General features: G+C 36.0%; 6 protein-coding genes, 2 long non-coding RNA genes and 3 pseudogenes across 9 annotated transcripts; 3 read left to right on the top strand and 8 right to left on the bottom strand.

Annotated features, from left to right (window-relative positions):
• Positions 1-16,342: 16,342 nt before the first annotated feature.
• On the bottom strand, positions 16,343-19,455 carry LOC116109350 (putative UDP-glucuronate:xylan alpha-glucuronosyltransferase 4). Of its 2 annotated transcripts, none has more exons than XM_031395575.1 (2): positions 18,695-19,455; positions 16,343-17,286 (listed from the first exon to the last, which is right to left on the bottom strand). In XM_031395575.1, exons 1-2 carry the CDS (start codon positions 19,434-19,436, stop codon positions 16,343-16,345), a joined length of 1,686 nt encoding a protein of 561 aa, XP_031251435.1. In that variant the 5' UTR covers positions 19,437-19,455. The 2 variants fall into 2 exon arrangements, with proteins under 2 accessions (XP_031251435.1, XP_031251436.1); XM_031395576.1 differs by having other exon boundaries at positions 16,343-17,280.
• An 11,944-nt stretch (positions 19,456-31,399) lies between these two features.
• Positions 31,400-32,344, top strand: LOC116109353 (cyclin-P3-1-like). Its single transcript, XM_031395578.1, has 2 exons — positions 31,400-31,884; positions 31,974-32,344. Exons 1-2 carry the CDS (start codon positions 31,478-31,480, stop codon positions 32,185-32,187), a joined length of 621 nt encoding a protein of 206 aa, XP_031251438.1. The 5' UTR covers positions 31,400-31,477; the 3' UTR covers positions 32,188-32,344.
• Positions 32,345-36,296: 3,952 nt separating this feature from the next.
• LOC116109351 lies at positions 36,297-39,197 on the top strand (annotated as a pseudogene).
• Positions 39,198-40,793: 1,596 nt separating this feature from the next.
• On the bottom strand, positions 40,794-41,882 carry LOC116109319 (putative UPF0481 protein At3g02645). The gene has a single exon (XM_031395555.1). It carries the CDS (start codon positions 41,880-41,882, stop codon positions 40,794-40,796), a length of 1,089 nt encoding a protein of 362 aa, XP_031251415.1.
• Positions 41,883-45,776: 3,894 nt separating this feature from the next.
• On the bottom strand, positions 45,777-123,329 carry LOC116109318 (mitochondrial Rho GTPase 1-like). The gene is made up of 12 exons (XM_031395553.1): positions 123,324-123,329; positions 123,124-123,181; positions 122,451-122,560; positions 50,690-50,944; positions 49,458-49,526; positions 49,237-49,292; positions 48,372-48,453; positions 47,998-48,183; positions 47,253-47,365; positions 46,817-46,967; positions 46,161-46,347; positions 45,777-46,036 (listed from the first exon to the last, which is right to left on the bottom strand). The coding sequence occupies exons 1-12, from the start codon at positions 123,327-123,329 to the stop codon at positions 45,963-45,965; spliced, it is 1,347 nt and encodes a 448-aa protein (XP_031251413.1). The 3' UTR covers positions 45,777-45,962.
• LOC116109349 lies at positions 77,221-78,351 on the bottom strand. Its single transcript, XR_004124755.1, has 3 exons — positions 78,267-78,351; positions 77,722-78,162; positions 77,221-77,280 (listed from the first exon to the last, which is right to left on the bottom strand). It is a non-coding gene; the product is annotated as an uncharacterized LOC116109349 (long non-coding RNA).
• On the bottom strand, positions 91,377-100,063 carry LOC116109338 (annotated as a pseudogene).
• On the top strand, positions 109,290-112,261 carry LOC116109339 (annotated as a pseudogene).
• Positions 114,012-114,877, bottom strand: LOC116109345 (UPF0481 protein At3g47200-like). The gene has a single exon (XM_031395570.1). It carries the CDS (start codon positions 114,837-114,839, stop codon positions 114,087-114,089), a length of 753 nt encoding a protein of 250 aa, XP_031251430.1. The 5' UTR covers positions 114,840-114,877; the 3' UTR covers positions 114,012-114,086.
• Positions 123,330-137,385: 14,056 nt separating the features above from the next.
• Positions 137,386-138,941, bottom strand: LOC116109340 (UPF0481 protein At3g47200-like). Its single transcript, XM_031395567.1, has 2 exons — positions 138,835-138,941; positions 137,386-138,742 (listed from the first exon to the last, which is right to left on the bottom strand). The coding sequence occupies exon 2, from the start codon at positions 138,736-138,738 to the stop codon at positions 137,452-137,454; it is 1,287 nt and encodes a 428-aa protein (XP_031251427.1). The 5' UTR covers positions 138,739-138,742; positions 138,835-138,941; the 3' UTR covers positions 137,386-137,451.
• Positions 138,942-139,895: 954 nt separating this feature from the next.
• On the bottom strand, positions 139,896-142,516 carry LOC116109348. The gene is made up of 5 exons (XR_004124754.1): positions 142,380-142,516; positions 141,690-141,914; positions 141,440-141,571; positions 140,702-140,851; positions 139,896-140,276 (listed from the first exon to the last, which is right to left on the bottom strand). It is a non-coding gene; the product is annotated as an uncharacterized LOC116109348 (long non-coding RNA).
• Positions 142,517-144,179: the final 1,663 nt, after the last annotated feature.

Below are 144,179 nucleotides of genomic sequence, written 5' to 3'. Positions count from 1 at the left end.
CATCTCCTTGATCGTGACCACATGTACAACAGTTGTCTCCACGTGTGGAAGATGAACGGTTGGCGATATGTCTTTAGACGAGTATTTGAGAGGGAAATGGAGGGGTTTTTCCTCACTCTCATATTTTTTTTTTCAAATTTCTTTGTTTTCTCCTTCCTTTCTTTGTTTTGCAGAAACCCTAGCACTTTATTTGCCTCAAAGATTGCTCTTTTCCAAAGCTTGCATAGTCTGATCACTGCAACTTTGAAGGTTTGTTCCCTGTTTACTCGTTTTTTTATTCATGAATTGTGTATTTCATCGCATGCATGGGTTATAGGTTTCTGGGTAATTTTTGGTGGTGAAATCAACGTTGGTGGGTAGTTTATGCTTAGTTTGGGCCTTAGCAAAAGGGAAGGAGCTCTTTTTTCTTTTTATTTCTAATGTAAGCATTTATGTGTTCTTCACCAAATGAGTGACAGTGGCTCAAACAATGTACGCTATTACAATGAGGAAGATGACGGAGAGCCTTTGACGTCATCCTCTTCAATAGATGTGTAAGAGAGAGATAAGGGCCCTTCTAAGGGAGATGAAGTGTCTCCTATTCGTATTGCTCGTCCCCTTTCTACCGGATACCACTAAGTGGTACTCCTGTGCAGCAAAGATGAATGAGTGATAGAGGGGGAGTTGAGACTGGTATGCCAAGGACTAATGTGATAGTTCAAGGGGTGCAGTTTCTTTTGTTGGTTCTATTCACGCGCCTAGTGAGAGTAGCCAACGGCTAGAGGATGGTACTTCTTTGCTTCGCTAGCCTTTTGTCCTTGGTTCTTTCACTCCTACTGTGCTTTCCAAGGTTGAGTTTGAATGAATAAGGTCTTGGTATGGGATTATGTTACCTCTTATTCGTTTAACAGAATACCCTATGTACTCCCCTCCTCCTGGATATGCCATAACTATTAAGGTTCTAATAAAATGTAGTGTAGGAATTCCTCCTCATCCTTTTATTTGGGCAATATTGGATTATTTTGGAATTGTTCCTTCGCAGTTGAGCTCGAATTAATATTGATGTATCATCGGTATGTATATAGTATACATAGAACAAGGTTTGGGTGAGCTCTCAATGGAGGAGGTTGCCCACGTATACACGTTGAAACCTAATACTGGGAAGTGCACCAATTACCTCGCCAAGCATGTAGCAAAAGGTTTGAATGGGGTGGTTGGTACTCCTAGTAACACTGGAGACTGAGAGTCCAAATATTTTTTCTTCAAATACAATGGGATTGGGAACTTTAGAGGTGGATGTAGGTTCCTACGACCTCCTCATCCATTTTTTTTTTTTTTTTTTTTTTGGCTCATACCTTCACTAACAAGCTATGTTTTTCATGTAGTTAATCGTGCTACAAACTTCTCGCAACTCGCAAACCACACCAGAATCAAGCAGTTTAGCGGACTCTCTTATAGGATTTGGGATATAACGAATCTGCTCATTGTTGAGAAACTAAAGATGCACAAATTTTTTAATACATCGACCACCATTGACCCATTTTTTTGGTAGAGCCCACTCTGAAATCTCCTTTAAGAAGTTCTAATCAGGAAGGAGCTAATTCTGTAGACAAAGTTACTATTCGTATTCCCAAACTTCCTAAACAAACCAAGAAAACTTCTTCGGCCCTTCCCATGAAGAAAAAGACATTGTCAGGCCATCACAAGCCGAAACGTAAACTGATATTGGAAGAGGAAGAGTCATCGCAAAGGGTTTCTAGAGGGGGAACACAACAAGTGGATGTTAGTAACTAACCGGATTTGTGCAGCGAAAAACGTAATATTTAAAACAAATCGATCAATTACACGAACCAAGAGTCGAGTACAGATTATAACGTTTTCATGCATAAATTAAAACGTAAAATAAAATTTGTGTAAAAACAAATCCATACAAAGATTTAGTTCATACCGGAGTTTGGAGGCTCCTCCGGATATCTCTGACTTTGCTCACGAATATTGTTTACCGGCTACTGTTAATCGACTACTGTTCGCCAAAATTATTCACCAACACTGTTCACTAATTGATCCAATATAGGATTGCACTCACGGAAGTCCACACGAAGATAATCCGAAGAACCAACAATTGTTTTGCTAGAACAATTGTTGGCTTCAAGAATCAAGAACAATTAAAAAGAAAAATTACTTTTCAATGAGAGAGAGAGAGAGTGGTTAGGGTTTTTAATTGAATGAATGTCACACTTGCTTTAATTTTAAGTTGCACTTATATAGTGCAACAATTAAAACCCTATTTCATTTAGGAATTCTCATGGGCTCCAACCCTAGTTCACCCTTGCAACCAAACATCATGTAATTGGTATTTTAAATTAATTAATTATTATTATAATCAAAATCAATTAATATATAATAATTTATTAGCATTTAATTATTAATAATAATTCATTTAAATATATGCATAGATATATTTAAATATAATCTTATTAATTTAATTTTAATATCAAACTAAAAGCAACAACCTCGACAAATTTAATTGCACTACGAGATTACCAAAATACCCTTTGGTCCTGAAAGATAAAAATATTTTTCTCACAAATTGATTCTTAAATTTTCTTCCAAGTGTGTGACTCGTATGCTTCTCATTATATCAGTAGTAGTATCGCGATTAACACCAATTAATCGACTCATTACACACAGACTAAGATTGGCCCCTAGCAAGGCATCATGGCCTCCCAATAGATTATGATTCAGCGAAACCGTAGCCTGTCAACGATATGGTTACCATGCAATCAAATCCTTTTATCTATTATTATCTCATCGAGACTGAGGTACAGAAATAGTGTCAACCTCAGATATCGTCAACATGTTTGTATTCAATTACTGGACCAATGACATGAATATTAAATTGGATTCAGCAACAACTCAATCTCACTGTGGCCACAGATTTAGTGTCATTGCCATTTACTGAATTACTCAGTAAGATAACTTTTTCTGTACTCAGGAGTGATGAATCCTTTGTCGATCCACCATAGTCTCGATACACTTCTCAATGTAGCCAATCACTACTGTATTGATAGCTCTGAATAAAACTACGTCAAGCTAGTGTCAAACTACACCAATTGATGCACAAGGCGCTCTAGTGATCTCAAGTCTAAGGATCACATGCACCACTATCCGTTAGAGGATTTATTCCATAGACACTAGGGTTACCATCCATATGGAATGTTCTGGTGGGTATATTTAGTGAACTTGCCTATAGCAAGCACTCATGCATTGCACCAGGTTGTCAGTAAACAACCTTAACAAGTAAGTTCAGTCACTGTCTTTCGACAAGGTTGTTCAAACACTATGATAGTCTTACTGCATTATTTGCATCCTTGGTCAGAATAATACTAAGGCTATAGACATTTCTAGAATGGCCATCATATGTGATCATACGGTTCTCACTATCAAGATTTGAAATACTTGATACCCTCATCTTAGTTTTACCATCCTAAGGACATACATAATTACATACACGATATAGAAGAATATGTCTTTTATTGATAAATAAACATTTATTGCAGAGTCAATTTTATAATAATTGATTGGCTCTAAGGCACCTACTCTAACAGTGGAGGCCCTAGAATGAGCTGAGACCCTTATCTCTTAAAGTGGGGGAGAGGAACCTACAGAAAGGACTCCTGTTATCGTGACTTGTGGGAGTGATCAAACACACGCTGCTCCTTCAAGATCGAGAAGGTCTTTTACTGAAGAGAAGAATGGAAGGAAAATCCAGATCTCGGATCTGAAAAAGAGAAAGAAACGCCATCCTAGTCCTCCTCTGGGAGAAAGAATAAACATGTCTCGCTCTTATCACGAGGACGCCCCTCGACCTCGTCCATGCTTTTCTTCCCAAGGAGAGCAGTGCACAATCGCAAGGTTCCAGCAGAGCAAGTGAACTCTCTACCGAGAGGCAACGATGCTTTAGCCCTAAGAGAACCAGATCTTGTGCCTTAGGGTCCTGTTGGGGCCAAAGGTGGCCAAAGGAAGAGCGATAGGCAACTCCCACAGTACATGTCTATGTCCACAATAATGTTGGCAAATTGCTTGTCAGCAGCATTTTGGGAGGAATTGAAGAGGAACAATTGTTTTGTGCTTTTGTAGCATTTCATGAAGCTATAGATTCAAGTACTTGATAATTTGTTCATTTTTTTCTTTTTTTCTTTTTCATTTGTGGGCTTACCCCTGCCATGTGCTTACAGGTTTATGTTGCGGGGTCATTGCTATTTCAAGAAGCTTTTACCCCACTAAATAATTCCAACATTGATTGGGAGAAGCTGAATAAAGTTGAAGAAATGCTTGCGGAGGCGCTTAGGGATCTTTAGACTAAGAGTTCTCAACTTGGGGAAATGCAAGAAATGTCTCAAGAGATAGCGAGCAAAGATAAACAACTGAATCAGTGACTGTGGATCTGTTGTTTGCAAAAAAAAAAAAAATAATAATAATAATAAAGGAGGTTAAACGAAAGCATGATCATTTCGACGATCACGTGTAGTTTGTGACTAACCAATTGTCGGCCTGTGAAGCCGAACAAGATCAGGCGATGGCAAAATCTAGTGAGCTCAGGAAGGAGCTACTAGCAGCAAATAGATTGGCGAAAGAGGTGAAACGATTTGCAGAGGAGGCCAAGCGAGAAAGCAAAGCATCGGCTAAGGAAGTCAAGGACCTTAAGATAAAGTTGAAGAAACTTGAGGACAACGTTGAAGGATAAGCAATAGATCTCACTATAGGACTTCTCAAGCTGATTTATGAGGCTTACCTAGATCTTGATTATATGGTGATCCCTTTTGATTGCAAAGAAGAGCTCAAGAAATGGTATGGACACAAAACACCTCCAACTCCAAATTCCTGATTTCCTCACAAGCATCCCCCTGCCTTTTTTTGTATGTACAGGCCTTTTGTAAATATAATCTCATCTCATGAAATACAGCTTTTGACTTTGTAATTGTGCTAGTTAAAACAATAATCCTTCTATGGGATTGATTCCTGCAATTCCTTTCAATTTGGTTTTGCTTTCGTGCTAGTGTTCGTGACTTTTTGCTTTATTTGCACCCCCCAGTTTTAGTCATAAGTTTTGCTTTTAGCCTACCCTTAGTGCGAACAAGCACACTAGGCTTGTACGGCATTAGCATACTAGACATTAACTATTAGGTAGGTCTTACAGCATAATTACTTTTCACTTGTCATGAACCGTCAACCTATGCAAGTTATAGAAAAGATGGGGATTGAATTCATGACACAAATTTAACATGAGTGGGGACGCTTCTTCCTTTTTGTTTTGTGAAGCAAATTTTGCAAGCTCATTATTTATTAATGGTCTAGTCACAAATGCTCAATATTCCATGCCTTAAGCACAACTGTGTCGTCAAGCTATTTCAAATGGTAGGGTCCCGGTCTTAAAATCTTAGATATTTGGTAGGGACCTTCCTAGTTGGGTTCAAGAGCTTCGACATTCACTTCCCACGTGTTTGGCATCACCTTTCTGGGGACAAGGTCATCTGTCTTGAAGTTTCACATTTTTACCTTAGGGTTGAAGTACTTTTGTATTTTCTACTGGTAGAAGGCAAACCATAATTATGCAGAATTATGGTACGACTCCAGCAGATCGAGATTCAAGAGCATAAGCGCTTCATTGTCTGCTTTATTATAGGTATCCTTTCGAAGGGATCTTGCTCCTACCTCGATCGAAACCATGGCCTCGCACCCATAGGCCAAAGGAAAAGGAGTTTCTCTTGTGGAGGTCTTCACGGTAGTTATGTGTACCCACAAGGTCTTCGAGAGCTTGTTAGCCCAATTGCCTTTTGACTCTTCTAATTTAGCTTTCATAATATGCTTGATCACCTTGTTTACAACCTCAACTTGTCCATTGGTTTGCAATCGCACTACAATGGTGAAGCTTTTATGAATCCCTAAATCGTTGCAAAACTGTTTAAATTTTCATTATCGAACTGTTTCCCATTGTTAAAGACAATGGTGTAAGGTAGCCCGAAATGAAAAATGATATTTTTAAAGACAAAATCTTTAAGTTTCCTGGTGGTTATCGTGGCCAAAGGTTCTGCTTCTACCCACTTAGTGAAATAATCAGTAGCAATTACTGCGTATTTGATGCCTCATCTTCTAGTCAGTAGAGCTCTTATAAGGTCAATCCTCTATATTGCAAATGGCAATGGGTTAGTCATTATGGTCAGTTACTATCAGATAGCTCATGGAATATTGGCGAACCTTTAACATTTATTGTATTTTCTAACAAATAAATATGCGTCGTCGTAAATCCGAGACCAATAATACCTTGGCATAAAATTTTGTAAGCAAGCGACGTCGCGCCTACATGGTTTCCACAAATCCCTTCAAGGATTTCTTGCATGATATAATTAGCCTCTTCATCGTTTACACATCACAGTGGTGGCATGTTATAGCCCTTTTTGTATAGCGTATCCCAAATCATAATGTAGTGAGTTGCTTTTATTTGGAATGTGCAAGCTTCGACTTTGTTTGATGATAAGGCTCCTTCTTTCAAATAGGATGTTAAAGTCCATCCATAAGGGAACCAAATCTATGGCCATCGCCGTGGGACTGTCGTTTGATATAGTTGGGGTTTCAAGGAGCCGTATGAGGATAGAGTCAAGAACTTTGATGCCAAGAGCTGAGGCTATTCGTGCCAAGGCGTTTACGTTGGTATTTTGCTCCTATGGGATCTATTGTGTGGGTCTCAAACAATCCTAGCTCGGACTTGGGCTTTTGTTGATAGTTGATCATTTTTTCTTCCTTGGCCTAGTATTCTTCAAGGATTTGTTGCACGACCAATTGAGAATCACTGTTTACGTTAACCAATGTGGCTCCCATCTCCTTGGCTAGGCGTAATCTAGTTAACAACGCCTCGTATTTTGTCTCGTTATTTGAGGCCTTGAATGTGAATTTGATGGCATTGTGCATGTGAATGCCATTTAGATTGATTAATAGTAAACGACCAACTTCTCTTTCATTAGAAGAACTATCAACGTATAGATTCCACGTAATAAGTACTTCGAATGCCTATTGGGAAGTATTTGAATCATCTTTGCGTTCTTTTAATTCCACTTACTAGCTCGATTGGTAGGAGAATTCTGATATAAAATCCGCAAGTGCTTGCCCTTTAATCGTGGTTTACAGTTGTATTATAAATTAAATTGGCTTAGTTCTATTGAATATTTGAGTAATCTATCTGAAGCCTCTAGTTTTTGTATAACTTGGTGGAGGGGGTAGTTACTTAAGACATGGACGATGTGAGCAAGGAAATAGGGACACAGTTTCCTTGATGCAATGATCAAAGCAAGAGCAAGCTTCTCCATCTTTGAATATCGCTTTTCAGCGTGATATATTGGCCATTGAATTCATTCCTCTTCTTTGACTAGTGCGACACTAACTGCATACAAGGAAACTGATAGAAACGACAATAATATCTCACTTGGAACGGGTTTCGCGAGCATGGGAGGTTGTCCCAAGTGCTTCTTGAGTTCTTGGAATGCTTGCTCACATTCTGTCATCCACTGAAATTTTTAGGACTTCAAAGAAAGGAATACAACGATTAGTAGCCTTTAAAACAAATCTACTAAGGGCTGCCACTCTTTCTATTAGGCTTTGCACATGCTTTGGTTTGGTCAAGCTAGTCATATTTACCAAAGCTTGAACTTTTTCTGGGTTTACTTCGATCCCTCATGGCTTACCATGAAACCCAAAAATTTATGTAAACCAACCCCAAAAGCACATTTGAGTTGATTTAGCTTCATCCTATACCTTTGGAGAATATTAAAATTTTTCGCGAGGTGGAAGAAATGTTTAGAGGCATGTTTGGACTTGACATGCATATCATCCACATACACCTCCATAGTTTTCCTGATCTACTCGGCAAACATATGATTCACCAAGCGTTGATAGATAGCTCCAATGTTTTTTAAGTAAAATGGCATGACTTTATAACAATACAGACCTTGGTCAGTGATGAACGAGGTATGGTCTTCGTCTAGTCCATACATGGGAAGTTGGTTTTAATTAGAATAGGTGTCCATAGAACTAAGTAGCTTGTGGCCTGAGGTCGCATCCACGAGCTGATCAATCCTCGGCAATAGAAAGGCGCCTTTTGGACACCTTTGGTTTAAATCTGTGAAGTCCACGCATGTTTTCCCTTTGCCATTGGATTTCTTTACAATAGCAGGGTTCGCGAACCAGCAGGGATAGTGAGCTTCTCAGTTAAACCCTACAAACAAGAGTTTATCTGCCTTGCTTTTTAATGCTTCATAGCATTTGAGATCCATAGCTCGCCTTTTCTACTAAATTGGTCACTTATCTGAGTCAATGTTCAAACAATGGCACATGATCTTCGGATCGACACCCGCCATGTCGTTGTGAGTCCACGCAAATACATCTTGGTTTTCCTTAAGAAAACCAATCAATTCTTTTGCAATTGCTCCATTCAAATTGCTTCCGATTTGCAAAGTGCGGTCCGGGTTACTATCGTCAATTGCGATCTCCATTAACTTTTCAACTGGGCCACTGGAAGTTTTGCATTTTATAATTCAGGGATTGACAACCTTCTTTTCCTTCGGTTGAGGATTTTCCTTGATCGCCATCATTGTGTGACAACCTCGACAAGCAATCTGAATAGCTTTGTTATAACACTTTTAGGAGTCTTGCTGAGAACCCTTAACATGACCCATTCCTCGAGGTGCGGGGAACTTGATTGTTTGATGATATATTGAGGTTACGACCTTCAAACTCTACAGGAGAGGTCGTTCAACCATTAAATTAAACGCTAACATACAATCCACTACCAGAAAAGTGGCCATCATGGTTGCCTGATGCTCTTCTCCCAATGTGACGAGAAATGAGATTAGTCCTCCTGGAATTATATGGTCATTGGTAAATTCGTAAAGTAGTGTTACAATCGCCTTAAGGGCATAGTCCTTTAGACCCATTTACTCGAAAGCAAGGTAATATAGGATATTTTCTGCGCTTCCGTTATCTACGAGCATCTTATAAACTTTTCGATTCCCCATGCGATCGGTGATGACCAAAGCATCGTCATAGGGGTGGTGGACCTACCTCGCATCTTTCTTAATGAAGACAATCGGTTCAACGTCAGCTCACTAGCACTTGGCTAGTCGCAAACCAAGGTTGTTCATGTTTATGTATGGATCTAAATGTGCTTCTTGAGCATAAAGATTTAACGAGTGGTGTGAATTCCCCCCTATGTGGGGTCCACCAAAGATGATGTTGATGATGTTGCTATCTTCTCCTTATGTTTCTAGTTGCGAAGCTTCTGTTCGTTGTTAGCCCTTGTAATCTGTTCTAGGGCTCATTTGGCCTTTGACGTACTCCTTCAGATGACCCTTTTGAATAAGGTCTTCAATCACGTTTTTCAGCTCAAAACACTCTTCTGTAATATGCCCAATATCTGAATGATATCGACAATACTTCCTCGGGTTGCACTTTTCCCAAGGTGTTTTTGTTTAGGCGGGCTAAAGAAGTAACACTTTGTCTAAGACTACAAATATTTCCTCTAAAGGTGCGGCTAGTGGTGTAAAACAAGGTTGAGGGATTGAAGCAGGATTCCTCTTGAAATCTACTCGAGGTTTTTAATATGCCTCTTGTTGACCGTCCTCACGTTTCTGTGAGACAACAACTCTCTTTCTTTCTCCCGAGTGGTTGCCCACCCTAATGCAAATTCTAGTTGTCACGTTAGGAAAACAAACCTAGAGGGCAACCACCGAATTCTCGATTCTAAGATATTTTTCTGTCACCGGTAAAATTGGGCTAAAAACACATGGTTTTCAGCCTGTAAATCTTTCCACAAATCAGTTTATAGATGAACTCCTGCTATAATTAAAGTTCGTATAGATTCTTCAGGGGCATTCACAACCCTATCCAACTCGCAATTAAATTGCTCTAGGTAGGACTTCAATGTTTCATCTTTGTCTTGCTGAATGCTGCTGAGGTAACTTAATGGCATTGAAAACTTCTGATTTGCTTGAAAGTACATGAGAAATTATGCACTCAATTGTCTCCAGGAGGTGATTAATCCCACGGAAAGTGACCCGATCCACTTCTTTGCTCCTGCACTTAGGGTGACCACCAAAAATCAACATTTGGCCAGGTCGGAGACTTGGTGTAGCTCCATCAGGTCGTTAAACACATCAAGATGGTCATGTGGGTTACCTTGGCCATCAAAGACCTTAACATTGGGTATCCTGAATCTAGAGGGAAGTGGCTCTTGGAGGATCTTTGGGGAGAACGGCGACCCCTCTGTCTTATGACTTTTTCCTCTTGCTTTGCGCGAAGCTCGTCTAGAGCTTGTTGCAAGTCTGCGAACTGGTGCCCGGCATGGAGGCTGCTTTTTATGACCTCCATTAGTCGTCTGTGACGATCAGACACCACTTCTTCAAGAGGATAGTGGGCACCTCGCTGATTCTGATGGTGTCTGCCACCCCTAGTCTATCCAACACATTCCTATGCACGTAAACATTTAGGTGCGATGAGTGGCTACTTTGAAGAGTTTCTAGCTAGGCATCGTTTTTAGTGGCTTTCCCTCGATCCCCTTTAGGTTGGAGATTAATATTTGCACCCCACGATCACCTTTCACGACGTGGCGCATGTTCCCTGAAAAGGAGAATTCGATTGAAGATCGATTTAGATCGTATCACGCAACCTCAGGCAGGTTGCAAACGATCTTATACATTCCTTCTTTGGATGTACCGTGATGTGGTGGTGGCTGTGTAGGGGGATCCCCCTATGTTGGTTGGGTGCTCCTCACAGACAGGTCCATTTTCAAGTGGTAAGGGTTGGATTTCGAGAATAGGGAGCAAATGGTTTTCTGCCATCTCCCCTGTCGAGTTAAGCGAGGCTTTCAAATTGGATCTTGTGTTACGTATTGCAAGGCGTTACAAGTGAGTTTCGGATGTGATTGTTGATAGAAAGGGAAAGCTTGGTAGAGGCCCTCCTTCTAGTGCCAAAATATTGATGCGATTTGTTGTACCAACGAGATGTACGCAAGCCTTCAAGAAGTTTGTGCAAGGGATCTATGCAAGACTATGAAATAGCAAATATAATATTGAACCAATAGATTCAATGGGGTTTGTGTGTGTAAAAAATTTAGTATAAAGCAATGAATGCGTAAAGAAAATAGAGGAATAGACAAGGGCGATTTTTCTGTTGTTTTATTGATGAGATTATAGAACAAGAATATCTCTGTTTGTAAGAAGATTTTTCATATATTCTTGTTTGGAATGAGAACTCCATATTTATAGTGTTTTGGAGGTAACCTTGGATGTGAAGTAATTCACATGCACCTGGACACATGGTGCCGCATCTTTGCCTGGGTGGATGAAGCAACCACCATGTAGGCAGACACATGGAAAGACATTAAAGCCGCATTCTTGTTGGCGAAGCAATCTTTGTGCAAAGAGGGCACATTGTCCTAGCAAGGGCGGCTTTGTTTCTTCCTCTGCAAGCTTATGCCTTTTGAAGGCGAGCCCACTCGGTTGTTACATGTCGGCTTTTCCGCATAATCAATCATTAAAATGAAATTAATTACGGTCGATTCGACCACTATGTTATATTCAGTTGGTTAAAAAAAAAAAAATCTAATTGTTTTCCCAGTAATTTGATACAATAAGTGTACTTTAATTCAATGACCACCGTGCGTATTCATCAGTGCCAGCAGCGGTTTATTGGACATTCATGATGACGATTTGGTGGTGGTTATCTGACAACTTATTCCATTAATTCTTTTTAATTTTTAACTTATATGATTAATTATTGATTATGATTAGCAGCTAAGTTAGGAAACTTTTCCTTTAACCAACCCTTTTAATTACACAGATATGAACAAAAGTGTTATGCTGGAAATAGTAGGACTGACGTGGAGCCTCGTCAGTAAAGGATGGTCAAAGTAGAAGGGTTCTACGCCATCCAGGTACGGCCACATCATGCCTAGTGCAAGTGGCATGGCTTCTGTAAGTGCAACAAGTGAGTGCCAGGCCAGCAAGCGGTTGGAGATCGCCCACATGTCAAAGCCCTGCTTTAATCGAGGAAATCCCTCGAGCAGGTGATCAATGGGATGCAAAGAAAGGATTTGCACGGCACCTACCCACTTGCAGCTTTCATAATCATTACCTGGAACTTTCCCACTATAAATAGAGGACTTCCCTCTCATTTGAAGGGATATAGCTGATTTTACACTAAAATAGCTCTCTCTCTCTCTCTCTCTCTCTCTCTCTCTCTCTAAACTGTGCTGGCAGAACGCAAATTGATCTCTCTCACTCATTAATATAATAGCAGTGGACGTAGGACTCGCTTTAGAGCATCCGAACCACTTTAAATATTACTCTTCACCTTTTATTTGATTCAATCCCCTCATATCATGTGTGACTTCTAAGTTATTTTTAGCATTTTACACGTGCGAGTAGTTGGTGTCAAAATCAATTCATGAATATTCTCCTAAAGCGCATGTTGCCGATTTAACATTTCTAATTTACAGATCAAGTGGGATTTACTTAATAATAGAATAAATTTAATTAAAAAGAGTATGTTTAATTAAAGTCGTTTATGACAAATAATGCTCAAATGCTGGTGAGAGAAAACCAATTGTATAATAAAATTGTTTACAATTTATGGAACACAGTCCCATCAGCAACCCCTTTTATCATTATAATTTCTCATTTCTATTTTTTAAGATTTATATTCTTTGAATTTATTCAAAGTTGAATGAGAATGTTTGATTTGTGGAAATGAATGAGAATGAGAATTTGAATGGGATAATGATTCTCATTAATCTTGGATTGTAATGTATTTCAATCCAATAGTTAGCAAAGCGAGATTAAAGTCAGCCACTATATATGGTCACGTTAAAATGAAATTACAAACACTTGACTACAACATAGTGAATCGTTTATTTCGATATCACATTTTGCTCTTCAAGTTCATCTCTTGGATTGCTATGCTAAATTAAAAGAAATCAAGCTATGAAAGATTAACCAAACCCAAGTTTATGCTCTAATATAAATATTAAAACTCAAAAGGAAAAATGTCAAATTCATAATAAGAAAGAACAAAATTTTGGATTCAAATTAAGATCACATTCCTCTTATGTTTAAACTTTGGTTAGAGAATGAGCAATGAAAGCTGATTTTATTTCTTTTCTTTTTTTAAAGTTTTAATTTAAGAAGAAAAGATTTCAACAGAACATTAATTTCTCTTTAAACTGATTTTATTTTCCTATGAAAATTTATAAGCAATATAGAGAATCTTTTTTACTGTTAAGCTTGTAATATATGTGTGGCTTCTTTTGCAAGGCTTCTGCTTTCGCTTGCTTAATTATTGTACTTGGTTACTTCAGGTTCAGACTCAAATTTCACATTGGTTGCTTTTGAAGGGGTGGTTGGACCATTAATTCTCAGTTGAGATGGATTCCATTGGAGTTCATTTCATTAATTTTTATCAAAGTTCCCAAGAATAAAATTCTTAATAAAATGGATGTATTCGTATTTGACCAATAAATACAACATTGATCAAGAGAAGGCTCAAACTCCAAGTTTTTGTCAATTACAATTAGCAATTCTTTCACCAAATCCTCATGTTTTATAGAAGCACTCATCTCCAAGTTCATTCCTATAATCAAAGTGCAGACAAAATAGTCACTAAAAATAAATAAATAAATGCAATTTGCATCACTTGGATGCTAAGTAAGGGATTCTTTTGTTTGTAATCCTAAAATAATAATTCTAAAAAAAAACAAAAACAAATAGCAATTAATATAATGTTGAGTAACTACTTACTAGCTTATGCGTGCTTTTAGGTGAAATGTCAACTTAACAACAAGATTCAATTTAATATATAAATCCTATAGTACTTTATATAACATCTTAAACTATTTTCAGAGTTAGTTTCGTTTTCTTTGTAAGCATATGCATTGATATTCATAACATGTTATTTATGCATGGTTTATTAATTTTTTAAACCAAACATCAGAATAATTAGGATTAATTTTTTCTTTACCAAAATGACAAACAGAAAGAACACAAATATATAATTAGAAGTAATGAAATAGGTGCGCATATGAACCTGAATATTTTGCCCGGAAATTAATAAGTAGTCGATATATATATATATATATATATAACATACTTTAATCATCTTGTTAAGGATCTCAAGATAATTTTCTTATTTAACATGTGACAGTCCCACGTGTTGCCTAAATATCTAGCACTTTGAGATTTTAGACCATTGAATCAAATGGTACAAACATATGGTTGAAAATTTAAATCAAATATTTTATTTAAAGACATCCAACTCCGATAAGTAGATGTAACAAGCTCTATTAAAGTGCGAATAACTTAGATAAGCCAATAGTAGTGAAAAAGATAATACATTTGAAAATTTGTGAGCACTATTTTGAAAATCGGACCGGACCGACTGGTCGAACCAGTCCAACTAGGAATTGACTCCAACTCTAGTTCGGTTTACCCCTCAAACTCAGTTTTGCAATTGGCCAGGATTGGGTCAGATTTGGACCGATGGAATAGTAACAAACCGTTTGTCCAACCGGCAGCTTCCTCCTTAATTCCGACACCAAAACACCCCACTTGACACCACCATTGGCATAACCTTCATCTCCACATCAAAACCCCAACATCCTAAAGTCCGATTGGCATCTGATCGTCATTGCTGCCACTTTCTTCTTCGTGCTTTTCTATCCATATCATGGGGGTGTGTTTGCTAGATTTTAAACCTTTATAGATTGATGTGTAATTTATCATGGGTATTTCTATTAAGTTCAATCTGACCGGGAAAACCGGAAGCAGCCCTTGAACGGGTCAAGGGGCAATCCGGTTTTCAAAATATTGTTTGTGAGGAGAGTAATTTGAGATTAAGTAACTATTTTTTAAGATAATATTATGCAGTATAAAAGCATATTTCATCCATTCTAAACCTCTCGGTGAAGATAAAAAAAGAAAAACAGAATAAAATGAGAGTTGTAGCGAGCAAATATTACATGGAAATCATAAGCATCCAGTGTAGAAATTAATCCAATCAATTAAAAATTCTGAAGCAATCCTATTAATTAATTATCACAAAACAAATTAAGAACATGAATAAGTGAATTCATCAGAACCTGAATATTTTGGCAAAAAATGCAAAAATAATAGTGTGGTTGAGAGCAGCAATTTCCCCAGATCCTTCTCTCCAATATTGTCATAGCTCACATGGATTTGTTACTCACGGTATCTCTCTCCATCTCTCTTCGATAATACTTTTTCTCTTCTGCTTCCTTCCACATTATTTGAGTTACTATGTCTTATATATAAACAAGTTCATCTTCTCAATTTAACAATTAAAGAAAGACTGCAGTAATGTGAACCAGCAGACCTATACACACAAGTTGTCACCTGCTTCCTTGGCTTGTTCACATATTTCCTATTTAAAAAAACACAAGTTGAAAGACCAGAGAAAAGACTAAAGTGTAAATTAATTAACTGGAGCTTACTACATAATTTTCAAAGACTATGTACCTAACACTTATTTAACAAATGCTGATTGAAGGATCAAAGAAAGACCCAAGTTAACATCAACCTTAAACAAATTGGACTTGAGACAACCTAGACTCGAGATTCCTCATAACCCGAAAATAGGCCCACGGAGATGAAAGGTCAAATAATCAAAACTGGATCATTAACAGCCCAAGCCTGAGAAATTTGTCTAATGAGAGACCCAAACCTATGAAGTGATGACAAGTAGCCACTTGCCAATACAAGATACGTTATCATTAAGCACCAATTCTTGCAATTATCACTTCCTGGATTAATTTGATGAGAGAAAGAATTAACTCACCCTGAGTTACTGGCTCATTTTAAGGACCTGACTTTTCAAATACTTGTAAATACCCCCGTCAAACTCATAACTATTAATCAAAATTAATTTTGAAACAATATTTTCTACGCAAAGAAGATTGAATTTGGAGTAAATTCCTTCTTCACCTTTACAAATACAATTGAATTACCCCTATTGCCTTTACATGGTTTAATATCTATTAGAATAAGAGATATATCCTAATAGTTTAAATTATAATATCTGGACTACTAGATCCTAACCTGAATGGGGTTTGGTTCAGATCGATATAGTTTTATAATACATATGACAACATCAATATAATATAATAAATATTAATAAAATAAAAATATTAGAAAAATAAAGTAATTATGATGAACTATTTGTTATATTCCGCTCTAAATTAAATTTTCAAATTTTAACTCAAAATTAGCATCTTCATACCACAGAAATTAATGGTAGTGCTTAATTATTGAACAAGATGGTATTGTCTAGGATCTCTTATTCTAATCTTCCAATGTCCATTAACAAAACTTGAATTTCTAGCTATCCATCTCCACTTCTTAATCCTCGAACTCATGTGCTTTGTTAACCCACAGAATTTCTGCAACTTCTTCGGCATGGCATCATAAACTCTCCACCATTTCTTGTGAGCTGAATCACTCGCAAATATATGGTGATCCACCATATCCCAATTACAATCATATTCCTTGTAACACAACCATGGCTTCAATCCCAGATAATGAATCGCATAAAGATTTTCCGGGATTCGATGTTCATCGTTGTTGCCATCCTTATTATCAAGAGTACGAAACACCTTGAGATGATTAATCTTCGAAGGCAATCTATGCCACCATGTGAAAATTTCATTGAGAAAACCTTGATCCCCTCCGTTATATGAAGCCACTTTGAAGCTCTTCACCATTAACTTCTCGAACATGCACAAAGATGGCTCGATCACCATAATCCCTGAGTTGAACAACGATCCGTCGTTTCCTGCAGCTGATAACTGCGGGTAAAAGAAGAACTTATCGATGTTCCGTAAGACAAGAAGATCGGCGTCGATAAAAATTACTTTCTCATATTCAATGAGTTGCCATACACGAAGCTTGCTGTAGTTCCATTCATTGTATGAGTCTTTTACGGAAAACGGGCTGCGAATACGCGAAATTAGCTTCGTCTTCCATCCGGCAGCTCGAAGTCCACGTATAGATTTGTCACTTAAAGATTTATCATGAAGAAGAACAAGGTCTCTTTTAGTGTTGCTTTGGATTATGCTTTGTGCCAACGCGATTGCTCCACAAACATAACCTTCTGAGGAATGAAGAACTGTTACATAGGCTTCTGTTTCATAGTGTGCGGTGTAATTCAATTTTGTTTGCAAGAAATATCTCCATTCCTCTTTTCCTGCAACTCGAAGAAACAACAGTAAAATCAAACTGAAAAACGTATGGAAATGCATCACCTCCCAACGTAAACATGACGAGAGTAGAGCGTTCATGGCTTTAAATAATTTTTATAGCGGTTGTGCCCTCTTTTGGCCTTGCGTGTCCAAAATAATGGGCATTTTCGTTTTGATCGGTTTTGACCTTCTTTTAGGATACACCTCTCGTATAATGTATATATACATTTTTACTATTTCCACACATTAAAAAAAAAAAAAAAAAAAAAACTACGCAGTTCTCTAATGAAAGATGTCATAGTCTTTAATCAGACAAATAATGAATATAAGATCTCTAATATGGAGGTTACGTACCGAATCAATTCTGACTTAATTATATATGATGGCAACCAACTTAAGTTATATATTAATTTATTAATAAATTGCTTGACAAATTTGGAGATAAGATGCTGATTCATGAATGATATATACAGATATTTTGCATTAATTCACCAAACTTATTATACATATATATAATCCATTTTAAGAATCAAAATTGAAAGCATAGATTGGAGAAATTGCATAACATTTATTAAAGCTTAATGGAAAACAAAACTTACTAAAATTCGGAACTAATTAATGCAAAAATTAAGAATAACTTAATTGTTATTAAACAAGGTTTTAATTAAAACTTAAAAGACCCTTATTTAATTATATTTACTGGTTAGTTACTATTTATTAATTTAAATTAAAGAGCAAAGGACTTTTTCCCACCCAAGATTTGTCATGACCCTTTCCCACCCAACGAGTTTCAAAATATCACTTTCCCACCCAACGTTTATATTCCGTTAATATTCAAAATACATTTCACTTTTTTAGCCAATGTTTGACAAGTTACTAAGAGCTAAGGTAAAAAGAATTTTGTAGAGTAGAAGCCGATCGATAAAATTGTGGTGATCGATTGAATATTTGCCGGCGGAAATCAACTAAGAATAGGAAACTCTAATCTTATAGTGGCTGACAATCTGCAAAAAATTAGGTGTCAGAGTAAGAGGATTTTTATCGAGAAGAGATTGGAGGTTCAAATGGTGACTACAGAGAGAATTTTCGTTGCCGGAATCGACTTTAGGTAATAACTGAATATTAATTTTGGATAAAAAAGTGGTATTTTGAAACTTTTTGGATGAAAAAATGTCATTAAGGCAAACCTTGGGTGGGAAAATCGTTTACTCTAAATTAAATTAGAACAAGTACTCGATCTTACAATTCAAACCCTAGGACAATTGTATCTATATATGGCAACAAAAATATTTTCTTCCATGTTAGGTAACCAAACTAAACCTTTCAGGTAGAAATCTAATAACTAGATAATTATAGTAGGTAATTAAAACACTAATTAAACAGATTAAAATTCAGTAAAAAAATTGAACTAAAACTCACCGGTTTCTGCATATCCAGGAGAGATTTGGCATGACCCAACAGGCATAATAACTTTTTGTTTTAATCTTCTCAATTCCGGCTTGTAAACCCAGTAATCCCCTACATGCATCACCATATCATCACATCTAAATATCTCAATCATAGGTCCACAAGACCCCACAAACACAACGTACACCGTCCGATCAGAATCCGGGTTCACCCTCCCACTCTCCACCGCAAGATTTGCCACCACGAGATTAACCTGTAACCTAAACACATCCCTAATCCCCTCCTTCTCGTCTCCTCCTCCGCATGGAACTCTCGCCACTATCACATCAAGGTCCCTGTACTCTTCCAGCCTTGGCATCGGAATTTCCGGGCACGACGGCGTCTGCCACTTGTGATCTTCATCAATCCATTCCGGGAAAAAGTCACCCCATCTTTTATCATCGGGAACACGATCGAAATGTATATGAACGGTTTCAGCGGACGTTCCATGGACGTCATGTATATAATTATTTACATTGACTAAACCAACTTTGATTTTTTGACCGGCGACGTGTTCCCGAATGAGTTCGAGCCATTTGGGCTTGTTTGTGAGGGGGAGAGGCTCGGTTTGGAGTGAGGGAGAGTCGGGGAAATGGGTTGGTTGCGGCTTGAAGGAGAAGACGATGATGAGGAGGGAGAAGGAGATGAGGAAGAGGGAGATGATGAAGAGTTTTTGGTTGAAATTTGTGGGTTTAGAGGAGGAAGATGAAGCCATATCTTTGAATGGAATTGAGTTGTTTTTCACGTCTTTGAAGGATTCTTGCTGAAGGAACGTTTGTTTATAGTTTATAGGGTGATGAATATGAAATGAAAGGATGCTGCGTGCATGGCTGCACGTTGATGCTGGCAATTTGGAAGAAGGGATGTAATGGTTATTCTCACGCGCGGTTGTTGGCCTTGGCTATGGATTTCAGATTTTAGCACTACTTGTCAAGTAATTAAAAAAGAAATTTATTGATAATTTCATTACCATATTAAATTTTCCATGAATAGCTTCCTTTTCCTTAGACAAAACGTGTGAGGATAGCAATTCAATAATGGTTATAGGTACAATGTTACATCTTTTATATATATATATAAAAGATCTTTAATAAATATCTTTTGTAGTATTAATATATCATTTCATGTTTCAACTCTTCATTTACATATCAAATTCACGTAATAAAATGACACATCACTTAATTAGGATAATAAGCATCTCGATAAACGATCCTTGAGTGTACTATTACGATGCAAAGTTTATATCATAACGTTAGACTCCAACGATACAAATATGTTAGGACAGGGTTTTCACAGTAAATACAAGTCATCTATGTTAATATATGTTGAGTATTCCAACTCCAACAACATTTGCTTGTGTGAAAATATATATCAACGATAAAAATTGATGTTCTTGTAAAATTTAGAGTCCCCTCAATTTTAAGATACATGACCATTTATATCTCTTAAATATTATTTAATCAAATTTTCGGTTCATCAAAGATCTATTCTCCTCAAAATAAAATTTTCATTGACTAATATATTCTATATTTATAATTCTTCCTCATTTGGTTCCATTTAAAATATAAAATTCTTTAATAATATCTAAAATTTTCTGTTTTTTAATAAATCGGATATTTGTAGGTAAATAACTACAAAAATTGAAAATAGTGGATGAAATTTTAGTTTGTGCGACGCACATGACCAGCGCGTGGGGATAGACATTAGAGTTACATGAACTTCAGTTTACAGAACTGACGGTTCATGAAAGATACGAGCAACCGAACCCACCAGCTGCCACATCAGATTAGGGCTTTGTATTGGTAGCCTTTTTTGACTTTCAACAATTAATAACATGATGCCACGTCAGAATATTTGAATTCATAAATGGAATGTTTCTAAGCCTTACTTAAAACAGAATATATTTCCCATTTTAATATTTTCCTTCATGAACTGGGCCATTAATTTTAAAAATTTTAAAATAATAGAAAATATTTCATGAAAATTAAAATATTTCATGATCTACAAATGGACGGTAGAGATTTGAAGCAAAGCTTGTTGTAGACCCTCTCTAAGTTGACTTATTTAACCACATTATCCCAAGAAAAAGATTTTGGTTGTTAATTTGCAATTTAATATCACTTTCATGAACAAGTTTTGACAAGGACATGCCTACAACAATAGAAGATTAGGGTTATATTTAATATAAAATATAAAATTAATTAATTATATACATATCCGTATATGTCAATTATACATAATGAAATTTTATATCTTGTTGATGTTGTAATTCGCACCAATAAAAATGACGTAGAACCTATGATAAAATCTATGTAGGAGTTTGTGTAAAACCCGTAATTTCGATATTGGATCGATGGATGAAATAATAAATCAAATAATAGCACAAGGAAAATATTATTAAAGTGGTTTGGATGCTTAATATAAATCCTATGTTCACTGTTCTTATATTGTTTTTTTTTTTTTTTTTTTTTTTTTTTTTTTTTTTTTAGTAGAGAAGAGATTATTTTTTGTTTTACATATTCTAGTGGATCTAGAATTATGTGGCTTGTTTGGTAGATTATTTTGCACACCAATACAGGTTACAAAGTATGAATGAATTCAAATCCCCAATTTGAGTAAAAAGTATACTTATATATATCTAATTCAAACGTATAAAGGAAAAAGTTGTATGAATAGCTTTGTTTATAAGGGTTTTCTCCTTCCATAACACTCAAACTAAAAGTTTATTTTATTTCTTTATAAGGTTGTGTTGGGATTAAGATTAAGATTCTATATAAACGTAGTAATATAGTCATCAATATTTAGAAAAATACTAAACATTTCGTTTGCTTTCCAACCATAAAGATTTCTTTAATTAATTATCACAAATAATTAACTCAAGAAGATTAATCAGATGATTAACAGATNACTCGCCCGTCCCAACCGACCGACTCCTTCCTTAAGGAAACTAAAACTAAAGCACAAGTGTGAACCAACCACAGGTCGCCCTTCAACACCGAACGATGCCCTCAAAATCGGCCTCCTCAACCTCGGTCGACCGGTTCTATTGAAGGGAGCGTACCAGTCGTCCCACCTAGCCGACCGACCGAAAGAGTGAAAGCTTGCTAGTCAATCTGCCCCACAACGAGCCTTTGCCCTGGGTCGATCCCTCCAACCGAATGACCCTAAGCCAAAATCAATAGAGCACCAACTCGTTCGCCCCAGACGAATGATCCACCTCAAACTTCAATCGTAGCCGTCTATTCACCTTGATCACTAATCCCTCAACCTAAAAACTCACTCGCCCTGAGTGACCGATCCTCTAATCCACCACACGCCTCCTCGCCACTCGGTCAGACGTACCGACCGACCCAAACAACGCCAAAGTTGACTTCGTCTTCCAGGCCCAAACCAAAAAACCCAGAAAAAATTCACCTACGACCCAATTCTTCCCGGATATCCACCGGAAAACTCAAACCCAGACGTATCCACCAAAGTCCTAACACCAAAAACGCTTGAAAACCCAGTTTAAACCCACCCAAAAACTCAAAACATCCTTATTTTACTTCCCAGAAATTTTATCAAAAGAGAAATCTACCTACAGAACAGCAAAACGACGCCAAAAGGAAGAATTACCTTGGATGATCGAAGAGAAGACCACATTTGCTCAAGAAACGGGGACAAAAACGAAGAAAAACAGGAAAAGAATTTTTTTTTCAGACGAAAACTCAAAACCAACGCAAATGGAAGACGAACAGCCGATTCTCCAAATTTGTAAAGAAAGCGTGGACACGTGGCAGGTTGCGATTGGCCAGGTGTCAGGAGTCTTTTCGTTTTCCCGCTCTCGAAACGGCGGACAGATCACCACCATACACGTGGCAGCGATCCAAATCGCCTGGGAAATCGTTTGTGCCGTACGGAACCTGCATCTCGATCGCTCATCCCTTCCGATCGACTCCATTCGTACCGCCTGGAATGAGTCCGACACGCGTGCAGTCTACACGCGCCAACAAATTCATTCGGCCATTCGATCCATCCGGCCGACTTTGCTGTTCGGGGACCTTCCCAAGCATCCCACGCTCAGCCGACCTGGAAGGCTTGGTCGACCGATGCACGAGTCGAGAATGGTCCAGGTCGAACCACCTTCGGAACAAGATTTGAGCCTCGCCCAATCACCCGTCCATAAAGAACGAACGGATGGCATGCACCCGAGACGCCTCACCTGCTTAGTCGTCCCTTCATCCCGATCGATCGAAGCTCTTGACACTTCCCGGACCTGTCCGACCCGATATCCAATGAATGCCTTTTTAACAGTCCCCTGCCAGTCGTATGGATTCACCGACCGATCGCATCCGGCTCCTTACTCTTCAGCTCGCCGAATCGACCAGGCACCGCAAAAGGATAGAAAATCTTGGGTCGGGAGGAGATACCGAGCGGGATTCAACCATGAATCGCCTACAATGGTCAGAGCAATCATTTCGATGGTCGTTCGTCCATGAGGGAAGACCGAGCTTGACTTCTACGTAACCTACTCTCTGACTTGAGTTACTCTCAACTCAAAGAGTGGGGGACAAACTGTTAGGGCCAAAAATCGTCCTCGGCCTAAATAGGAAAACAAGATCACTGGTGAAGAATGACCAGGTCCAATCTTGCAGAGGCCCAATCAGGATTAGCCCTATCTCTCACGAAGCATAACCGGCCCGAACCACATGGGCACGAACCTAATAGGCTCTGTCCAGTGGCTAGGCCTATGGGTGAGCCCAGAGCCCATAGCCCCTTCAACATTTTCCCATTCTTGATCAATCCCCTATTCAAGGTCGTCTTCCTCTTTCCTGGCGACTTTCTTACTTGGGAGTCATTCTCCTAAATGGAATTAACTTCCTATTTAGACACTGATAATGACAGTTGATTACGGCCCTGATTCTTCTAGGGTTGGCATCACAGTCACACTAGGACTCCTGCTCCCACCAGGATTGGGAAACCAGACGACCACTATATAAGCAGAGGCCAGCCCTCTCACAAAGGGGATCGACATTACACCTTCACCCGAGGCTTTTCACTTGAGTCTCGCTTATTCGCCGTAGTCCCAGTCCCCGACTGGACTTCCGGTAATCTCTCATTCCCTAGCCCTCACTATATTAGCCTCTCAGCCTTGCTGACTTGAGCGTCGGAGTGCCTACGACAAACACCACCCTGGTGTTTCCCGTTCTCTTCACGCGCGTGTTTCTCTACGTGTGCAGGTACAGTAGATCGCTAGTGGCCTCAACCTCGCGGGATCAGACCCCCCTTTCCGTACAGGTAGATTTTTACATCTACAGTTTGGCGCCCACCGTGGAGAATCAAGTTCGCTTCACGCGTGTGTTTCTCTACGTGTGCAGGTACAGCAGATCGCTAGTGGCCTCAACCTCGCGGGATCAGACCCCCTTTTCCGTACAGGTAGATTTTTACATCTACAGTTTTAATCTTCTCAATTCCGGCGTGTAAACCCGGTAATCCCCTACATGCATCACCATATCATCACATCTAAATATCTCAATCATAGGTCCACAAGACCCCACAAACACAACGTACACCGTCCGATCAGAATCCGGGTTCACCCTCCCACTCTCCACCGCAAGATTTGCCACCACGAGATTAACCTGTAACCTAAACACATCCCTAATCCCCTCCTTCTCGTTTCCTCCTCCGCATGGAACTCTCACCACTATCACGTCAAGGTCCCTATACTTTTCCAGCCTTGGCATCGGAATTTCCGGGCACGACGGCGCGTGCCATTGTGATCTTCATCAATCCATTCCGGGAAAAAGTCACCCCATCTTTTATCATCGGGAACACGATCGAAATGTATATGAAGGGTTTCAGCGGACGTTCCATGGACGTCATGTATATAATTATTTACATTGACTAAACCAACTTTGATTTTTTGACCGGCGACGTGTTCCTGAATGAGTTCGAGCCATTTGGCCTTGTTTGTGAGGGGGAGAGGCTTGGTTTGGAGTGAGGGAGAATCGGGGAAATGGGGTGGTTGGGGCTTGAAGGAGAAGACGATGATGAGGAGGGAGAAGGAGATAAGGAAGAGGGAGATGATGAAGAGTTTTTGGTTGAAATTCTCGGGTTTAGAGGAGGAAGATGAAGCCATATCTTTGAATGGAATTGAGTTGTTTTTCACGTCTTTGAAGGATTCTTGCTAAAGGAACGTTTGTTTATAGTTTATAGGGTGATGAATATGAAATGAAAGGATGCTGCGTGCATGGCTGCACGTTGATGCTGGCAACTTGTCCTCTTTGGAAGAAGGGATGTAATGGTTATTCTCACGCGCGGTTGTTGGCCTTGGCTATGGATTTCAGATTTTAGCACTACTTGTCAAGTAATTAAAAAAGAAATTTATTGATAATTTCATTACCATATTAAATTTATCATGAATGGCTGCCTTTTCCATAGACAAAACGTGCAAGGATAGCAATTCAATAATGGTTATAGGTACAATGTTACATCTTATATATATATATTAAGCAAGAATAAGCAAATTAAGTTAAATAAGATCTTTAATAAATACCTTTTGTAGTATTAATATATCATTTCATGTTTCAACTCTCCATTTACATATCAAATTCACGTAATAAAATGACACATTACTTAATTAAGATAGTTAATATCTTGATAAATGATCTTTGAATGTGCTATTACGACGCAAAGTTTCTATCATAACGTATAACTTCAACGACACAAGTACGTTAGGAGAGAGTTTTCACGGTAAGCACAAATCATTTATGTCATTATATGTTGAGTATTCCGACTCCAACAACATTTGCTTGTGTGGAAATATATATCATCGATAAAAATTGATGCTCTTGTAGAATTCAGACTCCCCTCAATTTTAAGATACATGACCATTTATATCTCTTAAATATTATTTAATCAAATTTTTGGTTCATTAGAGAAGGTTCTCCTCAAAATAAAAATTTCGTTGAATAATATATTCTATATTTATAAGAATATATAATTCTTCCTTATTTGGTTCCACTTTAAAATAAAAAATTCTTTAATAATATCTAAAATTTTCTGTTTTTTTAATAAATCGAATATTTGTAGGTAAATAACTACAAAAATAAATTTTAGTTTGTGCGACGCACATTACCAGCGCGTGGGGATAGACATTAGAGTTACATAAACTTTAGTTTATAGAACTGACGGTTGATGAAAGATACGAGCAACCGAACCCACCAGCTGCCACACCAGATTATTACCTTTTTTGACTTTCAACAATTAATAACACGATGCCACGTCAGAATTTTTTAATTCATAAATGGAATGTTTCCAAGACTTACTTAAAACAGAATATATTTCCCATTTTAATATTTTCCTTCATGAAGTGGGCCATTAATTTTAAAAATTTAAAAATAATAGAAAATATTTCATGATCTACAAATGGACGGTAGAGATTTGAAGCAAAGCTTGTTATAGACCCTCTCTAAGTTGACTTATTTAACCACATTATCCCAAGAAAAAGATTTTGGTTGTTAATTTTTGCAATTTAATATTTGTGCTTTCATTTCATGAACAAGTTTTGACAAGGACATGCCTACAACAATAGAAGATTAGGGTTATATTTAATATAAAATATAAAATTAATTAATTATATATACATATCCGGATATGTCAATTATACATAATGAAATTTTATATCTTGCTGATGCTGTAATTCGCACCAATGAAAATTACATAGAATCTGTGATGGAATCTACGTAGAAGTTTGTGTAAAACCCGTGATTTTGATGTTGGATCGATGGATGAAATAATAAATCAAACAATAGCACAAGGAGAATATTATTAAAGTGGTTTGGATGCTTAATGTAAATCCTACATTCACTGTTCTTGTCTTATTTTTTTTGTGTTTTTTGTTGCACACCAGTATAGCTTACAAAGTATGAATGAATTCAAATCCTCAATTTGAGGTATGCTTATATATTGTTATAGTGGTAAACTTGTAAATAAAGTTAACTTAAAAAAATGACACGTGACATGAATTCATGCTTTAAGGATTTACCGCACAACATATCTGAAGTACAAAAAACAACTCAAAAGATAAGTAAACGAAACAATCATCTTTAGTCTTTCCTGGAATTGAAATCTCGTTTAATTTACCATATAGTAACGTCCACGTGAAAACAAAATAAAAATTGGTAGAATATTTCCTTAAATTAAGAGTCCTATATGTTAGATAATTAATTTTTGTATAGAAATATTGAAACTTGTAAGGAAAAAGATTTCTTTAATTAATTATAGCAAATAATTAACTCAAGAAGATTAATCGGATCATAAACAGATTAAGTATGTGATTTTCTCTTAAAAGGTCTAAGATTCAAACTCTCTCACAAGCAACTATATCAATATATAGTTTGGATGCATACACCGGTGCAATATCCTGCATCGAGGATATTTGTCTTCGACAATGTTAGCCTAGTGAGTTGCCAACGTTCTATTTTGCGTTAGAAACCTAATCTGAAACGTAGATTTCAATTTTTTGATGCAATTAAGGATTGTAATTTCAAACTCAAGCTTACAACTAAGGGGGATTCTGTGTATTATTTAAAAAAAAAAAAAAAATTTGATGAAATGAGTTATTCATATACATGACAATGAGTAATAAAAAAAAATATAAACTATAAGTTGTACATATATAGACAATTGTTAAATTAAATTAAAGTCAAATGGATTCAAGGGATGTCACCAAATTTTTGTATGAATAAAGTTGGCTGAATTGGTACAAAAGTAAATGCATTTAAGAATTTAGAGTATTCGCTCATTTCACCCTTTTTAATAACCTTATAATATAATATAATATGGAAGGTCACGATCTTCTTTTTATAACATGACTACATTCATATAATGATATAAATATAATTTTTTAATGTATTTCAATGTGATTTAAAAATTGTAAAACTGATATTAAAAATTTACTATTTTTAGATTTTAATTTCACTCTCAAGTCAATTAGATTACAATAAATCAAAGATAAAAAAATTTGTGTATCCATAATTTATAGATTTCAATGAAATAAACTCTTATGGGATTATTTAATTTCAAGTAGAGTAAACAACTTTTTCCCACCGAAGGTTTGCCTTAATAGCACTTTTCCATCCAAAAAGTTTCAAAATATCACTTTACTACACAAACGTTATATTCCGTTAATAATTTTCATTAAATACAGTGATATTCATTGAAGACAAAAATACTCTTCTCTCTTCTCTTCTTAGCCCCCATCGTGGCCAGAACAACCACCAACTCCACCACCTCCTCCTCCTCCTACTTTAGCACCGCCAAGGTTCTGAAACCTGGAATGGATCTGGCGGTCAAACCGGTCCGACCGGGACTCGCTTGCATTTCCGGTTTGAAGAGAGCAAATAACCGGGATTTGCCATATGGCCGTTTCAAACCGCGGTTGGATCGTCGCACTGTAGCAAACAAACGGTCCAACCGGTATTTAACAGATTTCCGGTCCACACATTTCCGGTTTAACACATGAAATTAAAAAAAAAAAAAACAATTTAAAAATTAAAAACCACATGCGCGCACATAAAGTCAAAGTGTCAAACTCAAACCAAACCCTCAAAATTTTTATTAAAAAACACATTTTTAATTTGCTTTTGAGCTACAGATACAGAGCCGTCTCCCCTTCTTCAATTTTTGATCACTTTTTCATCTTGGTTTGCTACTGCCATTCGCGATCTCCTCCACTCTCCAGAGTCCAGTCTAGTCCTCCTCTTCGTGTCCTCCATTCGCGATCTCAGAAGCCAGATCTCCTTCAAGCTTTTAGTTAAGCTTCAGCGATTCAGCCTCACGTCTTCACTCTTCAGTCTTCAAGTCTTCGGTCTGCAGTTTGCTCTACTTTGCTTCAGCGCTTCATTCTTCAACTTCCAGTCTTCTAGTCTTCAACGTGAACTCTTCAATCATCACCATCGCCATTGCTGATCTGTCGGATTAGTCATTTCAGCTCAGATTTCAGCTTCAGCCTTCACATCTACTGCCGTCTGCCGCCATCATCTTGGTTTTATTATTGTTGTAGCCTAGGGTTGGTTTGATGGTTTTTAAACTTTAATTAGATGGAGAAATTATTGTTGTAGGGTTGGTTTGATGGTTTTTAAACTTTAATTAGATGGAGAAATTATTGTTGTAGGGTTGCTTTTGATGGTTTTTGAACTTTAATTAGATGGAGAATCTGAATTTTTTGGCTTTTTTACTTTTTTGCTTATTTCAGCATGCTGATATCAGCATGACATCATGCTGACATCAGCATGCTGACGTCACCGGTTCGACCGACCGGTCAAACCGTTCGAACTGGGAACCGGCCATTTGGCCAGGTCGGCTCCTGGTCCGATTTTCAGAACCTTGAGCACCACCACCAATACCACCTCCATCTAGTCTAATTTTTTTAATCAATCAAACAACCATTCAAACAATTCCAATCAACGGTCAAAACAAACACAACAACTCTCCAAAATCCGATGATTTTTTTTTTTTTTTTGGGGGGGGGGGGGGGGGGGGGGGAGGTGCGACAAACTTGCGCATAGGGGCATGAGTGTAGAGGCAATCGCTCAAGTGTCGCACACACAAGTGTGGGCTATTGGAAATTGGCCTAGAAATTTCGTCGAGCGGTTGGTGGGCATGGCTTAGAGCTTTAGAAATCCAATGATAGAAGGTCACTGACGGCCAGAAAAATCAAATTCATACACACAAAACACTTATACAACTTCCAATTTCAAGAATCAACCTCCAAAATGCCCTAATTTCATCATATGGCAAAAACCCCAATTTTGTGAAGAAACAAACCCTAGAGAGGAGGGTGGAAATTAGCAAGTGAACAATGTCAAGGCTATTGGGGTTTTGGATTGGGGGTATTGGTGAGAAGAATGGTGGTGACGGGGTGGTTTTCGGTGAAGGAATCGACAAAAATCGTGCGGCCACAACAGTGGGCTATAGATGGAGATTGGTGGGATGAATAGGGAGACGGAAAGATGAGTTTTATTAAGGAGGCTGAGGGGAGTGTTTTGGTAGTGTTGGGGACAGTTGTTGACGTGTCAAAAAGGCGTTGATAAGGCTTGGGTTGGCTGTCGCTCGCAATGGAGCATTTTGCAAATAAAGTTCGATTTTGACCATATCTTGGGCATATTTGCTAGGGAATGGCTCAATGATGAAAGGGGTGAAGAGATCTATCTATTTGGTGAAGAAATCGACAAAAAACAACACCCAAACGACTAGAGGTGGAGTCAATAAAGGTGAGGTTATGTGGAAGATGAAAAGATTGAGTTGATTTAGGTGGAGATGGTCGGTGGGGTTTTGTAGAGTAGGTTATTAATTGATCATCATGTCCTTACATATAACAGATTTTTGACCATTCTGCCCTTCTTCATAATGATATTTACTAACGGAAAGTGTGCTTTGGATAGTAAAGTGGTATTTTGAAATTTTTTGGGTGCGAAAGTGTCATTAAGGCAAACCTTGGGAGGAAAAATCATTTACTCTTTCAAGCATACCCAAGATTAATTAAAATCATGAAAAACCTTCTATTATGAAAGTATTGAAAACAAACTGAGAGGATTTATTATGATGTTATTAAATAAAACTAATGGCCTAAAATGAATGATAAAATATCAAAAATCTCTTTAAGGTTTCGAAAATAACAGAAATTCTTTTACCATGAAGTTTTAAATGTTAAAATAAACGATAAGAAAGTAGTTTAATAATATTTTTAAACTTACAAGAATATAAATATTAACGGTTTACGGACAATTCTTTAAGGATGAATTATTTTTATTATTTCAAAAACCTCATAAGAATTTTGTTATTAGATCATACCTTAGGAGAATTTCGTTATTTATATTCTATCATACTTGGTACAATGGTACTTAGCATCATACCCACAAATAGAACCAGTCTATGTAGCAACTAGTGTGAAGAGAATGTGGCCACCATTACATATTCCACTACTATATTGGGATATAGTTTAAATAAACCATTCCCAAATTACAAATAAATTCTCTTCCTCTCCTTTTTTCCAACTACTAATTATGATTATGTTTTGTTGATTCCTAGTGTAAAGGAATTCCTTATCTTTCACTATTTGGCATGAAAAGGTATGTATGGACCATATCCAAGTCTAACCCATAAATAATATTTAATTACACCACCCAAACTAGTAATAACCCGTATATTCAACAGAATAAATATTGTCAATTTTGGATTTAACTTGACCGTATTTATTTTTAGCTCTATCAGAGTGTTTTACTCGAAACATATATACAAGTTACTTGCTATAAACGTGTGATATGATAAAAGTTTTGTGATTCTCGTTTAGACTGGAATGGTAATGGCATCTTTCTAAATCAAAATCAAAATTATCTCTTTCTTGTGTTGTACCACATTTCCATATACTTTTAGTATATGCTCTTAGTCTCTTGTAACCTTTCTTTTCAGGGTGAATAATTTATAATTGTGTGCCAAATTGGGCCACTAGGAATTGAGTTCTTTAATTTCCAAGGTTGCATAAGTATATTGGTAAGTTCCAATGTAACTTTCCCTGAAAGAAAAGAATAAATAAAAAAAAAAAAAATTCAGTAAAGTTGATATAATTCTGTCTCTGACATTTCTTAGAAATGAGCCTAAACCAGAATAACCATGCTCTTGTTTCAATTTCTCTAACAAAGGAAGTCAGCTTAGAGATCCAATTCCCAGTAAGAATCTGATAATTTTCTCCATTAGTTTCTGCATAAACATTTGATGAGATCAATGGCACTCAATGGCAAGGCTGATGAATCGGAAACTTATTCAGCTTTAGGATTGGTTGATTCAGGGAAAGGAATAAGTTGTTCAGGAACTCCCCACGTTGTATCGATTGTTTCATCTGTTCTTGAGAGAGCAATTCAGAAGAATGAGAACCTACTGAAGGCATCGAACAAGAAGGATGTTGTTACCATATTTCATGGTTCAAGAGTTCCCAGCTTGAGCGTCAGACAATATATGGAACGCATCTTTAAGTACTCAAACTGCACCCCTTCTTGCTTTGTTATTGCATACATATACATCGATCGATTCCTTCAAAAACTCAATGCTTACCTTACAAGCCTCAACGTGCATCGCCTTCTGATTACCAGTATCATGGTTGCTGCAAAATTTTTCGATGATGAGTAAGGCCTTACAGATATATATCTCTAGAAAACCAATATGTTTTCATCTGTCGAATTTTGATTGAATGGATAGATCTTTTATTCTGCAGGCGTCATAACAATGCTTATTTCGCCAAAGTGGGAGGGGTGAGCACTGCAGAAATGAACAGACTGGAGATGAAGTTCTTGTTTACTCTGGACTTTAGGCTTTATGTGACAACAGAGGTCTTCAGGAAGTACTGTCTAAACCTGGAGAAAGGAGCTGGAGAAATACGAGATCATGCCGTCAAACCAATTGAAAAAAGGATGGCCATTCAAAGATGAGAGCTAAGCTGCAGAGCAATATGACAGAAGCAGCAGCCTTCTCTATAAGTTTTCTTCATATTCAATCTTAGGGGAGTCAATATATCACAAAACCAGATTCCAGGACACGAAAAATGTCTGAAATAATGTAGAACAATAAACTATATATGGAAGAAAATTGCCCACTCATGTTACAATTTCAGGATTATGGTTTCATATTTAAGTTTCAGGTTTAATGCTAAACCATCAGATGGACATTTCACTACATCCAGAAATGTTCTCAACATACAAACTGACGCTCCTGACTTACATAGGTAGATTGTAGGTTCACCAGGGAATCCAGTATTGAGCTCAGGTAGAAAGTTATCTGAAAGCAAATGAGAGCTCCACAGGATCAGCTGTATGTATCCAAAGAGGATTCGGCCAGTGACTAGTGAATATTTGTTGGTTTATCCTTCAATCAAAGGTGTTTTTCCTTGATGCATAGAACGGCAAGCTGCCAATACAACAATGGCAACCGCATCTCCAACTGCAACGGTGAAACACAAGCAATAACCTGGTATACGGTTAACGCATGGATGAAAGTTTTATAAATTTGCTTTTATTATTTTAAAGGGTGAAAGTAATGCTTAGACCCAGACAATCAACACACCTAAACAAACATAAGAGAGCGATTAATGAGTGGATGATATTGCTTCCGGGTTTTCCCTGCTTCAGTTTCTGGAATACTCAAAGTGCGATTGCTCTGCTGCAACTACAATCCTCGGGAATACATTATTGAAATCACCCACTGTGAGCTGATTGGAATAGGAGCCCTATTCCCATATCTTGGCTAACCTACAATAGCATATATTTCAACAAAGTTACTGTAATTTCAACCCAGCTTAAAAACAGAAATGGATTTAAAAGGAAAAAGGTGAAACAGCATAGAATGCTGTATTTTACCCACAAACATGAGCACAAAACAATCAAAATTCTAGCATTGTTTGAGATTGCATCAATAAAACTGTCTTAAGTTTACTTTGCAACGAAATAAAAAGTAAGACTTTATAGTCAATTGTACGGTCTAGACATCTTTGTTCAGCCAGCAAAATTGATGTCAACACAGAAAAAGAAAAGACATTAGCCACAAGAAACCCCAAGATAAAGTACTCAATTAAGCAAAGACCCTTCAGATCAAGAGCATGATTATGATGATTTCAGTACCCTAAGTTCCTAACCCAAGAAGAGAAAACATTATATATTGCTGTAATCATTCAACATACTTATCGAAGAAAGTAAATACCCTGGTAGAAAATGAATCCGGATCATCATCTTAGCGGCAACAATGAGGCCAGTATCCTCACCATGATCGGCAACATCTACAAGTAACTCAGTTGCGTTTTGCTATGACCCTAAGTTGAAACATTTGGATCAAAAGTGAACTTTTGAGAACCTGGGGATTACACTATAGTTTTTTCAAACCTTAAGGACTACATTGTTCTTAACATGAAAGCCTACGTGTTCAAAGTTTAAGTGATCTACGTACGCAATTTCAAAACTACAACTTTACCTGCTTCCATTCCCTCCATTTCCTCTATTCATTTTCCTAATCCCTCCTCTCCGGTTTTCCCTCTTAACCTCCACACCTGGCCCATATTAGCAGAAGCCTCCGCACGTCCATGGCGTCTCTATCTCCGCAATCGACCTCTGTCCATCCGGGCCGCATTCGGATTCTAAAACAAGGTTCACCACCAGCGTTAGATCAACATGCTGGTCCGGTTGAAACCCAGAGCACTTTCATGTCTCTCTCCATATTTGCATTTCGGGCAGATATCGCAAGCAAATCCACATCTTCTCTCAGAATCGATTAGGAAATCCATTAGCTTCAGAAAATCGCAAACACGAGTATTCCATGGGTAATGGCATTGCTCCAAAGCTAGAACATTTCTAAGTACACGATCAGTATCATCGTCTATATATAAATATGGGAGTTGCAACTCATGTAATTGCTTTTCAAATCTTATGAACATGTGTTCTCCTTCAATTTTCTTAAACTTCACTCCCGAGTCCCGACTCATGCAGCTTCCTTGCACATGGTAAATATGTAATAAATGTGGCGGCTTGACCTGATGTCTGTCAGTTTTCCAGAAGAGANGATGGCCATTCAAAGATGAGAGCTAAGCTGCAGAGCAATATAACAGAAGCAGCAGCCTTCTCTATAAGTTTTCTTCATATTCAAGCTTAGGGGAGTCAGTATATCACAAAACCAGATTCTAGGACAGGAAAGATGTCTGAAATAATGTAGAACAATAAACTATATATGGAAGAAAATTGTCCACTCATGTTACAATTTCAGGATTATGGTTTCATATTTAAGTTTCAGGTTTAATGCTAAACCATCAGATGGACATTTCACTACATCCAGAAATGTTCTCAACATACAAACTGACGCTCCTGATTTACATAGGTGGATTGTAGGTTCACCAGGGAATCCAGTACTGAGCTCAGGTTCTCAAAGCGAGTTCGTAGTATTTCTAGATTATAAAAGAAAAAACCCTTAAATAAACTCTTAGTAACAGTCGATGCAAAAAAAGGGAAATTTTTTTTAATGTATTGGACTGATGCTAGTTCAGGGTGGAAATTCTGTGAAAATTTCAAGTCCAAACCACCAATTCGAATTAAAATTAACAACTCTCTCAATATAGTGAATGATCAAAAAGGCAATTTAGGAACAATCTGTAGCAAAAAAAATTTACTGCGCATGCCCCTGCACAATAACTTGTTCAATTGTACATCATTAAATATTCTACTACTCGAACTCTTCCATCCAAACTAGCTCACCTAAATAAAATACTTCAAGCACACAAAGGGCAATTAAAGACAGTGCATTGGAAATTAAGTCAGATAAACCATTTCAATTAACCTGAGAAAGTTATCTGAAAGCAAATGAGAGCTCCACAGGATCAGCTGTATGTATCCAAAGAGGATTCGGCCAGTGAATAGTGAATATTTGTTGGTTTATGCTTCAGTCAAAGGTGTTTTTCCTTGCTGCATAGAACGGTAAGCTGCCAATACTACAATGGCAACCGCATCTCCAACTGCAACAGTGAAACACAAGCAATAACCTGGTACACGGTTAACACATGGATGAAAGTTTTATAAATTTGCTTTTATTATTTTAAAGGGTGAAAGTAATGCTTAGACCCAGACAATCAACACACCTAAACAAACATAAGAGAGCGAATAATGAGTGGATGATATTGCTTCCGGGTTTTCCCAGCTTCAGTTTCTGGAATACTCAAGTGCGATTGCTCCAGAATATATTATTGAAATCACCCACACTGTGAGCTAATTGGAATAGGAGCCCTGTATTCACATATCCTGACTAACCTACAATAGCAAATATTCCAACAAAGTTGCTGTATTTTCAACCCAGCTTAAAAACAGAAATGGATTTAAAAGGAAAAAGGTGAAACAGCATAGAATGCTGCATAGAATGCTGCATTTTACCCACAAACGTGAGCACAAAACAATCAAAATTCTAGCATTGTTCAAGATTGCATCAATAAAACTGTCTAAGTTTACTTTGTAACAAAGGATGACGAAATAAAAAGTAAAGACTTTATAGTCAATTGTACGGTCTAGACATCTTTGCTCAGCCAGCAAAATTGACCTCAACACAGAAAAAGAAAAGACATTAGCCACAAGAAACCCCAAGATAAATTACTTAATTAAGCAAAGACCCTTCAGATCAAGAGCATGATTATGATGATTTCAGTATCCTAAGTTCCTAACGCAAGAAGAGAAAACACTATATATTGCTGTAATCATTCAACATACTTATCGAACAAAGTAAATACCCTGGTAGAAAATGAATCCAGATCATCATCTTTAGCGGCAACGATGAGGCCAGTATCCTCACCATGATCGGCAACATCTACAAGTAACTCAGTTGCGTTTTGCCATGACCCTAAGTTGAAACATTTGGATCAAAAGTGATACTTTTGAGAACCTGGGGATTAGATTATACTTTTTTCAAACCTTAAGGACTACAGTGTTGTTAACATCGAAAGCCTACGTGTTCAAAGTTGAAGTTATCTACGTACGCAATTTCAAAACCACAACTTTACCTGCTTCCATTCCCTCCATTTCCTCTCTTCATTTTCCTAATCCCTCCTCTTCGGTTTTCCCTCTTAACCTCCACACCTGGCCCATATTAGCAGAAGCCTCCGCACGTCCATGGCATCTCTATCTCCGCAATCGACCTCTGTCCATCCGGGCCGCATTCGGGTTCTAAAACAAGGTTCACCACCAGCGTTAGATCAACATGCTGGTCCGGTTGTTTACTGGATGTTCAGAGATCAACGGCTGAGAGACAACTGGGCTTTGATTCACGCCGTTGATCAAGCCAACAAGAATAACGTACCTGTGGCTGTGGCTTTTAATCTTTTTGATCAGTTCTTGGGTGCTAAAGCCAGGCAACTAGGGTTCATGTTAAAAGGTTTGCGTCATCTGCAGACAAGTATTTGAAGAAACTTTTCAAATTCCATTTTTCTGTTCAGGTTTGTCTTTTTAGACTTCAAGAATTATTAGAATATGAATCTCAAGTAGTGTAATTTAGAACATTAAAATTAATGAATTTTGGGATTAAAATTTATAGGGAGAAGCTGAAGAGACTATACCCAATTTTGTGAAAGAATGCGGGGCTTCATTGTTAGTACTGTTTACACCTTTAAGGGAAATTCGGAGATGTAAAGATAATATGCGGGAGGGTTAGTGTTCAGTAGCTAACTGAGTTTATGCACATAATGTAGTACCTGTTTGGGTAGCACTGAGAAGTTGGAGTACAGTGCAAAGACCTTACGTGGGAAGATCAATAAATTGCTTCAGGAGTACTCATTGATTTCCCTGTTTGCAATCTCCACTAGAAAATGGGCTGCTACTAGACTGTCGATTGATTGGACAGCGTTATTGCTGATGTTTTAAGGTAGATATTATTTGATTCGAGTGAGATGAGGTGAGATTTCTTGGGCATCTAAATTTTTTTTTTTTTTTTTGGTTTCAATAGGAAAGGGCGGAAGTTCCTGAAATTGACTGGTGTCAACCTGGAGAAGATGCAGCAATGGAAGTATTGAAGGGAAGTAATGATGGGTTTTGACAAAGAGGTTGAAGGGCTATCCTAAAGATAGGAATAACCCATTGAAACCCAGAGCACTTTCATGTCTCTCTCCATATTTGCATTTCGGGCAGATATCGCACAGAGATTGCCTTGGAGGCACGTCGTGCAAGGAAACTTTGTCCTGAGGTTCGTGGTATCTAAATTTTTGGATTCATTGTGTCTATTTTATGTATTTGCGTGAAACGGAAGCCCGATTAGTTTAGTCTTGAATATATTTGTTGAATTTAGCGTGATACCCACAATGAGCTCCAGTTTGCTATCATTGGATTATTGTATCTCTTGTTTTTGTTATAATTTATTGTATCTGATATAGCTTCTGTACTACCTGCTACTCTAAAGGCAATTGATGCATTTTTGGAGGAGTTGATTTGTGTAGAGAACTTGCCGATAACTTTTGCTTCTACCAGCCTCATTAGATTCATGAAGGGGGCTGGGAAGGGCTCGTAAGACCTTGAAGGACCATGCCTCTGATAAACGAGAGCTTATTTACACGTGAGTAGTATGTGTTCGTTCATTGGTTACTATAGATATAAAGGCTCCCTTATCACAGGCAGCTAAGTTTTGTTCACTGGCTAGGTCATTAAATTTCAAATGAAAATTGATTTTGCAGAAAAGAGCAATTTGAGAAGGCACAGACTGCTGATCCTGTAAGTTATAATTTGTAGATCTAGATCCATCATCTGTACAATGCTCCAAAATTTTTCATATTTGAGCATTTCTCCTGCAACAATATTCTTTTGGTTTTATGAAGATATGTACTAGTGTTATTATTATGTTATATTCTTGGGGTTTTCCGCTGCATTGTGCTGATATCTACCAACTATTGTGTTAGACTTTCAGCTTTGGAATGCTTCTCAGTTGGAGATGGTTTACCATGGAAGATGCATGGTTTCATCGGTAAGTAACTTAATTGTTGCTTTATATACTTCTCTTTGATGCTGTTGTGCTATATTTCATTTTCTTTTATACTAAATCTTTGTATCTTGAAATGTCAACAACTCAAGTTTTTCTTCCTGTGATTTTTGCTCTTGTGCTAGAATGTAAGTTGAGCAACCCATGCTAACTTAGATTTATAATTCTGGTGAAAAAGGCCACAGAATACCTTACTTCCAGTACTTTTTACCATACAAAGTAGTTTTAATTCTTGATCTTACCTTTGTTGGCTGTATCATGTTGCTAGCCTTATTATAGGATTTCTGTTCTTTTTATCAAATTTTCATCTCTTATATAACCATGGATATCAATTCATATGTTGAACTGCACTTCATTTTGGTGTTCTCATTGAAGATATGCCTGAATACGCTTGACCCAGTTAATAGTGATCTAAAAATGGTAGTTCTGTTAGTTTTGTGTGATAATAGGAACCACACTTCATTCCCTCTACATTGTGCAGGATGTATTGGGCAAAAAAGATTCTGAGTGGACAAGAGGACCTGAAGAAGCCCTGCAATATCAATAATCTAATGACAAGGTAGTTGAGTTATGATTTCATGGTCGGTTTTATTTTACCAATTATATCCAGTTTTTTAACTGAGTCCTGTAAGCTTGGAAGCAGTATGAAATAGATGGGAGGATCCAAATGGATATGTTGGTTCATGTGGTCAATATGTGGTGTTCATGATCAGGTTGAGTTTTATCACTTCTTGTTTTGTTTGTTATCTTGGAATCAATTTGAATTTTCCATGGACATCTTGATTTCAGGGGTGGAAAGAGCGACCTATCTTTGGGAAAGTACGTTATATACTTGCAGGGTGCAAGAGGAAATTTGATGTTGTGGATACATTTCCCTTGTCAAGAGGATAGCGGCCAATCTAAGAAGAGAAAATCAGAAACCCTTCTCAGTGAAAAGGCGAAGGAACTCCATAGTTAATCAACAATATGATTTTGAAGCTGCAGTCTAAATACACTGCACTTGTTAGATTCAGTTAATTTTTGTGTAATTGATCTCCACATATCACAATTCGACAAATAATAGATGTGTATATAAATCTCCTATGCAAAGGATGTTTGTGAACTACCTTCTTGCGCATATAGGCTTGCTCTGGTACTTGAAATCAGTGTTTTAATAACCAACCCAGGGTGAAACCTAGCAAAATTGTCGGGTCCGGTTGACTGGTTTAATGGGCCGGTCAAACCAAGTGTCACAAAGTTTAAAATTTGACAAATACACCCTTAAAAATTACAGTAAGTCCCTTTAGGTTTGAAATTTAGCAAACATACCTTAAATACAATTGAAGGTCGACTTTTACAGTGACAACTAGAGGTGTTCAAAAGAACGATTGAACCGGAACTGGTGGGTATCGGGGGTTTAATTCCGTTCCTATCCGAACTGGTCGTCAACGGGTAAGTTTTGATTCCAAATATTTGAATCGTTACTGTGCGATTTTGGTTTTGATTCTTATAGTTAGAATCGGAATCGGGAATCGAGACTAATATAAAATAAAATTAAAGAGTAGGGGGTTAATAAAAATTTTTACAGAAAAAGTAATGTAAATACATTATATTTATATTCATAACATTTAAAGTAAGTTGATTGACTTTTGAGAATCTATCTTTACAAAGTAATGGAATTTGAATTTGTAATTTGTAATTTTATTTTCCAACTTTACTTCATAAATAACTTACTGATTTTTGCCTGCCACCAGTACTTGTATCGAAACTCTGCTGCTTTACGAAATTGAGCTTGAAATGAAGCTCTTCCTGAATTTTAAAACTGATATCCAAGTAAATACCAGGTCTTAGCAGCAAAACCGGTAGAGAAGTACCATGGGCTGACGTTAATTATGCTTATGCTTTACAATGTGAAACTGTTGAGTCTGTAACATAAAATGAGTCTCTTGCTATGTGATAGAATCTCATCTAGCTGAATTTGAGATTAGCTACCACAGTCACATATTTTTAATGCCCAGACCACCATTTATGTACATTAATATAGTTCATCATCAATGACAAGTGTGCCAGCAGCGGTGAGAGTGTCAGCCATTTGTTTCATTTTAAGTACATTGAGGAGATGGATTAGAAATTGAAGCAGAGTATTTATCCTCTGATTTGGACTCTTTGAGTTACGAAGAATTGGAAACCTTCAGTGAGATTCTAACAAGACATTTTCTTGATGGTGTTTGTTTTCCACGAAAATGAAAGAAAATTATTAGAAATGATGGATATAATACAATGAGTCTTGAGCAATACATAGCAAACATACATTATTAGGATGACAAAGCTTCAAATAAAAAAATTGAAAATACACAAGAAGGAGACAAGAAATTCTAATACATCAGACGACCTGCAAGATAGAAAATATAGTCTGTGTGACTGTGAGAATTAGGAGTATAACTGCTGCAACAGTTGCTGTGCCCCTCCAGATATTGGGGAAATATACTCTTCTCAGAGTTGCCTTCGCTCTGTTCCAAGGATTGTTATAATGGTCTTTCAGTTCCTTGCAAATCTCAGGGAAGTAGGAGGACACTCAAGTTATCATCGATCTGCAAGATTCGTTAACCAGATTTGCTACTAAAGTATTGTTGCCCAAATTATTCTTGATAACTCCCTCTCCCACAAGCAAATCCACATCTTTTTCAGTATCAATAAGATAGTCCAAAAAAATTATATAATTGCAAAACCGAGTATCTGATGGATAATGACACTGCTCAAAAGCTAAAATGTTCCTAAGTAAACATTCGGTCTGAGAATGCACTGAGAAATGTGGTATTTGCAACTCATGTAGATTAAAGCACGGGATTCTATGCTTTCGCTTTTCAAATTTTACCTTGAGTCTGCATTCTCGTTCAACACTCTTAAACTTCACCCCTGACTCATGCAACTTCATTGCACAAGGAAAATCAACCATATATCCATGTGGCTGTTCTTCTGGGTGTCCTTTCAGTATAGTACTTCTTCTCCAATCTGCAAAATGTTTAACCGTCTCCCCGGGGGCTAATGGATTTAATTTGAAATCAGCATGTTGTCCAAAAAAAGACCGACAAAGTTCCATGAAGGTAGGTAAACCAAAGCCAGCCATAGGTAAGTACATCTCGTATATTTTCTCGAGGACAAAGTACGGAAGTTGATTTTCTACTAGTTGCAGGTCCGAGCGTAAAGTATATGCTTGTGTGTCTATAGCTAGCAGTAAATCACTTCTATCACCCTTTGCTATCCTTACGAAAAACCCTATGATGACGATGGCATCATACATAATCATCAATCTATAACGAAGACTGTTAAGCTTAGATATTTCTGCATAAGAATGACGAATTCCTCGTTCGTTGTTCTTGATGAAGGTTGAAATTTCATCAAGTTTCTGGTCATTTGTTTCGTCACGAAAGCATTTCATAAATCTTTTTTTCTTATTTTCCATATCAGCTAATTCTTTTTTACCATGGTGAAGTGGACCAATTGAAATTAATCGAGGAGTGTAATCATCTGCTTTCATTCTACGAATCTTAAAAGGAACCCGGTAAATACAACACTCATTAGCAGTGGGCTCAGCCTGCGAGTGTTCCTCAATGTCAATTAGAACCTCGTCGACCATATCGTTATTTTCAGTGGAATTACTCATCGCTCTAAATGACAAACAGAAAATAATAGTTAACAATAAAGATAAACTGAACCCATCAAATATGAGAGAGAGTGATTTTAATGGACTGGATGGAGTGGGTTCCATGTGTGTCCTTGAAATGAATAACGATTGCAAAAAAACAAAAACAAAAAACAAAAAATTCTCTTTCTTCTTCATTATAATCTAAAATAATTCTAAAACAAAAAAAAAAAAAAAAAACAAAACAAAACAAAACAAAATTAATAGCAAATAAATTTAATGTTGAGTAACTACTTACTAGTTTAGACATGTTTTCAAGTGAAATGACAACTTTACAACAAAATTTGATTTAATATCTAAATCTTGTGATACCTTAAACTATTCTCAGAGTTAGAAAGTATAGAAATATAGAATAAATTTTTTTCGTTTTCTTTGTCAACATATACCTTGATATTCATAATGAAATGAATATTCATTCCATGTAATTTATACACAGTTTATTAACTTTCTAAACCAATTAAAACAGGTGCGCATTTGAACCTGAATATTTTGGCCAACAATTAATAAGTGGTCAGATAGTAGCAGAGCTCCTCCTTTCAAGTACATATTTTGAACCTATGGTATCTCACTCCCTCTCTTCTCGATATGTCCACTATATGTATATTGGGCGAACGACTTATGCATACCCAACGTTTGTCGAAACGATAAGTTGGTATCCAAAAAATTTTGAAACGACAAATAGGTACCTTTCGTCATGTTCTGTTAGTGATTTTCATTTGATAATAGTGAAAAGACTAAAATACCCTTAAAAGTTTAATATTTTAGTTTTTTATAAATTTAAAAATTTCTAAAAAACCCCCAGGTTTGCTAATTTGATTAAATACCCCAATATATAAAAAGTTTATAAAATAACAAATACACCCTGGCCACCCACAGTGTCAGATTCCGGCCTCTGGCCGGAAAATTGCGTTACGACACAGACCCATCGGATCTGTGTCGTAACGCGTAGATCTTTCATTTTTCGGTAAGATCCGTGGCTGATCTGGTCGGAAAAGGCCAGATCTACGGCCAGATCTGGCCGTCAAGACCGGAAACTTGCCAGAAAATTGTGTTACGACACAGACCCATCGGATCTGTGTCGTAACACGTTGATCTGGCATTTTCTGGCCAGATCCGTGGAGGATCTGGCCGGAAAGTGCCAGATCTGGCCGTCGAGGTCGAAAAAGGCCAGATGTAGATCTGGCCTTTTCCGGCCAGATCCATGGCGGATCTGGCCGGAAAAGGCCACATCGGTGTGTTACGACACAGATCCGAAGGGTCTATGTCGTAACACAATTTTTCGGCCAGATTCCGGCGGTGGTGGCCGGAATCTGGCACTGTGGGTGGCGGGGGTGTTTTTGTTATTTTATAAAATTTTTATATATTGGGGTATTTAGTCAAATTAGCAAACTTAGGGGGTTTTTTATATAGAAATTTATAAATTTATAAAAAACTAAAAATTAAACTTTCAAGGGCATTTTAGTCTTTTCACTATTATCAAACGAAAATCACTAACAGTACATGACGGAAGGTATTCATTTGTCGTTTTAAAACCTTTTGGATACCAACTTATCATTTCGGCAAACATTGGATATGTATAAGTCGTTCTCCCTATGTATATTTGACATACTTTTCTGCTCCTGATACTTTTATTATTCAACACGTTAATTCCATGAAGACTAATAGCTAATTAAATAGATACCAACCATCTGCAAGAAATAAATGCTTCTATAAATTCTTAAATATATATCGAAGTGAATTTGTTCAACTGTTCTTCTTATTAATTTCTTTAGTTAATTAGTCTTAATAATTTGTTTTATATATATATATATAACAAGGAAAAAAGGAATAATACAGCCTAATAATTTTCTACAGTATAATACCCTATATTTCATCCATTCTAAACCTCTTGGTGAAGGAAAAAAAAAAATCCTACTAATTAATTATCATAAAACAAATTAAGAACATAAATAAGCGAATTAATCAGAACCTGAATATGTTGGCAAGAAATGAAAACATAATTGCGTAGTTGAGAGCAGCAGTTTCCTGATCCCGAGATCCTTCTCTCGAATACTGTCACAGCTCACAGGGTAATACGTTTTCTCTTCTGCTTCCATTATTTGCCTTACTATGTGTTATATATAAACAAGTTCATCTTCTCAATTTAATGATTGAATAAAGACTGCAGTAATGTGAACCAGCAGACCTATACACAAAAGTTGTCACCTTTTTGCTTGGTTTATTCACATATTTCCTACTTAAAAGAACACAAGTTGAACGACTAGAGAAAAGACTAAGCTTAAATTAATTAACTGGAGCGCACTACATAATTTTCAAAGACTATGTACCTAACACCTATTTAACAAATGCTAATTGAAGGATTAAAGAAAGACCTAAGTTAACATCAGCCTTAAATAAAATAAGATTAATCATCAAACCATTTTGGGTTTTGCTTAGGTGGCAAGAAATTGGACTTGAGAGTTGAGACAACCTAGACTCGGGATTCCTCACAAACTGAAGGCCCACGGGCATGAAAGGTTTGCAAGTATCCACATCTAATGGGTTAAATAATCATAACTGGATCATTAAAACAGCCCAAGCCCAAGCCCAAGCCCAAGCCCGAGAAATTTGTCTAATGAGAGGTAGACCCAAACCTATAAAATGATGACAAGTGGCCACATGCCAATACAAGATAACTTATCATTAAGCATGAATTCTTGTAATTATCACTTCCTGGATTAATTTGATGAGAGAAAGAATTAACTCACCCTGAGTTACTAGTTCAATTTTCAAGGACCTGACTTTTCAAATACTTGTAATAAACAATATGGATTTTGAGGCTGCAGTCTAAAGACAGTGCACCGGTTAGATTCAGTTAATTTTTGTGTAATTGATCTCCAACATATCACAATTTGACAAATCATAGATGTGTATATAAATCTCCCATGCAAAGGATGTTTGTGATCTAGCTTCTTGCACATGTAGGCTTGCTCTGGTACTTGAAATCAGTGTTTTAATAACCAACCTAGGGTGAAACCCAGCAAAATTGTTGGGTCCCAGGTTGACCGGTTTAATCGACCAACCAAACCAAGTGTCAAAAAGTTTAAAATTTAGCAAATACACTCTTAAAATTACAGTTGAGTCACTATAGGTTTGAAATTTAGCAAACACACCTCAAATACAAATCGAAGGTCGACTTCTTAGCGGTGACGACACACCAAACGCAATCCCAACCATCCCTTGAGCCCCATTCCTGAGAAAACCAAGGTCCGATCTCACCACTGTCGATGTCAATAACCCTCTGCAACACCACAAAAATACCCCTATCAACCTCCGGACCAAAACCCATCTCACCACACCCCTGTTTGCCTTGCCAATCGCCGGCAAAATCTGACTATTGCCGTTGTCCCTTTTTTTCAATTTCCAATTAATTCACTCACCAGAAATCAACTTTGTTGTCACCATTGCACTCACCGACCATTCCTCTTCAAAAGCCCCAGCATCACAGCCTTCAATTTTTCGCCAATCATCATCCCAATTTTTAGAGATTTAGGTGAATAAGAAAATTTATAATCGGGCCTAGTGAAAACTCCAGGTCTTGGTTCAACCAGTCGGGCCAGGTTTTAAAACACTGCTTGAAATTTAATTAAGTCTGGAGCATGAGATAAACTTTTAAGAGATTATGGCAGAACTCAGAACCATTCACATGGTGGAGAGTTTTGTGAAAATCACAAGTCCAAACCAACAGTTCGAAATTTAAATGAACTCTCAAAAGAGTGAGTGATCATCAAAAAGGCAATTTAGGAACAATCTGTAGCAAAATTTCTTATATTGCACACGCCCTGCACAATAACTTGTTCAATTGTACGTCATTTGATATTTCTACTACTAGAACTATTCCATCCAAACTAGCTCACCTAAATAAAATACTTCAAGGATACAAAGGATAAATTAATGACATTGCATTTGAAATTAAATCAGATGAGCCATTTCAATGAACCTGAGAAAGTTATCAAAAAGAAGACTCGGCCAGTGAATAGCGAATATTCGTTCGTTTATCCTTCAACCAGAGGTGTTTTTCCTTGCTGCATAGACACGGTAAGCTGCCAGTCCAACAATGGCCACTGCAGCTCCAACTGCAACGGTGAAACACAAGCAATAACATGGTACACAGTTAACAAGTAGATGGAAGATTTATGAATTTGCTTTTTATTATTTTAGTAGGTAAAAATAAAGCTTAGACCCAGACAATCAACAAACCTGAAACAAACATAAGCGAGCGATTAATGAGTCGATGATATTGCTTCCGGGTTCTCCCAGCTTCAGTTTCTGGAATGCTCAAGTGCGGATGCTCTGCTGCAACTACAATCCTCCGGAATATATCATTGAAATCACCCAACTTTGAGCTAATTGGAATAGGAGCTTCTATTCCCATATCCTGACTAACCTACAATAGCAATATTCCGACAAAGTTAGTTAATTTTCAACCCAGCTTAAAAACAGAAATGGATTTAAAAGGAAAAAGGTGAAACAGCATATAATACTGCATTTTACCCACATACATGAGCACAAAACAATCTAAACTCTAGCATTGCTCAAGATTGCAACAATAAAACTGTCTTGGTTTACTTAGTAACCAAGAATGACCAAATAAAATGTCTTGATAGGCATTGACTTCTACAGTCAGGACATTTTTGCTCAGCCAAGAAACATATCAGCCAGAAAATTAATCTTAACACAGAAAAAGAAATTAACCACAAGAAACACCAAGATAAAGTACTTAATTAAGCAAAGACCTTTCAAATCAAGAGCATGATGATGTTGATTTCCTAACCCAAGAAGAGAAAATACTCACTATTGCTATCATTGATTAGAATACTTTAAAAACGAAAAAAATTATCAAACTAAGTACATACCCTGGTAGAATCTTGTATTGCGGTTGGAAATGAATCCAGATCATCTTTAGCAGCAACAATGAGGCAAGGCACCTCATAGCCAGTATCCTCACCATGAGTGGCAACATCTACAAGTAACTCAGTTGCTTTTTTCCATGAGGACTCATCAGAACTGCAGAAGCAAATGGAGTAACAAATGAACTTAAAATATGTAACAACAAAACTTACCACTCCAAGAGTGATAGCTGGCAGAAGATGCATATCAAAGAGTCACACAGACAAAAAGAACCTCTTTTTGCATTCTCACCCATAGAGTTAAAATGGTTTTGTGAAGCTAACCATGATTCTGTATTTAAATCCTTGATTAGAAATGGCCAAACCATATGATTTCAAAAGATTTTAACATCACAGTTCATTAGATGACTAGAAGCAATACTCATTCTAGCCTTCAGTCTACCTGTCGTGAACAAAAACTGCTACATCACAGGCAGCCAAAGAATCTTTATTAGAGAGTAGTTTTCCAACTCCATCCTCAGGAATTTCTCGCAACACAAGGATTTTTCTAGTTCCCTGCAGAGACAAGCAAAATACAGTTAGTCAAAGAATCAAACCATCCACACATTTAAGAACATAAACAGAAACTCAGATAACATTTAAGAGGAAAAAAAAATAGCACACTGTTAAAACTAGGAAGTACAAAAGATCTAGGTAATCCTTTTAAAAAAGAAACAAGATCTTCTAAACACTACTTTTTTTTTAACTTTACCCAAATTAAAAGATAGAAACAAGAGAAGAGAGTCAACTCTTAAAGATTATACTTATCAATCTAATATTTGAAGAACCAAAAGCTGATGGCAATTATGTTAACCCACTTAAAAGCTAGAAGCACGTCGCAGCCATGCATACTATGACGACATATTTTAAAAGAGTAAATAATTCACAATTTGACATAAAATTTGGGATGCATTTTCTTTAGTATTGATAAACTCATTGGGAGAAGAATCTGAACTGCTTATTTATAATATGCAGCAAAATACCAACTTCATAAGCTAAGAAAAACAAAAGATGACGTCAAAAAGAAACATACAATTTGAAAGGCATGCAATGACAAATAGTAAAATAAAAAAATGAATGAACCACAGCATTCAATATGTGCTTACATGTGTATTCTTTCAACTCTCGTAAAAGGAATTTAATAATGCGGACTTTCCAGCATTCTTTGGCCCAAAAACAAAACACTGGAAAACATTTCTTTCTGATAGTTGTTTTTTACGATCTATACGTCTTCTCCTTGTCACACGGACAGCAGAAGAAGGATCACCAGTATATCCAATGTATATCAGATTTTCCACAGTAGAAGCTGGGTCTAAAAGTGTCATAAATGCCCACTGCAACACAAATATTCATCATAAATTAGGAATCAGGAGGATAAACAAGTTCCAGCAGTTTACACTGCTATTTGATAGTGAAAGTTTATGTTAAACCAATATACTGAACACAAGAACCTCTAAACTAAAGATAGACTTAACGTGGATGTTGTTTTACCCGCTTATTTATCAATTCTTCAAACAAATACCTGTGAAAAAAACCCATCGAGTGATAGTCCTCCCAGTGCAGTTATCTCTGCAGCATCCTTATATGGTGCTTCATCCCAAGGACTGAAGTTAATGAAAAATGAGTCAAAACATTTATCTATATATAGATGTACATTTTTTTTGTTAAGTAACTTAAAGGATATCAATAATCACAATTGCTTCACAAGTAAACAAGTGATCCACAAAAAGTAGGACTCATTTAAGGATTACAAAAATATCTATACAGTATATAATGAACAGCTCTTTGAACACGCTATGGGTAACTAAAAAATCTAAATCAATAGCACAACATTAACTAAAGACCCCTTTTAAATTAAGTGAATAAGGAAAAGAGAAGTATCCTGACAAGCTTTTAAACACCAAAGCCGAAAGAAAAGCAAGCAAACAGGCTCTGTACACAAAATAAAGATATCTTCCTCACATCTATCTTCAAAAATCTTTTTGTTTCTTTCTTGCCAAATCACCCATAAAGTAGGTAAAACAGCACAATTCCATACGACTTTGGTCTTTTCTCCTTTACCAAACCACAAATGTGCTCTGAAAGAAATAAGTCAAATGTTATGTGGGAACAGTTCGAAAGTGGCAGCTTATCCTAGAAGACATTCAATCTAGCAAGAATATTATGTGGCAATCCCTATTTCTCCCCAGAAAACCATGTTGTATTAAGTAATAATGCTAAATCATCATCTGAAGAAGTATTTTTCAACAGCTATTCCTTAATACTCATCAAATCAAATTAACAACAGAAGAATTTGAGTGACTTGTTGATCCAACAGGCGATTACATGGTTTTCTACTATAAGTAGATAAGTTATTGAAATTAGTAAAAAAATGATCATTATAATACCATTCGGGTGCTGTAGAGAACAGATCATCGACTTCAGTTGGCCGCAGGGTATTGTCCTGGTATGAAACACTTAGGATCTTGTAAGCTAGTGAACTACTTGGCAAACAGTTAATCTCTAACCATATCATAATGAAAGCATTAATTGTGCAAAATAAACTCGAAACTTCATTAGCAGCACAGTTAAACGTCAAGTATGCACCAAGACACAGGCCAGGACAAACACTATCAGAGTCAAAAAGTTCGAAGATTCCCTTCAAAAAGTCAACAGCTTCATTAGTCAGCTCCACGCTCTACACAAAAGCAAAAACTAAAAGTAAGCATCTAAATAACACTGCAAGCTGCAAACAAACATGGAGGCAAACATTAAAATACACAGTGACATAGCACAGACAGACAAAGAATTAAACATTTCAACTTAACACTAGATTAGGTAGAATGTCTCACCAGAAGGTAATAAGAGACAACCTAAAACCCCATGAACATAACAAAATTAGAAAAACAACGCTAGGCTTCAACTATTTAGAATCTATGCTCAGCAACACCCAACCAGATTTCAAATTTCAATGTGTTATATTCTGCAAACTTTGGTTTCAGTCTTGTAACTTGTAGACCAAGTTTGGCCCCTTGTTACACTTAATATTTTCAATGATTGTGTAACACTTTTGATCGGCCGTATTGAGTTCCTAATAAGTTGTTTACTAGTTGAGATGCTGCTCAGATCGATCCCACCCAATAGTAATAGGACACTTGAAAAGGGTGAAAGGATGAAATTCATCTCAAAGAAGAACCTCCTTAGCTGAAAAAAGAGAGTCGAATCGAAGAATTATGGTTCTAGAATTGGATGAAATGCACCTAGAGAGAGGAGAAAGTACCTGCAAGTTCATCTTTTTCCTTCTCTGTCCAAATTCACCATTAAATAATGAGAAGTTTAAACTAGAGAGCTTTTCTTAGAGTCCCAAGGACCACGGGCAATCAAGGGCTGATATGCCAACTGCATGCACAAGACCATAGAAGCCAGGCTAGCAAATTTCCACCAACAGAAGGGAGAAGTGCACAAACTAGCCTAAGTTCTTGGTCCACTTCCAGAAGCAAAGTAGAACAGTTGTATCCCAATCCAGCACAATTGCTTTTGCAGCATAATATTATAAAATTTATTTGAATTCTTCTAAATAACTTCTTAACTAGCAACCAAAGAACTCCAGTATTCTAAAGATATTGTCAATGAATTCAAGTCTAGCATGTCATGAACCTACAGCTTCAAAGCAGTAAAATCACATGTTTCAATCTGGAAATTCTTCTATAAAATGTTTATAAAGCCTCTTTATAACTTAATACAGTTTCCATTCAAAACTAGGAAAAATATACAAAAATACATAAAAAAATAACAACAGGTAAGATCACTTGTGTTGAACTAGAGTGGTAGCAATCATTAGTGCACTTAAAAAACTGTTACCTGATCAGGTGCTCGTTTGAATGATGAATGTGGAATCAATTCATCCGCAAGTTTAATATCATTATTATATCCAAATTTCCTAAGGACAGTCCATGTTGTCTCAAGGCGTCCTTTTTCAATAAATAGTGCATGAAGGAAAAGAAACCCCGCCAGTGTAAGACCACGATCATTGACTCCTTCTCGCAATTTTTCTTGCACAACCCTCTTAACACCTACTATTTCAGAAGGTTGTAATGGAGAATTGAAACATTTGACCTGTTACAACAATTATTAGGACCTTCACAAACCTCAAACACACGCTGCTGAAAGTCTCTTTTCTTGACCTTAGAGTCAAAAAACCTTTTCGCACGCTGCTGGTAAAATGCTATCCTTAACCGAACCTTGTCCTGGTGTTCTTCAACTAGGTCCAGATTTGCACGTAGAAGTGATTCATTGTATGTTTCATTGAATAAGTCTCTTCAAAGTGAATCAGTCCCTACTTTGACTGGGATCATAGCCTCACAACCATATGCTAGCAAGAAAGACGTTTATGAAGTAGAGATTCTCGGAGTCATTCTATGTGCCCATAGAACTTCTGGGAGGTCATCGACCCAATTGCCCTTGGCAGAGACAAGCTTGGCCTTCAGTGTGTGCTTGATGGTTTTATTAACAGCTTCAACTTGACCATTGGCTTGCAGTCTTGCGACTGAGGCAAACTTTTTATGGATATCTAGCTCATCGCAAAACTGCTTGAATTCCTCATTGTCGAACTGCTTCCCATTATCAGAGATGAGTGTATGAGGAATCCCGTAGAGGCACACTATATTCTTGAAGACGAAGTCTTTGAGCTTCTTGGTAGTGATCGAAGCTCAGCCTCAACCCATCGGATGAAGTAATCTACCGCGACCACAATTTACTTGACGCCCCTTTTTCCAGTTGGCATGGGCCTAATAAGGTCAATTCCCCACATAGAGAACGGTCAAGGGCTGGTCATTGTCGTCAACTGGTGGGAAGAAGCTCGCGGTATGTTCGCGAATCGCTGGCACTTATCACACTTTTCCACAAAATTGAAAGTGTCTTCCTGAAGTAGGATTGAACGGTTTCGAAACCGCGAGCCATTTGCTGATGGATAAGATTGATCGGTCAGAGGTTTTTGATGAAGAGTAGATACTAAATCAGGCCCTCCTTCTAGCATCAAACTGTTGATGCTTGATTTTGACACCAACGACTCACATATGCAAAGTGCTAAGCGGGCCTAGAAATTACACTGGTATGAAAATATGTAGCGAGAGAATAAACAAAAAATGGTTTTTAAAGTGGTTCGGATGCTCAAAAGCGAATCCTACGTCCACTATGGTTCTATTATAGATGGTTACAAACAGATCACGTGCAGCGAGCTGAATTACAATCTAGAGAGAATATATAGAGAGAAAGAGAGAATGTATGTTGTTTAAGACTAAAGATAAGCCAATCCCGTAAGAGATGAGCCCCCTATTTATAGTTGGGAAATTCAAGGTAATAATCATGAGTCTACAGTCCGGCAAGTGAGGTACAATTCCTAACCCACTTCTCATTGGTTGTCTGCACAAGAGACATCCTTAAATCGCGTAGGGCTTGGGCAGGTGGACGATTCCTATACACTCGCAAGTCTGACATTCACCTGCTACACTGACGGGAACCATACCTCTTCTGTCATTGTGTGACGTGGCAACGTCTAGAGGATAAAAAGCCTCCCTAAATTCTGATTGGCCCTTACTAACAAGAGTCCACGTCAGCCCTGATTTTTTAGGCATAACACAACTTTTGGACCAAATCCTCATGTTTCAAGAAAGCACTTGATCCAAATCCAACCAATTTGCAACAACAAAGAACACAAAAATATGCCTAAACTCAAGCTCAAATTCGGCCAAACACAAATGGAAGCAATGTCACACTTACTTGCAATTTTTAGGTTAAGACAAGAATGAACACTTCAAGCATAAAGGAATTCTCCACCAACTTGAATCGATTCACCACCAAATCTCCTTGCCAAGACTTGGATAAAGAAATCTCAATAAGAACACAAAGTTCTCTCAATGGTTAAACCAAGTTTTTGATAATTTTCATGAACTAACTTTACAAGGAGAATAGTTGCCTTTATATAGGCAATTACAAGGTTAAAAGAGTAATCAACAAATACATTACAAGAAAATGAAAATTAATAAATATTACACAAAAATTACAAGCCTTCCATTCAAATTTAAGGCCATACCCATTTAATGCAAAAAGGGACATGATTCCCTAATTCTAGGGTTCATGTCTTTAACCACCCTATTAGTTGAAAAAACTCACTTTATTAGCCCAAAACTTGATCAATGATCCTAATCAAGTCTACTAATAAGGGTGTAAGAGATTGGGCCTTGAAGATCTTGCAATTGGATCCAATAAGGGTTCAAGTGGACTTTCCCCTTTGGAAAGAGAATTGAGCCGAATGGGCTCACTTCAACACTTGGGCTTCTCTCTTGGTGGACTTGAGCTTCCTTTGTTGGGCTTGGACTTGGAATGGTTTGGGCCGAAGTGCTTGGGCTCTCTCTCCCCTTGGGACTTGCTTGGGCCGAATCTCCTCCAATGCTTTCCACACTCCACAATCCAAGTGTTTTAGGACTTGGAATGAAACTCTTTGATTTAACCGAATTAGCAAGTGTTTTAGGACTTGTAATTCCTTGTCCACTCATGTTTACAAGTGTTTTAGGACTTGTAAACGTATCAGCACTCATCTCCAAGTTCATTCCTATAACCAAAGTGCAAACAAAATAGTCACTAAAAATAAATAGATAAATGCAAACTCAAAAGGAAATCATTTATGTGCATGAGGTTATTTACTTAAAACTGCCTCGAGTTCCTAACTTATATGCATGCATTATTTTCTCATATATTACAAATATTTATTCATATAAGATACTACACAATCTCTCATATCCACACCACTTGGATGCTAATTAAAGGTTTCTTTTGTTTATAATCCTAAAATAATTCTAAAACAAAAAAAAAAAAAAAAATAGTAGACTAATATAATGTCGAATTAATACCTAGTTTATGCATGCTTTTAGGTGAAATGACGATTTAAACAAGATTCAATTTAATATCTAAATCATGTAATACCTTAAAATGAGTTGATAAATATAACATCTTAAACAATTTTCAGAGTTAGAAATTATAGAAACATAGAATTTTTTTTTTTTTTTTCGTTTTCTTTGAAAGCATATGCATCGATATTCATAACATGTTATTTATGAATGGTTTATTAATTTTTTAAACCAAACATCAGAATAACTAGGATTAATATTTTCTGTACCAAAAAGATAAAAAGAAAGAACACGAATATAATAAAAAAAATGAAACAGGTGCACATTTGAACCTGAATATTTTGGCAGGAAATTAATAAGTAGTCGACAGCACCAGAGCTCCTTCTCTCAAATATATGTTTTAAACTTATGGTGTCTCACTCCCTCTCTTTTCGATACGTCCACTATATATATATTTGACATACTTCAATCATCTTGTTAAGGTTCTTCCCATTCTGCTCATGATAATTTTCTTATTTAACACGTGATAGTCCAACGATCAAAGAAGACTAGTACCTAACTGAGACAACCCTTGTACCCCACGTGTTGCCTAAATATCTAGCACTCGAGAATTTATACCATTGAATCAAATGGTATAAATATATAGTTAAAAATTTAAATCAAATATTTTATTTAAAAACATCCTATTCTAATAAGTAGATGTAAGAAGCCCTATTAAAGTGCGAATAACTTAGATAAGCCGATAGTAGTGAAAAAGATAATACATTTGAAAATGTGTGAGCACTATTTTGAAAACCGGACTGAACCGACCAGTCTGACCAAGAACCATCACTAACTCCAATCTAGTTTACCCCTCAAACCCGGTTTTGCAATTGGGTTAGATTGGGTTGGATTTGGACTAGTGGAATAGTAACGAATTGTCGGTTCAATCGGCAGCCCTGATTCCAACGCCAAACACCCCACTTGACACCACTATCGGCATCAGCTTCATCGCCACATCAAAACCCCGAATATCCCAAAGTCCAATTGGCCTCCGATCGTTGTCCCCTTTGTGGTTTCCTGTCCAGATTATAGGGGTGTGTTTGCTAGATTTCAAACTTTTAGGGACTGATGTGTAATTTATCAATGGTATTTTTGTTAAGTTCGGTTTGACCAATTTGACCAGGAAACTGGGAAGCGGTCCCTTGAACAGATCAAGGAGCGGTCCGATTTTCAAAATATTGTTTGTGAGGAGAGTGATTTGAGATTGAGTTACTATTCTTTAAGATAATATTCTACAGTATAATACCATATATTTCATCCATTCTAAACCTCTTGGTGAAGAAAAAAAAAAAAAATAGAATAAAATGAGAGTTGTAGGAACCAAATATTACATGGAAATCATAAGCATCAAGTACGTAGGAATTAATCCAATCAATCAAACATACCATATATATTACCTATCAAAGCAATCCAATTAATTAATTATCATAAAACAAATTAAGAACATGAACAAGTGAATTAATCAGAACCTGAATATTTTGACAGAAAATGCAGAAATAATAGTGTGGGTGCGAGAAGCAGTTTCCCAAGATCCTCCTCTCCAATATTGTCACAGCTCACAGGGATTTGTTACTCATGGTATCTCTCTCCATCTCTCTTCGATAATACGTTTTCCCTTCTGCTTCCTTCCACATTATTTCAGTTACTATGTGTTATATACAAACAAGTTCATCTACTCAATTTAACGATTAAACAAAGACTACAGTAATGTGAACCAACAGACCTATACACACAAGTTGTCACCTGCTTCCTTGGCTTATTCACATATTTCCTACTTAAAAGAACACAGGTTGAACGACCAGAGAAAAGACCAAGTGTAAATTAATTAACTGGAGCTTACTACATAATTTTCAAAGACTGTGTACCGCAGGGATGAGTTACTTATGGTGAATCTCTCCCTTCTCTCTTTGTTTATTGATAATGTGTTTTCTCTTCCACTTCCACTTCCCCTAGCATTTGTATATTATATACACGGCCTTGATAATGTGACTCCTTTCTACTGCAAGTTAAAATCCCACAATTACATAATTACAATCCCAATTATCAAGCTAAGTACATATACCTGATCTTTTGCTTTATCATGTGCTTTATTGCCTATTTAAAAAATGCTAATCCAACGACTTATGATGAAAGCTTGTTAAACACTTAACTGAAAGTTACAAGGGAGTGATTGTGGTTCCTTTCTTGCCCATATTACAACCCCACTAGTCAAGTTAAAGAACCTGTATACCTCATCTTTCGCTTTTATTATGAGCTGTAATTCAGCTTCTTCTTGAACTAGAATAGAATAAATTGCAGATATCTTCACTAAGTCCTTGTCGGCAACCTGATTTTCCAACTTGACTTCATAAATAACTTATTGATTTTCCCCTGCCAGCCAGTACCTCTATCAGAAACTCTGCCATGACCACGAAATTGAGCTGGAAATGAAGCTCTTCCTGAATTTTAAAACTGATTCCCAAATTAATACCAGGTCTTAGCAGCAAAATCGGCAGAGAAGTTACCATGAGCTGACATTAATTAAGCGTTATGCTTTTCAATGTGAAACTGTTGAGTCTGTAACATAAAATGAGTCTCTTGCTATGTAATAGAATCTCATCTAGCTAAATTTGAGATTAGCTACCACAGTCACATATTTTTAATGCCCAGAACACCATTTATGTACATTAATATAGTTCATCATCAATGAAAAGTGTACCAGCAGCAGTGAGAGTGTCAGCCATTTGTTTCATATTAAGTACATTGAGGAGATGGACTAGAAATTGAAGCAGAGTATTTATCCTCTGATTTGGACTCTTTGAGTTACGAAGAATTGGAAACCTTCAGTGAGATTCTGACAAGACATTTTCTTGATGGCGTTTGTTTTCCACGAAAATGAAAGAAAATTACTAGAAATAATGGATATAATACAGTGAGTCATGAGCAATACATATTATTAGGACGACAAAGCTTCAAATAAAAAACTGAAAATACACAAGAAGGAGACAACGATTCTAATACATCAGACAACCTGCAAGATAGAAAATATAGTCTGTGTGACAGTGAGAGTGAGGAGTATAACCACTACAACAGTTGTTGTGCCCCTCCAGATATTGTGGAAATATACTCTTTTCAAAGTTGCCTTCGCTCTGTTGCAAGGATTTTTATAATGTTCTTTCAGTTCCTGACAAATGTTAGGATAGTAGGAGGACATTCTTGCTGTCATCATTCTACAAACGCTGTTAAACAGATTTGCTACTAAAGTATTGTTGCCCAAATTATTGGTGATAACTCCCTCTCCCACAAGCAAATCCATATCTTTTTCAGTATCAATAAGATAGGCAAAAAAAAATATATAATTGCAAAACCGAGTATCCAATGGATAATGACACTGCTCAAAAGCTAAAATGTTCCTAAGTAAACATTCGGTATTTGAATTCACTTCGAAATGTGGTATTTGCAACTCCTGTAGATCAAAGCATGGGATTTGCTGCTGTCGCTTTTCAAATTTTACCTCAAGTAAGCATTCTCTTTCAACACTCTTAAACTTCACTCCTGACTCATGCAACTTCATTGCACAAGGTAAATCTTCTATCCATCCCTCTGGCTCTTCTTTTGGGTGTCCTTTCAGTATAGTACTTCTTCTCCAATCGGTAAAATGTTTAACCGTCTCCTCGGGGGCTAACGAATTTAATTGGAAATCAGCATCTTGTCTAAAAAAAGAACAACAAAGTTCCATGAAGGTAGCTACATCAGAGCCAGCCATAGCTAAGTACTTCTCGTATATTCTCTCGAGGACAAAGTACGAAAGTTGATTTTCTGCCAGTTGCAGGTCCGAGCGTAAAGTTCTTGCTTGTGTGTCTATAACTAGCAGTAAATCACTTTTATCACCACTTTCATCCCTTAAGAAAAACTCTATGATGAAGATGGCATCATACAGAATCATCAATCTGTAATCAAGACTGTTAAGCTTAGATATTTCTGCATAAGAATGACGAATTCTTTGTTCATTGTTCTTGATGAAGGTTGAAATTTCATCAAGTAATTTGTTGTTACTTGTTCGGTCAACAAAGTATTTCATATATATTTCTTTCTTATTTTCCATATCAGCTAATTCTCCTTTACCATGGTGAAGTGGACCAATTGAAATTAATTGAGGAGTGTAATCATCTGCTCTTAATCTACGAATCGCAAAAGGAACCCGGTAAATACAACACTCACTAATAGCAGGCTCAGACTCTAAGTGTTTCTCAATGTTAATTAGAACCTTTTCGACCATATCCTTATTTTCAATGGAATCACTCATCTCCAAGCTCATCGCTCTGAATGACAAACAGACAATAATAGTTAACAATAAAGATAAACTAAACCCATAAAATATGAGAGAGAGTGAATTCTAATGGATTGGATGGAGTAGGTTCCATGTTTGTCCTAACGATTTGGAAAAAAAAAAAAAAATACAAAATAAAGGATCACTCTTGCTTGATTCCTTCTGTTTGCAAAGGCTTTCTCTAAGAAATATAATTTTCAAAGCACCATGTTTTTCTAGTAAACCAACTAGATCTTCGTCATCTACAAATTTGTTAACTAAGAAAAACTAAATTTTCTCAGACAAGTGCAAGAAATTCTGAATCATTGATTGCCATAAGTCATTTATTTGAGTGCATCTTTTACTTCCCAAATCAAAGAGCGACCACCAAAATGAACAAAAATAATGGTATTTGAATACTTCCCAACACCTAAAAATGAATATATAACAAAATTTTCGTTACACCAAAAAAAAAAAAAAAAAAAAATTCTGCATTTTACAAAACCCAAATATTTCCAACAACGCCACAAAATTTCCCAACAAAACACTGTTATGAGCTCGAATTACGTAATAAAAACAAAGAGCAAACGACATGTTCCCACGCAAGGTTTAGCCAAATCCCAAGTTCATACCCCTGGTTCTATTTTTTCCATATTCCCACCCTTAAACTAACACTGTAAGTTAATTTTAAATTTTGATTTGTGCATTAACCATCCTGCCCTTTGTTCTTATTTCACCCCATCCAACCACCATCACCCTTACCATCCAGCCACCACCACCACCACCACCCACCAAACCCACTCGATCGCCGTTCAGGCCCAATTTGGCCTGATTCCGACGCCGATTGACCAACCCAACATAGCATCAGGATCCTCTCATCTCCCTTTCGAAAACCCCTGTCATCTCTAACTGTTTGCTGCCACCGTTCGTCGACCACCGCGATCTTTTTGTTCGCGTGCTGCAAGCAAAATTCCGGCGGTTTTTCGACTCCAAAATCCCACCACTCACCACCATTAGCCTCTTCACTTCCTCCTAAACAAAACCCCTACCAACATTGACCACCGTTGCTTCCCAATCCCTAGCCACCACCCATTGTAATTCACGACTAAACCACCAAGCCAACCCGAAATCAATCCAACCCAAAAAACAACAAAAAAACTTAAAAAACAAGCATAATCAACCTCCAAATCAATCACACACCCACAAACTCCTTGTAAAATCCTGAATCAACCCCTAATTAAATCTAATTTTCACCAAAATCGCAAAACCTAAGGGGAGTGACGAACGGCGAATGACGGGCAACCACGATTGGATCTGCTTGGGGTTTTTTGAGGTGGGATGTTGGTGAAGTTATTGGTGGTAGTGGGGTTGATTTCCAGCACCGGGAGAGACCAGAATTTTGCTTGCAGCACGTGAACAAAAAGATCGCGGTGGTCGACGAACGGTGGCAGCAAACAATTAAAGATGAGAGGGGTTTTCGAGAGGGAGATGAGAGGATCCTGATGGTGGTGTTGGGTTGGTCAATCGACATCGGAATCAGGCCAAATTGGGCCTGAACGGCGATCGAGTGGGTTTGGTGGGTGGTGGTGGTGGTAGTGGTAGTGGCTGGATGGTGAGGGTGATGATGGTTGGGTGGGGTGAAATAAGAACAAAGGGCAGGATGGTAATTGCATAAATCAAAATTTAAAATTAACTTACAGTGTTAGTTTAATGGTGGGAATATGAAATAAATAGAACCAGGGGTATGAACTTGGGATTTGGCTAAACCTTAGGTGGGAACATGTCGTTTGCTCTAAAAACAAATGAAAAAGAAAAACCCATTTCGAATTCTCAAACCAATGTTAGATAACTCCCTCTTAACTATTCCAAAATTGGAAGTTTTTAAAGTGCGATAAAGAATTAAAGAATGTTGTTAACTTATAAAAATCAAAAACCCAACTACTAATTTCATATATGACGTAGAACATCTAGTAGTAGAAGAATTCGTGGAGAGGGTTACATGTTAGAAGCTCAAACGCAAGGCTTAAAAGTCCTAGATGTGCATATCAACTTAAAACGGCCATAACTTTTGATCTAGGAGGAGTTACGGGACCCGTAAGATATCAACGAAAAGCTTGTTTCGAGCCCAAAAACATAGCATTTAGCCAATTTGAGGTCTTATTCGAGGTCAAAATCTACTGTTTCGGCATGTGTCAGGGCCGTTTTAGTTTTCTACGTGTTTTTTCATATTTTATTTAGGATTTTCTTGTTTTAATTAATTTGGATTTTATTTCCTTTTTTTTTTTTTTTTTTTTTTTTTTTGATTTTGTTAGGGTTTTGTTGCACCCAATATAAACTTATTATTCATTTTGGATATTATTGAATGATTATTCATATTTTATTTTAGATTTTATTTCAGAATTTAAGTTAAATTTCTGTGATTAAAACTTATTTATCAATTCTAAATTTATAATCGAGTGCTAGTCTTGCTATTACGTTAACTTGATGCGTCAATATATAAGAAAGCTTGTTGAAGTATTATATGTGCATGCAATCTCTCATGTACTATTTGTGATAGAAAGAAGTAACATATGGAAATAGGAAAAAAGACATTATAATTCATAATAATACAATACCACATTACTTAATGATTTAAGAATTAAGCAATTAAATGTGCACCTGAATTTTTGGACTGAAAAAGATTAAGAGTGATGAAGAGCACGAGTATCCAGAATCCTCCTCTTGAATATTGGCAGAGCTCACAGCCACAGGGACTTGTTACTTATGGCGTATCACTCCTCCCTCGCTTTGTTTGATAATGTGTTTTCTCTTACCGCTGCCCAAGCATTGGTGTATACCTGATCTTCGGCTATCGTGTGCTTTTATGGTGTTACTTATGAACGCTTGTTAAACACTTAACTGAAAGTTACAAGGGAGTGATTGTGATTCCTTTCTTGCCCCTGTTACAGCCCCACTAGTCAAGTTAAGAACATTTATACCTCATCTTTTGCTTTTACCATGAGCTTTAATTCATCTTCTTTTTGAACCAGAATAAAACAAATTGCAGATATCTTCACTAAGTCCCTGTCGGCAACCTGATTTTCCAACTTTACTTCATAAATAACTTATTGATTTTCCCCTGCCAGCCAGTACCTGTATCAGAAACTTTGCCATGACCACGAAATTGAGCTGGAAATGAAGCTCTTCCTGAATTTTAAAACTGATTCCCAAACTAAAACCAGGTCTTAGTAGCAAAATCGGCAGAGAAGTTACAATGAGCTGACATTAATTAAGCATTATGCTTTTCAATGTGCAACTATTGAGTCTGTAACATAAACTGAGTCTCTTGCTATGTAACAAATCTCATCTAGATGTGAGATTAGCTACCACTGTCACATATTTTTAACGCCCAGACCACCATTGATGTACATTAAGATAGTTCATCATCAGAGACAAGTGTACCAGCATCAGTTAGAGTATCAGCTATTTGTTTCATTTTAAGTACATTGAGGAGATGGATTACAAATTGAAGCAGAGTATTTATCCCCTGATTTGGACTCTTATGAGTTACGAAGAATTGAAAGTCTCAACGATTGAAAAAACGTTCAGGCACAATCTAGACTACAACACAGTAAAGTTTTATTTACCCTCATTCTAGAAGTTGATTTGTTAGCTTATACTACAATTACAACAAAGCGAAAAGACAGCAATTAACGATGGTGAAATACTTCCGAAAACACTTTTATTAAAAATGTATAATTTTAATGTCTTTTGAAACATTGCTATCTCCAGATCTCTGGTGAAAAAATGCCGCTCTTGTGTAGCGTAATATACATGGTTGTGAAAAAATAGTCATATCACACTTTGAATAAAGGATATTTGGCTGAAATACACCTTTTTTAAGATTGCCTTGGTATGGTTCCAATGATTGTTATTATAGTTTACTCAAACTTTATTCAAATCCCTTTTATTTGGAAAATTAATTAGAAACAACCTTTCCTGTGGTTAGTTTACCAAGGTTGAAGTTTGTTAGAATGTGGAAGAAATAAGGAATTCAAGGAAGTTTGATTTACGGCAGGATGCGAATATAAGAAACATAGCAAGGGTTGACTAAAGCTGACCAATATTAGTGGAATATTAGGGGGCTAAGCTGACTGTATTCGGTTACAGTTCAGTTAGCTGAGCTGACTATATTCTGTTACAATTCAGTTCAATACAGTTGATTTTAGTTGGGCTTTCAGTTGTAAACGAGTTTTATGTAAGGTACTGAAGAGTACTTTTGTTATTAAAAAAAAAAAAAAAGAAATACAATAAAAATATCTGCATTTGCTTCCCTAATTTTCTTTCCTTTCTCTTGTTTTCGTTCTCTGCTTTTCCTGTTTACTGTCTTTACTCATTTGGTATCAGAGCCATTGACTAACATCACTAATGGATAATTCCTCTTCAAATCCTTCCTTATTCAACAATTCGAACAAGATCCCAGACACTGTTAGCCTCATCAACCCATCTTCAATGAATTCGCCCACACTTCCAACAATTTCACCAAAATTGAATCGGGACAATCATTGATTTTGGAAGTCCCAGATACTGTTTGCAGTAGGAGCACATGATCTTGAAAAACACTTGACTGGATTAATTCCATGCCTAGCTGCATTCATCAGAGCTCAATCGGATACTTCAAGCTTAGAGGTAACCAAGAAATCTAACCCTGAATATACACTTTGGAAGAAGACTGATAAAATGCTAGTTAGTTGGCTACTCTCATCCATATCAAAGTTGATGTTTGCTATCATTTCCAAGTGTCAATTTGCCACTGATATATGGCTCACATTAGAGAAAGAGTTCCTCACTGAATCTAGGGCTAAGACGTTACATGTTAAGAGTCTTTTACAAAATACTTAAAAGGAGAACATGAGCATGCATGACTACTTTCTTAAGATGAAAGGTTTTGCAGAAAATTTGTCTTCTAGTGGAGTAGCGATAACAGATGAAGAGTTGCTCAATTGCATTCTGGATGGATTAGAGTCTGAATATGATGCAGCTGTTGTGAATATCACAACTAGGTTAGAGTCTAAACTTGATCCCATATATGTCTAAGAAGCACAGATAATTTTACAGAAACTTGAGCTTAGGCTTGAAAGGGCAAACACAGTAATGAACTCTGTAGTTCACAGTGAGTTCCATGGAGATATTGCTAATCTTGCTACTCTCTCAGTTGATAATGAGAACAAGAAAACACAATTTGTGTCATTACCTATGCAACAAAACCCCACTCAAAGTCCTAATACCTTCAATGTTCCTAATTTTAGTTCTACCTTCTTTGGATCCAACCAAACCCCGGCCAATTATCCCTTGCCTCAAAATCAGTTTTATAATTAGCAGTTTCATGAAAGTAATTTTGGTAATAGAGGAAGAGGCAGAGGGGGTGGCAGAGGCAAATTTATTTGCCAAGTTTGTGGAAAAACAGGTCATTTAGCCCTGAATTGTTACCATTGGTTTGGTGTGAACTTTATAGGACATAACACCTCAATTAGAAGCAATTGTCACTCTCTTAGTTTCACCAGACAACCCTCATTCAACTCTGAAATTGGGAGTTTCGGAATTGGAAATTCTAGAACTGGAAGTTCCTACTATCCAGTGGGTAGTCATGGTGCTCATCATTATGTGAATAATCCTCACTCAGGAGCTTCAGTAATGTCTCAAACACCTCCCTCATTTCACCAAACACCTGGATCCATAGTTGGACATGTTGATAGTCAACCAAACTCAGCTGCTGCCCATACTACTGTTCATCTACACAATCAGGCTTTGATGGCTCAAACACAACTCCACAACTCTCATCCTGTAGCCATAAACTACATTGCCACACCTTCCATAGTACATGATGTTGCATGGTACATGGACTCTAGAGCTACAGACCATGTCATTTCTGATTTTTCCCAACTCATAAGAAGCACCAGCTATGCAGGCAGTGAACAACTTCAGGTTGGCAATGGTGAGCTTCTCTCTATTTCTCATACTAGTTCTGCTGATTTAAACTATCCATTTAGAACTCTGCATCTTAGGAATGTCTTGTGTGTCCCTCACATTACAAAAAACTTTCTTAGTGTCTCTAAACTGACTAAAGATAATCCTATCACTGTTGAGTTTTTATTGATTCTCGTGTGGTTAAGGACAAGTTCTCCAAAGTAATCATTCTCAAAGGAATGCTTAAAGATGGATTATACCAACTTCAAGCTCTAGGTCACTCATTAACTATCTCTGCAGAAGAGTTGGATCATTCTGTTCAACTTTAGCATAAAAGTAGTTTAGTTTTTTCAATAAATAAGTCATGTAATAAGTCTTGTAGCACCTCTTTTCCTACAAAAATGTTGCCTACACCACTGGTGTCAGAACATGCTTTCAATATTTGTAAATCTGCCTATGTTGATTTTGTTAATCAAAGCTACATGCAATACTCTAGACCACTTATATCCAACACTGTAATCTGTACTTATGATGCGCCTATAATCAATAACACAAACTCTCTTCAATCATTTCTTGTTCAATCAACTAATGTCATGTTGTGGCACAACCAATTAGGACATTCTAATTCCACCATTCTTGCAAAAGTACTTGACACTTTAAATATACCTCATCCTACTAAAAATGATATAACATTCTGTTTTGCTTGCCAATTTGGCAAGTTACACCAATCCAAATATCCTAGATCCACATATCATGCATCTAAACCACTTGAATTAGTTTATTCAGACCTTTGGGGACCTTCCCCTATCACATCTCCCAAAGGTTATAGGTATTACATTCAATTCCTTGATGATCACAATAGATTCACCTGGATTTTTCCTTTAAAGGTTAAATCTGAAACTTTCAGCATTTTTAAACAGTTTCATGTCCTAGTTGAAAAGCAATTCAACACATCTTTAAAATGTGTTCAAACCGATTGGGGTGGTGAGTATAGGAAACTAGTACCTTATCTACAAGAACATGGTATTACCTTTAGATATCCATGTCCTCACACTCACCAACAAAATGGTAGATTAGAGAGAAAACATAGACAAATTATGGAACAAGGACTGACTTTATTAACCCAAGCCAGCATGCCACTTAAGTTTTGGTGGTTTGCCTTTCACAGCTGCCTATCTCACCAATAGACTACCCACATCAGTGTTGTCCAATATTTCCCCTTTCCAAGTTCTATTTAAAACTGCTCCAAATTATTCCCTTATTAAAGTCTTTGGGTGTGCTGTTTATCCTTTTCTTCGCCCTTATAGTAGTCACAAATTTAACTTTCACACCACCAAGTGCACCTTTATTGGTTATAGTTTAAATCATAAGGCATACAAGTGTTTGGATACTTCTGGTCGAATTTATATTTGTCAAATTGTATAGTTTGATGAATCTGATTTTCCATTTAAAACATCTAATTTTTCTAGTTCAAATCCTGCATCTAATTCCATAAACACTGAATCTATCTCTAGTTCATCTATTCCTTCAGTTTGGCATATACTTGATTCTATTTTCAGAATGTCTTCCAATTCTGTTTCAGCTCCACTTTTGTCTACTTGTCCCTCCACACTAGGTCAGTCAACCTCACAGGACATTCCCTCTTCTAGCTCACATTTTTTATCACCTTCCCACTCTCTTAAATCTCATTTACCTCAGTCTTCAACCTTCTCACAGTCCAGTCCAACAACTGCACTTAGTTTACCCTCTACTTCTCCTAACTCTACCTCATCCATATCATCTGTTTTATCACCTATCACTATAGGATCAGATGAGTCTTATGACACTGTTCCCCTTACTGTTGAACTGAATTTACCCAAGCCTCCACCATCTACCCTGAATACTCATCCCATGGTTACTAGGTCCAAAACCAAAGCACATAATACGTGTCTAGTTTCCCCTCTTTCCCTTGACACCAAAGAACCAGCTACTGCCATAGAAGCTCTATCACACCCTGTCTGGAAGGCTGCCATGCAATCTGAATTTGATGCCCTGATATCTAACAAAACTTGGGAATTAGTTCCTGCTACTGCTGAAATGCATTCTGTAGGCTGCAAATGGGTATTTCGAATAAAGTATAATCCTGATAGATCCATTCAAAGGTTTAAGGCAAGGCTTGTGGCAAAGGGCTTTCAACAAGATCCAGGAATTGATTATCTAGAAACATTCAGTCCAGTGGTTAAGTCACCTACAATTAGAGTTATTTTGAGCTTAGCAGTGAACAATGGCTGGGAAATTCAGCGGGTTGACATAAACAATGTCTTCCTGAATGATGAACTTACTGAAAAGGTATACATGACTCAACCTAAAGGCTTTATTAGTTCCCAACATCCACATCATGTGTGCAGGTTAGTTAAGGCTCTTTATGGTCAAAAACAGGCTCCTAAAGCCTTGTTTGAATAGCTCAAAAGAGCTTTTCTAGGCTGGGATTTTGTTCACTTAGTTGTTGATCCCAGTCTTTTTGTTTATCAAAAGATGGAGAAGACCATGTATGTACTAGTGTATGTTGATGACATCTTACTTACTGGAAATGACGCCAATTTGCTGCATGAAACAATACATGAACTGAATACTCAGTTTGCTTTAAAGGTCCTAGGCTCTCTCAAGTACTTTCTTGGTTTTGAAGGCACTAGAACAGCTTCTTATCTTCATATGAATCAGGAAAAATATGTTAAAGATCTCTTAACAAAGACTGGTATGTAGGATTGTCAACCATGTGCTACTCCAATGGCTATTGGCACCAAGTTAACTTTAGGAGATAGTGATCTTTATGAAAATGTAGCCCTATATAAAAGTATAATAGGGGCTCTTCAGTATTTGACATTATCCAGGCCTGATATTGCTTACTGTGTCAATAAATTAAGCCAATTTCTCAGGGCTCCTACACAAAATCATTGGTAAGCTTGTAAAAGATTACTTAGGTATCTTAAAGGGACCTCTAACTATGGAATTCTCTTTACTAAAAGTCCTAGAATCAACCTAGAATGCTATACCGATGCTGATTGGGCTAGTAGTATTGAGGATAGGAGGTCCACAAGTAGCTACTGTGTTTTCCTTGGCACTAACCTACTGCAATGGACTTCTAGAAAGCAGAAAGTTGTGGCCCTATCTTCCAACGAAGCTGAGTATAGAGCATTTGCTCAAGGATCCACTAAACTGGCTTGGTTTTGCAGTTTATTCTCTAAACTTGGTTTTTCTTTGTCAGAAATTCCAATTATTTGGTGTGATAACCAAAGTGCTAGTTTTCTTGCTTCCAACCCGGTGTTTCATAGAAGAACTAAGCACATTGAACTTGATGCACACTATGTTAGAGAACAGGTTACTTCTCACAATCTCAAAGTCCATTATGTGCCCACTTAACACCAGAAAGCAGACATCTTTACAAAGGCTCTGCCAGCCTCCAGGTTTGAAAAGGTTTGAAACTCTAAGATACAAACTGACTGTACAAGCTCCACCTTCCTCTAGCTCAGTCAACTCAACATCTAATACTTAAATTGTTACAATTCAATGAAAGTTTTGATGATTTGAATAACTGTGTAGTCATTGCAAAGTTCTGCAAAACAAGTCTTATAGCTGTAAAGTGTAGTTACAGTTTTGCTGTGAATTTTTTTTTTTTTGTAATGTAAAAATTGTGTAGTTACAGTTTGTTATACAGTTGTTGTATTTTTTTTTTTTTTTTTATCTGAAAAGTTGAAGTTTGTCATGTAATTGTTTCTTTGTAATCTGAGAAATTGCAGTTTGTTATGCAATTGTCTCTTTGTAAGCTGCTAAGTCGTAGTTGTGTTGTGAAGTTGTTTTGTTTGAAGAATGTAGCAGTCAACTTGAAAAGATAGCATTGAAGAGTTGTTGTTGAGCATAGCTGAGCTAAAGATGAGCAGAAGTGTAGTGCAGTAGAGTTAACTCTCAAAATGTAAGCTGAGAAGTTGCAGTTTGCTATGCCATCATTTCTTTTTAAGCTACTAAGTTGTAGTTGTGCTGTGAAGTTGTTTTGCTTGAAGAATGTAGCAGTCAACTTGAAAAGATAAAATTGAAGAGTTGTAGTTGAGCAGAGTTGAGTTGAAAATGAGAAGAAGTGTAGTGGAATAGAGTAGCTCTCAAAATGTAAGCTAAGAAGTTGCAGTTTATTATGCCATAATTTCTTCGCACAGCTGCTAAGTTGTAATTGTGTTGTGAAGACAATGTTTGTTTGAAGAATGTAGTTTTTTTTTTTTTTTTTTTTTTTTTTTTTGAAGAATGTAGCTGTTAAATTGAAAAGATAAAATTGAAGAGTTGTAGTGGAGTAGAGCTGAGCATAAGTGCAGGGTAAGTTTTCAAGATTGTAATTGAGTAGATTTGTAGTTGTAGTTTGAAGAATTGCAGATTGAGAAGTCAGATTGTGAAGTGCAGTTGAGCTAGTTAAAATGAAGTTTGAAGCTGATTGAGAAGTCAGATTGAGAAGTGTAGTTGAGCTATTTAGAATGAAGTTTGAAAAACTATCAGAATTAAGCAGTTGAGCCAGTCAGAATGAAGTTTGAAGAATTGCAAATTGAAAAGTCCAATTGTGAAGTGTAGTTACTAGTCATAATAAAGTTTAAAGAATTGCAAATTGAGAAGTTAGATTGCGAAGTGTAGTTGAGCTATTTAGAATGAAGTTTGAAAAACTGTCAGAATTATTCAGTTGAGCTAATTAGCAGTGGCGGATCCAGGAATTTCACTCGATGGGGGCAAAAAATAAACAAAAAAAATTTGTGGGGGCAAAATGTCAAAGTCTTATAAGGGGTAAAATGCAACTAAATATAAATATTTATACAATCTGAAGTTTTTTAAAGTTTGAGTGGGGGCCGTGGTCCCCACTCGTCATTAAGTAAATCCGCCACTGCTAATTAGAATGAAGTTTGAAAAATTGCCATTTGATTTGTAACAATGTTAGAATGACAAAGACACAAGGAATTCAAGGAAGTTTGATTTACGGCAAGATGTTAGAATGTGGAAGAAATAAGGAATTCAAGGTAGTTTGATTTACGGCAGGATGTGAACATAAGAAACACAGCAAGGATTGACTAAAGTTGACCAATATTAGTGGAATAGGGCTAAGCTGACTATATTCGGTTACAGTTCAGTTCAATATAGTTGATTTTAGTTGGGCTTTTAGTTGTAAACGAGTTGTATATAAAGTACTAAACAGTACTTTTGTTATTTTAAAAAAAAAAAAAAAAAAAAAAAAGAAATACAATAAAAATATCTGCATTTGCTTCCCTAATTTTCTTTCCCTTTCTCTCGTTTTCGTTCTCTGCTTTTCTTGTTTACTATCTTTACTCATTAAGTTGATCAAACTTGACGATTGAAAGGGTAAATAAGCACCCATGAATCTTACTACGAGATGATAAATATATTTTTCTAAATTGAAGTACAGTATATTAGTTTCTAGCTACAAATCTTTATGTGCTTGGATAGACATCTTACTTCAAAGTTGCGGTGTAGTAGAAGTAAGAAATTAATTTTAATTAATCTAAAAGTCAAACTAGACTTATCTAATATATTCTCTGATCGAATTAATGATTCATTTATATTGGTTTAATTAATCGAATATAAGACTGTCAAGAGAAATATACAGCAAACATATACTATTTGGATGACAAAGCTAAAGGTGAGTACATTCTGATCCTTATGAAGCGGGTGAAGAAGAAGTTAATGGAGTATTAGACAGCTACGAGGCAGTAAAATGAACCTCAAAGGAAAATTAAAGGTGAGATTTCATAAGAGTACTATAATTACAAGCATAGCTTATTGCCTCAAACCCAAATGATGAATTGCAGAAAGATTTTTAGGCACTTGGTGTTTGTTGTGGCCAGGCTTTATAAAAATTATACACCTGGAGATGATAAGCATTCTTATTGTATTAAGAATTTAAAATGATGGAAGATATTACATTGAAAAACTATTAGAATAACAAACTTCCAAAACGCAATATTACACCTACAGGTATTACATAATTTGCTTCATAGAAGATATGGTTTGCATGAGAGTGAGCAACGAAATCCCAGCTGCTGTAATAGTGGCGGTGCCTCGCCAAAGATTCTTGAAGTACACACTTTTTAACGTTGCTTTGGTATGACTCCAAGGATTGTTATAGTGTGCTTTCAATTCCATGCTGGTTTTACAATAACATGACCTACTTCTATGAATTTGTAAGCTAAGTTTGTTAAACAAATTCACTACAGAAATATTATCTCCCAGACAATTTCTAATTATCCCCTTTCCAACAAACAAATCCACGTCTTTCTCACTATTAATAAGATAATCCATTATTCTCACGTGTTGGAGTGAAGACTGAAAACGACACCATTTTATTACTTAAGTGAAACGCAGAGTTTTGGGACAGAATTTGCCAAACATCCTAACCATCCAAACTGTCCAGATCCAATGGTTGAGACTTGTCAAAAGAGTCAACGATATAAAAGAGAAGGGACCAGTCATTTGCGCAATTAGTTTTAGGTTTTCTCTTGTAATCGTGTTTTCTCTGTTCTTGATTTAGGTTTTCTGCACCATTGAAAATCATTGTAACTTTGGTAGATTGATTAGGGAGTGTTTGTCAATCTGAGGGTGGTTTTACTCTTGTGGCTTAAGGATTCCAGTTGAGAGTTCTTAGGTTTAGTTACGGGTTGATTCTTATGTGAGATCAGAGAGGGTGTATTTGGTTTGATTATGTACTGTGTGGATCTTGTTTTAATAGTAGTGCCGTGAGCTCTCCATTTCCAGAGCTCAACGTGGATGTAGATTATCCAAAAGGGATAATCGAACCATGCTAAATATTGTGTTCTTGTGTTGGTTGGTTTGTGCAAATCTGTGTGTTTGATTGATCTGGTATTTAGTAAGGGTGTTCAAAATCGGTTAACCGCTTTTCTAAACTGAACCGGATTTTCGGTTTTGGAAAATTCCTGAACTGAAACCGAATTGGTTTTAAGGAAAACTGGTTTTTCGGTGGTTCGGGACCGAACCGGTTTTTCGGTTTTCCCTTTTTTTTTTATAAATCTTTTTTTTTTAATTTTGTCCTAAATTAAATTGTAAATATAGACAATACATTGGGAACTAAGAAAAAAAATTTGGGTTGGGATTTTAGATTGAGTGAATTAGGGATTTAGTTTAGTTTAGATTATTATTTATTTATTTAATATATAATATATTTATATATATATTTAAAAAACCGGTTTTCAGTTAACCGTTTCTAATTTCTCCCGAACCGGTAACCGAACCGAATATTCGGTTTTTTGAATTTTTAGAACCGTAACCGAACCGTTTTTTTGGTTAACCAGTTTTTCAGTTCGGTTCGGTTTTTGCATTTTTTTGAACACCCCTAGTATTTAGTTTGTGTTTGTTGATTGGTTATAACAGTGGTATCAAAGCCATTAGACAATAAGCTTGATCGATTGGGAGATTACTCGATGATTTAGGGTTTCTGAAAAATTAAGGTTTGTCTAGAATTTGGGGGTTTTTCAAATTAAGGCTGCCCTTAGTAATCTTGAGTCCTAATTTACAGATTCGAGTGGTCAATTTCACTAATTGAGGAGATTTTTCAAGATTCAGGTCTGAGTCTTAGCAAATCGTTCAAGAATCAAGTTGTCAATTAGGTCTAGGGTTTTTCAATTGGGGTTTCTTGAAACACCGTCAATTGTTTAAACACAAAATGTCAACCACACGATTAGAAATCACTCAATACGATGGAAAGATAGATTTTGGGAGTTGGAAAAAGAAGATGAAGGCACTGCTATCCCACAACAAGGTGGGAATTGCTCTAGAGAAAGACGAAACCAAATGGCCAGAAGAGAAACTGAAGAAGAAAGGTGAAATCAATGAGGAAGCGTACAACCTCATAGTGATGAATCTATCAGACAATGTCCTGCGAAAAGTAGATGGGCTAGAAACTCCTGGGGAAATTCAAAACTCTTTACTCTTTACAGTCAGCACCCAATCTTGCACTTTTAAAGGTTGTTTTATTTTCATATAAAATGTATGGGTCTAAATCGATTGAGGATAACCTAGATGAATTTCTGAAGATGACTTTAATTCTTAAAGGAACTGATCAGAAACTAGGGGATACCAGCTTAGCTATAATCCTATTAAATTCGTTAATTGAGGATTATATAGTTGCAAAGAATGTACTTCAGTATTTTGGGACAGTGCCTAGCCTAGATTTAATTGTTGCTGGTCTTAAAGGTGGGGAACTAGAGCTTAAAGTACATAAAAGATCTGGGAGTAACTTGTTTGTAAAGGGTAAGCCTGAATCTAGTCAAACAGGAAAGACAAATCAGAACCAACATGGGTCTAAAAACAAGAAAAAATGGAAGAGGAATAATAAAACAAAATCAGACACTAGGAAGTGTTTCTTTTGCAATAAACCTGGCCATATCAAGAAAAACTGCTTTGAATGGTTGAAAAAACATAAACAGGGTAATACTGAGAGTAATCTAGCATCTAGTAATAACCAATGGGAGGAACCTAAGGTCTTGACAGTATCAATATCTGATACTGCTAAGGAATGGGTCCTGGACTCAGGCTGCTCTTTTCATATGAGCCCTCACAAGGACTGGTTCTAGAATCTAGAATCTCGGGAAATTGAAACTGTTTATATGGGAAATAATCAGGCTTGTAGAGTGAAGGGGATAGGCAGTATAACTCTTAAACTTACAAATGGAAAAATTGTAAAATTGACCAATGTGAGTTATATCCCTGAGTTAAAAAGGAATCTTATATCCTTAGGAACACTAGATGAGGCTGGATGCTCCTATAAGGTTAACAATGATTGCCTATATGTGTACAAAAACCAGAATTTGGTTCTGAAAGGGGAAAAGAGAAATGGTTTATATATTTTATATGGTGATGCTCATCCAGGATGTTTTAGCACTATGTTGTCCCCCACCAAACAAACAGTAACTAAAAAGTGGCATCTTAGGCTAGGACATATGAGTCAGAAGGGTATGCAGATTCTTAGCCATTAGGGAATGTTTGGGAAGGACACCATTAGCAACCTAGAATTCTGTGAAAACTGTGTGTTAGGAAAACAACACAAACTAAGTTTTTCAAAAAGGACCCACTTAGCCACAAACTGCCTAGGTTACTTACACTCTGACCTCTGAGGACCTGAAAAGATTAAATCCCATGGTGGGAATAGCTATTTCTTATCCATTGTTGATGACCACAGTAGAAAGTCTGGACTTTTCTCCTAAAAACCAAAGACCAGGCCTTGACCAAGTTTAGGGATTAGAAAACACTGGTAGAAAACCAATCAGGAAAGAAAGTAAAGGCTCTTTGCACAGACAATGGACTTGAATTTTGCAATTTTGAGTTTGATAACTTCTGTAAAGAACATGGGATTTTGAGTTATAGAACAGTAGCTGGGACCCCTCAACAGAATGCGTGGCAGAAAGGATGAACTGTACCTTACTAGAAAAGGTTAGGTGTCTCTTGTTTACTTCAGGGTTACCAAACGCTTTTTGGGGGGAAGCCTTAGCCACCACTACCTACCTTGTGAATAGAAGTTATTCTACTACCATCAATGGAAGATGTCTTGAAGAAATCTGGTCTAGAAGAAGACTAGACTTAAGTCATTTGAGGATTTTTGGTTGTGCTACCTATGCACATACTGTAGAAGGAAAACTTGAACCTAGGTCTGCCAAGTGCATATTTCTAGGTTATCAAGAAGGCACAAAAGGGTATAGACTATGGGATAGGGAGACACTAGGGGTAAAGATTATTGTAAGCTGAGATGTTGTGTTCAATGAGTGTGAATTCCCTTACAAAGGACCTACCACTGATCTGGGAAGCAGAAAACACTGATTCTAACCCCAACCATACTGAAAGTACCCCAATTGAGGTGGAGCAACTACCTCATCACCCTAACTCCACCCAAACTGAAACTGAAACTCAAACAGAAGCTGATACAGAACCTGAACAACCAGATGAAGGAACCACTGATGAAATTCCAGAACACCAACCTACTGACCTTCAATAGTACCAACTGGCCAGAGACAGAACCAGGAGAGAGGTAAGGCCACCTGCTCGTTATTCTTATGCTGAACTGATCTTTTCTGCTTTGCTTACAGGTACAAAAGTCCAGAGGACAGAACCTAAAACATACAAAGAGGCAATGATATCCAAAGATAAGGAAAAGTGGGAAGCAGCAATAAGGGCAGAGATGCACTCACTAGAGGTAAACAGAACTTGGACTTTGGTACCAAACCCAAAGATCAAAAGTTGATCCAATGTAAGTGGCTCTATAAACTTAAAGATGGTATTTCAATTTTTGACCCACCTAGGTATAAAGCCAGGCTAGTTGCCAAAGGCTACACCCAAAGAGAGGGAATAGACTTCAATGAAGTCTTTTCCCCAGTGGTGAAATACAAAACCATCAAATTAATGTTGGCCATTGCTGCACACCAAGATCTAGAATTAGAACAACTAGATGTAACTACTGCTTTTCTGCATGGAAATTTGATTGAGAAAATATATATGAGTTAGCCTATAGGATTCATTGATGTTAGGGCTCCTGACCATGTATGCTTGCTTCATAAGTCCCTTTATGGCCTTAAACAGGCCCCTAGGCAGTGGTACAAAAGGTTTGACACCTTCGTAATAGGCTTCGGATTTAGGAGAAGCAAGTATGATAGTTGCTTCTATTTTGATCTGGATAAAAATCTGCCAATTTATCTTTTGCTGTATGTTGATGATATGTTGTTAATCAGTAGATCCAAGCCTAGGATACAAGATCTAAAAAAGAAATTAAATTTAGAATTTGACATGAAAGATTTAGGAAATGCCAAGAAAATATTAGGGATTGTGATAGCTAGAGATAAGAGGAATAACTGATTAAAATTAGATCAGGGTGCTTACTTGTAGAAATTAATAAATAAATTTGGTATGATTGACTCAAAACCTGTCACAATGCCCTTGGAAAATCCCTTCATGCTTATTAAAGAACAATGTCCTAAAACTGAAGTTGAGATGATAAAGATGAATGATATCCCATACTCAAATGTGATTGGCTCCTTAATGTATGCTATGATAAGTATTAGACCTGATCTATCTTTTGCTATATCACTTCTTAGTAGATTCATGTCCAACCTTGGTAGTGAACATTGGACTGCCCTGAAATGGGTTCTAAGATACATTAACAGCTCATTAAATGTTGGTTTAAAGTACTGTAAGAATAATATTGTGCTTGATCTTGTTGGGTTTGTAGATTCAGATTTTGCAAGTGATAGAGACACCAAAAAATCCACAACGGCTTACTATTTTACACTTGGAGGAAACTGAATATGCTGGAAATCTCAGTTGTAGCCTATAGTTGCACTTTCATCAACAGAGGTTGAGTACATAGCCATTGTCGATGTGATTAAGGAGGCTGTGTGATTACAAAGGATGATGTCAGAAGCAAATCTAACTGAAGGAAAGGTCATAATTTACTTAGATAGCCAGAGTGCTATACATCTGAGTAAGAACCCAGTTTATCACGAGAGGATCAAACATGTAGACATAAGGTTTCACTTTGTGAGAGATGTGGTAGCCCAAGGAGTAATTGAACTGAAGAAATACCCACTGAGGAAAATCCAGCTGATATGGGGACTAAGATCATCACACCAGCAAAATTCAAGCACTGCTTGAAGCTGTTGTCCATGGAATAATTCAACATAAACTAGAGCTATGAGGGATATGGTTAGAGTCCATTGCACTACTGATTACTTTTTCAAGTCTTCAAGGTGGAGAATGTTGGAATGAAGACTAAAAACGACACCATTTTGTTACTTAAGTGAAACGCAGAGTTTTGGGACAAAATTTGCTAAACATCCTAACCATCCAAACTGTCCAGATCCAATGGCTGAGACTTGTCAAAAGAGTCAATGGTATAAAAGAGAAGGGAACAGTCATTTGCGCAATTAGTTTTAGGTTTTCTCTTGTGATCGTGTTTTCTCTGTTCTTGATTTAGGTTTTCTGCACCATTGAGAATCATTGTAACTTAGGTAGATTGATTAGGGAGTGTTAGTCAATCTGAGGGTGGTTTTACTCTTGTGGCTTGAGGATTCCAGTTGAGAGTTCTTAGGTTTAGTTACGGGTTGATTCTTGTGTGAGATCAGAGAGGGTGTATTTGGTTTGATTCTGTACTGTGTGGATCTTGTTCTTAATAGTAGTGCCATGAGCTCTCTATTCCGGAACTCAACGTGGATGTAGATTATCCAAAAGGGATAATCGAACCACGGTAAATATTGTGTTCTTGTGTTAGTTGGTTTGTGCAAATCTGTGTGTTTGATTGATCTGGTATTTAGTTTGTTTTTGTTGACTAGTTATAACATCACATAGTTGCAAACTCGAGTATTCAATGGATAATGACATTGCTCCAAAGCCATAATGTTTCGAAGCAAACATTATGTCCCATAGTCAGCCACTACCTACGCTTCTCAAATCTTATGTCGAGTAATGATGTTCCTGTAATACCCTTAAACTTCACTCTCGACTCATGCAACTTTACTGCACAAGGTAAATCTGAAATGAACCCTTGCTCTAACTCCTTTCTCTTTGGGAAATTTCTGAAGAGAGTACTTCTTCTCAAATCGGTGAAATGTTTAACCACCATCTCAGCGGGTAAAGTATTGGATAAACATAAGAATTTATAAGAAAGATCCCTGAAGGTAGGAGTTTTGAAAGCTAAATTGTATAATTCCTCGAGGACAAAGAATGGAAGTTGATTTTCTAGTAGCTGCAAATCCATCTTTAGGGAAAACCTTGTTGTTGGAATCTTTAACAAAAAATTGTCACTTCTATCATTATGGTAACTCCTTAGAAAAAGCTCGAGGATGAAGATAGCATCATGTTGAATCATGGTTATAATCGCATCACTCTCCATTTTAATGATCTCTGCATAACAATTATGAATTCGTTGTTTGTGGTTTTCTATGAAGCTTAAAAGTTCGTCACATTTCTCAACTGCTATTCGCTTGAGAAAACTTTCCATATACCTTATTTTCTGTCTTTCCATGAAAGCTAATTCTTCTTTATCATGGTGAAGAGGACCTATTGAAACTAACTGAGGAGTGTAGGCTTCTTCATTTATTCAGCGAATGCTTTTAGGAACCCTACAAATATAACACTCAAGAGCGGGCTCAGGATTTGATAAGTTTTCTTCAATGATATCAATTAGTAAATCTTTGCTCTGGTCCTCATCTTTACTGGCGGCAGTACTACTCATCTCCAAACCCATATTCCTAAAAAAAAAAAAAAAAAAAAAAAAAATTTATAAGTAAAGTTCCTCCTCTCTAATTCTAGACTGGGATGTGTTAATAATACTTATGGTTGGTATCTTTGACTCTTCAAATTTCTATATATTCTTGTTCATCACCTTGATATCATGTGTTTCCTCTATCTTCTATGCAGATTTGAGAAGTTAAGTCTAGTTTTGTGTATGAGCTTATTTACTTAAAATTGCCTTGAGTTCCTAACTTATATGCACGCATTAGTTTCTCTTATATTACAAATATTTACTCATATAACATACTACACAATCTCTCATAGCCACATCACTCGGATGCTAATTAAGGGCTTCTTTTTGTTTATAATCCTAAAATAATTCTAAAAAAACAAAAATAATAATAATAATAATAATAATAATAATAGCAGACAAAATATAATGTTGAGTAACTACTTACTAATTTATCCACAGCTCACAGCTGCAGGGATGAGTTACTTATGGTGAATCTCTCCCATCTCTCTTTGTTTATTGATAATGTGTTTTCTCTTCCACTTCCCTTAGAATGTGTATATTATATACATGGCCTTGATAATGTGATTCGTTTCCTCTGCATGTTACAATCCCACTTATCAAGCTAAGCACATATACCTGATCTTTTGCTTTATCATGTGCTTTGTTGCCTATTTGTAAAATGCTAATCCAACGATTTATGATGAAAGCTTGTTAAACACTTAACTGAAAGTTACAAGTGAGTGATTATGATTCCTTTCTTGCCCATATTACAACCCCACTAGTCAAGTTAAGCATATATACCTCATCTTTTGCTTTAATCATGAGCTTCAATTCAGCTTCTTTTTGAACTAGAATAGAACAAATTGCAGATATCTTCACTCGGATGCTAACTAAAAAAGAGACAGAAAGAGAAATTATCTGAAAATAATGTGAAAATAAAACCCAACCAGAGAAGGGAAAAAAAAAAAAAAAACAGGTTGAAAGAGTTACCTCTTTGGGTACCTGAGGTTGGGAAGCAATACCCGAAAAGGAAAATTTGGTAAGAAAGTTGTAAGTGGAGTGTGGAGAGGAAACTTAAGCTGAAATACTCTCAAAGAAAAGAGGGCTATGATATTTATACACGAAGAATGACCTCAAGTCAAGAAACAGTGAAACACCTCCATAGTAAAAAACGGAAGCCTTTTACATATTAGTTTTAATAAAAATAAATAAATAACTCTTATTCAACGTGTATCCTAAGGTTAAAAACTTTTAGGGTGTATTTGGTTTAGAAAATGTTGGATTATTAAAAATATTATATTAATGAAAAGTTAGATTATCTTGAAGATTATTGAGAATCTGTAAGGAAATGTGTTTGGTTAGTTGGAATAAATTGGTGGATATGTTATATTAATATATTTGGTTAGGAAAAATAAATTGGTAAGTATATTATTTAAATTATTAAATTGTCATCATCTTTAAATATTAATATACTATTATTTTTATTATCATTTTTTAAATAATTTTTTTTAACCCCCAACATTTCAGATTTCTCTAAAATACCATAGCTTATATAAATCTTTAATTTGTAACAAAATCACCCCACCCACACCAAACCGCTACCGGCCGCCAGTCACCGCCTTCTGCCACCAAGAATCGTCGAAAGTCATTAGAAATCGTCAGGAGCTGTCGATATGGCCGTTGGCTAGCTGCTAATGGTGGTGGTTGGGTGGCAGTGGTGGACTGCAATTTTTTTTTAAATATAGGGCATTGTTGTCTAAAAACTTAATTAGACATTAGACAAGGGTAAAATTGTAATGGTAGATTAATGTTAATTGATTTTAAAACAAGGGCAGTATCATCCAAAAAATTTATTAATAATGGGTAAAATTGTAACAAAAATAAAATTACCATGTAATCTTACAATACCTAAAAAAATGAAGCTAATCAGATTACCTCCAATATTACCAACAGTAACTATTATCGATTTTTAAAGATTACCAGAATCTTATATTACTTGACAATCAAATGTGATAATTAAATAATATAAAATGGCATTGCCTCAGTAATTCAACATTATCTCCAACCAAACGCAGCGTTAGGTTTTTTTTAATTTTTAACTTTTATTTTTAACTTTTTAACGTAAAGGTTTGTTTCATCAGGATATTTGCAATTCGTATATATATGTGAATCTTTACTTTTGAAGATATTATATATAAAAAATTATATTGACACATTTATTTTATTATTATTATTTTTAAGTAATTAAGATATTTAAGTTCACATTAGAGTCATGTATAATCTTCAGGGACACAGAACACTCTACAAACCTAATGAATTAAGATAATTTTATAAATTATTGATAGATACGTCTTTTACAATTAAAACTCAAAACCCTTTAGATACTACTAATCCTAAAAAATAAAGGGTTTATCAGACCATAATGGGAGAGGTTTATTATTTTATTATATGATATTGAAAGTGTGGGGCTGATTAGCAAGAAAACGTCATATATTAACACAATTTGATAACGAACACAAAGAAAAACTAGAATATATTGAGAGGAAAAGAAAAGAATATGAGGCAGAATTTTTTAGAGTGTTTTCATCACTTACTGATTTTATTAGAGCAATTTCATTTTATAGCTACAAGTGGTAATACATGTGATTAGTTATCCCAGCCGTTCATTTTTACACAAAGAAACACAAAATTAAACAATTTCATTCGTCAGATCTCTGCTCTGCTGTTCAAAGAGTCTTTACTTTGCACAGTAGTTTGTTTTGCCGGGAAGACCAAACCATGGGCGAGAGAATTCCAACTAACGCCTCTGTTATCTTTTGTTTTGTTTTATTGTGTATAACAGTAGTCACCTCTTTTATTAGTAAGCAAAAACGACAGCGTATCATTTGTACCACTTACTCAACCCAGGCAACTTTTCTTTTCAATAATCTCGTTGTTTGAGTGCTGTTTGCATATATTTTAACACCATATATGATACTTATAATATACTCTTAAAGAGAGGCCTCAGAATCCGAGAACCATTAATTATAGTACAGATGTCTTCAAAATAGAAGCAGTTAGATGATGATATTGATATTGGTGAGTGTGGGGCTAATTAGCAAGAAAAATTCAAACACGTACACCTCCTCAAGTCAATAGGTGGAAGCCATTGATCAAAACAAGAAAAACGACATGTGACCAATAATTTTTAAAAGATTTTTAATTAATTTTCTACATCAATAATGCTATTACCTTTAACTATTATCTTAAAATTTTTATTACAGTGGCATGGCACATGGTTCCTTCCGGCTTCACCCTCCGCTCGAAAGACATGGCTTATATATTTCAGAAGACACAAACAATAATATTACACAATCATATTGACAATTGATCATGCTCACCGACATCGTCTAATGTTTGTTTGGAAAAGAGAAAAGTTAAAAAAGGTGTCTTAAATTGCGTTTTATCTTATTGAGAATATTATATTAATAAAAATATAAATTATCTTAAAGATTACAGAAAAAATTTGATTAGATTAGACTAAATTGATACGTATATTATATTGATATATTTGATTGAGATGATTAAATTGGTGAATATGTTATGTAAATTACTAAATTGTCTTCCTTTCTAAATATTAATATATTATTATTTTTAATTAATTATTTTAACCCCTACAATTGATATTTTACTAAACAGCAATGCTACAGACACCGGTGTTTTTACACTGAAATTTTGTACCGGCTGACGTGTGTGCTGACTCAACCATCCAACGTGTTTTGGCGTTATTAAATTTTATCTAATGAACGGCCGTCCATAACATATGGACGACCATTCACTCATATGGACCCCTGTCCATATTTTATGAACGGGGGTCCATTTACTACGGACGAGTGTCCTGATTTAGAGGACACCCGTCCATTGCTAAATAAATATTAAAAATATTAAAAAAAATTAGGGACGTCCATAAACATTGGACGGGCGTTCATATGTTAATAGACGCCCGTCCTTTAATTTTGGACGACCGTCCATAATTAAGGGATGGCAGTCCAAGCCGTCCATACTTAAGGGACGGTCGTCCCTAAGGAATGGACTATCGTCCCACCTCTAATTAAAATAAAAAAAAAGAACTAAAAAAGTTTTAGGTTTATTTAAAACTTTTAAAATCAAAAATTAGAATTAAAAAAGTTTTAGGTTTATTTAAAACTTTTTGCTTAAAACTTTTTGAGAAAGCGTTTGAAAAAAAAGGGGCAGCGGTCTTCTTCTTCTTTCTTCCATCCACGCTCTGGTTCATCGGGTTCTTCATCCCATCTGCGCGCTCTGGTTCATCGTCCTCCTCATCTCAAAAAAACAAATCAGCCGCGGTAATTAGGTACTTCCGTTTTTCTATTTTTTATTTTTTTTATGTTGGATGAATGTGTTGGATTTACATTTGTGTTGAATGGAGTTGATTTGATAAAGAGAAATCCAGTCAATTTGGTGGGAATGGTTTGTGTGATTGACAAATAGAAGTGTTCTGTTTTGGGTGTTTTAGAAGAAACTGCTATATGCAATCAGTGAAGGGCAGGGATCTTTTGATTTATCATGAGTTGTTGAAACTAACCAATGGAGCTTTTGTATATTATAAACATCAGAGACAAGTACTGATGATTTATCGCCGTATACAATGTTCTTTAGATTAAAGAATCAGAATTGTGTAGTGAGGCCACAGGACTTAGCAAACTGGATAGGGATTGATTTTGAAGGTTTGGATAGCGTACCCAAAACGTGGGATTCCAAACAAGCTTGGACGGATGTTTCTGGAATAGGGGTTTATCATCCACGGTGTAAATCTACGAAGTTAAGAAATCCTGCCATGAGAGTTTTTCACAGATTTCTGACATTCACATTTAATGGCAGGAAAGAGACAAATGGGAATGTGACAGTGAAGGATTTATTGTTGATGGAAGCAGCAGTAACAGGGAAGCAAGGAAATTCAGCTCAGTTATTGATTAAAAAGTTGGGAGAGATAAAGTAGAAAAATGTGACATTTATGGGGGATGATTAATGTTACCCTATATGTCAGAGTTGGGTTTTAGATCACCCCTTTAGATGAAGCCAATAAGATAACGTTTTCTGCAAATAATTTGTTGGGGAATGTCACATGTCTAAATGGGTTTGATTAAAAAGAATGGGTCAGGAGAATGGTTGTTGATTAGGGATGAATTGAGGAAGGGCAACGGTGCAGGGAGGTGTCCCTATTCCGAAGGGGAAAATGAAGGACGAGTCTATGTGCGGAAAAGAAGAAGAACGAGTATGGAACCTGGATCTTCTCAGAATGTAGAACAAATGTCTTCTCAAACCTTAGACGAAATAGTAAGCAGAATTGATAGGATCGAAAGGTTTCAAGAAGAGAGTTTTCACGTATTGAGAGGAAAATGCAAGAACAACAAGATCAGTTGCAAAGTGATTTCAACTCGTTCGCATCAAGAATAGAAGAAACGGTTGACATCCTTGGGGAACGCATGACGAAATATCCAACATGAGAAGAAATTGTCACCAGCCTCGTCCTCCTCCAGTCAGCCTCCACCCCCTACACTAGGATGAAGAACTACTGAATAATCTCTGTCTTCTCAACATTTGTGTAGTTAATTGGGGCACAGACTATGATGTTAATTGTAATTATTGGTAGTTCAAATACTGAACTGTATGTATAGAAATATGTAATTAATAAAGTTTGATTTTACAATATATTCTCAATTAGCTGAACTTCTCCAATTTCATATGACTGTTATTCTTAGTATAAATGTTATGTACGAAGAATATGTGCCATAGTATAATCTGAAATGAAATGTAGAATAATCTGAAATAAAATGTGACGATAATATTACTGAAAACATCCAGAATAAGGATAATATATACATTTACGTTATTACTATGAATTCAACACCCTACAATCAACAGTGTACTCTTACTCAACCAGCAACAGAAATAATAAAAACAAAACAACTGATACCAAAAGAAATATCAATACCCTAAATCTGAAATGAATGTAGAATAATCTGAAATGAATATAACGATAATATATACTGAAAAATTCCGAATAAGGATAATATATACATTTCTATTATTATAGAATTCAACACCTACAACCACACGTCTACTCTACCCAATCAGCAACAAAAAATAAAAACAAAACAACTGATTCAGCATATAGCTCAACTGCATTCGTCAGAAATTAACCACAACGCGAATAATTTCTACGAATACAAATGCAACAATGCTCCAACGGTTAACGATATCAAATCTCTCCAACGGAACATGTTCACCATTTACATCTTCCTGTCCAGGACATAAGTTACTATTTGCTTCGAGATTCGAACCGGACTAGTGGACAACTGTCAATGTTTAATAACCACAATTTAGCACGTGTTATAGAAAACTCAAGGTTTTTACAATTATCCAACATACATAACACATACCTGCGTGAACAAATCATTTGACAACACTGAGTCCCAATATAGTTTCAGCAATGTTGTCTCGCTCTGCTGATGATTCTTTCCCTATAAAGTAGCATAACACATTAATAATCAAGAAATATTATAATAAACTTCAATACTAAATAATCTTTAAAAAACAAATATCATGTCAGAATGGGTGTATAACTCATACCAAGTCTTTGTTTTCGCAGTTTTTTATTTTTAGCTCTACGTACAATTTTGTCAACCTCGATTGTTTCTTTTGCATGGAGGGCGACCTTTGCTGCGAGCTACCCGTAGACTATTAATTAGACTATTCTCCTCTTTCTGAGGATTGTCCCCCTCTTTACTACCAAACCCTCCCTCACTTTCCTTCTGCTCCAACTGATTTTTCACTCCAGTAATCATTCCATCAACATGTTACAGCTTCCTCATTGTTTGATGCCTATCAGCTACTGTCAACATTAGATAGAACTTCTCAAAATGCTGTCCTTCAACGTTTGTGCTCCACCTATTTAACTTACCTTGATTTTCATATGACATCTTTTTATGTTTTTCCCCAACGCCCGTAGAATGTACTTATCTGGAATGTGTGAAACCCTTTATGAATCAACACAATAATGGCATGTCTGCATAAAATCCTTTGAACTCAAACAAATGACAATTGCAGTGATATCACATGAAATTTCTTCAAAGTAAACCAGAAAGGGAACAAGCCGATTACTATCTCCAAACCAAAAATCTTCTAAAACCTGATACTCCTCATACGAATCAAACTTTTTCAGAAAGATAATTCACAATAAATCTACCCCGCAATCTCTTTGAAACTCTTTAAATTTGCAGTTGTGTATGCATTTTGAAATTGTTTCTCAATGGGGTAATTCGTTATGCATGGTATCCAAGACTTGAAGATCTAAAACAGCCTCCCTCTCCTTTTCCACTTTATCTCGCAATGCATTATCATATTGTTCCACAAATGTTTCAATGTTGTTTGGAATTTACATATCCATCGAAAAATGCATGCATACTTTCACTAGTTGGGTAGTAGACATACCTGCCCAGAATGTATCTTTAAGAATGCAGGCACCCACGTACTCTTTCTTCATACAATCCAGATAACCATTCTTCTCATGAAGGTTATACACATCAATGAATTTGTTCCACCGTTCTTCGAACTCTTCACATGCCAACGAATCATACACATATTTTCTAACGTAAACTTTATAGTTTCATATTCGTTATACCCTCTTAACTTCTCAGGCAGTTCTTCATATATGCCCAAACACCACCTATGTCTTGTACCAGGGAAAACAATCTCAATTGCATTTTGCATGGCCTTATCTTGATCAGTGATAATTCCATTAGGAGCAACATCCATGCATTCACCAAGAACGAAAAAGCCATACAAATGTCTCTGTGTCCTCATGTGAAATAACCCACACCTAACAATGTCGAATGTCCATGATGATCAACCCCAAAAGTCACAAATGGCATATCATACTATTTCGTCAGACATGTTGTGTCGAAGGTCACAACATCACCAAAATCTTTATATGCGGCCCTACGTCTAGCATAACCCATAGCATATTCTTCAATCGACTCTCTTCATCTACATCAATCATGTACCAGAAATTGGAATTCTCCTTTTGCATTTATAAAATACTCTAGCACTGCCGAAGCATCTCCAACTCCAAGTCGTAGCCTTCTAATTTTTCAATGTAATTCCTACAATTTTTTTGTAGAAATGACAAATTCTCTGCACCTCCTGCCTCGACTGAACATGACTGAAAATTTTTACACAGTCTAATCCCAGCTGATCATTAACTTCAAGCCTCCTTTTCACAAAAGGCTGGATCGTTCGGTTTACTTTGAAATATCTTCTTTTCGTCGGATTGTAAGATCATGGTTATGTTCAAGCACAACTGATTAATTTCCATTTGTATCACCATTCAAAGCTGCATAATTCGACTCTTACAATCTGTTTTTGCAACAGGTTGTTTTTTTAAGGTATTTCTGCATTTACTTCTCTCCTTCCCAGAACAAGAACACGCCACGTCACATATCTCATCTCCCCCTCATCTCCTTTCTTTGACGTACGTATCAGCTTCAAAACTTTTATTCCCATACCTTCTGTAATACTTCACCAAACTATCAACCGAATCAAACACCATCCAATATGAGGCTCCACTTCTTCCCTGCACATCCCGTATCTTCTAATTCATCATTCATTTTCCTGATTCAATGGTTTATAATAAATAAAATTAGAATGTAAACGCATCATAATAAACAATACAATACCCATATTTAAAAAAGTTTCTAAAACATTTACTCAACATCATTGAAACGAGGCAAACTAGACTTTTCCATATTCAGTTATTCATGCACAACTAATACCAGTTTTTGCGTTCACGAATCTAGTTCACAACTGTCACCAACAAATATTATCTAGCAAACATGTATTCAATCCATTCAAACATATATTCAATCTAAAATAGAATATAAAATAAGTCAAAAATCTTTACCTTAACAAACAAATCCTAGCTTTAGCAGTTTTGATATTTACTTTGTTTCAAGGTTATCTCTGTAGAACAAAGAGATTGTGATGGTGCTTGGACGAGATATTGCTATTGGTGCTTGGCTGTTGAGGAAGCAACCGGTGTCAAGGAATCACAACACGCAAGAAGGAGAAGCTAAGAAAACCAAATGGAGCAGACGAAGAACAGAAGAAAAACAAATGACGGAGACGAAGGAGAAGAGAAGAAAAAAATTTGGCGCTTAAAAATGAAGCGTATTAGACAAGCCATTCGTTATTATTAATTAAAAAAAAAAATTTTAACAAATATGGACGCCAGTCCATGTATTTTGGACGGCCGTCCAATGTAGAATACTTTGGACGGTCGTCCCTAGTAGATGGACTGGCGTCCATGTAGTTTGGACAGTCGTCCCTAGTAGATGGACGCCAGTCCATATACTAGGGATGGCCGTCCATATTTACATTATATTTTAAAAAAAAATTAATAATAAAAAAATTTTACAAACTGGGGACGGTCGTCCATCATTTAAGGACGGCCAGTCCATATAGATGGACGGCCGTCCAAATTAGCAGGACGGGCGTCCATATTATATCGAATGGATGCCCGTCCTGCTAATTTGGACGGTCGTCCATTTATGTCTGTTTTCAATCGGTCCAACGTGGCGGCTTCTACGTGTTTCGGTGTAACTTTTCGGTGGATATAGCATTTTTGTTTACTAAAACACTTCAATCGGATAAAAGTTTAAGTTCTAACAAAATCACCTTTATCTATCCTAAGTCATTGTTAGCCGCCAACCACCATCATTGGTCGTCGTTGACAGCCATTGGAATGGTGCACTAATGAGCTCGGCATTCTAACCATTGGAGAATGAAGAGCCAATTAGTGAAAGATGAATTCCGAGTAAATTTGTACACAAACTTCAATATAATTTTAAAAAAAAAAAAGGATCACTCCATGTTACGGACTCAACTGAAAGATACGAGGGAGTGATTGTGATTCCTTTCTTGCCCATATTACAACCCCACTATTCAAGTTAAAGAACCTATATACCTCATATTTTGCTCCTATTATGAGCTTTAATTCAGCTTCTTTTTGAACTAGAATAGAACAAATTGAAGATATCTTCACTAAGTCCTTGTCGGCAACCTGATTTTCCAACTTTACTTCATAAATAACTTACTGATTTTCGCCTGCCAACCAGTATTTGTATCAGAAACTCTGCCATGACCACGAAATTGAGCTTGAAATGAAGCTCTTCGTGAATTTTAAAACTGATATCCAAATTAAGACCAGAGGTCTTAGCAGCAAAATCGGCAGAGAAGTTACCATGAGCTGACGTTAATTAAGCACTATGCTTTTCAATGTGAAACTGTTGAGTCTGTAACATAAAATGAGTCTCTTGCTATGTAATAGAATCTCATCTAGCTAAATTTGAGATTAGCTACCACAGTCACATATTTTTAATGCCCAGACCACCATTTATGTACATTAATATAGTTCATCATCAATGACAAGTGTACCAGCAGCGGTGAGAGTGTCAGCCATTTGTTTCATTTTAACTTTTAAGTACATTGAGGAGATGGATTAGAAATTGAAGCAGAGTATTTATCCTCTGATTTGGACTCTTTGAGTTATGAAGAATTGGAAACCTTCAGTGAGATTCGGACAAGACATTTTCTTGATGGTGTTTGTTTTCCACGAAAATGAAAGAAAATTATTAGAAATGATGGATATAATACAGTGCGTCTTGAGCAATACATAGCAAACATACATTATTAGGATGACAAAGCTTCAAATAAAAAAAATTGAAAATACACTACAAGGAGACAACGATTCTAATACATTAGACGACCTGCAAGATAGAAAATATAGTCTGTGTGAGAGTGAGAATCAGGAGTATAACTGCTGCAATAGTTCCTGTGCCCCTCCAGATATTGGGGAAATATACTCTTTTCAGAGTTGCCTTCACTCCGTTCCAAGGATTGTTATAATGGTCTCTCAGTTCCTTGCAAATCTTAGGGAAGTAGGAGGAGTTTCCTCTTGTCATCGTTCTGCAAACGTTGTTAAACAGATTTGCTACTGAAGTATTGCTGCCCAAATGATTGTTGATAACTCCCTTTCCCACAAGCAAATCCACATCCTTTTCAGTATCAATAAGATAGTCCAAAAAAAGTATATAATTGAAAAACCGAGTATCCGATGGATAATGACACTGCTCAAAAGCTAAAATGTTCCTAAGTAAACGTTCGGTATATGAATTCACTTCGAAACGTGGTATTTGCAACTCATGTAGATTAAAGCATGGGATTCTATGCTTTCTCTTTTCAAATGTTACCTTGAGTTTGCATTCTCTTTTAACACTCTTAAACTTCACCCCTGACTCATGCAACTTCATTGCACAAGGTATATCAGCTCTATATCCTTTTAGCTGTTCTTCTGGGTGTCCTTTCAGTATAGTACTTCTTCTCCAATCTGTAAAATGTTTAACCTTCTCCTCGGGGGCTAACGGATTTAATTTGAAATCAACATCTTGTCTAAAAAAAGAACAACAAAGTTCCATGAAGGTAGGTACATCAGAGCCAGCCATTGCTAAGTACTTCTCGTATATTCCCTCGAGGACAAAGTACGGAAGTTGATTTTCTGCTAGTTGCAGATCCGAGCGTAAAGTAGCTGCTTGTGTGCCTATAACTAGCACTAAATCCTTTCCACCATCACTTTGAGCCCTTAAGAAGAACTCTATGATGAAGATGGCATCATATAGAATCATCAATCTGTAATCAATACTGTTAAGCTTAGATATTTCTGAATAAGAATGACGAATTTTTTGTTCGTTGTTCTTGATGAAGGTTGAAATTTCATCAAGTTTCTTCTTACTTGTTCGGTCAAGAAAGTATTTCTTATGTCTTTCTTTCTTATTTTCCATATCAGCTAATTCTCCTTTACCATGGTGAAGTGGACCAATTGAAATTAATCGAGGAGTGTAATCATCTGGTCTTAATCTACGAATATCAAAAGGAACCCGGTAAATACAACACTCACTAGCAATAGGCTCAGACACCGAGTGTTCCTTATTTTCAATGGAATCACTTATCTCCAAGCTCATCATTCTGAATGACAAACAGAAAATAATAGTTAACAATAAAGATAAACTCAACCCATAAAATATGAGAGAGAGTGATTCTAATGGACTGGATGGAGTGGGTTTCTTGTGTGTCCTTACTTGAAATGAATAACGATTTAAAAGAAAAAAAAAAAAAAATTAATAGTAGACAAATTTAATGTTGAGTAACTACTTACTAGTTTATGCATTTTTCAAGTGAAATGACAACTTTACAACAAGATTTGATTTAATATCTAAATCCTGTAATACCTTAAACTATTCTCAGAGTTAGGAAGTATAGAAATATAGAACAAATTTTGTACGTTTTCTTTGTAAACATATACCTTGATATTCATAATGAAATGAATATTCATTCCATGTAATTTATGCATTTGAACCTGAATATTTTGGCCAAAAATTAATAAGTAGTCAGATAGCACCAGAGCTCCTCCTGTCAAATACATATTTTAAACTTATGGTATCTCACTCCCTCTCTTCTCGATACGTCCACTCTATATATATATTTGACATACTTTTCTGCTCATGATATTTTTATTATTCAACACGTTAATTCCAAGAAGACTAATAGCTAATTAAATAGATGCCAACCATCTGCAAGAAATAAATGCTTCTATAAATTCTTAAATATATATCGAAGTGAATTTGTTCAATTGTTCTTCTTATTAATTTCTTTAGTTAATTAGTCTTAATAATTTGTTTTATATATATATATATAACAAGGAAAAAAGGAATAATACAGCCTAATAATTTTCTACAGTATAATACCCTATATTTCATCCATTCTAAACCTCTTGGTGAAGGAAAAAAAAAAATCCTACTAATTAATTATCATAAAACAAATTAAGAACATAAATAAGCGAATTAATCAGAACCTGAATATGTTGGCAAGAAATGAAAACATAATTGCGTAGTTGAGAGCAGCAGTTTCCTGATCCCGAGATCCTTCTCTCGAATACTGTCACAGCCCACAAGATAATACGTTTTCTCTTCTGCTTCCATTATTTGCCTTACTATGTGTTATATATAAACAAGTTCATCTTCTCAATTTAATGATTGAATAAAGACTACAGTAATGTGAACCAACAGACCTATACACACAAGTTGTCACCTGCTTCCTTGGCTTATTCACATATTTCCTATTTAAAAAAACACAAGTTGAAAGACCAGAGAAAAGACTAAGTTTAAATTAATTAACTGGAGCTGACTACATAATTTTCAAAGACTATGTACCTAACACCTATTTAACAAATGCTAATTGACGGATTAAAGAAAGACCCAAGTTAACATCAACCTTTAATAAATTGGACTTGAGACAACCTAGACTCGAGATTCCTCACAAACCGAAAATAGGCCCACGGGCCATGAAAGGTTGGCAAGTATCCACATCTAATGGGTCAAATAATCATAACTGGATCATTAACAGCCCAAGCCCAAGCCCGAGAAATTTTGTCTAACGAGAGGTAGACCAAACCTATGAAGTGATGACACGTGGCCACTTGCCAATACAATATACCTTATCATTAAGCACCAATTCTTGTAATTATCACTTCCCTGGATTAATTTGATGAGAGAAAGAATTCACTCACCCTGAGTTACTGGCTCAATTTCAAGGACCTGACTTTTCAAATACTTGTAAGTACCCCCCTCAAACTAATAACTATTAATCAAATTTAATTTTGAAACAATATTTTCTAGACAAAGAAGATTGAATTTGGAGTAAATTCTTTCTTCACCTTTACAAATACAATTGAATTACCCCTATTGTCTTTACATGGTTTAATATCTATTACAATTAGAGGTATCCTGGACTACTAGATCCTAACTTGGAGGGGTTTTGGTTCGCAATCGATATAATTTTATGATGCATATGACAACATCAATATAATATAATATATATTAATAAAATAAAAATATTAGAAAAATAAAGTAATTATGGCTCAAAATTAAATCTTCAAATTTTAACTCAAAATTAGCATCGTCATACCATAGAAATTAATGGTATTGCTTCAATTATTGAACAAGATGGTATTGTCTAGGATCTCTTATTCTAATCTTCCAATGTCCATTAATCAAACTTGAATTTCTAGCTATCCCTCTCCACTTCTTAATCCTCGAATTCATGTGCTTTGTTAACCCACAGAATTTCTGCAACTTCTTCGGCATGGCATCATAAACTCTCCACCATTTCTTGTGAGCTGAATCACTCGCAAATATATGGTGATCCAATATATCCCAATTACAATCATAATCCTTGTAACACAACCATGGCTTCAATCCCAGATAATGAATCGCATAAAGATTTTCCGGGATTCGATGTTCATCGTTGTTGCCATCCTTATTATCAAGAGTACTAAACACCTTGAGATGATTAATCTTCGAAGGCAATCTATGCCACCACGTGAAAATTTCATTGAGAAAACCTTGATCCCCTCCGTTATATGAAGCCACTTTGAAGCTCTTCACCATTAACTTCTCGAACATGCACAAAGATGGCTCGATCACCATAATCCCTGAGTTGAACAACGACCCGTCGTTTCCTGCAGCTGATAACTACGGGTAAAAGAAGAACTTATCGATGTTCCGTAAGACAAGAAGATCAGCGTCGATAAAAATTACTTTCTCATATTCAATGAGTTGCCATACACGAAGCTTGCTGTAGTTCCATTCATTGTATGAGTCTTTTACGGAAAACGGGCTGCGAATACGCGAAATTAGCTTCGTCTTCCATCCGGCAGCTCGAAGTCCACGTATAGATTTGTCACTTAAAGATTTATCATGAAGAAGAACAAGGTCTCTTTTAGTGTTGCTTTGGATTATGCTTTGAGCCAAAGCGATTGCTCCACAAACATAACCTTCTGAGGAATGAAGAACTGTTACATAGGCTTCTATTTCATAGTGTGCGGTGTAATTCAATTTTGTTTGCAAGAAATATCTCCATTCCTCTTTTCCTGCAACTCGAAGAAACAACAGTAAAATCAAACTGAAAAAACGTATGGAAAAGCATCACCTCCCAACGTAAACATGACGAGATTAATTAGAGCGTTCATGGCTTTAAATCATTTTTAAATCGAACAGACTATTAGATATAAGCAATTTTGCTGTGAAAGTGCAGTAATGACATTCTTCTTCAGTTTAGAGTTATCTGGCGCCTACCAGACTAATTTTGCTTCGTTTGTTTTGTAGACCCTCCGTGCTCCTCAGGGCGTCTGTGCCCCCCTCTTTTGTATAGCGGTTGTGCCCTTCTTTTGGTCTTGCGTTTCCAAAATAATGGGCATTTCCGTTTTGATCGGTTTTGACCTTCTTTTAGGATATTTCTCTCGTATAATGTATATATACATTTTTACTATTTCCACACACAAAAAAATAAAAAATAAAACAAAAAAAAACTATGCAGTTCTCTAATGAAAGATGTCATAGTCTTTAATCAGACAAATAATGAATATTCTTGTCTCTAATATGGAGGTTACGTACCGAATCAATTCTGACGTAATTATATATGATGGCAACCAACTTAAGTTATATAATAATTTATTAATAAATTGCTTGACAAATTTGTAGATAAGATGCTGATTCATGAATGATATATACAGATATTTTGCATTAATTCACCAAGCTTATTATACATATATATAATCCATTTTAAGAATCAAAATTGAAAGCATAGATTGAAGAAATTGTATAACATTTATTAAACCTTAATGGAAAACAAAACTTACTAAAATTCGGAACTAATTAATGCAAAAATTAAGAAAAACTTAATTGTTATTAAACAAGGTTTTAATTAGAAGTTAAAAGACCCTTAATTAATCATATTTACTGGTAAGTTACTACTTATTAATTTAAATGAAAGAGTAAAGGACTTTTTCCCACCCAAGGTATGCCTTAATGACATTTTCCCACCCAAAAAGTTTCAAAATACTACTTTCTCACCCAACGTTTATATTCCGTTAATACTCAAAATACACTTCACTTTCTTAGTCAGCGTTCGGCAAGTTACCAGGAGTTGAGGTAAAAAGAATTTTGTGGAGTGGAGGCCGATGGATAGAATAGTAGTGACCGACTGAATATTTGATGCCGGAAATCAACTAAGAATAGGAAACCCTAATCTTATAGTAGCCGACAATCTGCCAGAAATTAGGTGTCAGAGTAAGAGGGTTTTTGTCGAAAGGAGATTGGAGGTTCAAATGGTGGTTACAGAGAGAATTTTCGTTGTCGAAATCGACTTTAGGTAGTAATTGAATATTAACTTTGGGTGAAAAAACGGTATTTTAAAATTTTTTGGGTTGAGAAAATGTCATTAAAGCAAACCTTGGGTGGGAAAATGTTTACTCTAAATTAAATAAGAACAAGTACTCGATCTTACAATTCAAACCCTAGGACAATTGTATCTATATATGGCAATGATGGAACCACCTGCTCAAATAACTCAATTCCAACACACACACAAAAGAACTGTATGAAAGTAAAGCTCAAAAGAATTAAACTGAAGATTAATATTGAAATAGAAAGAAAATAACAGTAGCAAGAAAAGTGATTCCAGTCCACTTCCAGCAATTCGAGGAGCTGGAGACCTCCCACAAAACCTATATGATTCAACTTGATACCTCCCTTATCACACCCCAGTTATTTATACCCAATTATTTCATATACTACCCTTCCCTAACAACTTTTATTCTACCCATCCACATGCATGAGAATCCCGTAACAAACTGTAACAACTTCACCCATACTTTTCCTTTGCTGTAACCATCCACCCTCACGCCCCTTTCCCCTTAGTGCCTTTACTCTTAATGCTGCCCTTTGACCTATATACTAAATTGACAGGGGGTCTATCAATATCACCACCAACCCCCCCCCCAGGAGAGCCACCTTGTCCTCAAGGTAGAATTGAGAGAATTGTGTGTTGATGACGTCGAAGGACTCCCAGGTAGCTTCAAAGGGGGGCAGATTCTACCATTGAATGAGGACCTCTTTGGTACCATCAAGTAGAGATTGTGTTGCCAGGACTGCTTGGGGTTGAACCTGTAGTTCCATCTCTTCAGTGAGAAAATGGGGAAGTGGCTGGACTGGGACAGAGGTATGTATGCTGGCTTTGAGTTGGGATACATGGAACACCGGATGAATACGGGCAGTAGGGGGCAGATCCAGTTTGTAAGCAGTCAGACCAATTTTGTCTAACACTTTGAATGGGCCATAGAAACGCGGGCTGAGTTTCTCATTCAATTTCCTAGCCAATGATCGGAACCTGTAGGGCTGTAGTTTTAGGTAAACCGAATCCCCTGGAGTAAAATTGATGTCTCGGCGATGTTTATCAGCCTGCGCTTTCATGTGTCCCTGAGCAGATTCCAAGTGGTGTTTAAGTTCAGTAATAATGCCATTGTGGTGGTTGAGCTGCTGGTTCACATCTTCCACTGAGGAAGGATAATCGGTCATCTTGAGAAGGAGTGGGGGATCTCTACCGTAGAGGGCTTTAAACGGTGTCATTTTTGTGGAACGATGGTAAGTTGTGTTGTACCAAAACTCTGCCCAAGAGAGCCAATTTGGCCACTGTTTAGGCTGGGCACTTCCGTTTGGCCATCTGTTTGGGGGTGGTATGCAGAACTGAACTTGAGAGAGGTCCCTGCTGCCCTGAAAATTTCCTGCCAAAATTGGCTCATAAAGAGTCGATCTCGGTCTGACACGATGGACTTAGGGAACCCATGAAGCCTAACAATTTCCCTCATGAATATCATAGAAACCTCTTTTGCATTAAATGGGTGAGACAAGAGGATGAAGTGGGCGTATTTAGTGAGCCGATCAACCACCACAAGAATACTATCAAAACCTTTTGCTCGTGGTAAACCACCAATAAAATCCATCGTCAAATCGTCAAAAACTTGCTCCGGAATTGGTAAGGGTTGCAACAGTCCAGCTGGCTTGAGGGCTGAATATTTATTGATTTGGCAAACAGTGCAAGCCTTTACAAACTCTTGAATATCTTGCCTTATCCCTTCCCAATACACAATGTTGGACACCCGTTTGTATGTTCTGAAAAACCCCAAATGTCCCCCACCTGGGCTGGAATGGAATTCTGCCAAAAGTTTAGCTATAAACCTGGAGTTTTTTGGTAGGACAACTCTGTTTTTATACAGGAAACACCCCTGCCTAAGTCTGTAGTGTGGGCAGCTATTGGGATCAAAGAGGAGATCTTGAATGATAGGTTGTAACTTGGGATCTTATTGTGCTTCTGTGGCTAACTCATCATATTCTGTAAACTGAATGACTGAAATAGTACTTAATTCTGGTTTTTCCCCTCGTCGTGATAAGGCATCTGCCACTGTGTTTGTTTTACCCGGCCAGTAGTGAATGTTGAAGGAGTATCCCATTAGTTTAGACAGCCATTTTTGTTGTTCCGAAGTTTTTATTCCCTAGTCCGTGAGAAATTGTAGACTCCTTTGGTCAGTCCTAATGGTGAATCGATTGCCCAATAAGTATGGACTCCACTTATGCACTGCCAAGACAATTGCCATTAGTTCCCGTTCGTATACGGACTTATGTTGTGCTTGTGGTGAGAAGGCCTTGCTTAGATACGCTATAGGTCTGGACTGCTGGACCAGGACTGCACCCATTCCGTGACCTGAAGCGTCCGTGTGAATTTCAAAAGGAAGTGTAAAATTTGGGATGGCAAGTACGGGAACTGTAGTCATGACTTCCTTGAGTTTGTTAAATGCCTTTTGAGCTCCCTCACTCCAACGGAATGCGTCCTTTTTTAGCAATTCAGTAAGTGGCTGTGTAATACTTCCATATCCCTTGACGAACCTCCTGTAATACCCAGTGAGACCTAAAAAACCCCGTAACCCCTTTATATTGGTCGGCACATGCCAGTCAATCATTGCCTCAATTTTACATGGATATGCTTCCACTCCCTGTGCTGAAATTATGTGGCCAAGGTAGTCCAGCTTCTGCTGACCGAATAGACACTTCTTCCTATTCATTACCAGCTGGTTGTCCTGTAGAATTTTAAGAGCCTGTTCAAGATGGAACACATGAGAATCAAGATCAGGACTGTAAATCAAAATGTCATCGAAGAAAACCAACACAAATTTCCTCAAAACCGGCTTAAAAATGGTATTTATCAGTGCTTGAAAGGTTGATGGCGCGTTGGTTAAACCAAATGGCATTACTAAGAACTCGTAATGGCTGTCATGAGTTCGGAAAGCAGTTTTATTAATATCCTCCTCCTTCACTCTATTCTGATGGTAACCCGATCATAGATCAATCTTTGAAAAAAACACAGCCCCAGCTAATTCATCCAACAACTCCTCGATGGTGGGTATGGGGAATTTATTGGGGATAGTTATCTCATTGAGTGCTCTATAATCCACGCAAAACCTCCAGCTCCCATCTTTTTTTTTTTTTTTTTTTGACTAATAAAACTGGGCTAGCAAAGGGACTAGTGCTAGGTTGGATGATTCATGCTACCAACATCTCTCCCACCATTTTTTCAATTTCATTTTTCTAGAAATAGGGATATCTATAAGGGCGTATATTAGGTGGTCGAGCTTCTGCCTTCAGGACTATGGCATGGTCATGCTGACGGTATGGGGGTAGTTTAGTAGGTTGGTCGAACATTTGGTTACACCCTTCCAATAATGACACAATCCTAGGATCTGTAGGCTCCTCATCTGATTCTGGCTCTCCTTCCATAGAACAGAATTCGACTAAAAAACGTTCTCCCGAGTACTGGAGTGATTTTAAAATGGCCCTCAGAGATACCTCCGTCTTCACCAAGGATGGGTCTCCCTGTAAGTTAACCCTTCTGCCTTCCCATTCGAATTTCATTGTTAGGTATTTCCAGTTTGCACAGACATCACCCAAGGAGCTCAACCAAGTCACCCCTAAGACCACATCCGCACCTCCCAAGTCGAAAGGAAAGAAATCCTATGTAATCCTAACACCTTGACACCTTGAACTTCCAATGGTACTGCCTTACAAACTCCTTCTCCTCTCACTGTGACACCGTTACCCACCATTACTCCAAACTTTTTCCCTGTTTCAATTTGCAAACCCATTTTGTGCACCAATTCGAGAGAAATAAAATTGTGGGATGCCCCACTGTCAACCAAAACAATCACTCCCACTCCTTCAATCTTCCCTTTTATTTTGAGAGTTTTGTCAGATGAGATTCCCACGATAGAATTCATGGATAGTGCCAAAGGATTACCTTCAGTGTTTGGCTCTTCATCATCGTCTAGAACTATTTCTCGCTTCTCTGGATTTTCTTCTTCCCACGCTAACAGGATCTGCAGAGATCTGCTCTTACATCGGTGGTTAGGGTTGAATTTTCGTCACACCTAAAGCAAAGTCCCTTCTCTCTTCTTAGCTGGATATCTGCTTCTGATAGTCAACGAAAGTTCTCGCCTCTGGAGCTTGAAGTTGCCGTCGATGGAGGTGTTTCTCTTCTGTCGCTGGATCTCGTTGACGTTAGGAGGCTTTCACCTAGGTTTTTGTTTGCGTTGAACCATGAATTGGGTGGGTTTTTGTTTGCGTTGAACCATGAATTGGGTCACCCATTTTCTGGACTTGGTGTGACCCATGAATAACCTTCCCACTTACTGTTTTGGGCTCTAGTCAACTTGGGCCTGTTTCTCTCTAATACCCAGTTTTTTTCTTCAACCCGATGGGCCTGCTCCATCACTTCACTCAAGTCCTTAGCCTGTATAATGCGCAACTCAGCCCTGATTTCTTCTTTTAAACCATTGATAAAAATTCCCATCAACATCTCTTCTCCTATTTCCTTCAAACGGAGCTGTGTGAGCTTCAAATTCTTCACGGTATTTTGTTATCGTCGCAGTCTGCCTGAGTGCTACCAATGCCTCATAGGCTGTACCCTGAAATGATGGTCTAAACCTGTCAATGAGGGCCACCTTAAATTCCTTCCAGCTCTGGGCTGGTTTTCTGGATTCCAACCATTGATACCAGTTAAGGGCTCTTCCTTCCATGCACATGGCTGCTGCCTCCACCATCTCCTTTTCTTCATAACAATTAATGGCGAAAAATCTGTCGGCCTTGAAAGTCCAGCCAAACGGATCATCCCCGTTAAAAATGGGTTGTTCGAGCTTGCGGAATCTTTTATCATCTTTCCCATTCTGATTTCATTCACCTTCCTTATCCCTGCTGGAATTTTGATTTTCTGGAGTTTCTGACATTTTCTCCAGGTGACGTTTTTCCTCCCTTTCTTCCCTTAGTCTCATCAATTCTCTCATCTCTGTTAAGTATTCCTTAACACTACCCAAATCAGTTTTCATTATACCCATGTCTTCCTTTACATTCCTCATCTCCTTTTCCACATTTTCCATTCTATTCTCCATTTTGGACTTTACCATTACCCAACCAGGCTCTGATACCAATTTGATGGAACCACCTGCTCAAATAACTCAATTCCAACACACACACACAATAACTGTATGAAAGTAAAGCTCAAAAGATTAACTGAAGATTAATATTGAAATAGAAAGAAAATAACAGTAGCAAGAAAAGTGTTTCAGTCCACTTCCAGCAATTCGAGGAGCTGGGACCTCCCACAAACCTATATGATTCACTTGATACCTCCCTTATCACACCCTAGTTATTTATACCCAATTACTTCATTACTACCCTTCCCTAACAACTTTTATTCTACCCATCCACATGCATGAGAATCCCGCAACAAACTGTAACAACTTCACCCTACTTTCCTTTGCTGTAACCATCCCCTCACGCCCCTTTCCCCTTAGTGCCTTTACTCTTAATGCTGCCCTTTGACCTATAGACTAAATTGACAGGGGGTCTATCAGGCAACAAAATTTTTTCTTCCATGTTAGGTAACCAAACTAAACCTTTCAGGTAGAAATCTAATAACTAGATAATTATAGTAGGTAATTAAAACACTAATTAAACAGATTAAAATTCAGTAAAAATTGAACTAAAACTCACCGGTTTCTGCATATCCAGGAGAGATTTGGCATGACCCACAGCATATAACTTTTTGTTTTAATCTCTCATAATCCGGCTTGTAAACCCAGTATCCCCTACATGCATCACCATATCATCACATCTAAATATCTCAATCATAGGTCCACAGACCCCACAAACACAACGTACACGTCCGATCAGAATCCGGGTTCACCCGCCCACTCCCATCGCAAGATTTGCCACCACGAGATTAACCTGTAACCTAAACACATCCCTAATCCCCTCCTTCTCGTCTCCTCTTCCGCATGGAACTCTCGCCACTATCACGTCAAGGTCCTACTCTTCCAGCCTTGGCATCGGAATTCCGGGCACGACGGCGCGTGCCACTTGTGATCTTCATCAATCCATTCCGGGAAAAAGTCACCCCATCTTTTATCATCGGGAACACGATCGAAATGTATATGAACGGTTTCAGCGGACGTTCCATGGACGTCATGTATATAATTATTTACATTGACTAAACCAACTTTTATTTTTTGACCGGCGACGTGTTCCTGAATGAGTTCGAGCATTTGGGCTTGTTTGTGAGGGGGAGAGGCTCGGTTTGAAGTGAGGGAGAGTCGGGAATGAGTTGTTTGGGGCTTGAAGGAGAAGACGATGATGAGGAGGGAGAAGGAGATGAGGAAGAGGGAGATGATGAAGAGTTTTTGGTTGAAATTCGCGGGTTTAGAGGAGGAAGATGAAGCCATATCTTTGAATGGAATTGAGTTGTTTTTCACGTCTTTGAAGGATTCTTGCTAAAGGAACGTTTGTTTATAGTTTATAGGTTGATGAATATGAAATGAAAGGATCCTGCGTGCATGGCTGCACGTTGATGCTGGCAACTTGTCCTCTTTGGAAGAAGGGATGTAATGGTTATTCTCACGCGCGGTTGTTGGCCTTGGCTATGGATTTCAGATTTTAGCACTACTTGTCAAGTAATTAAAAAAGAAATTTATAGATAATTTCATTACCATATTAAATTTACCATGAATGGCTGCCTTTTCCATAGACAAAACGTGTAAGGATAGCAATTCAATAATGGTTATAGGTACAATGTTACATCTTTTATATATATATTAAGTAAGAATAAGCAAATTAAGTGAAATAAGATATTTAATGAATACCTTTTGTAGTATTAATATATCATTTCATGTTTCAACTCTTCATTTACACATCAAATTCACGTAATAAAATGACAAATCACTTAATTAGAATAGTAAGTATCTTGATGAACGATCCTTGAATGTGTTATTACGATGTAAAGTTTGCATCATAACGTCTAACTCCAATGGCACAAGTACGTTAGGAGAGAGTTTTCACGTTAAGCACAAGTCATCTATGTCATTATATGTTGAGTATTCTGACTCCAACAACATTTGCTTGTGTGGAAATATATATCATCAATAAAAATTGATGCTCTTGTAGAATTCAGACTCCCCTCAATTTTAAGATACATGACCATTTATATCTCTTAAATATTATGTAATCAAATTTTTGGTTCATTGGAGAAGGTTCTCCTCAAAATAAAATTTTCGTTGAATAATATATTCTATATTTATAAGAATATATAATTCTTCCTTATTTGGTTCCACTTTAAAATAAAAAATTCTTTAATAATATCTAAAATTTTCTGTTTTTTTTTTTAATAAATCGAATATTTGTAGGTAAATAACTACAAAATTTGAAAATAGTGGATGAAATTTTAGGGCATGTTTGGCTTATTATTTCTGCCCATATTCCCAATCCAATTCTTCAAATAATGTTTGGCATATTATTTCAGAAATATTACCCTATTTTTTTTAATTATTTTTAGACCCCATAAGGTTATTAATTTCATTAAATACCCCCTGAAAAAAAAGTTTAAAAATTAGCAAAAACACCCCCACGACCCATACTTGTCAGATTCTGGCAACCACCGTCGGTGATAGCCGGAATCTGTACAACGGCCTACCTGCCGACCAGAAATGACCGGAAGTTCACCGATCTGGCCTTTTCCAGCCAGATCCACCACAGATCTGGCTGTAACGATGGCCAAAGAAATGACTGTTGTTTTGGCCTTTTCCAGCCGTCGCGGCCACAGCAGGCCGTGGATCTGGCCTTTTCCGGCCAGATCCATGGCGGATCTAGCCGGAAAAGGCCCTAATGACGCGTTACGACACAGATCCGATCGGTCTATGTCGTAACGCGATTTTTCGGCCAGATTCCGGCGGTGGTGGCCAGAATCTGGCACTGCAGGTGGTGGGGGTGTTTTTGTCATTTTATACATTAGGGTGTTTAATTAAATTAGCAAACCTAGAGGCTCTTTCATAAATTTTTAAATTTTACCTCGTAATACTCCCATATTCATCTACCCAATATTATTCCCAAAATCTTATCCAAAATAATAAACCAAACGCACCCTTAGTTTGTGCGACGCACATGACCAGCGCGTGGGGATAGACATTAGATTCACAAAAACTTCAGTTTATAGAACTGACGGTTCATGAAAGATACAAGCAACCGAACCCACCAGCTGCCACATCAGATTAGGGCTTTGTATTGGTTACCTCTTTTGACTTCCAACAATTAAAAACATGATGCCACGTCAGAATATTTTAATTCATAAATGGAATGTTTCTAAGCCTTACTTAAAACAGAATATATTTCCCATTTTAATATTTTCCTTCATGAACTGGGCCGTTAATTTTAATAGAAAATATTTCATGAAAATTAAAATATTTCATGATCTACAAATGTACGGTAGAGATTTGAAGCAAAGCTTGTTGTAGACCCTCTCTAAGTTGACCTATTTAACCACATTATCACAAGAAAAAGATTTTGGTTGTTAATTTTTGCAATTTAATATCACTTTCGTGAACAAGTTTTGACAAGGACATGCCTACAACAATAGAAGATTAGGGTTATATTTAATATAAAATATGAAATTAATTAATTATATACATATCGGTATATGTCATTTATACAGAATGAAATTTTATATCTTGTTGATGTTGTAATTCACACCAATGAAAATTAAGTAGAATCTATGATGGAATCTACGTAGAAGTTTGTGTAAAACTCGTGATTTCAATGTTAGATCGATTGATGAAATAATAAATCAATCAATAGTACAAGGAAAATATTATTAAAGTGGTTTGGATGTTTAATGTAAATCTTACATTCACAGTTCTTATATTGTTTTTTGTTGCACACCATATAGCTTACAAAGTATGAATGAATTCAAATCCCCAATTTAGTAAAAAGTATGCTTATATATTGTTACAGTAGTAAAATTGTAAATAAAGTTAACATAAAAAGAATGATATATAATGTGAATTCATACTTTAAGGTTTTACCGCACAACATATCTAAAGTACAAAAACGACTCAAAAGATAAGTAAACGAAACAATCATCTTTAGTCTTTCCTAGAATTGAAATCTCATTTAATTTCCCATGTAGCAACATCCCCGTGAAAAAAAAAAAAAATATATATATATATATATATATATAATATATTGGTAGAATATTTCCTTAAATTAGAGTCCTATATGTTAATAATTAATTTTTGTATGAAATATGAACTTATAAGGAAAAAGATGTTTAAATTTCTGTACAAGATTTTTCCACTTCAATAATACTCAAAATAATAAGTCAAGTTCATATTTATATAATATCTTCAAGGTTGCCTTAAATTAAAGTTCCATTAAACAATTTCCTTATAATATATATCTAATTCAAACTTATATATATAAACGTAGAAATATAGTCATCAATATTTAGAAAAATACTAACATTTTTGCTGCTTTCCAACCATAAAGATTTCTTTAATTAATTATCGCAAATATTACCAAAATTAATCGGATCATTAACAGATATATATGATTTGCTCTTAAAGGTCTAAGGTTAAAACTCTCTCACAAGCAACTATATTATTAAAGGCTATATCGATATATAGTTTGGATGAATATACCGATGCAATATCCCATCGATGATATTTGTTCCGACAATGCTAGCCTAGTGAATTTCCAACGCTCTATTTGCGTTAGAAACTTAATCCTAAACATAGATTTCAATTTTTGATGCATTAAGGATTGTATTTCAAACTCAAGCTTACAACTAGGGGAGTTTCTTGTATTTTGGAAATAAAAAAAAAAAAAAATTTGGTTAAATGAGTTATTCATATACACGACAATGATTAATAAAAAATAAATAAACTAGAAGTCGTACATATATAGACAATTGTTAAATTAAATTAAAGTCAAAACGGATTCAAGGGATGTCACCAAAATTTTTTATGAATAAAGTTGGCTGAATTGGTATATATATATGTGGCCATTAATAAAATCAAAAGTAAATGCGTTTAAGAATTTAGAGTATTCGCTCATTTCATCCTTGTTAATAACCTTATAATATAATATAATATGGAAGGTCACGATCTTCGTTTTATAACATGACTACATACATATAATGATATAAATATAATTTTTTAATGTATTTCAATGTGATTTAAAAATTGTAAAACTGATATTAAAACATTTACTATTTTTACATTTTAATTTCACTCTCAAGTCAATTAGATTACAATAAATCAAAGATAAAAAAATTTGTGTATCTATAATTTATAGATTTCAATGAAATAAACTCTTATGGGATTATTTAATTTCAAGTAGAGTAAACAACTTTTTCCCACCTAAGGATTGCCTTAATAGCACTTCCCACCCAAAAAGTTTTAAAATATCACTTTACTACACAAACTTATGTTCCTTTAATAATTTCCATTAAATACAGTGATATTCATTGAAGACAAAAATACTTTTCTCTCTTGTCTTCTTAGCCCCCATCGTGGCCAGAACAACCACCAACTCCACCTCCTCCTCTTCCTCCTGTTCTACCACCGCCACCTATACCACCTCTATCTAGTCTAATTTTTTTAATCAATCAAACAAACATTCAAACAATTCCAATCAACGGTTAAAACAAACACAACAACTGTACAAAATCCGATGATTTTTTTTTTTTTTTTGGGGGGGGGGGGTGTGGACGACCAATGTGCGCATAAGGGCATGAGCGTAGAGGCAATCGCGCAAGTGTCGCACACACAGGCATAGGCTGTTGGAAATTGGCCTAGGACTTTCGTTGAGCGGTTGGTGGGCATGGCTTAGAGCTTCAGAAATCTAACGACAAAAGGTCACTGACGGCCAGAAAATTCAAATCCATACACACAGAACACTTCTACAACTTACAATTTCAAGAATCAACCTCAAAAATACCCTAATTTCATCATATGAGCAAAAACCCCAATTTCGTGAAGAAACAAACCCTAGAGAGGAGGGTGGAAATCAACAAGTGAACAATGTCAGGGCTATTAGGGGTTTTGGATTAGGGGTACCAGTGAGAAGAATGGTGGTGACAGGGTGGTTTTCGGTGAAGGAATCGGAAAAAATTGTGCGGCCACAACAGTGGGCTATAGCTGGAGATTAGTGGGATGAATAGGGAGAGGGAAGGATCAGTTTTATTAAGGAGGCTGAGGGAAGTGTTTTGGTGGTGTTGGGGGCAGTTGTTGATGTCGAAAAGAGGCTTATAAGGCTTGGGTTGGCTGTCGCGCGCGTGGAGGATTTTGCAAAAAAAGTTTGATTTTGACCATATCTTAGGCAGATTTACTAGGGAATGGCTCAATGATGAAAGGGGTGAAGAGATCTATCTATTTGGTGAAGAAATCGACAAAAAATGACACCCAAACGGCTGGCGATGGAGTCAACAAAGGTGAGGTTATGTGGAAAGGGCGGTGGTCGGTGGGGTTTTGTAGAGTAGGTTATTAATTGATCATCATGTCCTTACATATAACGGATTTTTGACCATCCTGCCCTTCTTCATAATGATATTTACTAACGGAAAGTGTGCTTTGGATAGTAAAGTGGTATTTTGAAATTTTTTGGGTGAGAAAATGTCATTAAGGCAAACCTTGGGAGGGAAAATCGTTTACTCTTTAAAGTATACCCAAGATTTATTAAAATCATGAAAAACCTTTTATTATGAAAGTATTAAAAGCAAACTGAGAGGATTTATTATGGTCGTTATTAAATAAAACTAATGGCCTAAAATGAATGATAAAATATCAAAAATCTCTTTAAGGTTTCGAAAATAACAGAAATTCTTTTACCATGAAGTTTTAAATGTTAAAATAAACGATAAGAAAGTAATTTAATAATATTTTTAAACTTACAAGAATATAAATTTTAACGGTTTTCGAACAATTCTTTAAAGATGATATATTTTCATTATTTCAAAAACCTCATAAGAATTTTGTTATTAGATCATACCTTAGGAGAATTTCGTTATTTATATTATATCATACTTGGTACAATGGTACTTAGCATCATGCCCACAAATAGAACCAGTCACTTTCTAGTCCAACTATGTAGCAACTAGTGTGAAAAGAATGTGGCCACCATTACATATTCCACTACTATATTGAGATATAGTTTAAATAAACCATTCCCAAATTACAAGTAAATTCTCTTCCTCTCCTTTTTTTCAACAACTAATTATGATTATGTTTTGTTGATTCCTAGTGTAAAGGAATTCCTTATCTTTCACTATTTGGCATGAAAAGATATGTATGGACCATATCCAATCTAACCCATAAATAATATTTAATTACACCACCCAAACTAGTAATAACCCGGATATTTAACAGAATAAATATTATCAATTTTGGATTTAACTTGAACGTATTTATTTTAAGCTCTATCAGAGTGTTTTACTTGAAACATATATACAAGTTACTTGCTATAAACGTGTGATATGATAAAAGTTTCGTGATTCTCGTTTAGACTCGAATAGTAATGGCATCTTTCTAAATCTAAATCAAAATTATATCTTTCTTGTGTTGCACCACATTTCCATATACTTTTAGCATATACTATTTTTTATAGTGCTCTTAAGTCTCTTGTAACCTTTCTTTTCAGGGTGAATAATTTATAATTGTGAGCCAAATTGGGCCACTAGAATTGAGTTCTTTAATTTCCAAGGTTGCATAAGTATATTGGTAGGTTCCAATGTAACTTTACCTGAAAGAAAAGAATAAATAAATAAATAAAAATTCAGTAAAGTTGATATAATTCTCTCTGACATTTCTTAGAAATGAGCCTAAACCAGAATAACCATGCTCTTGTTTCAATTTCTCTAACAAAGGAAGTCAGCTTAGAGCTCCAATTCCCAGTAAGAATCTGATAATTTTCTCCATTAGTTTCTGCATAAACATTTGATGAGATCAATGGCACTCAATGGCAAGGCTGATGAATCGGGAACTTATTCGGCTTTAGGATTGGTTGATTCAGGGAAAGGAATAAGTTATTCAGGAACTCCCCACGTTGTATCGATTGTTTCATCTGTTCTTGAGAGAGCGATTCAGAAGAATGAGAACCTACTGAAGGCATCGAACAAGAAGGATGTTGTTACCATATTTCATGGTTCAAGAGTTCCCAGCTTGAGCGTCAGACAATATATGGCGCATCTTTCAGTACCAAACTGCAACCCCTTCTTGCTTTGTTTAGCGCATATATCATCGATCGATTCGTCAAAAACTCAATGCTACTCTTCTAAAGCCCAACGTGCATCGCCTTGATTACCATATCATGGTTGCTGGCAAAATTTTTCGATGATGAGTAGGCCTTACGATATATATCTCTAGAAAACCAATATGTTTTCATCGGTCGATTTTGATTGAATGATAGATCTTTTATTCTCTGCAGGCGTCATAACAATGCTTATTTCGCCAAAGTGGAGGGGTGAGCCGCACGCAATGAACAGACTGGAGATGAATTTCTTGTTTACTCTGGCTTTAGGCTTTATGGTGACAACAGGGTCTTCAGGAATGTACTGTCTAAACTGGAGAAAGAGCTGGAGAAATACGAGATCATGCCGTCAAATCAATTGAAAAAAAGGATGGCCATTCAAAGATGAGAGCTAAGCTGCAGAGCATATAACAGAAGCAGCAGCTCCTATAAGTTTTCTTCATATTCAAGCTTAGGGAGTCAGTAATCACAAAACCATTCTAGGACAGGAAAGATGTCTGAAATAATGGAGAACAATAAACTACTATATATGGAAGAAAATTGCCCACACTCATGTTACAATTTCAGGATTATGGTTTCATATTTAAGTTTCAGGTTTAATGCTAAACCTCAGATGGACATTTCACTACATCCAGAAATGTTCTCAACATACAAACTGACGCTCCTGATTTACATAGGTGGATTGTTAGGTTCACCAGGAGAATCCAGTACTGAGTCTCAGGTCTCAAGCGAGTTCGTAGTATTTCTAGATTATAGAAAGAAAAAACCCTTAAATAACTCTTAGTAACAGTCGATGCAAAAAAAGGAAATTTTTTTAATGTATTGGACTGATGCTAGTTCAGGGTGGAAATTCTGTGAAAATTTCAAGTCCAAACCACCAATTCGAATTAAAATAACAACTCTCTCAATATAGTGAATGATCAAAAGCAATTTAGGAACAATCTGTAGCAAAAAAATTTACGGCGCATGCCCTCACATAACTTGTTCAATTTGTACATCATTAAATATTCTACTACTCGAACTCTTCATCCAAACTAGCTCACCTAAATAAATACTTCAAGCACACAAAGGGCAATTAAAACAGTGCATTGGAAATTAAGTCAGATAAACCATTTCAATTAACCTGAGAAATTATCTGCAACAAATGAGAGCTCCACAGGATCACTGTATGTATCCAAAGAGATTCGGCCAGTGAATAGGAATATTTGTTGGTTTATGCTTCAGTCAAAGGTGTTTTTCCTTGCTGCATAGAAGGTAAGCTGCCCAATACTAACATGTGCAACCGCATCTCCAACTGCACAGTGAACACAAGCAATAACCTGGTACAACGGTTAACACATGGATAAATTTTATAAATTTGCTTTTATTATTTTAAAGGTGTGAAGTAATGCTTAGACCCACAATCAACACACCTAAACAAACATAAGAGACGAATAATGAGTGGGATATTGCTTCCGGGTTTTCCAGCTTCAGTTTCTGGAGATACTCAAGTGCGATTGCTCCAGAATATATTATTGAAATCACCCCACACTGTGAGCTAATTGGAATAGGAGCCCTGATTCACATATCCTGACTAACCTACAATAGCAAATATTCCAACAGTTGCTGTATTTTCAACCGCTAAAACAGAAATGGATTTAAAAGGAAAAAGTGAAACGCATAGAATGCTGCATAGAATGCTGCATTTTACCCACAAACGGAGCACAAAACAATCAAAATTCTGCATTGTTCAAGATTGCATCATAAAACTGTCTCAGTTTACTTTGTACAAGGATGACAAATAAAGTAAGACTTTATAGTCAATGTACGTCTAGACATCTTTGCTCAGCCACAAATTGACCTCAACACAGAAAAAAAAGAATTAGCCACAAGAAACCCCAAGATAAATTACTTATTAAGCAAAGACCCTTCAATCAAGAGATTATGATGATTTCAGTATCCTAAGTTCCTAACGCAAGAAGAGAAACACTATATATTGCTGTAACCATCAACATACTTATCGAACAAAGTAAATACCCTGGTAGAAATGAATCCAGATCAATCTTTAGCGGCAACGATGAGGCCAGTATCCTCACCATGATCGGCAACATCTACAATAACTCAGTTGCGTTTTGCCATGACCCTAAGTTGAAACATTGGATCAAAGTGATACTTTTGAGAACCTGGGATTAGATTATACTTTTTTTTCAAACCTTAAGGACTACAGTGTTGTTAACATCGAAAGCCTACGTTTCAAAGTTGAAGTTATCTACGTACGCATTTCAAAACCACACTTTACCTGCTTCCATTCCCTCCATTTCCTCTCTTCTTCATTTTCCTATCCCTCCCTTCGGTTTTTCCTCTTAACCTCCACACCTGGCCCATATTAGCAGAAGCCTCCGCACAGTCCATGGCATCTCTATCTCCGCAATCGACCTCTGTCCATCCGGGCCGCATTCGGGTTCTAAAACAAGGTTCACCCAGCGTTAGATCAACTGCTGGTCCTTTGTTTACTGGATGTTCAGAGATCACGGCTGAGAGACAACTGGGCTTTGATTCACGCCGTCGATCAAGCCAACAGAAATACCGTACCTGTGGCTGTGGCTTTTATCTTTTTGATCAGTTCTTGGGTGCTAAAGCCAGGCAACTAGGGTTCATGTTAAAAGTTTGCGTCATCTGCAGACAAGTAGTTGAAGAAACTTTTCAAATTCCATTTTTCTTGTTTCAGTTTGTCTTTTTAGACTTCAAAATTATTAGAATATAAATCTCAAGTATGTAATTTAGAATATTGAAATTAATGAATTTTGGGATAAAATTATAGGGAGAAGCTGAAGAGACCATACCCATTTCGTGAAAGAATGCGGGGCTTCATTGTTGTAACTGATTTTACCACCTTTAAGGGAAATTCGGAGATGTAAGATAAATATGCGGGGAGGGTTAGTGATTCAGTAGCTATACATGAAGTTGATGCACATAATGTAGTACCTGTTTGGGTAGCATCTGAGAAGTTGGAGTACAGTGCAAAGACCTTACGTGGGAAGATCAATAATTGCTTCAGGAGTACCTCATTGATTTCCCTGTGTTGCAATCTCCACATAGAAAATGGGCTGCGACTAGACTGTCGATGATTGGGACAGCGTTATTGCTGATTTTTAAGGTAGATATTATTTGATTCGAGTGAGATGAGGGTGAGATCTTGGGCATCTAAATTTTTTTTTTTTGGTTTCAATAGGAAAGGCTGAAGTTCCTGAATTGACTGGTGTCAACCTGGAGAAGATGCGCAATGGAAGTATTGAAGGGAAGTAATGATGGTTTTTGGACAAAGAGGTTGAAGGGCTATCCTAAAGATAGGATAACCATTGAAACCCAGAGCACTTTCATTGTCTCTCTCCATATTTGCATTTCGGGCAGATATGCTGCACAGAGATGTGCCTTGGAGGCACGTCGTGCAAGGAACTTTGTCCTGAGGTTCGTGGTATCTAAATTTTTGGATTTCATTGTGTCTATTTTATGTATTTGCGTGAAACGGGAACCCGATTAGTTTAGTCTTGAATATTTGTTGAATTTATCGTGATACCACAATGAGCTCCAGTTTGCTATCATGGATTATTGTATCTCTTGCTTTTTTGTTAATAATTTATTGTATCTGATGTTAGCTTCTGTATCTACCTGCTACTCTAAAGGCAATTGATGCATTTTTGGAGGATTTGATTGTGCTAGAGAACTGCCGATAACTTTTGCTTCTACCAGCCCTCATTATGATTCATTGAGGGGCGTGGAATGGGCTCGTAAGACCTTGAAGGACCATGCCTCTTAGAAACGAGAGCTTATTTACACGTGAGTAGAGTTGTGTTCGTTCATTTGGTTACTATAGATTAAAAGGCTCCCTTATCACAGGCAGCTAAGTTTTGTTCACTGGCTGAGGTCATTAAAGTTTCAAATGAAAATTGTTTTGCAGAAAAGAGCAATTTGAGAAGGCACAGACTGCTGATCCTGTAATTTAATTTGTAATCTCGATCCATCATCTTGTACAATGCTCCAAAATTTTTCATATTTGAGCATTTCTCCTGCAACAATATTCTTTGGTTTTATGAAGATAATGTACTAGTGTTTTATTTTATGTTATATTCTTTGGGTTTTCCGCTGCATTGTGCTGATAATCTACCAACTATTGTGTTGAGACTTTCAGCTTTGGAATGCTTCTCAGTTGGAGATGGTTTACCATGGGAAGATGCATGTTTTCATGCGGGTAAGTAACTTATTGTTGCTTTATAATACTTCTCTTTGTGCATGTTGTGCTATATTTCCATTTTCTTTTATACTTAAATCTTTGTATCTTGAGAATGTCAACAACTCAAGTTTTTCTTTTCCTGTGATTTTGCTCTTGTGCTAGAATGTAAGTTGAGCAACCCATGCTAACTTAGATTATAATCTGTGAAAAAATAGGCCACAGAATACCTTACTCCAGTACTTTTTACCATAACAAAGTGTTTTAATTCTTGATCTTACCTTTGTTGGCTGTATCATGTTGCTTAGCCTATAGGATTTCTGTTCTTTTTATCAAATTTTCACTCTTATATAACCATGGATATCAATTCATGATGTTGAACTGCACTTCATTTTGGTGTTCTCATTGAAGTCTGCCTGATATACGCTTGACCCAGTTAATAGTTGATCTACAAATGGTAGTTCTGTTACTTTTGTGTGATAAATAGGAACCACACTTCATTCCCTCTACATTGTGCAGGATGTATTGGGCAAAAAAGATTCTTGAGTGGACAAGAGGACCTGAAGAAGCCCTTGCAATATCAATATATCTAAATGACAAGGTAGTTGAGTTATGATTTCATGGTCGGTTTTTATTTTACCAATTATTATCCAGTTTGTTAACCTGAGTCCTGTAAGCTTGGAATGCAGTATGAAATAGATGGGAGGGATCCAAATGGATATGTTGGTTGCATGTGGTCAATATGTGGTGTTCATGATCAGGTTTGAGTTTTATCACTTCTTGTTTTGTTTGTTATCTTGTGGAATCAATTTGAAAATTTTCCATGGACATTCTTGATTTCAGGGGTGGAAAGAGCGACCTATCTTTGGGAAAGTACGTTATATGAACTATGCAGGGTGCAAGAGGAAATTTGATGTTGATGGATACATTTCCCTTGTCAAGAGGATAGCAGGCCAATCTAAGAAGAGAAAAGCAGAAACCCTTCTCAGTGAAAAAGCGAAGGAACTCCATAGTTAATCAACAATATGGATTTTGAAGCTGCAGTCTAAATACACTGCACTGTGTTAGATTCAGTTAATTTTTGTGTAATTGATCTCCAACATATCACAATTCGACAAATAATAGATGTGTATATAAATCTCCTATGCAAAGGATGTTTGTGAACTACCTTCTTGCGCATATAGGCTTGCTCTGGTACTTGAAATCAGTGTTTTAATAACCAACCCAAAGTGAAACCTAGCAAAATTGTCGGGTCCGGGTTGACTGGTTTAATGGGCCGGTCAAACCAAGTGTCACAAAGTTTAAAATTTAGCAAATACACCCTTAAAAATTGTAATAAGTCTCTTTAGGTTTGAAATTTAGCAAACACACTTTAAATACAAATTGAAGGTTGACTTGTTAACAGTGACAACTAGGGGTGTTTAAAAGAACCGATTGGAATCGGAACAGGTGGGTATCGGGGTTTAGTTTCGGTTTCTATCCAGAACCGGTCGTCAACGGGTAAGTTTTGATTCCAAATATTTGGAATCGTTACTATGCGGTTTTGGTTTTGATTCTTATAGTTAGGAACCGAAATCAGGAATCGAGATTAATATAAAATAAAATTAAAAAGTAGGGGGTTAATAAAAACTTTTGCAGAAAAAGTAATGTAAATACATTTATATTTATATTTCATAACATTTAAAGTAAGTTGGTTTGACTTTTGAGAATCTATCTTTACAAAGTAATGGAATTTGTAATTTGTAATTTGTAATTTTATTTTCCAACTTTACTTCATAAATAACTTACTGATTTTTGCCTGCCAGCCAGTACTTGTATCAGAAACTCTGCTGATCTTTACACGAAATTGAGCTTGAAATGAAGCTCTTCCTGAATTTTAAAACTGATATCCAAGTAAATACCAGGTGTTAGCAGCAAAACCGGCAGAGAAGTTACCAATTTACCATGGGCTGACGTTAATCAAGCATTATGCTTTACAATGTGAAACTGTTGAGTCTGTAACATAAAATGAGTCTCTTGCTATGTAATAGAATCTCATCTAGCTGAATTTGAGATTAGCTACCACAGTCACATATTTTTAATGCCCAGACCACCATTTATGTACATTAATATAGTTCATCATCAATGACAAGTGTACCAGCAGCGGTGAGAGTGTCAGCCATTTGTTTCATTTTAAGTACATTGAGGAGATGGATTAGAAATTGAAGCAGAGTATTTATCCTCTGATTTGGACTCTTTGAGTTACGAAGAATTGGAAACCTTCAGTGAGATTCTAACAAGACATTTTCTTGATGGTGTTTGTTTTCCACGAAAATGAAAGAAAATTATTAGAAATGATGGATATAATACAGTGAGTCTTGAGCAATACATAGCAAACATACATTATTAGGATGACAAAGCTTCAAATAAAAAAATTGAAAATACACAACAAAGAGACAACGATTCTAATACATCAGATGACCTGCAAGATAGAAAATATAGTCTGTGTGACTGTGAGAATCAGGAGTATAACTGCTGCAACAGTTGCTGTGCCCCTCCAGATATTGGGGAAATATACTCTTCTCAGAGTTGCCTTCGCTCTGTTCCAAGGATTGTTATAATGGTCTTTCAGTTCCTTGCAAATCTTAGGGAAGTAGGAGGACCCTCTTGTTATCATCGTTCTGCAAGCTTTGTTAAACAGATTTGCTACTAAAGTATTGTTGCCCAAATTATTCTTGATAACTCCCTCTCCCACAAGCAAATCCACATCTTTTTCAGTATCAATAAGATAGTCCAAAAAAATTATATATCTGCAAAACCGAGTATCTGATGGATAATGACACTGCTCAAAAGCTAAAATGTTCCTAAGTAAACGTTCAGTCTGAGAATGCACTATGAAATGTGGTATTTGCAACTCATGTAGATTAAAGCACGGGATTCTACGCTTTCGCTTTTCAAATTTTACCTGGAGTCTGCATTCTCTTTCAACACTCTTAAACTTCACCCTGACTCATGCAACTTCATTGCACAAGGAAAATCAACCATATATTCGTGTTGCTGTTCTTCTGGGTGTCCTCTCAGTATAGTACTTCTTCTCCAATCTGTAAAATGTTTAACCGTCTCCCTGGGGGCTAACTGATTTAATTTGAAATCAGCATCTTGTCCAAAAAAAGACCGACAAAGTTCCATGAAGGTAGGTAAACCAGAGCCAGCCACAGATAAGTATATCTCGTATATTTTCTCGAGGACAAAGTACGGAAGTTGATTTTCTGCTAGTTGCAGGTCCGAGCGTAAAGTATCTGCTTGTGTGTCTATAGCTAGCAGTAAATCACTTCTATCACCCTTTGCTATCCTTATGAAAAACCCTATGATGACGATGGCATCATATAGAATCATCAATCTGTAACGAAGACTGTTAAGCTTAGATATTTCTGCATAAGAATGACGAATTGTTTGTTCGTTGTTCTTGATGAAGGTTGAAATTTCATCAAGTTTCTGGTCATTTGTTTCGTCACGAAAGCATTTCATATATCTTTTTTTCTTATGTTCCATATCAGCTAATTCTTTTTTACCATGGTGAAGTGGACCAATTGAAATTAATCGAGGAGTGTAATCATATGCTTTCATTCTACGAATCCTGAAAGGAACCCGGTAAATACAACACTCACTAGCAACAGGCTCAGACTCCGAGTGTTCCTCAATGTCAATTCGAACCTGGTCGACCATATCGTTATTTTCAATGGAATTACTCATCGCTCTGAATGACAAACAGAAAATAATAGTTAACAATAAAGATAAACTGAACCCATCAAATATGAGAGAGAGTGGGTTCCATGTGTGTCCTTACTTGAAATGAATAAAGATTGAAAAAAAAAAAATCTAAAATAATTCTTAAAAAAAAAAAAAAAATTAATAGTAGATAAATTTAATGTTGAGTAACTACTTACTAGTTTATACATGTTTTCAAGTGAAATGACAACTTTACAACAAGATTTGATTTAATATCTAAATCCTGTAATACCTTAAACTATTCTCAGAGTTAGAAAGTATAGAAATATAGAATAAATTTTGTACGTTTTCTTTGTAAACTTATACGTTGATATTCATAATGAAATGAATATTCATTCCATGTAAATTATGCACAGTTGATTAACTTTTTAAACCAATTAAAACAGGTGCGCATTTGAATCTGAATATTTTGGCCAACAATTAATAAGTAGTCAGATAGCAGCAGAGCTCCCTCCCTCTCTTCTCGATACGTCCACTATATATATATTTCATATTTGACATACTTTTCTGCTCATGATACTTTTATTATTCAACACGTTAATTCCATGAAGACTAATAGCTAATTAAATAGATACCAACCATCTGCAAGAAATAAATGCTTCTATAAATTCTTAAATATATATCGAAGTGAATTTGTTCAACTGTTCTTCTTATTAATTTCTTTAGTTAATTAGTCTTAATAATTTGTTATATATATATATAACAAGGAAAAAAGGAATAATACAGCCTAATAATATTCTACATATAATACCCTATATTTCATCCATTCTAAACCTCTTGGTGAAGGAAAAAAAAAATCCTAATAATTAATTATCATAAAACAAATTAAGAACATAAATAAGCGAATTAATCAGAACCTGAATATGTTGGCAGGAAATGAAGAAATAACAATGTGGTTGAGAGTAGCAGTTTCCCGATCTCGAGATCCTTCTCTCGAATACTGTCACAGCCCACAAGATAATACGTTTTCTCTTCTGCTTCCATTATTTGCCTTACTATGTGTTATATATAAACAAGTTCATCTTCTCAATTTAATGATTGAATAAAGACTACAGTAATGTGAACCAGCATACCTATACACAAAAGTTGTCACCTTTTTGCTTGACTTATTCACATATTTCCTACTTAAAAGAACACAAGTTGAACGACTAGAGAAAAGACTAAGCTTAAATTAATTAACTGGAGCGCACTACATAATTTTCAAAAACTATGTACCTAACACCTATTTAACAAATGCTAATTGAAGGATTAAAGAAAGACCTAAGTTTAACATCAGCCTTAAATAAAATAAGATTAATCATCAAACCATTTTGGGTTTTTGTTTAGGTGGGAAGAAATTGGACTTGAGACAACCTAGACTCGGGATTCATAGATGTGACGTGTATATAGATCTCCCATGCAAAGGATGTTTGTGATCTAGCTTCTTGCACATGTAGGCTTGGTCTGGTAATCAGTGTTTTAATAACCATCTTAGGGTGAAACCCAGCAAAGTTGTTGGGTCCAGGTTGACCGGTTTAATCGGCCGGTCAAACCAAGTGTCAAAAAATTTAAATTTAGCAAATACACTCTTAAAATTACAGTTGAGTCCCTTTAGGTTTAAAATTTAGCAAACACACCTCAAATACAAATCGAAAGTCGACTTCTTAGCCGTGACGATACACCAAACGCAATCCCAACCATCCCTTGAGCCCCATTCCAGAGAAAACCAAGGTCCGATCTCACCACTGTCGATGTCAATAACCCTTTGCAACACCACGAAAATACCCCAATCAACCTCCGGACCAAAACCCATCTCAACACACCCCTGTTTGCCTTGCCAATCGCCGACAAAATCCGACTATTGCCGTTATCCCTTTTTTTCAATTTCCAATTGATTCACTCACCGGAAATCAACTCTATCACTGATCATTCCTCTTCAAAAGCCCCAGCATCACAGCCTTCAATTTTTTGCCAATCATCATCCCAATATCTAGAGGTTTAGGTGAATAGGAAAATTTATAATCGGGCCTAGTGAAAACCCCGGGTCTTGGTTCAACCGATCGGACCAGGTTTTAAAACACTGCTTGAAATTTATTTAAGACTGTTGCATGAGATAAACTTTTAAGAGATTATAGCAGAACTCAGAACCATTCACCTGGTGGAGAGTTTTGTGAAAATCACAAGTCCAAACCAACAATTCGAAATTTAAATGAACAACTCTCAATAGAGTGAGTGATCATCAAAAAGGCAATTTAGGAACAATCTGTAGCAAAATTTCTTTTATTGCACACGCCCTGCACAATAACTTTGTTCAATTGTACATCATTTGATATTTTTCTACTAGCTCACCTAAATAAAATACTTCAAGGATACAAAGGGTAAATTAATGACATTGCATTTGAAATTAAATCAGATGAGCCATTTCAGTGAACCTGAGAAAGTTATCAAAAAGAAGATTCGGCCAGTGAATAGCGAATATTCGTTCGTTTATCCTTCAACCAGAGGTGTTTTTCCTTGCTGCATAGACACGGTAAGCTGCCAGTCCAACAATGGCCACCGCAGCTCCAACTGCAACAGTGAAACACAAGCAATAACATGGTACACAGTTAACAAGTAGATGAAAGATTTATGAATTTGCTTTTTATTATTTTAGCAGGTAAAAATAAAGCTTAGATCCAGACAATCAACAAACCTGAAACAAACATAAGCGAGCGATTAATGAGTCGATGATATTGCTTCCGGGTTCTCCCAGCTTCAGTTTCTGGAATGCTCAAGTGCGGATGCTCTGCTGCAACTACAATCCTCCGGAATATATTATTGAAATCACCCAACTTTGAGCTAATTGGAATAGGAGCTTCTATTCCCATATCCTGACTAACCTACAATAGCAATATTCCGACAAAGTTAGTTAATTTTCAACCCAGCTTAAAAACAGAAATGGATTTAAAAGGAAAAAGGTGAAACAGCATATAATACTGCATTTTACCCACATACATGAGCACAAAACAATCTAAACTCTAGCATTGCTCAAGATTGCAACAATAAAACTGTCTTGGTTTACTTAGTAACCAAGAATGACCAAATAAAATGTCTTGATAGGCATTGACTTCTACAGTCAGGACATCTTTGCTCAGCCAAGAAACATATCAGCCAGAAAATTGATCTTAACACAGAAAAAGAAATTAACCACAAGAAACACCAAGATAAAGTACTTAATTAAGCAAAGACCTTTCAAATCAAGAGCATGATGATGATGATTTCCTAACCGAAGAACAGAAAATACTCACTATTGCTATCACTGTTTAGAATACTTTAAAAACGAAAAAAATTATCAAAGAAAGTACATACCCTGGTAGAATCTTGTATTGCGGTTGGAAATGAATCCAGATCATCTTTAGCGGCAACAATGAGGCAAGGCACCTCATAGCCAGTATCCTCACCATGAGTGGCAACATCTACAAGTAACTCAGTTGCTTTTTTCCATGAGGACTCATCAGAACTGCAGAAGCAAATGGAGTAACAAATGAACTTAAAATATGTAACAACAAAACTTACCACTCCAAGAGTGATAGCTGGCAGAAGATGCATATCAAAGAGTCACACAGACAAAAAGAACCTCTTTTTGCATTCTCACCCATAAAGTTAAAATGGTTTTGTGAAGCTAACCATGATTCTGTATTTAAATCCTTGATTAGAAATGGCCAAACCATATGATTTCAAAAGATTTTAACATCACAGTTCATTAGAATGACTAGAAGCATTACTCATTCTAGCCTTCAGTCTACCTGTCGTGAACAAAAACTGCTACATCACAGGCAGCCAAAGAATCTTTATTAGAGAGTAGTTTTCCAACTCCATCCTCAGGAATTTCTCGCAACACAAGGATTTTTCTAGTTCCCTGCAGAGACAAGCAAAATACAGTTAGTCAAAGAATCAAACCATCCACACATTTAAGAACATAAACAGAAACTCAGATAACATTTAAGAGGAAAAAAAAATAGCACACTGTTAAAACTAGGAAGTACAAAAGATCTAGGTAATCCTTTTAAAAAAGAAACAAGATCTTCTAAACACTACTTTTTTTTTAACTTTACCCAAATTAAAAGATAGAAACAAGAGAAGAGAGTCAACTCTTAAAGATTATACTTATCAATCTAATATTTGAAGAACCAAAAGCTGATGGCAATTATGTTAACCCACTTAAAAGCTAGAAGCACGTCGCAGCCATGCATACTATGACGACATATTTTAAAAGAGTAAATAATTCACAATTTGACATAAAATTTGGGATGCATTTTCTTTAGTATTGATAAACTCATTGGGAGAAGAATCTGAACTGCTTATTTATAATATGCAGCAAAATACCAACTTCATAAGCTAAGAAAAACAAAAGATGACGTCAAAAAGAAACATACAATTTGAAAGGCATGCAATGACAAATAGTAAAATAAAAAAATGAATGAACCACAGCATTCAATATGTGCTTACATGTGTATTCTTTCAACTCTCGTAAAAGGAATTTAATAATGCGGACTTTCCAGCATTCTTTGGCCCAAAAACAAAACACTGGAAAACATTTCTTTCTGATAGTTGTTTTTTACGATCTATACGTCTTCTCCTTGTCACACGGACAGCAGAAGAAGGATCACCAGTATATCCAATGTATATCAGATTTTCCACAGTAGAAGCTGGGTCTAAAAGTGTCATAAATGCCCACTGCAACACAAATATTCATCATAAATTAGGAATCACAGGTCGCTGGAGGATGAACAAGTTCTAGCAGTTTACAGTGCTATTTGATAGTGAAAGTTTATGTTAAACTAATATACTGAACAAAAGAACCTCTAAACTAAAGATAGACTTAACGTGGATGTTGTTTTACCCGCTGATTTATCAATTCTTCAAACAAATACCTGTGACAAAAACCCATCAAGTGATAGTCCTCCCAGTGCAGTTATCTCTGCAGCATCCTTATATGGTGCTTCATCCCAAGGACTGAAGTTAATGAAAAATGAGTCAAACATTTATCTATAGTAACTTAACGAATATCAATAATCACAATTGCTACACAAGTAAACAAGTGATCCACAAAAAGTAGGACTCATTTAAGGATTACAAAAATATTTATACAGTATATAATGAACAACTCTTTGAACACGCTATGGGTAACTCAAAAATCTAAATCAATAGCACAACATTAACTAAAGGCCCCTTTTAAATTAAGTGAATACGGAAAAGGGAAGTATCCTGACAAGCTTTTAAACACCAAAGCCCAAAGAAAAGCAAGAAAACAGGCTCTGTACATTTGTGGCTGGGTAAAGATATCTTCCTCACATCTATCTTCAAAAATCTTTTTGTTTCTTTCTTGCCAAATCACCCATAAAGTAGGTAAAGCAACACAATTCCATACGACTTTGGCCTTTTCTCCTTTACCCAACCACAAATGTGCTCTGAAAGAAATAAGTCAAATGTTATGTAGGAACAGTTCGAAAGTGGCAGCTTATCCTAGAAGACATTCAATCTAGCAAGAATATTATGTGGCAATCACTATTTCTCCACAGATAACCATGTTGTATTAAGTAATAATGCTAAATCATCATCTGAAGAAATATTTTTCAACAGCTTAAAACAGAAGAATTTGAGTGACTTGTTGATCCAACAGACGAGTAAATGGATTATAAGTAGATAAGTTATTGAAATTAGTAAAAAATGATCATTATAATACCATTCGGGTGCTGTAGAGAACAAATCATCAACTTCAGTTGGCCGCAGGGTATTGTCCTGGCATGAAACACTTATTGTTAGGATCTTGTAAGCTAGTGAAATACTTGGCAAACAGTTAATCTCTAACCATATCATAATGAAAGCATTAATTGTGCAAAATAAACTCGAAACTTCATTAGCAGCACAGTTAAACGTCAAGTATGCACCAAGACACAGGCCAGGACATACACTATCAGAGTCAAAAAGTTCGAAGATTCCCTTCAAAAAGTCAACAGCTTCATTAGTCAGCTCCACGCTCTACACAACAGCAAAAACTAAAAGTAAGCATCTAAATAACACTGCAAGCTGCAAACAAACATGGAGGCAAACATTAAAATACACAATGACATAGCACAGAAAGACAAAGAATTAAACATTTCAGCTTAACACTAGATTAGGCAGAATGTCTCACCCAAAGGTAATAAGAGACAACCAAAAACCCCATGAACATAACAAAATTAGAAAAATAACGCCAGGCTTCAACTATTTAGAATCTATGCTCCGCAACACCCAACCAGATTTCAAATTTCAAAGTGTTATATTCTGCAAACTGTGATTTCAGTCTTGTAACTTGTAGACCAAGTTTGGCCCCTTGTTACACTTAATATTTTCAATGATTTTGTAACACTTTTGATCGGCCATATTGAGTTCCTAATAAGTTGTTTACTAGTTGAGATGCTCAGATCGACCCCACCCAATAGTAATAGGACACTTGAAAAGGGTGAAAGGATGAAATTCATCTCAAAGAAGAACCTCCTTAGCTGAAAAAAGAGAGTCGAAGCGAAGAATTATGGTTCTAGAATTGGAAGAAATGCACCTAGAAAGAGGAAAAAGTATCTGCAAGTTCATCTTTTTCCTTCCCCGTCCAAATTCACCATTAAATAATAAGAAGTTTAAACTAAAGAGCTTTTCTCAGAGTCCCAAGCACCACGGGCAATCAAGGGCTGATATACCAACTGCATGCACAAGACCACAGAATCCAGGCTAGCAAATTTCCACCAACAGAAGGGAGAAGTGCACAAACTAGCCTAAGTTCTTGGTCCACTTCCAGAAGCAAAGTAGAAAAGTTGTATCCCAATCCAGCACAATTGCTTTTGCATCATAATATTATAAAATTTATTTGAATTCTTCTAAATAACTTCTTAACTAGCAACCAAACAACTCCAGTATTCTAAAGATATTGTCAATGAATTCAAGTCTAGCATGTCATGAACCTAGAGCTTCAAAGCAGTAAAATCACATGTTTCTATCTGGAAATTCTTCTATAAAATGTTTATAAAGCTTCTTTATAACTTAATACAGTTTCCATTCACAACTAGGAAAAATATACAAAAATACAAAAAAAAATAACAACAGGTAAGATCACTTGTGTTGAACTAGAGTGGTAGCAATCATTAGTGCACTTAAAAAACTGTTACCTGATCAGGTGCTCGTTTGAATGATGAATGTGGAATCAATTCATCCGCAAGTTTAATATCATTATTATATCCAAATTTCCTAAGGACAGTCCATGTTGTCTCAAGGCGTCCTTTTTCAATAACATAGTGCATGAAGGAAAAGAAACCCCGCCAGTGGAAGACCACGATCATTGAATCCTTCTCGCAATTTTTCTGCACAACCCTATACACCTACTATTTCAGAAGGTTGTAATGGAGAATTGAAACATGACCTGTTACAACAATTATTAGGACCTTCACAAACTCAAACACAATATGTTACAACTTCATAGAAACTTGTATTAAACATTGTACAAATTCAATCACAGAAACATTACACAGACAAATAATTAAACCTCCCTTCCTAAAACAAGGAAAAGACGGAAGAAGAATCAACCTGAAAATCATTCAGCTCTGCATCACTAAGAGAACCATCCCTGTCATGATCACAAAGAATAAAGATACGCTTCAAGGCTCTCACACACGGGGCTTCAAAGCTTGTGTTTCCTGATCAAATAGAGGGCCTGTGGATGAAGCACTGCTTTTTGTGCATAGTAGAAAAACCTCAGGGATCTACAAATTGGTCAATTTAAACATCAATTTCAGTATTTATAACAATTCTAAAACAAATGGCAGGTTAAAATATCACAGATCATCCCACTGACTACAGAATTCATTACAGTAATAACATATCCTTGTCGCCAGTAGCTTCAACTAGATCAATGATGCAAGAAGATGATCATATGCAAAGCTCATGACAAAATTAATGGCAAGAGGTGAAAATCAAAGGCCATAAAGTACATATTGAATTGTACAAGAATGTTATAACAGTGCTCTAAAAAATCCCACATGTATCAACAATACAAACAGATCATAGAACCAGAACAAAACCACATTATATCAGTAACCATGTTAATGTAAAATATCATACATTAAATCCTATGAAACAACATAAAATAAAGATCAAATAGGGCTGCAAATACCTGAATTTGCTTCAATGCAGAACACTCAATGCAAGTTTCAATCTCTCGAAACTGTTGCATATAGGCATCATTACCGTTCCGGCTCACTGATGGCTCTATCTCTTAAATCAAGCTTACAACCCACCACTATAACTGGCACTTTCACCTGATCATGAGATTACATACCATTAAAAAACACACACAAATGCCAATATTAAAATAATCCACCAAAACCAAATCCTACTCTATTTTCAACAGGTCAGGACCTTGAAAATAAATTTTTTAACTTAAATAAGACACAAATTCACAACCATTATCTATATCAATCCCGGGTTCAGAAAGTCTAAGTTGACAACAATAGTTATAAATAGTAGAAGCTTCTCCTATTTTAATGTAACATCCCAGTCCAAAACCCTGAACTAAAAAAGAAAATTAGCTAATATAGCTTCAACAAATTTCTAAGGTAACTTCTTCTCAACTTTTTAGCTTATTAATGCCTTTTTAGCAATAGATTAGAAATTGTGACACTTTGGTAAACCTAAATTAAAGAGATTACAGTCAGCAGTGGTTCCCAAAATTTATTCGGAGCACTGCAAATCAGTGACTCTTTTCATACGTTATTCAAAGTCTATTGTCTATGGTTGAAGAATTAAAGTACCCAGGTCACATTTTCAGCAAAGCAACAAAACTAGAAGCAATGCTACAGCAAATTTAAGGAAACAAAAAATTCAAACCTCTAATTGACGAAGTTCTGGAAGCCAAAGTTCACTTAATTTCAAGGGTCTCAGGCCGATCACATGCATAAGTAAGCACAACTGCATCAGCCCGCCTCAGTTCTTCACTCAGTCTACCTCTATCCTCCGTACTAATTTATTAATCCCCACCCAGCGAGAAACAATTAGAAACATTCCAAACTCAAGCTCATATTATCATAACAGTTCAAATCTTGACCCGTAAAAGAAGAGAGACCTTGAAGAGGTGTCGATAATGGTTATGGGCACGCGGTCGGGGTAGATCTCAGGCAGCCGTGTAGGCGGCAAAACCGGCGGCACATTGGCAGGAAACGAATCGGTGGCGGCAGTTACAATCAAGCTCGATTTTCCGGTACCCTTTCCTCCACAAACCACAATTCTCACGCGGGTTTTACCGCCTGGGTTGCATTCGTAGCTGAAGCTTAGCCATCTAACAACTGTAACAAAAAGGAATTGAAAAATAATAGATTAACAAAGAGATTGATTATGAAATTTTAGGGGTCAAAAGTTGATTTGATGAAGAAGTTGAAGATCAAATACTGCAAAAGTGAAGAAAAAAAATTTAAAAACTAAAAAAAAAAAAAAAAAAAAAATCGTGAAAGTTGGTTTAAATTATATGAAGCAACAGAAGCTCAAGCAACTGAAACCAGTAAATTATGAATAATAAATAAATCAAAGATTCTATGAAAAAAAATTAGACCAAATCAAAAGAAAAAAAAGAAGTGAACAAATAAGCTGGATGTTCGGTGGCAAAAGCGTAAAAAACCTAACGTTTAAGAGACAGAAGAAAGAAAAACCCTAGACGAGGGTGAGGGGTTTAGTTTAGTTTAGAAGACTGCGATGGCAAAAGCGCAAATAAACATGACGTGGAGAGGGGAAAAGCAAGAGTTGTAAAACCTCCTGAAGAGGTGGCGGTCACGCGGCGCGGTGGCGGGGAGGTTACGAGAGAAAGTCTGTAAAGAAGTTTCGAGGACACAATTATTTTTGAGTGTTTTTTATTTGCTGGTTTTTTTTAATGATGAAGTGGCTGGACGGTCCAGATTAAATCAGGATGCCGTTAGGTGTATGTACTGGAATAAATAGGATTTATTGGTTGTGAAATATTTCTGAATATTAAATGTATTATAAATAACTTTTTAAACTTAATATTTTTAGGGAGGTGAAAATTTTCGTTATTTTTGTAAAGTTTTTCATTAAGTTTGAAAGGGTGGGCTTTATATTGGTTTTAAATAAGGAATTATACCAAAATATTTCCATAAATTAGAATATTATCTATAGACCCCAATTAAATCCAATATGTAGTGCAACAACCAGCCTGGCTTCCCACTAAATACTTAAGGGGAGACTAACGTAACAACTCAACACGACTCCACTTAATTCTCAGTGGAGACTGATGAGCAACCATTTTCACGGCGATCACTTAAATCATGGATACTTAGATGGAGTCGAATCTAAAATCATACAACCTATCCACATATCTCTCTAATTCATTCTATCCTATAGCTACCTACGAATGAATTATCACATCAAATTATATAAAATAGTTGTATATATAGTACCTCTTTTCTTATTATACCAATTTACTATATGAGCGTACATTAAACCCACAACTACACAAAAATTTGATTATATATAAGCTACAAAACGACGACAATTGGCTGGAAAAAACTCTCTTGTTAAAAGTAAGACTTTATCCTCTAGGTGAGTTATATAGAGTTTTGTGTTTGAATCTCACAAAGTAGTCATCTACCACATCAGTGACTTACTGACTATGGACTTGTAAGTATTCAAGACCTCGATGATGAGTTGAAGTACTGTAAACTAACGCAGATATCCGATGATATAAAAAAAAAAAAAAAAGAGTTAATACTATGCATTCCTTTCTAAATAAAATGTTTCATCTGAGGAAGAAATTATTTTCAGAAAATTAGAATAAATAGATTACATATAAATCAAACATAGGAGTTAGTGAGGCATGGTCAAGAGGAAATTTCCATTTGAGGTACATACAATAGAAGTTGACGGGCACTCAATTTAACATTTTTTACTTGGAATTTTCTACATCAAAACGCCACTTTTTTTTTTTAAATAAAATAATTTTTTTTGTGAATATAAGATTTATTCAATGATTTTGCTTAATCTTTTTAAAATCTAGGAAGTATTCTATGGTTGTATATATTTAACAATATGTAAATATTTTATAAATAATGTGATATTTATCTATATAGTATAATTATATAATTTGTCATTTTAAGATATCATATATATTGTATTAGATAATTTGAAATTAAATTTTTTTGAATAAAATATCAATTGTAAAAGGTTTTTTTATAGTAAAATCCGTGTGTTTAGCCTTTTTGTGTGGCATCACTGGTTTGGCATTTTTTGTAGTGAGCACTCGCTAGTTTCAGAAATACAACCTACCCGTGTGTGTTTGCATTTTTTTATAGTAGCAGTCGTGTTTCATGAACAACACTTATTAGTTATCTTATGTGTTTGGAATTTTTTTGTATTAAGCACTTGATTTCAAATATACAGTTCTTGTTGGAATATTTATTAAATTAATGAAAAATAGAATGAAAGTGAGGGTGTGAGTTGAGAATTTAAAAGGTGAAAAGTTAGTGGATAATAGAGGAAGTTTTACAATTAGAAAGTGAAAAGGTGGAAAATAATGGTGAAAATAAATGTGTCCCATCTTGGTAGTATAAAAAGGTTTCTCTCCATTTCAAAAAAATAAAAAAAATAAAAAAAAATTGAGAGCTCTTTCAATCTCTTATTTTCTCTAGTTTTTAAGGTTTTTTTTTTTTTTTTGTTTGTTGTTGTTATTGTTTGTTGTTGGAGTCAAGCTTATTTAGTTTGTTAGAATAGAAGAGTGGTGTTTCTCTTACTATTCATCTCTCGTCATGCACCAAAAGTTGTGGAATTTGCAGCTCCTTTACTTCAAGTATGGGATTCGCTGCTTTCGTCTTCAAATCTTAGTCGCGTAAGCAATCTCCTAACATACTTAAACTTGAGTCCCGATTCATACACTTCACCGCATTTGGTATATTTACAATAACTCCCTTGGACTTTTTCTCTAATGGGCAGCTTTTCAAAAATACAATTCTAACCAAATCTGTGAAATGTAGAACTTTTATCGTTGTCGGGTATGCTCTTGATCGTGTCCTCGTCAAAGAATTAGAACAAAGATGCTTAAAGGAGTAGATTCAAGATCAAGGTTGTCTAGGAGCTATTTATATATTCATCTAAGACATAGTATGGAAGTTGATTTTCGAGTATTGTATGTCTAGGTATATGTCAGAGTAATTTTTGGTCTATCTAAATAAAAATCCACTCATCCTTATGTTTTCTAATGAAGAGCTCCACCAAAATAAAAAATCATATGAATCATTGTTACAAAATCAAGACTCTCAAGCTTAGAAGACTCAGCATAACAATTACGAATGCCTTGTTCATTGTTCTTTATAAGGTTAAAATTCTACTTGTTTTGTACAGATATTTGTTGAAAAAACTTGCGATTTAGAGTCATCAGAAATTCAATCTCAAGAGTTAACCAAATAGATGTAGAGGTTTGACATTTTGACACATAAGTGAACATGCATTCAGAGATTGAGGCCAATAGCTAGGTTACCATAAATTTATCAGTCTTTCCAGGAAACATAATTGGATTATTTTTCTTTTGACCTAATTTCTCCTAATTCACTCAACTTTCATGTTCTGATGAAATTAAGGTGCAGGACAAGGAATAAGACTTATAGGTGGTCTTCGAGCTCATGAGCTCCACAGTTGAGGAATTTGCGATTTCCAGAAGCGGTAATTGCCTCTATAGTTGGTCTCTGGTCAACTTGGAGTGACGACCTAAAGGCTCGATTGAAATGCTGAATTGAAGGAGTTGGATGAGCTCTGAATCATTGTTTAGAGTTTTTCCAGAGGATTAGAATCTGAGATCGTTGCCATTGACGTGAGTCGAAGGGTCTGATCCCATGTGAACTTTGTGATTTAGGGAGTTAAAAGAGAGGACCGAAAAATAAAAGAAACAAATTCTAATACCTTGATTGAGAAAAAATTGATTACAAGATATAAGAGTACTGACTTTATATGTTTTCAGTCAGCTAAACAGTAGTAGCAAAGAGCGTGAAGGAGAAACTAACTTTGTACAAACCATGTAGCTTAAAACGACATGGGTTTAGGTAAATTACAACAGGTCTTAGTGCTTTGATTACTGACATTTCAGTCCAGACACTGGTTCACAATGCATGTATCGTGCCTAGTTTATTATTTTTTAAACAATGATCACAATAACCGGATTCATTTTTCGTGGATCAAAATGATTGTAAGGAATTAAGAACACGAATATATAATGAAAATATTTAATGAAACAAGTGCATTTGAACCTGAATATTTTGGCCGGAATTAAATATAATTGCACACAAACTTCAATATAATTTAAAAAAAAAGAGGTGGATCACTCCATGTATAAAATAGTGTAATTTGAGTTCAACATAACAATTTAATTCAAATATCACTCGACTCACAAAATAGAGAAACAGTTTGATTACAATGAGCAGTAAAAGTACAACTGCCGCAATAGTCGCTGTGCCTCTCCAAAGATTGCTGAAATACACACTTTTCAACTTTGCCTTGCTATGGTTCCAAGGATTGCTGTAGTGTGTTTTCAATTCCTTGCAAATGGTGTAGTAACACGATTCTTTGTATAAATTTCTTCGCAAAGTTTGTTAAACATAGTCGCCACAGAAGATTATACCCAAACAGTTCAAAATAATCCCTTCCATGAAGCAAATCCACATCTTTTTCGTTCAATAAGACGATAGTAAATCACATAATGCAAATCCAACAGCCTTTCGGATAGTAGACTTGCTCCAAAGCCATTACATTTCTGAGCAGAGATTCCGTACCGTCATGCACCAAAGTTGTGGTATTTGCAGCTCCTTTACTTTAAAGTATGGGATTCGCTGCTTTTGCTCTTCAAATCTTATGTCGAGTAAGAATCTCCATCAACACGTAAACTTGACTCCCGATTCATACAGCTTCACCCCATTTGGTAAATTTTCAATACTCCCTGACTTTTCTTTAATGGGCAGCTTTTCAAAAGTACAATTCTACCCAAATCCGTGAAATGTAGAACTTTTATCGTCTCGTCGGGTATGCCTGGTTGTCTCTTCTCAAAGAACTAGAACAAAGATGTTAAAGGAGTAGATTCAAGATCAAGGTTGTGAGAGTAATTATATATTTTCATCTAAGACAAAGTTGGAAGTTGATTTTCGAGTAATTGTATGTCTAAGCATATGTCAGAGTAAAACTTTGGTCTATCTAAATAAAAATCACGCTCACCCTTATTTTCTAATGAAGAGCTCCAAGATGAATAAAGCATCATATGAAAATCGTTACAAAATCAAGACTCTCAAGTTAGAAGACTCGGCATAACAATTACGAATGCGTTGTTCATTGTTCTTTATAAGGTTAAATTTCTACTTGTTTTGTGACAGATATCGTTGAAAAAAACTTGTAAATATATTGTTTTTCGCTTTTCCATATCAACTAATTCTCTTTCCGTGTGAAGAGGGCCTATTGAGATTAATTGAGGAGTGTAAGCTTTCATTTACCATGCGAAGGCGCTTAGGAACCCGATAAATACAACACTAAGGATGGCTCGGGTTCGAAGTTTTCTTGATGAATTAGCAAACCCTTTGCTCAACTTTCATGATCTTCACTTAATATTAAGGAACAACTCATCCTGAAGCTCATTGTCCTAAATATTATGACAAACACATATGTAACTAACAATAATAATAAAAGAGAAAGAAAGAAGATGAATAAGTGATGAAGCATATGTGCACCTGAATATTTCGACAGAAAGAGATAGTAGTGGAATCACAACTCACAGCGCAGGGAGAATTACTTATGGTGAATCTCTCTTCTCTCTTTGTTATTGATAAAGTGTTTTCTTCTCTTCCACTTCCCCTAGCATTTGTATATATATACGGCTTGATAATGTGATTCCTTTCCTGCGTTAAAATCCACAATTACATATTACAATCCAATTATCAAGCTAAGCACATATACTAGCTCTTTTGCTTTATCATTTTCTGATTTATTGCCTATTTAAAAAATGCTAATCCAACGACTATGATGAAAGCTTGTTAAACAATAACTGAAGTTACAAGGGAGTGATTGTGATTCTTTCTTTCCCTATTACAAACCCACTAGTCTAAGTTAAGAGCTATATACTTTGAACTAGAATAGAAAAATTGCAGATATCTTCACTAAGTCCTTGTCGGCAACCTGATTTTCCACTTTACTTCATAATAAAATTACTGATTTTCGCCTGCCAGCCAGTACTTGTATCAGAAACTCTGCCATGATCACGAAATTGAGCTTGAAATGAAGCTCTTCCTGAATTTTAAAACTGATATCCAAATTAATACCAGGTCTTAGCAGCAAAAATCGGCAAGAGAGTTGCCATGAGGGACGTAATTAAGCATTATGCTTTTCAATGTGAAACTGTTAGTCTGCAACATAAAATGAGTCTTGCTTGTATAGAATCTCATCTAGCTAAATTTGAGATTAGCTACCACAGTCACATATTTAATGCCCAGAAACCATTGATTTACATTAATATAGTTCATCATAATGAAAAGTGTAAAGCAACAGTGAGAGTGTCAGCATTTGTTCATTTTAAGTCATTGAGGAGATGGATTAGAAAGAAGCAGAGTACTTATCCTCTGATTTGGGCTCTTGAGTTACGAAGAATTGAAAGTTTCAGAGAGGTTTTGACAAGACATTCTTGATGGTGTTGTTTTCCACGAAAATTAAAGAAATTATTAGAAATAATGGTATAATACAGTGAGTCATGAGCACTACATAGCAAACATACATTATAGGCTTACAAAGCTTTAAATAAAAATTGAAAATACACAAAAGGAGACAACGATTCTAAACATCAGACGACCTGCAAGTAGAAATATTAGTCTGTGTGACAGTGAGAGGTAGGGATAATTGCTGCAACAGTTGCTGTGCCCCTCCAGCTAGTGGAATATACTCTTTTCAAAGTTGCCTTTGTATTTCCAAGGATTGTTAATGTTCTTTAAGTTCCTTGCAAATGTTAGGGTAGTAGGAGGACATTACTATTGTCGTCATTCTGCAAGCGTTATTAAAAAGATTTGCTACTGAAGTATTGTCGCCAAATGATGGTGATAACCCTCTCCTGCAAGCAAATCACATCTTTCAGGTACAATAAGATAATCCAAAAATTATAATTGCAAAACCAAGTATCCAACGGAAATGACACTGCTCAAAAGCAAAATGTTCCAAGTAAACGTTCGGTATAGAATCACCTCGAAATGTGGTTTGCAACCATGTAGATTAAAGCATGGGATTCGTTTTTTTGCTTTTCAAATACCTCAAGTAAGCATTCTCTTTCAACTCTCTAAAACACTCCTGACTCATAAACTTCATTGCACAAGGTAAATTTCTATCCATCCCTTGGCTCTTCTTTGGGGTCCTTTCAATCTAGCAAGAATATTATGGGGCAATCCCTATTCTCCCCAGATAACCAGTTGTATTAAGTAATAATGCTAATCACATCTGAAGAAGTATTTTCAACAGCTATTCCTAATTCATCAAATCAAATAACAACAGAAGAATTTGAGTGACTTGTTGATCCAACAGACGATACATGGTTTCTACTATAAGTAGATAAGATATTGAATTAGTAATAAATGATCATTATAATACCATTCGGGTGCTGTAGAGAAGATCATCACTTCAGTTGGCCGCAGGGTATGTCCTGGTATGAAACACTTATTAGGTGCTTGTAGCTAGTGAACTACTTGGCAAACAGTTAATCTCTAACATATCATAATGAAAGCATTAATTGTGCAAATAAATCGAAACTTTTAGCAGCACAGTAAACGTCAAGTATGACCAAGACACAGGCAGACAAAACTATCAGAGTGCAAAAAGTTTGCAGATTCCCTTAAAAAGTCAAACAGCTTCATTAGTCAGCTCCACGCTCTACACAAAAGAAAAACAAAGTAAGCATCTAAATAACACTGCAAGCTGCAAACAAACATGGAGGCAAACATTAAAATACACACATGACATAGCACAGACAGAGAAGATTAAACATTCAACTTAACACTAGATTAGAGAATGTCTCACCCAAAGGTAAAAGAGACAACCTAAAACCCCATGAACATAACAAGATTAGAAAAAAAACGCTAGGCTTCAACTATTTAGAATCTATGCTCCGCAACACCCAACCAGATTTCAAATTTCAAAGTGTTATATTTCTGCAAACTTTGGTTTTAGTCTTGTAACTTGTAGACCAAGTTTGGCCCTTGTTACACTTAATATTTTCAATGATTTGTAATCTTTTGGCGACGTATTGAGTTCCTAATAAGTTGTTTACTAGTTGAGATGCTGCTCAGATCGATCACCCAATAGTAATAGGACACTGAAAAGGCTGAAAGGATGAAATTCATCTCAAAGAAGAACCTCCTTAGCTGAAAAAAGAGAGTCGAAGCGAAGAATTATGGTTCTAGAATTGGAGAAATGCACCTAGAGAGAGGAGAAGTATCTGCAAGTTCATCTTTTTCCTTCCCCGTCGAAATTACCATTAAAAATAAGAAGTTTAAACCAGAGAGCTTTTCAGAGTCCACAGGACAACGGGCAATCAAGGGCTGAATACCAACTGCATGCACAAGACCATAGAAGCCAGGCTAGCAAATTTCCACCAACAGAAGGGAGAAATACACAAACTAGCCTAAGTTCTTGGTCCACTTCCAGAAGCAAAGTAGAATAGTTGTATCCCAACCAGCACAATTGCTTTGCATCATAATATTATAAAATTTATTTGAATTCTAAATAACTTCTTAACTAGCAACCAAAGAACTCCAGTATCTAAAGATATTGTCAATGAATTCAGCCAAAGTTCACTTAATTCTTCAAGGTCTCAGGCGATCACACGCTAAGTAAGACAACTGCATCAGCCCGCCTCAGTTTCACTCAGTTACCTCTATCCTCCGTACTAATTTATTAATCCCCACACGAGAAAAACAATTAGAAACATTCCAAACTCAAGCTCAATATTATCATAACAAGTTCAAATCTTGACCCGTATAAAGAAGAGAGAGACCTTGAAGAGGTGTCGATAATGGTTATGGGCACGCGGTCGGGGTAGAATTCCTCAGGCAGCCGTGTAGGCGGCAAAACCGGCGGCACATTGCGGAGAAACGAATCGGTGGCGGCAGTTACAATCAAGCTCGATTTTCCGGTACCCTTTCCTCCACAAACCACATTCTCACGCGGGTTTTACCGCCTGGAGTTGCATCGTAGCTGAAGCTTTGCCATCTAAACAACTGTAACAAAAAGGAATTGAAAACAAAGAGATTGATTGGGTCAGAAGTGATGGATGAAGAAGTTGAAGATCAAATAACTGCAAAGAGAAGAAAAAAAATTAAAAACTACAAAACAAAAAAAAAAAAAAAAAATCGTGAAAGTTGGTTTAAATTATATGAAGCAACAGAAGCTCAAGCAACTGAAACCAGTAAATTATGAATAAATAAATAAATCAAAAGATTCTATGAAAAAAAATTAGACCAAATTCAAAAAAAAAAAAAAAAAAAAAAAATAGAAGTGAACAAAAGCTGGATTGTTCGTTGGCAAAAGCGTAAAAAAACTAACGGTTAAGAGAAGAAGAGAAGAGAAAAACCCTAGACGAAAAAGGGTGAGTGAGGGGTTTAGTTTAGTTTAGTTTAGAGAAGATTTCGATGGCAAAAGCGCAAATAAACATGACGTAGAGTGTGGAAAAGCAAAAGTTGAAAACCCCTGAAAGAGGTGGCGGTCACGCGGCGGGCGGTGGCGGTGAGGTTACGAGAGAAAGTCTGTAAAGAAGTTTCGAGGACACAATTATTTTTGAGGTTTTTTACTTTTAGTAGTGTTTTTTTTTTTTTTTAATGATGAAGTGGTTGGACGGTCCAGATTAAATGAGGATGTGCTGGTTAGGTGTATGTATTGGAATTAAATAGGAACAGTGGCTGGTAAATATTTTCTGAATATAAATGTATTATAGATATCATACTGAAATTAATTAATTAACTTTTTAAACTTAATATTTTGGGAGGTGAAATTTTTCATTATTTTTGCAAAGTTTTTCATAGTTTGAAAGGTGAGGCTATTATATGGTTTTAAATAAAGGAATTATTACCAAAATATTCCATAATTAGATTATTATCTATAGGCCCCAAGTTAATCCAATGACGTAGTGCAACAAACCCGTCACGGCCTCCACTCAAATGCTTGGGGGAAACTAACGCAGCAACTCAACCACGACTCTCACTTAAATACTTAGGGGAGACTGATGCAGCAACCCATTGTCACGAAGACCCACTTAAATCTGGATGTCAAGAGGAGAATCGAATCTAAGATCATGCACCTATCCACACCATCTCTCTGATTCATTCTAACCATCCAGATACCTACGAATGAATTATCACATCAGATATATAAAATTAGTTTGTATATATAGTACTACTCTTTTATTATACAAATTTATTATGTGAGCGTACATAACCACAAATACACAAAAATTTGATAATATAGGCGACAAAACTGACAGCACATAGCTAAAAACACTCTTTGTTAATAGGCAAAAATTTAACCATATTGTGAGTTATCTATAGGTCTTGTGTTTCAATCTCACAAAGTGGTCACTTACCACATCAGTGACTTACTTGACCAATTGGGCTTGTAAGGTATTCAATAGATCTCAATGATGAGTTGAGATACTTTTAAACTAACATAGATATCTCGATTAAAAAAAAAAAGAGTTAATACTATGCATTTCCTTTCTAAATAAAATGTTTCATCCGAGGAAGAAATTATTTTCAGAAAATTAGAATAAATAGATTACATATAAATAAAACATAAAAGTTAGTGAGGCATGGTACAAGAGGAAATTTCCATTTGAGGGACATACATACAATAGAAGTTGATGGGCACTCAATTCAAGTGTAAATTCCCCTTAGCAAACAAACAATGGTTTGAGTCTCCATTTTTCATCATTGATTGACACCTCTTAACATTCCAAGCAAACCACCACTCTCAAATCATGATCAATCTTTTACTTGGAATTTTCTACATCAAAACACACCTTTTTTTTTAAATAATAATAATTTTTTTTTGTGAATGTAAGATTTATTCAATGATTTTGCTTAATCTTTTTTAAAATCTATGGAAGTATTCTATGGCTGTTATATATTTAACAATGATGTAAATATTTTATAAAGTAATGTGATATATTATCTTATATAGTATAATTATATAATTTGTCATTTTAAGATACCATATATATTGTATTAGATCATTTGAAATTAAAATTTTTTTGAATAAAATATCAATTGTATAAGGGTTTTTTTTTATAGTAAAATCCAGTGTGTTTAGCCTTTTTGTGTGGCATCCACTAGTTTGGCATTTTTTTGTAGTGACCACTCGCTAGTTTCATAAATACAACCCTAGCCTTGTGTGTTTGCATTTTTTTTTAGTAAACACTCGTTGGTTTTATGAATACAACACTTATCTAGTTATCTTATGTGTTTGGAATTTTTTTTGTAATGAGCAGCTGATTTCAAATATACAGTTCTTGTTGGAATATTTTATTAAATTGAATGAAAGTGGTAGTGTGAGTTGAGAATTTAAAAGGTGAAAGGTTAGTGGACTAATGGAGAAGTTTTAAGAATTAGAAAGTGGAAAAGTGGAAAATAATGGTGGAAATTAAATGTTTTGTCCCATCTTGAGTAGTATAAAATAGGTGTTCTTCCTCTCATTTCAAACACAAAAAATAAAAATAAAAATTGAGAGCTCTTTCAATCTCTTATTTTCTTTCTAGTTTTTAAGGGTTTTTTTTTTTTTTTTTTTTGTTAGAGTTAAGGCTGTATTCAGTTCGTTAGAATAGAAGAGTGGTGTTTTTCTTGCTATTCATCTGTCCCGTCATGCACCAAAAGTTATGGAATTTGCAGCTCCTTTACTTTAAAGTATGGGATTCACTGCTTTCGCTCTTCAAATCTTATGTCGAGAAAGCAATCTCTGTTAACACACTTAAACTTGACTCCCGATTCATACAGCTTCATCGCATTTGGTATATTTACAATAACTCCCTTGGACTTTTTCTCTAATGGGCAGCTTTTCAAAAGTGCAGTTCTACCCAAATCCGTGAAATGTAGAACTTTTATCGTCTCGTCGAGTATGCTCTTGATCGTGTCTTCGTCAAAGAACTTAGAACAAAGATGCTTAAAGGGAGTAGATTCAAGATCAAGGTTGTCGAGAGCTAATTTATATATTTCATCTAAGACATAGTATGGAAGTTGATTTTCGAGTAATTGTATGTCTAGGTATATGTCAGAGTACATTTTTGGTCTATCTAAATAAAAATCACACTCATCCTTATGTTTTCTAATGAAGAGCTCCAACATAAATAAAACATCATATAAAATCATTGTTACAAAATCAAGACTCTAAAGCTTAGAAGACTCGGCATAACAATTACGAATGCCTTGTTCATTGTTCTTTATAAAGGTTAAAATTTCTACTTGTTTTGTAACAGATATTTGTTGAAAAAAACTTGCGATTTAGAGTCATTCAAAAATTCAATCTCAAGAGTTAACCAAATAGATGTAGAGGTTTGACATTTTGACACATAAGTGAACATGCATTCAGAGATTGAGGCCAATAGCTAGGTTACCATAAATTTATCAGTTCTTTTCCAGGAAACATAATTGGGATTAATTTTTTCTTTTGACCTAATTTCTCCTAATTCACTCAACATTTCATGTTCTGATGAAATTAAAGGTGCAGGACAAGGAATAAGACTTATTAGGTGGTCTTCGAGCTCATGAGCTCCCACAGTTGAGAGAATTTGCGATTTCCAGAAGCGGTAATTGCCTCTATAGTTGTCTCTGGTCAACTTTGGAGTGACGACCTAAAGGCTCGATTGAAATGCTGAATTGAAGGAGTTGGATGAGCTCTGAATCATCTTGTTAGAGTTTTTCCAGACGGATTAGAATCTGAGATCGTTGCCATTGACGTGAGTCGAAGGGTCTGATCCCATGTGAACTTTGTGATTTAGGGAGTTAAAAGAGAGGACCGAAAAATAAAAGAAACAAATCTCTAATACCTTGATTGAGAAAAAATTGATTACAAGATATAAAGAGTACTGACTTTATATGTTTTCAGTCAGCTAAACAGTAGTAGCAAAGAGCGTGAAGGAGAAACTAACTTTGTACAAACCATGTAGCTTAAAACGACATGGGTTTAGGTAAATTACAACAGGTCTTAGTGCTTTGATTACTGACATTTCAGTCCAGACACTTTGGTTCACAATGCATGTATCGTGCCTAGTTTATTATTTTTTTAAACCAATGATCACAATAACCTTGGATTCATTTTTCGTGGATCAAAATGATTGTAAGGAATTAAGAACACGAATATATAATGAAAATATTTAATGAAACAAGTGCATTTGAACCTGAATATTTTGGCCGGAAATTAAATATAATTTGCACACAAACTTCAATATAATTTAAAAAAAATAGAGGTGGATCACTCCATGTATAAAATTAGTGTAATTTGAGTTCAACATAACAATTTAATTCAAATATCACTCGACTCACAAAATAGAGCAAACAGTTTGTATTACAATGAGCAGTAAAAGTACAACTGCCGCAATAGTCGCTGTGCCTCTCCAAAGATTGCTGAAATACACACTTTTCAACTTTGCCTTGCTATGGTTCCAAGGATTGCTGTAGTGTGTTTTCAATTCCTTGCAAATGGTGTAGTAACACGATTCTTTTGTATAAATTTCTTCGCAAAGTTTGTTAAACATAGTCGCCACAGAAGCATTATCACCCAACCAGTTCAAAATAATCCCCTTTCCATGAAGCAAATCCACATCTTTTTCGGTTTCAATAAGACGATCCAGTAAATCGACATAATTGCAAATCCAACAGCCTTTCGGATAGTGAACTTGTTCCAAAGCCATTACATTTCTGAGCAGAGATTCCGTACCGTCATGCACCAAAAGTTGTGGTATTTGCAGCTCCTTTACTTTAAAGTATGGGATTCGCTGCTTTTGCTCTTCAAATCTTATGTCGAGTAAGGAATCTCCATCAACACACGTAAACTTGACTCCCGATTCATACAGCTTCACCACATTTGGTAAATTTTCAATAACTCCCCTAGACTTTTTCTTTAATGGGCAGCTTTTCAAAAGTACAATTCTACCCAAATCCGTGAAATGTAGAACTTTTATCGTCTCGTCGGGTATGCTCTGGATTGTCTCTTCGTCAAAGAACTTAGAACAAAGATGTTTAAAGAGAGTAGATTCAAGATCAAGGTTGTTGAGAGCTAATTTATATATTTCATCTAAGACAAAGTATGGAAGTTGATTTTCGAGTAATTGTATGTCTAAGCATATGTCAGAGTACAACTTTGGTCTATCTAAATAAAAATCACGCTCACCCTTATATTTTCTAATGAAGAGCTCCAAGATGAATAAAGCATCATATGAAATCATTGTTACAAAATCAAGACTCTCAAGCTTAGAAGACTCGGCATAACAATTACGAATGCGTTGTTCATTGTTCTTTATAAAGGTTAAAATTTCTACTTGTTTTGTGACAGATATTCGTTGAAAAAAACTTTGTAAATATATTGTTTTTCGCTTTTCCATATCAACTAATTCCTCTTTCCCATGATGAAGAGGGCCTATTGAGATTAATTGAGGAGTGTAAGCTTTTTCATTTACCATGCGAAGGCGCTTAGGAACCCGATAAATACAACACTCAGGAGATGGCTCGGGTTCGAAGTTTTCTCTGATGTTAATTAGCAACCCTTTGCTCAACTTTTCATGATCTTCACCTCTAATATTAATGGAAGAACTCATCCTGAAGCTCATTGTCCTAAATATTATGACAAACACAGAATAGTAACTAACAATAATTAATAATAAGAGAAAGAAAGAAGATGAATAAGTGATGAAGCATATGTGCACCTGAATATTTCGACAGAAAGAGATAGTAGTGGAATCCACAACTCACAGCCGCAGGGATGAATTACTTATGGTGAATCTCTCCCTTCTCTCTTTGTTTATTGATAAAGTGTTTTCTCTTCCACTTCCACTTCCCCTAGCATTTGTATATTATATACACGACCTTGATAATGTGATTCCTTTCCTCTGCATGTTAAAATCCCACAATTACATAATTACAGTCCCAATTACCAAGCTAAGCACATATACCAGATCTTTTGCTTTATCATCTGCTTTATTGCCTATTTAAAAAATGCTAATCCAACGACTTATGATGAAAGCTTGTAAAACACTCAACTGAAAGTTACAAGGGAGTGATTGTAATTCTTTTCTTGCCCATATTACAACCCCACTAGTCAAGTTAAAGAACCTATATACCTCATCTTTTGCTTTTATTGTGAGCTTTAATTCAGCTTCTTTTTGAACTAGAATAGAACAAATTGCAGATATCTTCACTAAGTCCTTGTTGGCAACCTTATTTTCCGACTTTACTTGATAAAATAACTTACTGATTTTCGCCTGCCAGCCAGTACTTGTATCAAAAACTCTGCCATGATCACGAAATTGGGCTTGAAATGAAGCTCTTCCTGAATTTTACAACTGATATCCAAATTAATACCAGGTCTTAGCAGAAAAATCGGCAGAGAAGTTGCCATGAGTTGACGTTAATTAAGCATTATGCTTTTCAATGTGAAACTGTTGAGTCTGTAACATAAAATGAGTCTTGCTATGTAATAGAATCTCATCTAGCTAAATTTGAGATTAGCTACCACAGTCACATATTTTAATGCCCAGACCACCATTGATGTACATTAATATAGTTCATCATCAATGACAAGTGTACCAGCAACAGTGAGAGTGTCAGTCATTTGTTTCATTTTAAGTACATTGAGCAGATGGATTAGAAATTGAAGCAGAGTACTTATCCTCTGATTTGGGCTCTTTGAGTTACGAAGAATTGAAAGTTTCAGAGAGGTTTTGACAAGACATTTTCTTGATGGTGTTTGTTTTCCACGAAAATTAAAGAAAATTATTAGAAATAATGGATATAATACAGTGAGTCATGAGCACTACATAGCAAACATACATTATTAGGCTTACAAAGCTTTAAATAAAAAATTGAAAATACACAAGAAGGGGACAACGATTCTAATACATAGCAACATTACACAGACAAATAATTAAACCTCCCTTCCCTAAAACAAGGAAAAGACAGAAGAAGAATCAACCTGAAAATCATTCAGCTCTGCATCACTAAGAGAACCGTCCCTGTCATGATCACAAAGAATAAAGATACGATTCAAGGCTCTCACACACCGGGGCTTCAAAGCTTGTGTTTCCTGATCAAATAGAGGGCCTGTTGGATGAAGCACTGCTTTTTGCGCATAGTAGAAAACCTCAGGGATCTACAAATTGGTCAAATTTAAACATCAATTTCAGAATATTTATATATCAATTCTAAAACAAATGGCAGGTTAAAATATCACAGATCATCCAACTGACTACAGAATTCATTAGAGTAATAACATATCCTTGTAGCCAGTAGCTTCAACTAGATCAATGATGCAAGAAGGTACATCAATATGCAAAACTCATGACAAAATTAATGGCAAGAGGTGAAACTCAAAGGCCATAAAGTACATATTGAATTGTACAAGAATGCTATAACAGTGCTTAAAAAATCCCACGTGTATTCAACAATACAAACAGATCACTAGAACCAGAACAAAACCATATTATATCAGGTAACCCATGTAATTGTAAAATATCACTACATTAAATCCTATGAAACAACATAAAATAAAGATCAAATGAGGGCCTTGCAACATACCTGAATTTGCTTCAATGCAGAGCACTCAATGCAAGTTTCAATCTCTCGAAACTGTTGCATTATAGGCATCATTACCGTTTCCAGGCTCATTTGATGGCTCTCATCTCTTAAATCAAGCTTACAACCCACCACTATAACTGGCACTTTCACCTGATCATAAGATTACATACCCATTAAAAAAACACATACAAATGCCAAATATAAAATAATTCCCCCAAAACCAAATCCTACTCTATTTACCAACGGGTCAGGACCTTGAAACTTAAATTTTTTAACTTATAATAAGACACAAATTCACAACCATTTATCTATATCACTCAAGGGTTCAGAAAGTCTAAGTTGACAACAATAATTAATAAATATTAGAAGCTTCTTCCTATTTTAAGTTAACATCCCAGTCCAAAACCCTGAACTAAAAAAGAAAATTAGTTTAATATAGCTTCAACAAATTTCTAAGGTAACTTCTTCTCAACTTTTTAGCTTATAAAATGCCTTTTTTAGCAATTAGATTAGAAATTGTGACACTTTGGTAAACCTGAAATTTAAGGAGATTACAGTACGCAGTAGGTTCCCAAAATTTTATTCGGGGCACTGCAAATCAAATGACTCTTTTCATAAGTTATTCAAAGTCTATTGTCTATTGGTTGAAGAATTAAAATACCCCAGGTCACATTTTCAGCAAAGCAACAAAACCAGAAGCAACGCTACAGCAAATTTAAGGAAACAAGAAATTCAAACCTCTAATTGACGAAGTTCTGGAAGCCAAAGTCACTTAATTCTTCAAGGGTCTCAGGCCGATCACACGCATAAGTAAGCACAACTGCATCAGCCCGCCTCAGTTCTTCACTCAGTCTACCTCTATCCTCCGCACTAATTTATTAAACCCCACACGCAGAAACAATTAGAAACATTCCAAATTCAAGCTCAATATTATAATAACAACTGGCACAAACAAGTTCAAATCTTGACCCGTATAAAGAAGAGAGACCTTGAAGAGGTGTCGATAATGGTTATGGGCACGCGGTCGGGGTAGAATTCCTCAGGCAGCCGTGTAGGCGGCAAAACCGGCGGCACATTGGCAGGAAACGAATCGGTGGCGGCAGTTACAATCAAGCTCGATTTTCCGGTACCCTTTCCTCCACAAACCACAATTCTCACGCGGGTTTTACCGCCTGGAGTTGCATTCGTAGCTGAAGCTTAAGCCATCTAACAACTGTAACAAAAAGGAATTGAAAAATAAACAGATTAACAAAGAGATTGATTATGAAATTTTATGGGGTCAAAAGTTGATTGGATGAAAGAAGTTGAAGATCAAATAACTGCAAAAGTGAAGAATTTTTTTTTAAAAACTACAAAACAAAAATCGTGAAAGTTGGTTTAAATTATATGAAGCAACAGAAGCTCAAGCGACTGAAACCAGTAAATTATGAATAAACAAATAAATCAAAAGATTCTATGAAAAAAAATAAGACCAAATTCAAAGGAAAAAATAGAAGTGAACAAATAAGCTGGACTGTTCGGTGGCAAAAGCCTAAAAAACCTAACGTTTAAGAGACAGAAGAGAAGAAAAACCCTAGACGAGAGAGGGTGAGTGAGGGGTTTAGTTTAGAGAAGATTGCGATGGCAAAAGCGCAAATAAACATGACGTGGAGTGGTGGAAAAGCAAGAGTTGTAAAACCTCCTGAAGAGGTGGCGGTCACGCGGCGGCGGTGGCGGTGAGGTTACGAGAGAAAGTCTGTAAAGAAGTTTCGAGGACACAATTATTTTTGAGTGTTTTTTACTTTTAGCTGGTCTTTTTTTTAATGATGAAGTGGCTGGACGGTCCAGATTAAATCAGGATGCCCGTTAGGTGTATGTACTGGAACTAAATAGGATTTATTGGTTGGTAAATATTTTCTGAAATATTAAATGTATTATGGATATCATATTGTAAATTAATTAATTAACTTTTTTAAACTTAATATTTTGTAGGGAGGTGAAAATTTTTCATTATTTTTGTAGAGTTTTTCATTAAGTTTGAAAGGGTGAGGCTATTTATATTGGTTTTAAATAAAAGAATATATTACCAAAATATTTCCATAAATTAGATTTAATATCTATAGGCCCCAGTTAAATTCAATGACGTAGTGCAACAACCCACCCACGGCCTCCCACTTAAATACTTAATTGAGCTTTTTTTCGACTGTTTTTGTAGGGTTTTTAATTAGACTGGTTTTAAGGTGTTTTTAAATTATTACTTGTCAAATTTTTTATGCACTGATTTTGATTGGCTCAAAATCCCCCACCCCCCGCCCCCCCCCCCTAACCACTAGCGGATTTAGAAATTTCTTTCAGGGTAGGCCAAAATAAAAATTTATTATACATTACTATTTTTATCCATTAATATTTTTGTTAGGGTGGGCTAAAATATATAAATTATACATATTAATATTAAAAAAAAAAATTGAGGGTGGGCCAAAATGTGGCTGGATCCGCCACTGCCCCTAACCAATGTAATGTATTTTTGAGGGATTTATAAAACACCCCAAATTAGGATGTTTTGGTTAGTTTTCAAATTTTATTCCAAAAATACCCTATCCAATACAAAACTATCTCATTTATATCCAAAAAAAAAAAAAAAATTTTAAACATATTATGTGCATCTCCAACTATATTAAATATAAAATAATTTTAAGCAATCATAAAAAAAAAAATTTAAAATCTCATTTTTAAATGCTTTCTTGGAGAAGTAGAGCTACAATTTTTCGATCATTCCAGATGTTGTAAAGAATAACGAAGAATGATATGGAGACTTTATCACATTTGAAATTATAAAATACTAATAAGTAGAAGACAAATAAAGAACTCTTACCTTGTAATTAAAAAAATAAAACTCTCAAGTACTGGTTAAAGTTGAGGTATTTTTATGAGCATAAATGTAAATTTATCATTTTAAAAAACTGTCAGAACCGCTGAAAAATAAACTCCCAAACACAGATTGGGTGTTTTAAAAACCGCTACTAAAAACTCCTCAAAACCACTACGGTGGTTTACCCTCAAAACCGCTACAGCAATTTACTCTCATAACCGCTACCATGAATCTCCCAAGCACAACTCAACCACGACCTCCCACTGAAATCCCTGGGGGGAATGATACAGCAATCCATTGCCTTAGCGACCCACTTAAAGCATGGATACTCAGATGGGGAATCAAATCTAAGAACATGCACCTATCTACACTATCTCTTTAATTCATTCTAACCATCCAAGCTACCTACAAATGAATTATCACATCAGATTATATAAATTAATTTATATATATAGTACCACTCTTTTCTTATTATACCAATTTACTATATGAGCGTACATTAAACCCACAACTACACAAAAATTTGATTATATATAGGCAACAAAACTAACGGCACATTGGCTAGAAACAACTCTCTTGTTAATAGGCAAGACTTTAACCATATGTGTAAGTTATCTAGAGATCTTATGT

This window comes from Pistacia vera, unplaced genomic scaffold (genome assembly GCF_008641045.1).
Source record: "Pistacia vera cultivar Batoury unplaced genomic scaffold, PisVer_v2 Contig578, whole genome shotgun sequence".
NCBI classification, from domain to species: domain Eukaryota; kingdom Viridiplantae; phylum Streptophyta; class Magnoliopsida; order Sapindales; family Anacardiaceae; genus Pistacia; species Pistacia vera.
This window is presented reverse-complemented; position numbering and strand designations above follow the sequence as displayed.

Bases quoted from the DNA above. Each gene is read 5' to 3' on its own strand.
- LOC116109340 (XM_031395567.1), bottom strand. From the start codon at position 138,738: ATGAGCTTCAGGATGAGTTCTTCCATTAATATTAGAGGTGAAGATCAT.
- LOC116109350 (XM_031395575.1), bottom strand. From the start codon at position 19,436: ATGGCTTCATCTTCCTCCTCTAAACCCACAAATTTCAACCAAAAACTC. The intron at 17,287-18,694 runs GTGAGTTTTAGT...TGTTTCTTCGAG, and splicing joins TCCTGGATATGCAGAAACCG to TTGCAGGAAAAGAGGAATGG.
- LOC116109318 (XM_031395553.1), bottom strand. The intron at 50,945-122,450 runs GTTGATTCTTCT...TTGTTGTAACAG, and splicing joins CAGAGCTGAATGATTTTCAG to GTCAAATGTTTCAATTCTCC. The intron at 48,184-48,371 runs GTATTTGTTTGA...TTTGTGTTGCAG, and splicing joins TCGATGGGTTTTTTTCACAG to TGGGCATTTATGACACTTTT.
- LOC116109319 (XM_031395555.1), bottom strand. From the start codon at position 41,882: ATGAGTAATTCCACTGAAAATAACGATATGGTCGACGAGGTTCTAATT.
- LOC116109345 (XM_031395570.1), bottom strand. From the start codon at position 114,839: ATGAGTAATTCCATTGAAAATAACGATATGGTCGACCAGGTTCGAATT.
- LOC116109353 (XM_031395578.1), top strand. From the start codon at position 31,478: ATGAGATCAATGGCACTCAATGGCAAGGCTGATGAATCGGAAACTTAT. The intron at 31,885-31,973 runs GTAAGGCCTTAC...TTTATTCTGCAG, and splicing joins GCAAAATTTTTCGATGATGA to GCGTCATAACAATGCTTATT.